Source organism: Malania oleifera, chromosome 8, assembly GCF_029873635.1.
Source record: "Malania oleifera isolate guangnan ecotype guangnan chromosome 8, ASM2987363v1, whole genome shotgun sequence".
In the NCBI taxonomy this organism is placed as follows: Eukaryota; Viridiplantae; Streptophyta; class Magnoliopsida; order Santalales; family Ximeniaceae; genus Malania; species Malania oleifera.
This window is the reverse complement of record NC_080424.1, coordinates 12,489,133-12,613,781: the sequence shown is the minus strand read 5'-3', so window position 1 is coordinate 12,613,781 and position 124,649 is coordinate 12,489,133. Positions and strand designations below refer to the sequence as shown.

The 124,649-nt window shown below is 36.6% G+C and overlaps 1 protein-coding gene across 1 annotated transcript; it reads right to left on the bottom strand.

Moving 5' to 3' along the window:
* Positions 1 to 26,717: 26,717 nt before the first annotated feature.
* On the bottom strand, positions 26,718 to 86,064 carry LOC131162470 (uncharacterized). The gene is made up of 17 exons (XM_058118979.1): positions 85,744 to 86,064; positions 77,829 to 77,991; positions 70,271 to 70,369; positions 70,062 to 70,153; positions 61,450 to 61,550; positions 60,088 to 60,178; positions 46,750 to 46,808; positions 46,479 to 46,599; positions 45,968 to 46,036; positions 44,656 to 44,708; positions 44,430 to 44,538; positions 31,624 to 31,794; positions 31,363 to 31,521; positions 30,579 to 30,668; positions 28,671 to 28,850; positions 27,620 to 27,831; positions 26,718 to 27,374 (listed from the first exon to the last, which is right to left on the bottom strand). The coding sequence occupies exons 2-17, from the start codon at positions 77,959 to 77,961 to the stop codon at positions 27,029 to 27,031; spliced, it is 2,085 nt and encodes a 694-aa protein (XP_057974962.1). The 5' UTR covers positions 77,962 to 77,991; positions 85,744 to 86,064; the 3' UTR covers positions 26,718 to 27,028.
* Between the last annotated feature and the right edge of the window lie 38,585 nt (positions 86,065 to 124,649).

Here is a 124,649-nt window from a genome sequence, read left to right as displayed (position 1 = left end):
ATAATCGGTGTTTCATCCCATACATTGCACGCACTCTCCATCTGCAATTAGAGTCCTTACACCTAGCAACCTATAATAGTGGGGTAGACTGCACAATGTGGAAGTCATGGTGCATTCGAGTGTGGTATATTCGCACTACTGCTATCAATTGATCCTTTGACCCGAAATAGCAACCCATTACTCAGCTCAAACGATTCATCCCAACGAGTCACCCGTATAGGAAGCTCATCATCACGTGACAAATCTGCAGCATCTACGTTAATTAGACCGTACATAAGAGGTTCGTCCATAAACTCGGTATTGTGCATGGCATCATTCGTTTCACGGGGGGGGGGGGGAGGGATGGGTTGACATCCTCGGGGAACTCATTCTTCCCTTCACCCGTTTCCGGCTCGTACGTGTCATTTTGTAAATTAACATCATTCGTAATGTTCATCCCCTTATATAATGCGTTGTTTGCAATGACGAACAACGATCCTAGACGTTGTGTTGGAACTTCTTCCCAAACTACATGATCATCCGTGTGAAGAACATGTATTTCATACGTCTGCGGCTCGAACGACAATCCCGGACATTCGTTCAAATCCATAACAGACTTCCCACCAACATCCGCACTCGTGTATGGTTCAATACCTTCTTCCGCAGTCATATCATAAAGACGAATCTGTTGGGTGTCTTCCTTCGCTTCAACCACATGCGGCGACACCCATGTGAGGAATGGTATCTGTTGGCTTAGCTAGGCTTAAAACTCTTGATTTTGATGATAACAAAAGTAAGGTTATCTAATGTGTTTCCAAGTGATACTATTTCAGGTAAAGATGATTTCAGTAATAAAAAGGAAAATTTTGAAAGCTTAAACTTCAAATGCCATATCTTGAAAGCTTACAAGGATCAAGGAACAAGGAAAGTCTTACACAAATACAAGTGATCCATAATGAAAGCTCAGAGAAGTCTGAAAGATCCAAGATCAGCGACAAAAAGAACTCAAAGTAAAGAAGTGTCAAAATTATTTTTAGAACAAGCTTTGTAAGTACTTCAAATTGATTCAAGTATGAATATTCATTTTGAAGCTCATTAGGCAAAGAGACTAAGAGACCTTAGTTTTAAGACTTGGAACTTATTTTTCAAGGAAAACCAAATTGAGATTCTAAGTCAAAATAAAGAAAGGAGAGAGAAATAAAAAAATGTCTTAAAATGAGAAACAACTACTTGGCAGACGACTGTCTGTCTATGGACAGATGACTAACATATTAAAGGAACTTAAACAAGTAGGCAGGAACATGACAGACGACTGTCAGTGACAAATGAGACGACTGCGTAGGTTTTGCTAGCCAACTACCACTCTTTTGTATGTTGTTAAAAACTTGGTTGTTCAGTGACAGACGACTGCCACCCTAATGACAGGCGGCTGCCACCTTACTTTTTGAGAAATATATACTTGAAATGCATGGACAGACGACTGCCAAAGAGCACATAGTCGTCTGGCTCGTGGCAGATTTTAAAATACTCAACGGATATATTTTTGAAATTTCAATTACTTAAGGCCCAAATTAATATAAAACTAGGACCCAACTCCAAGTAAACTTGGGGAACAAGTTAGAAACCTTTCTACATCTATAAATACCCTCAAGTTACATTGATTTGAACACCAAGAAATCAATTCAGCAATCAAACTCTTTCTCAAGCATTCTGAAATTCTGAAAGTTCTTTGTTGCTCACAACATCCATAAAGTTTTCTAAAGTCTTGCTAGTTTTCTCACTGATATTGTGCTACAAGTGTTAATTCTTTCATCTATTGAAAGATTCCTATGGTGGTAAATCTCTAGAGCTTCAATCTGAATTTCGTATTGTGAACTTTATTGAAGTACATAGTTTTTGATCTGTACTAATCAGCTCTTTAAGGAGCAAATTCTTATACGTTTTATTTCAAATCTTTGTAGCAAATTGATAGACGGTTCGAGTGTTGAATCATTGGACCAAACAAAGGAATATTGTTTGGAGAAGGCGGACTCTTGCCTTAACCAAGGAGTGTTGTAATCGGTATTGTTCCAATTGGTAAAGGAACAGTGATAGTGAATCCTTTGGTGGTCTTGCCAAGGGCGAGGACGTAGGCTATGTTGAAGCCGAACCTCGTAAAATCTTGTGTTCTTCTCTCTCTTCCTTACTCTTTACTTTTCAGCAAAGATTATAAATTGCGTGGATGCTTTATAAAACTCTGAATTCTAAGTGTTTGTTTGTTAAATAGACCGGAAGGTAATTTGTTTTGGTTTGATCAACATTGATTGCAGAAACCGAAAGGGACTACGTTGGTTGATCATCCTTAACTTATTAAACTGAAAGTTTATTTAAAAGCTGAACATTGGGAAGAAATGTGTTTGTGAATATTGACACAGGGCTTATACACATTCAGCAAGTTTTACATATTGATACAGGGCTATTATTACAAGAATTAAGTGGTTGATTATTTTGTTTTGATTGTGATTACTCTGAATCAATTTTATGATTGTGTTTGATCGTTGACTATTATTATAACATAAAAGTATTAAAAAAAAGGAATAAAATTTTTAAATCCCAATTCACCCCCGTCTTGGAAAAGCTATTCCAATTTTAGTATCGACATATAATTACATAGTTAAATATGTCGTACCTATGCAGTATGCATCCAACCCAATGCGCAGATCGTAATCATTAGTTACGCGAACAGCCTCATAGAGCACTATACCATTATACCCTCGCATAGAGTATCTTGCGGTTACCTGCAATGCATATTGATCTGGATCAATATGTAAATATTGATATATTTTCGAGTACAATTTATTTAATTTACACCTACGACCAATTCAAATTGGTCGAACCGGCGTAGTACTATAACTAACACCCTCTACTCCAGTAATAATATCCCCCCCATATACAACAATACCGTCAATAGAATATTGCTCGAGTTTCCTGCCATTTAGAGATCAACCCTCAGGAAATTGTAAACACCTGCGGAAGTAAATTAAACCAAAATTAGATTAAAAATGTATTAATACCTATGTCTATAAATTATTGCTTGAATAAGAAGTTTGTTATATTGTTTGGTCAGAATAAAATAAACTAATTATATATGTATATATCTACACTTATGTCTATCCTATATATTAATACAATTATGGTAGGGTAAATTATTTTGTCATGTACATACGAATGTTCTTCTACAGTGAATTTTGAAATATAATAACTAAGTAAAATAATTACAATAATATGTTTATAATAATGACCTATAGGGTTGAGTTGCTTTACATCCTCTACGATTTCAAAAATCTCACATTCCTTTTTTAAAATTTTAAAATTTTTACAAACTTTTTTTAATATTTGATTTTTGACACTTATATCCCTAAAATTTTTTATCTTTTTACTAAATAGAAGGAGAGGAAATCTTTAAAATCTTATGAAAGGTTCCTAAATTTTTTTTAAATCTCATTAGAGATTTTTGTCTTTTTGTTGAACTTTAAAAGAGGTCAATTTTGTTTTATCCTAAATTTTATTAAATAATTTAAATAAAAATGCATTAATAAGCTTTGATTATATTTGTTTAAGAAAAAAATATATTCAATATAAATTTATTAAAGAGCAAATATGGTGTTATGCATGTAATTAAATTCTTATAATCTATTAATATTTTAATACACAAAAATACAATCATGCACATGCATAATAAACAGCATATGCAATGTAGGGATTCACACACTAATTTAAATGTCATTATTTAATATTTTTTTTATGATTATGAGTGAAATATAGTAATTTAATCTTAATTAGCTTTAACATTTTAATTTTAAATATTGTTTCTTTATTGGAAACCCTACACATTATATTTCATTTTTATAAAAAAAAAAAGTAGCATGGAGGTAGACTCAATAAATTTGGATGACCTAAAAATTTAATTGTTGAAATAAATTATTCTATGTATATATATATATATCTTGCACTAAAATTTTAATTGCTGAAAAAAATTTAATTGCTAAGCATGGAGGCAAACTCAGTATATATATACATATATATCATGCACCAAATTAACACTACTCTAAATTAATATTCTATGTGTGTGTATATATATATATCATGCACTAAAAATTTAATTGCTGACTAAAAGCTAAAAGCCAAAAGCCAAAGAACAGGAAGAAATTTTTTTTTGGAAAAACACAAATGAAATGAAACCTAACCTTGGGGTTTCAGATGCAGCCTTTAAGAAAAAAATCGAAACCACGCTAAACCAAGCAAATCTTCAAATATTTGTTAAATAAGAACTCAATGAAACAAAGTTTGTTTTACAGTAAGAAAAAATACATACCCCATTTTTGAGTTTCTATAGCTTTCATTCGAAGGTCACCTACACTCGCCCACTCCTTGAACGGTCACCTGCAGCACTCCCCTGAACGGTCATCTGCAACACTCTGAACTGTCACCTGCCGTCCTCTCTACTCTCTGCAAGTGGAGCTACTACTTTCTGTTCGCGAGTGAAAGGAAGGGGAAAATACCAGATCAAGCAAATCTCGCAGGATGGTCCTACGAGATTTGCCACGCGTCATACGTTGTCTCATTTCCCACGCAAATCTTGCAGGACCATCCTACAAGATTTTCAGCCACACGTCAACTGACTCTGTATAAAACTCTTTAAATCTCGCAGCTTGGTCCTGCGAGATATGTTAAATCTCACAACATCAAGCTGCGAGATTACGTAAGCATTAATGTGGGATATTTTTTCACAAACGGAGTATTATTTAATATTTATATTAAATTAATAATAAAATGGGAAAAACTCAATGAATTTTGTCAAATTAATGACATTGAGTATGATAGATGCTTAATATGACACTTTGGGATGAAACACCAATGCCCTGTACCATGATTAGCATATGCAAGCCCAATGTATCCATCCCAATTGTTGATAGCAGAACTTGTGCAGGTGAGGATTGAATTAAACTACGCAAACTAAGGTGTTGGAACACTTCTTTAAACCTTGTTTCTAGATTTATCCACTCTTTGAAAATTGAGGAACCATTTGCAAGAATTGGAGACAAGCCAAGTAATAATGCAAGGAAGCCCAAAGGTGCCAACTCATAGCTACGGTACCGTGCTCATAACATAACATCTCATATCCACGGGGTTCTTAAATCATATATGACAATTTACGCAACAAAAACTGTATAAAACATAAGCTGTTCATAATCCTATAAAATATCTATCATATTCTGTCTTGGTATAAAATCGGTGTATCAAATCTCGACATCTAGCCATCATATCAAATCTCAGCTTATAGCCATCACATCATACTATGTAATATCAGTTAAAACATATTGTTCATATATGCCATTTAAAAACTATTCTCATGCCACACAATTTTCATCTGATAAATCAGAAATCAATATATCATATCTGTCATATTCTTACAATTATATCATCTACTAAAAAATAGGTCATACCATACTACATATCTGCTTAGTTGAAAATACGGGTTTAATTATCTCCATAGATTTTATTTGGTTATTATATATATATATATATATATATATATATATATATGTAAAGGAAAAATGGAGATAATAAACCCTACTCACTTTGATTCTTTATAAAAGACGCATAACAATTCGGAATCAATAATTTCAATCGGTCAAAACGTTTAGAAATCCAGTAATCTCATATTCAAATTTAATCAGTTGGTTTTTGAAAATAATATCTATTAACCAAACCCTAGGCTTGAAAACCTTAGTTTGAATGGTTGGATTGGAAATTAAAATCCGTAATCATATGTATATATATAGCATTTTAATCCGTGGAACTTACAAAATTAACTAACATATTATAATCCCCTTACCTGTTCCTAAAGAAAAAACCTAAAACCTTCAAAACCGCTGAAGCCTAACCACACGAATCCGATGAAGATTGACGGCCTACGTGCCAAGAGAAGGGATAGAGAATCGGAGAGTGCTTGCGGAGAGCCCTAGGGGCTAGAGAGAGAGAGGGAGTCAAAACCCAAATTTTTATAGAGAGAGAGAGAGAGAGAGAGAGAGAGAGAGAGAGAGAGAGAGAGAGAGAGAGAGAGCAAGAGAGAGTTATGAAGAAAAATGAATAACTTAGCCCTTAAGTAACTTTACTCGCAGGAAAATCGTCGACGATTTTTCTGTACTTGACAAAAATGTCGACGGTTTGGCCCTTAAACATCTTTCAGTAGTTTACTTGCAGGAAAACCGTCGATGATTTTTCTGATCCTCACGAAACCGGTGACTGTTTGGTCCTGGCCAAACCCTTTTTCCTCTTTTTCCTTTTCCCTTCTCTTTTATTTTATTTATTCCTTTATTTTCTTGGTTCGGGTTACTACATTATAAGTTTGAGTAAAACCCTAGAGTTGATTATGAATTATTACTCAAGTTGTGTGGCATGAGATTAATACAGAATAATGCTATGACAATATTTTTGTACTGAATTATGATAAGATAGACTTGTATAGAATTATAGTATGACAATTATTTTATGCAGAGCTATGATATAACAGTATTTTATACAGAGTTACAAAATTACAACGTTTTATATAGAACTATAGTATGACAGCATTTTATGCAGAGCTACAGAATGACAGTGTTCTACATATAACTATAGTATGATAGCATTTTATACAAAGTTACAGAATGATAGTGTTTTATATAGAAATACTCTATGACAACATTCTATACAGAATTACAGAATGACAGTGTTCTATACAGAAATATGATGTAATAGCGTTTTTATACAGAGTTACAGTATTACAGTATTTTATGACAGTTTTATACTGAATTGTGAATATGAAATCATGTTACTATATCGTTTTATAAATCACATTATATGGTTTAAGAACTGTGATGGACCATAGGTAAGCACGGTATCGTAGCTTCACAGATACTTATGCAACCACACTGCTGTGAGAGTGTTGATGGTATATAGTCTATTTGGCCAGTGAAGAGTAGAGTTACCCCATGGAGTTCGGACCAGTTGGGTAGGAAAATCGTACTTATAAATACAGATATAGATACAGGTACATATACAGTTTGACTTAGCCTAGTGGTAGGCCAGCCATGGCTATGTCCAGTTTTCGGACTGCATAACCCGGATCATGCGGGGTTAGTTCATGACGTTGTATGTTTATCGAGATAGGGAAGTTCTTTTATGCATATTTGTGTATTTACATATACAAAAAAATTTATATGCCAGATTATGTTTTGGAAAGAAAGTATTTTTAAATATATAGGTGTGAGTACAGTTTTATATAATTTCACTGTTAAAGTTAAATTAATTAATGGATGTGTTTTTTACTACAGTAAATCTCATTTTGCCACACACTGATAATAATTTGTTCCATCTTACTGAGATGCGTCTCACTCCTATAATCTTTAACATTTCAAGGGATCCCAGAGATCAGGCCTAGAGTGCTCCTGAGCAAGGCTGATTAGAGTTTGTACATGATAAGTTTTTGTGAGACACAATAATGTACATGGGTATACTTAGTGTTTTGAGGAATGTAATATAGATTTTTAGGGGATTCTTGAATATATTTTGGAAGACGGTAGTACTCTAGTATTGTATTTGGAGTTTGTATATTTATGTTCCGTTGTGTTATATTATATGGTTTATGGACAGGTGTACCTAGTGCCCACATCAGGTACCAGGTCGTTATAGATTTTTTGGTTATCAGAGAATATTTATCGTGATATTTCACAAGGCATTACACTCACTCTCTCTCTAATCTATCTTTTTCTCACCCAGTCTTATCTTCTTCTTTCATCTTTGATCTTTCTCTAACTCACCTTCTAACCCCCCCCCCCTTTTGTTTTTGTAGGTTGGTGACTCATTCACGAAGGCAATGAGCCCTAAGCTTTCTACCTAACATCACTAGCACCAGATCTAAGGTCGAATCCATAGGGTCCCCTTTAGGTATATCTCCTTCCTTCTTGATCTCTTATTTTCTTTTCTTTTCTTATTTTTTTGTTTTGTTTTCTAGGGTTTTCTAGTTATTACTTGGATTTTACTAGGATCCAAATGGGGGTTAGGGGCTGGTTGACTTCGGTTCTAACCTAGGCTAGGGTTAGGTTTAGGCTTGGGTAGGGTTAGGGTTATGTTAGGTTAATTGGGTAGGATTAGGTAGATTGGGTTAGTTTGGTTAAATTAATTAGGCCAGGAGTAGGCTGGGTTTGGGCTTGGTTCTATATGGGTTACATTGGGTAAATTTAGGGTAGGCCGAATTGGGTCGAGATAGGTTTAGGGATTTTTAGGCCAGGGCCAGGGTAGGCTCTGTTGGGCTGGGGTCAGTTGGGCTAGGCCTAGTTGGGTTGTGTTAGGTTGGGGGCTGGGCTAGTCCCAATTGGGCTTGAATAGGTTGGGCTAGGTTAGGCTTGGGCCAAAATCATGGGCTTGGGTCTTAAATTAGGATGGGTCTAGGTTAGAGGGTTTGGGGCTTAGATTAGAATTGGGATGGTTTATTTAGATTGGGCTTGGGCTAGGTCTTAAGTCTAGGCTAAATTATTGGGTAAGGTTTATTTGGGCTTGGACTTGGTTGGGTTGGGTGAAGTTGCGCTAGGCTTGGGACTGGTTTTAAGGTTAAGGAAGATTGGGCTTGGGGTTTAGGGTTTTGGTTTTAGGTATGGGGAAAAGGGGTTCATTGATCATGGTCAATTTTGACTTGAGTCGGGATGTCAAGTCAGTCTCGAGTTTGGGTATTTGGGTCTGGGTTCTTAGGTATGAGCTCTCGAATCAGAGTTTTTGGATCCAAGTATTTAGACTATTTAACTTGAATTTGGGTAGTTTGACCCAAGTCTGCGGGGTCAAAATTTGGGTTTGCTTAGGACTTTATTAAGGTTCTTGGGGTGTTTGTATTTTGAACTTGGGGCTCTAGCTAAAAGACCTAAAGGGTACTTTGGGGATTTTTGGGATTCTTCCTAGATTTTTAGGGCTATGAGAAGAGGATTTTAAGGGTTTTAGCTGTTGAGTTCCAAAACATGGGTTTTGGGTTTAGGCTATAGGGGTGTTTTTGGATTATAGTTGGGTTTAAACCATGGCAAAATTCAAACACACCACCAAATATAAAGAACTAAATTGAGAAAAAAAGAAAAGAGATACTTATCTTCTTTACCTTCTTCTATGATTGCCTTCTGCTCAACCCTTTTCTTCTCTTTGGTTCTTCTGTTCTTTCTTTTGCTTCTTCTCTGTTTCTCTCTTCCTTTTCCTCAGCAGCTCCCTATTGCTTATTTTTCCTTGAAAATATTTAGCTTCTGTTTCTTCCCTTCTTGACAGAGTCTTCCGTTTTCATTCTACCTCCCTAGTTTCACTCACTGTATCTCTCACCCCATATGGAATTCAATTTTCAGTTCCCTCTAAACTTCTTTTGTGAGGGTTGCTATTTATAGTAAAGAGAAGGGAGGGAAGGGCCTTGATTGGACCTTCATTTTTTGAAGGAAAGGGGTAAAGGCCAATTGGGGAAAGCAGGCTTTAAGAAGCTTGCTCTTTTTATAGCTACAAAGGGGAGATTAGTGGGAAATATTTAATATTTTCTTGCAAAGGGAGAGAATAGGATCAATCTATGGTGAGCTACCTAAACAATTTTTTTTTTTTATTTCTTTATTGTTTATTGATTAGTTAATATATTATTTATTTAAACCTATCCCTAGGTAAGGCTATAGGCCAAGCCAGGCCCCCTATGGGCCTCAAGTGGAGGACCAAGCCCAATATTGGGCTTTCAATAGAACGAAAGCCCACTGGGGACCTAACATGCAAGACCACGTCAAGGTTGAGCTTTTTTTTGGGTTTTCTATTAGAATTAGCCGTTGATCCCACAATGGGGTGGACAGTTGACTAGAAGAGAACTTCACTAACTGGATTTTTCTTTTGTGTGTGCAAGTGCAAGAAATTAGGAGGTTGGCCCAAAGGATGTAGGTTGTTTTTTATTTCTCTTTTTTTTTATTGTGCTAATGAAAAATAAATTCTTGTAAAGCATTCTAATGCATACTTGAACCAAGCAATGAGGATGACTGAAATGAGAGATTGCACCTAGGAAAAAGGCCTTAGAAGACACCTACATTTTTTTTTTTTCAAAACAAAACCACCTAATATGCCTAAAATTGAAATTAAAAAGGTCAAAAAAGAATTCCAAAATTTTTCTCTATAATAATCAATCCAAATAAGGTGTCTACAACCACATTTTGGGACTCTTCATATTGTGGTGGCATTGGAGCTCGAATGGTTATCTATTTAGACTTTATGGTATCCTTGTTCCACAGACAAAGGTGATACTCTTAGATCTAGTGAAGGGTGTCTTTCAAAAAACATGGGAAGTTCATATCTATAGAGAAACGTGACAATATTCTTGAATCTATGGGGAAGAATGAGTTATGAGAGTCCCAGACAAATAGTCCTCGAGCCACAAGTGCAACTATGTGTTGTTCATAGTGGTGAAATTTACTTATATTAGTGGCATATGGGCTTGAAGGAAACCATGAATGTTGTTGATTGGACTTCCTTTAAACTCTAAGATTTGTTTATAATGGGAGACAAAATTGGGGAATTGATGGGAGCGCTTTTATATTTTTGGCCTTTCGGCCTTATTGATGACCCATGCTAGAGGGCATTGGGAAGATTTTTTATATAGCCATTTGAGTTATGTTGCTAGTGGGCACATGGTCTGTATTGGCTAAAGGACCATCCTGTTTGTTATTGTAATGACCCGAAAAATAATTGTTTTAAATAATGAAAGGGGGGGGGGGGAATGGGAATAGAAATAGAAGGAGGCAGTAAGCACTTTGGATGTAATAACCAAGAAGTAATACACAGGGCCTCGTCGACGAACACATGGAGTTTGTCGACGAGCGCATAAGGGGACCTCATCGACGAAGCCACGCCTCGTCAACGAGAAGATACCGAAAAGGGTTTTTGGGATAGTCTAAAATTCGTCGACAAGAAAAGAAGTTCGTCGACGAATTCGGCTCTATAAATAGTAAAAACCTGGATTTTTGATGAAAAATTGGCACAAGAAACCTCCTTTTTCTCTCTCTACACTTCTCTCCCCTTCTCTCTCTGATTTTGGCTCTGTTTCTCGCTGGATTGAAGATCTAAGGCCACCATGATGCTCCTGGCGAAGTTCTTTGCAAGTCTTCCATAGCTGATCATGGGGGAAGTCGGTTTGGAAATCATCCCAAATTCAGGATAAGGCATTTTATTTTGTATTTTTCATTCCCTCAATTATAAGAAATACAATGCACAAAGAAATACTGATGTTTTGTTCTGGGGATGTTGTTTTCAGGGTGTTGAGTGGAGAACCTTACGGGTGTAAGGCTAGAGTTCAGTGAGGGACCTTTCAAAGATAAGGTAAGGGAAATATGCTATGCTAGGAGTTTTACAATATTATCAGAGATTCTACATATATGTATATACTAGCTTATTATTCAATTTTTATAGAATGAGATTTAAATGCTTGTGTGGCCTAAGTAGATATGTATTTGATGAAGAACTTATTCAATTTCTATAGTAAATCATACTATACAGAATACACAGATATAGACAGTATATTATAGATATTTATTCAAAAAAGTATATTACAGTTTTACTCAAATCAGTATGTTATAGTTAATACAGATTAGTATATTACAGATATTTATTCAGAAAAGTATATTACAACTTTACTCAGATCAGTATGTTATAGTTAATACAGATCAGTATATTACAGATATTTATTCAGAAAAGTATATTACAGCTTTACTCAGATCAGTATGTTATAATTTTATACAGATCAGTATATTACAAATATTATTCAGAACAATATATTACAGTTTTACTTAGATCAGTATAACATTCAAAGTATACAGACAGAGCATATACACATATTATACAGACAGATATACAGAGATAGCATCAAGATGCTACAGATATATGATACAGAGATTACAATATTTACAGTACAGAATGATAGCGTTATGGTAATTTTGGAAACATGATAAAAATAGTAAAAGAGTATATATGTATATATATAGTGTTAGATCCCTGAGGAATGATTGCAGGTAGATATAGATAAAGAATACAGAGCACGGTACCATTACTATATACAGAATAGAGTGCAACCACATATCTCAGATAGTGTGTGGGTACCATTAAACTACGCTCGGAGAGTATGCAGCTCCCCAGTTTGCTGGGTTGTGGGGGCCAATTTGATGAGGTAGCAGCCAGTCCCACGCCTAGGAGTGTATGCAGTTTGGCCAGGCTGAGGTAGTGTAGAGTATATTGACTTATCTGAAGGGCCGACCAGATGAAGTCCCGCCCACGGGCCTCACAACCCTGTCATGAGAGGTCAAATCATGACATACAGAATTCCAGGGATAAAGAACAGTTACATATATGCATACAGTTTTATAGTATCTGATGAGTATAATATGATATTAGCAGTATGAAAAGTAGAAAATACAGATGATACAGTTATATTTTAAATTATGAAAATAATGGACATGCTTTACATATTTACTATTTTATTACAGTTCAGTTGTTATTTTAACAGTATGCAACTTAGTCACCACACACTAGTAATAGCATATTTCCACTTACTGAGCGTCGACTCACCCCATAACTTTAACATTTTTTAGGTGAGCTAGTTGTGTGAGCTGACTAGGCTCGCGGATAGAGAGTTTAGTTGATTACCCTAGATCAGAGGGTAAGTTTGTGCAGGGTTTCGTGTTTTGGGTCAGATATTTTGGAAAGAGATGTATTATATAGTATGGTTTGGAAATAAAGATCCCTGGTATTGTATGATGTGTATGGATGTATACATTAAGTTTCCGCTGCATAGGTATTATTTGATATTCAGATTTACCCCGGTGCCTTCCGAGGCTCAAGTTCCATAGTAGGGGGTATCAGAATAGTTAATATATATAAATGATGTAAATTTTGAGGTCATCATAGTTTGGTATCAAAGCCTAGGTTGCTAGGTTCTGTAGACTTTAGAGTGCAGCGGGAAACAATACCAGAATATAGGAAAAGAATTTGAGATTTTATTCTGTGATATGGATACAAGATTTTCGTGGTGGTTTCTGTGTTTTTCCTGGGGTGACCACTTCAGAAAAGTCATAGTAAACTATCGACGAGTTATGTATTTAGGTTATGGAATGTGATTTGGGGTTAGGATCAAAAGGGATGGTTAATAGAGAATTTGGAGTTCTAGTTGAATAAGTTGGGTTTGTAGGGAAATAGAATTCTAAAATGGTATTCTATGTGTTTGCAGGATGGACCTAGGAGGCTATAGTGCTCACGCTAGTAGGGACGATGGTGCTGGTCCTTCTGGCGCAGCAGGTGGGGATTTAGATGTTGTGCTACGCAGTGTGGCTCAGCAAGTTATGGCTGAGATTGCACGGACCTTTAGAGAGCAGGAAGGTCCATCTTTAGCTCAGGGATACACCATAGAGAAATTTATGAAGATGAATCTGCCAGTGTTTTTTGGAACGACTGACCTTGCAGTTACAAAAAACTAGGTGCAAGAGGTAGAGAATATTATGACAGTACTTCATTGCACCGACGAGCAGAGAGTTTTATATGCTACGTATAGGCTGGCGGGGGGGGCCGAGAGATGGTGGGCAGCCACTAGATTGTTGGAGGAGCAGAGGGTGATTCCTATGCCGATGACCTGGGCTCGATTCAGGGACATATTCTTCGATAGATGTTACCCTACCTCAGTTAGAGAGGCTCAAGTACAGGAGTTTCTGAGCCTGTCCCAGGGATCATTGACTGTCCAACAATATGCAGCGAGATTTATCAAGCTCTCATGTTTCTGCCCATATATTGTCCCCGATGAAGTGAAGAGGGCCAGAATGTTCAAGAGGAACCTGAGGCAAGATATTTACAGGAAGGTGGTGGTACTGAGGATCCAGGACTTTGCAGAGTTGGTTGATAGGGCCACTATAGTGGAGGAGAGTCTATCTAGAGAAACGAAGACACAGAGTCAGAGGAAGAGGACTGCGCTCTCGAGTTTTCAGACGGGTCCCAGCAGAGGCCCTTGGAGAGGAGGTAGATCTGGCGGAGGCCAGAGGCAGATGGTAAGAGCATGGAGGATTTCAGGGCGGACAACTTCCTACTATTTGTCCTAGATGCGGACAGAGACATCCTGGTGAGTGCTGACTGGGGGAAAATGTCTGTTATCATTGCGAGAGACCCAGCCATATGGCTCGATTGTGTCAGATGCCGTCGAATTATGCATTGGCTCCCAGACCATTTCAAGGTGGATATCAGGCACCCCGCGGAGGTCAGCAGAGGAATACTACGCCGGCGAGGGTCTATGCATTGATGTCGGGAGATGCTGAGACGACTGGAAACATGGTCATAGGCATCATTATTACTTTACCATATAGAATTGTTGTTTTGTTTAATACAGGTGCCACTCACTCTTTTATATCGGCGGCATATGTAAAAATGACTAGAGTAGAGACACAACCATTAGATATAGAACTGTTTGTGGGAACGCCAATGGGATTTGTGGTTAGATGCAAGAGGCTACTTTGGAATTTTTCAGTAAGTATTCAGGAGAGAATGTTGTTAGTCGATCTTGTGGTCCTAGATATACAGGGGGTTTGATGTGATACTGGGCATGGACTGGCTAGCTACTCTTTACGCTAGCATAAATTGCCACCAGAAAGAAGTAATTTTCAGACCCCTGAATGAGCAAGAATACATATTCGTGGGTTCGCGTGTACGTGCTCCACCACAACTGGTGTCAGCTATTCAGGTGAGGAGATTGCTACAGAGTGGTTGCCATGGGTATGTCCCATACCTAAAAGAATTTTCGAAAGAAGAATTGAGACAAGCTGACATACCAGTAGTGAGAGAGTTTCAAAATATATTCCAGAAGAATTACTTGGTTTACCACCTGATCATGAGATTGAGTTCACTATAGACCTACTGCCGGGATCTGCACCAGTATTTAAAGCACTGTACCGTATGGCTCTAGTTGAGTTGAAAAAATTGAAAGATCAGCTACAGGAACTACTGGATAAGGGTTTTATTAGGCCCAATGTGTCGTCTTGGGGAGTGCTAGTTTTATTCATGAAAAATAAATATGGAACCATAAGGTTGTGCATCGATTAAAGAGAAATAAATAAACTGGCAGTCAAAAATAAATAACCTCCCCCTAGGATCGATGATTTATTTGACCAGCTTCAAGGGACCCGAGTTTACTCTAAAATTGATCTGCGGTCAGGCTACCATCAACTGAAAGTTAGAGCAGAAGATATTTCGAAGACCGCATTTCGTACTAGATATGGGTATTACGAGTTTTTAGTAATGTCATTTGGGTTGACTAATGTACCAACAATATTTATGAATCTAATGAATCAGGTGTTCCATCAGTATTTGGACCAGTTTGTGGTCATATTTATTGATGATATACTGGTCTGCTCGAGCAGTTTTGAGGAGCATGAGCATCATTTGAGACTGGTGTTGCAGATATTAAAGGAAATAAAATTTTATGCAAAATTCAAGAAGTGTGAGTTTTGGTTAAAACAGGTTACTTTTCTCGACCATGTGATCTCTGAAGCAGGTCTATCAGTTGATCCAAGTAAAATAGAGGCAATGGTGAGTTGGGAAAGGCCGGGAAATGTTCAGGAAGTTTGAAGTTTTTTGGGATTAGTAGGTTATTACTGACGCTTTGTGGATGGTTTCTCCAGGCTATCAGGTCCATTAACACGACTTACGAGGAAAAATATAAAGTTTGACTGGACCAACGACTATGAGCAGAGTTTTCAAGAGTTAAAGTGGCGATTAGTTTCAGCTCCAGTACTAGTTATTCCTTAAGGAGAGGATGGGTTCGTAATATACAGTGATGCCTCTTTGAAGGGTCTTGGATGCGTGTTGATGCAACATAGTAGGGTTATTGCGTATGCGTCTAGACAACTTAAAGAATATGAGAAGAATTATCCTATCCATGATTTAGAACTTGCTGCAGTGGTGTATGCTTTTAAAATTTGGAGGCATTACCTATATGGTGAAAAGTGCGAGATTTTCACAGATCACAAGAGCCTGAAATATTTCTTTATCGAGAAGGATTTGAATATGAGGCAAAGAAGGTGGCTAGAGCTTATTAAATACTGTGATTGCACGATTAGTTACCACCCAGGAAAAGCGAATGTAGTGGCAGATGCTCTGAGCAGGAAATCGGGGGACCCGTACTGGCAGTTTTGGAGATTCAGAACTCAATTCTGATGGATTTGGAGAGGCTCAACATAGAATGGGTAGAGAAGAGTCCTCAGGTAGTTATTTCCAGTCTTGTGGTTCAGCCTATGCTATACGAAAGGATTAAAGTAGCTCAAGGTGATGATGCAAAGTTGGCAGAGGTGATGGCTAGAGTGCAAGATGGTCAGGGAAAGGAGTTCAACATATCAGATGATGGAGCCCTGCGATTTCATACTAGGCTATGTGTTCCAGCAGATACTGAGATCAGGAGAACTATATTAGAGGAGGCTCACAGATCCCTATATATTGTACATTCAGGTAGCACTAAAATGTACTGGGATCTGCGGGAGTACTTCTGGTGTGGGATGAAGAGAGAAATAGCTGAATTGTACAACAGTGCTTGACATGTCAACATGTTAAAGCTAAGCACCAGAGACCAGTAGGACAGTTGCAGTCGTTGTTTATTCCAGAGTGGAAATGAGACCACATTTCTATGGATTTTTTTACAAGGTTACCACCAGTGCGATAAGGATTGAATGCAATTTAGGTGGTGGTTGAACGTTTGACGAAGACCGTTTATTTCATCCCTATTAAAGTCGGTTATTCCATGGACCAATTGGTAGAAATTTATGTTCAGGAGATAGTTCGCGTCCATGGTGTGCTGATATCCATAGTCTCAGACAGAGATCCTTGGTTTACTTCACGATTTTAGAAAAGTTTTCAGGAGGCTATAGGCACCCAATTAGCATTTAGCACTGCTTTCCATCCCCAGACAGATGGACAGACTGTGAGGACGATTCAAACATTAGAAGATATGCTTCGTGCTAGCGTGTTGGATTTCGGGGGTAGCTGAACTCAGTTTCTACCACTAGTTGAATTTGCTTATAATAACAGCTACTAGACTAGTATCAGCATGGCACCTTACGAGGCATTATATGGCAGGAGATGTTGTTCTCCTCTTTTTTGGAATGAAGTAGGTGAAAGGTGAGTTTTGGGTCTAGAGATAATTCAACAGGCGTCCTATAAGGTCCGATTAATTAGAGAAAGAATCAGTACAACACGAAGTCGGTAGAAAAGCTACGCAGATATTGGCCGCTGAGAGTTAGAGTTCTAGAGTTTGATGTGGGAGATCGAGTATTTTTTAAGATAGCTCATTTGAAAGGAGTTTTGAGGTTTGGAAAGAAAAGCAAGTTGAGCCCTAGGTATATTGGCCCTTTTGAGATACTAGAGAACATAGGGTCAGTTGCCTATAGGCTAGCTTTGCCGCCAGCTTTGAATCGAATTCATGACGTGTTTCATGTTGCTATGTTAAGGAAATACGTCCCAAACTCGTCTCACATAATTAGCTACGCAGAGATAGAACTCAAGGATTCACTGGCCTATGAAGAGACGCCAGTACAAATTTTAGACAGAAAGACACAAGTACTGCGCACCAAAGAAATTCAGTTAGTGAAAGTTTTGTAGAAGAATCATGCTATAGAGGAAGCTTCTTGGGAACTCAAGGAGCATATCATACAGAGATACTTGTAGTTGTTTCAAGAGGTATAGAGGTAATCAGGTAAAGTATAATAGTTAGATAAGTTTCTTTTGCAGGTACATGTATGGATTTAGTGAGTAGATAGTTTCAATTTTATATATGTAATCTCCTAAAACATAAAATGTAACCACGGTATTCCTCCGTCATAAGTGAGGGAAGGTAATAAAATAAGTAGACCTTTTGCCTTTATGGGATGATAATGGAGATACGGATAGTAAATTTCGAGGACGAAACTTTATAAGGAGGGGAGAATGTAACGACCTGAAAAATAATGGTTTTAAATAATGAAGAGGGTGGGGGGGGGGAATGGAAATAGAAACAAAAGGAGGCGGTAGGCTTCGTCGACGACATTGCACTTTGGATGCAATAACTAGGAAGTAATACACAGGGCCTCATTGACGAACACAGGGAGTTCGTCAACGAGCGCATAAGGTGACCTCATTGACGAAGCCACGCCTTGTCGACGAGAAGATACCGAAAAGGGTTTTTGGGATAGTCTGAAATTCGTCAACAAGAGAGGAAGTTTGTTGACGAAATTATTAAAGGACTCATCAATGAGGTGACGTGTCTCGTTGACGAATCCAGCTCTATAAATAGTGAAAACTCGGATTTTTGATGAAAAATTGGTGCAAGAAACCTCCTTTTTCTCTCTTTACGTCCATCTCCCCTTCTCTCTTCGATTCCGGCTCTGTTTCTCGCTGGATTAAAGATCTGAGGCCACCACGACGCTCTTGGCGAAGTTCTCTGCAAGTCTGCCAGTGCTGATCGTGGGGGAAGTCGATTTGGAAATCATCCTAAATTCAGGGTAAGACATTTTATTCAGTATTTGTCTTTTCCTCAGTTATAAGAAATACAATACACGAAGAAATACTGATGTTTTGTTCTGGGGGATGTTGTTTTTAGGGTATTGAGTGAAGAACCCTGCGGGTGTAAGGCTAGAGTTCAGTGAGGGACCTTTCAAAGATAAGGTAAGGGAAATATGCTATGCTAGGAGTTTTACAATATTATCAGAGATTCTACATATATGTATATACTAGCTTATTATTCAATTTTTATAGAATGAGATTTAAATGCTTGTGTGGCCTAAGTAGATATGTATTTGATGAAGAACTTATTTAGTTTCTATAGTATATCATACTATACAGAATACACAGATATAGATAGTATATTACAGATATTTATTCAGAAAAGTATATTACAATTTTACTCAAATCAGGATGTTATAGTTAATACAGATTAGTATATTACAGATATTTATTCAAAAAAGTATAGTACAACTTTACTTAGATTAGTATGTTATAGTTAATACAGATCAGTATATTACAGATATTTATTTAGAAAAGTATATTACAGCTTTACTCATATCAGTATGTTATAGTTTTATACAAATCATCAATATATTACAGTTATTATTCAGAATAGTATATTATAGTTTTACTCTAATCAGTATACTACAGCTTTATTCAGAACAGTATATTCAACATTTATAATATGTCATGTTTCCTATTACCATAACATTCAGAATATACAAACAGAGTATATAGACATATTATACAGACATATATACAGAGATAGCATCAAGATGCTACAGATATATGATATAGAGATTACAATATTTACAGTACAGAATGATAGCGTTATGGTAATTTTGGAAACATGATAAAAACAGTTTAGGAGTATATATGTATATATATAGTATCAGATCCCTGAGAAATGATTACAGGCAGATATAGATAAAGAATATAGAGCACGGTACCATTGCTATATACAGAATAGAGTGCAATATACAGAATAGAGTGCAACCACTTATCTCAGATAGTGTGTGGGTACCGTTGAACTATGCTCGGAGAGTATGCAGCTCCCTAGTTTGCTAGGTTGAGGGGGCCAGTTTGACAAGGTAGCAGCCAGTCCCGTGCGTAGGAGAGTATGCAGTTTGGTCAGGCTGAGGTAGTGTAGAGTATATTGACTTATCTGGAGGGCCAACCAGATTAAGTCCCGCCTACGGGCCGCACAACCCTGTTATGAGGGGTCAAATCATAACATACAGAGTTCTAGGGATAAAGCACAGTTACATATATGTATACAATTTTACAGTAGCTGATGAGTATAGTATGATATTAGGAGTATGAAAAGTAGAAAATATAGATGATACAGTTATATTTTAAATTTTGAAAATGATGGAAATGCTTTACATATTTACTATTTCATTACAGTTCAGTTGTTATTTTAACAGTATGCAACTTAGTCGCCACACACTAGTAATAGCATATTTCCACTTACTGAGTGTCGACTCACCCCATGACTTTAACTTTTTTCAAGTGAGCCAGCTGGGCGAGCTGACCAGGCTTGCGGATAGAGAGCTTAGTTGATTACCCTGGATTAAAGGGTAAGTTTGTGTAGGGTTTTGTGTTTTGGGTCAGATGTTTTGGAGAGAGATGTATTATATAGTATGGTTTGGAAATACAGATCCCTGGTATTGTATGATGTGTATGGATGTATGGATTACGTTTCCGCTGCATAGGTATGATTTGATATTCAGATTTACCCTGGTGCCTTCCGAGGCTTGAGTTCCATAGCAAAGGGTATCAGAACAGTTAATATATATATATAAATGATATAAATTTTGAGGTCGTCACAGTTATTGTGTAGGTTTGTGTAGCACAACCACGCTAGGCGGGTGCCTTTTAGATGTAAACTTGACTATAAGTCAAAGAGTAGTGATAACATAATGTTAACCACTTTGGATTGTGGTTGAGACTAGTTTGCCAGTGGATAAGTGATTGGAGCCTAAAGCTTTGATTTGAGGAAAAATTCAGATGTTTGAGGAGAGTTTGGTAGCCACATTAAAGATTGTCACCTGATGTAACGTCCCTCAATGAAATAAACATAAAATATCACATAATAAATGAATGGTCAACCCGAACCTGTGAGTAACGAGGACACCTGTCATACACAGCGAAAAACCTAGCAACAGTAAACATAAAAATCTATACATCCATCCATAAAACATAATACCAGAGCTTTCTATTAACATCAATATACTATCCATATGTACAATCTCCAAAAAGTCAAAATAACACTAGGACTATGCAACAAAAATCTCCTAGTCCTAGCTCAGGGCTTACTCTTCTAGTAGGGAAGCACCAATCACTCAACGGCGGCCCTGACCCGCCGGTCTCTTTGGGTTTCCTTAAAAATATATTAATATTAGGGGTGAGACACTTCTCAGTAAGGGAAAGTAAACTAAATACAGCTGTTTGGCAACATGAATATTTAAAGTGCTTATACATATACAGTACCTTTCATAACTCTGGAAATAATCATAATATCATGCTGGATAATCATGTATTTTCATATTCGTTAATAAATCATAACATACATAAACATCTGTTATAACTCGTAATACTGAAAATATACCCAGGATGAATAGCTAGCTAATGTCATGGATTACCCCCCATAACGGGTTGTGCAGCCCGAAGGCGGGACCCGACAATGGCTGGCCAACCACTGCCAAATCAAATATGTCTGTAAGTACGATGGGCTCGCCATACCCTGGTCTGGATTGCCAGGTGGACGTCCACACTCTACTGAAAGCCACATCAACTATCCATCTTCCATCCCCTCGTGGGATGGTTAGCACTAATACGACGTCGTGCCAAATCTGAACTAAACTATAGCTACGGTACCGAGCTCCTGGTCTGAACTAAACTAACATCCTGGTTATGATAACATATAATACATGATCATACATAACATCATTACGGCCTTGTGCCGAAAACATAAATACGGCCTCGCGCCGAAATCATACGTATGACTTCGTGCCAAAATCATAGTAAATATGGCCTCGCGCCAATAATATCAATACGGCCTCGTGCCGATAGCATAAATACATGGCCTCGTGCCAAAATCATATAAATACGGCCTCGTTCTAACAACATTAATATGGCCTCGCGCCAAATACATTTCAGGTATTTACATTTGAAAATAACTCATTTATCATATATTCGTTAACTCAATATAACATAACCCATCTTCCCAATATACCTGAAAATGTATTTTACTCGTAAAAGCATTCATATCATATCTCATTTTTCGTAAAATAATATTCATGCCACACATGCTTTATTAAAAGTCATACTTCATATATTAAAATCATGATTTTTTGACATCTCATACATACATATACTTTTTAAGCATCATAGCAGTATTTTCCCAATCGTACATTTCATTCATAATAAACGAATATATCATATGTTGTTCTAAAAATAAATCTACTCATAATCAATAATAGTTTGCATGGAAAAGAACTGCTTTAGTTTACTCCCTTACCTGGTTATTGAGAAAGCCTCTCAAATTTCCTAGCCTGACCCCCGTAGGATTTCCTACTCAACACCCTGAAACTCAAAATCCCCAGTACTAAACATCAGTATTTTCATGTGTACATCAATTTCTATAACTATCACAAAGTCTAATTTGACTTAAAAAGCCTTACCTCAACTCAAGGATGATTTTCAACTTCGTTTTCCTGACGATCCGCTCCGTTAAATTTGTAAGGAACTTCGCCAGGAGCGTCGTGGTAGCCTCAGATCTTCGATCCGACATAAAACCAGCCCAAAATCGAAGAGAGAGAGTAAGAGAGCCGAAAAGGAGAGAGAGAGAGAGAGAATGAATAGGAAGCTTTCCAATGAATGATAAAATCGGATTTTTCATATATATATATATATACTCGTCGACGAGTTCTTCACAAATTTCGTCGACGAAATCCGCTCCTCGTCGACGAAATTCAGTCAGTTCAGAAACCCCTCTCGGCATTTTCTCGTCAATGAAGCCCTATGTTCATCGACGAAATCTTTAAAGCCTTCGTCGACGAAACCTTGTGTTCGTCAACGAAGCTTGGCAGCTTTCTTCTTTATTATTTAAATTTCATTTAAAAATTCGGGTCGTTACACCTGAAGTGTGATTTGAGATTGAACCTTGAGGACTTGAGGAAGTTCTTGTGGTTACTATGTGGTTGGATTTTAGTTGAATGGTAAAATTTGGAACTATGGGATTCATGAACTTGTTGGTTATCCCATGAGGAACTAGGTTGTAAACCCTAGATGTTAATATCATTCGTGTTTTGGGAGTTTCCTTTGGCCTGGACTCATCCTTACAGTTGTTTCTCATAAGACTCATAAGGTGGGGACTTTTTGCCTTTGGGACAGTTTTCCAGTTTCGAGCTTGGATATCTTGTTGGAACTGGTAACCCTATGATTTTGAGATCAACTGTATGTGAAGAGGACTTCAGGTTTGAACTCATCCTTGGAGTTGTGTCTTGTAATACTTTTTGGGGGGACCCACTTTGGAAATAGTATGTTGGTTTTGAGCTTTGATATTTACTTTGTTGGTTTACTACAAGGCGGGTTGATGATCAAACTTGGAGTACCTTGAGATAGGATTACCTTTGGAAGTGGTAGGTTAGTATGGAACCTTAAGTTTGTATTCAAACGTTAGAACCTTCATGTGTTTTTGAAAAATAGAGAAGTATTCGGTAGAATAAGATATCAGAGTATGGTACTCAGAGGAAGCGAATGTATGGTTTTGGTTTGTGTTGGAATGAAGACCTTGTGTTTAGTGATGTATCACACGAGTGCCTTCGGATAAAATTTGGATCAAGTCTATTGAAACAAGATTGGCTACTGTGAAGAGCTTCATATTGTTGTTGGTTTGAAGCCTCCTATATTGTAGTTTTGGAGTGTTATTGAAAGTTGGACCATATATATTTATCAATGAGGACATTGATAATATGGAGTGGGGGGAAATGTCAGGGTTTTATAGTTTTACAACCCTAACACATGGTTTTGGTATATGATTTTTACTTGAAGGGAAGAACAATTAATCTAGATTCAACTATACGGTTGTCTTAGGGATGGTTTCAATATGTTACTATGATGTTGTGTTTGGTCTGGATAGTATTGATGGTGGTATTCTTGAATCTAAGATGCATAATCATTAGATCATTGGTGGTTACTCATATGTCAACAGGAATACTTCAAAAACGTACATGACTTTTTTAGGGAACACTAGAAGAGCGACCTACCTCCTATAGTATCCTATTAGGTACTAAGTAAGCACCTTAAAGAGCGCTAAGAGACAGGATCTTGGCATCCTCGAGGAGTGTCAAGGTCTTAGAGTTTTATAACCCTAACACATGGTTTAAATATATGATTTTGACTTGGAGGGAAGAATGATTAATCTAGATTCAACTATATAGATGTTTTGGGAATGATTTCGATATGTTACTATGATGTCATGCTTGGTCTAGATAGTATTGATGGTGGTATTATTGAATCTAAGATGCATAATCATTAGATCCTTGGTGGTTACTCATATGTCAACAGGAAAACTTTGAAGATGTGACTTTTTAGGGAACACTAGGAGAGCGGCCTACCTCCCATAGTATCTTATTAAGTACCAAGAAAGCACCTTAAGGAGCATTAAGAGACAGGATCTTTACATCCTCAAGGGGTGTCTTGAGCTTTTGTGTGGAATTAAGAGCCCCATGAATAATCTATTTGAGAATGCGATCGAGCAGTATTCTTAGCCAAAGGTTTGGGTGTTTGCCCTTCTTTCTTCGTCAACTGTATAGTTGGGCGGTGTCATCCTAAATCTTGGTTGTACTCCAAGGATGAGAGTTATCCTCAATACTAAATTAATGTTCGAGTTTGAGTTCCTCAGTGATGATGATGATCTTAGTTTGTTTAAGGGTCTTCATGTTGTGAGACTTGACCACTAGGTTAGACACTTGAGTATTTCCTCGGATGAGAATGAGTATGCTTGGCTTAAACATAAGCAAAATATACAGTGATCACTAAATTATGCACTAAATGCATTAAACTCACTGAACTATTAATTTTTACAATTAGGTCAACTAACTTAATAAAATATAGCAACATCCCTTTTCTCGTTTAGGAAAATTTTCCTTTATTAAAATTACTTATGTAGCAATTCTAGCACCCAAATTATAAAAAAAAAAAAATTCCTTCTTTAAAAAATTATAATCTATTATTATTATTATTATTGTTGTTGTTGTTGTTGTTGTTGTTGGTGTTGGTGTTGTTATTACTCCAACAAGGATGTCATCTTTTTTTTCTTGCACATGCAAAATGTATTGAAAACCCTAAAATTAGGGCCACTTTCAAAATGGATTGTTACATGAAAAATCTTTACTACTGATTTTGACCTTGAATCTTATTTCTATTTTTTACATTATTTCTCCTTCTCTGTTTCGTTAACTTTGAATCTTTGGGTGAAAGGGGCAATGATCCTAACATTAAACATAGGGTTTATAATTTTTCATCTAAAATTTTAAAAAATATTTAAAATAAAAATTGAGAGAAAAATATATAGTGGTTCAAAATTTTGAATTCGGGACAAAAATCAAATTTGAAGCTGTATATTCAAATTTTATTTTCATATTTGAAAAAAAAAAAAAAAACATGGGTGTCTGTGCTGGTTGACATACATTTTTGGGAATTCTAAAACTTTTTAATTAAAATTTGACACCTAATGCATGTGCATTGAGTATGTTTGAGTTAATTTAATTAATGCAATAATATGTACTTTATAAATTATCAAGAAACTAACACAAAACTCGTACACAAACCTATTATTGTCATTAGTAATGATTCAATGAAATTTTAATTTTATTTACAATACATGTTTTCTTTGTGTATATGCAAACACTATTTTTAAAGTATACACGATGTGGTGTAAATATTATAATATTATTATTTATTATGCTTTGATTCTTAAATGTTGCACGTTTATTATTTTTAAATTCTATATCTTGATGTAATCATTTAATAAATATAGGAGCTTTTGCAACTACGTTGATTAAGTATATATGTATAAAATTTTACGGTAGTAATTTTTTTTTCTTCTCATTTATAATATTTTATAAAAAAAAAATATTTCTATAATTTTTAAATTATTTGTTGAACAATATGGGGCACCACATGACCCTTCACAGAGTGGTGGTAATTAATTAAAGCGAGATATTTGCAATTTGGGTGATAGATGATTTTCAAAACCAAGTTGGGACAATGGCAACATTTGGGTAGTGAATCCTATACCTCTCTTTCCTCAAACTTCTAAACCTTTATTAGGGTCTGCTTTTCTTAAGTTGCAGACAAAGCCGAAGTGGGTGCATGCATTGAACCTCGTACAAATATATGTAGATGTAGAATGATAGTGTCCTGCAAAGGACACTCTAGTTAGTATATAGTCTATTGTCTCAAAAATTGCAAGTAGAAAGGACTTCAACAAAAAACATAAAATGACTTTCGAGGCTTCACCGGGCTAGCTAAGGCGCCTACCTTCCATATTGGAATGTAAGTTGAGCTGCAACCATAAGGGTTACTGCATTATGATTAGGGCAAATTAATCCATCTCTCCCCCTCTCAGGTGAGCAACCCAGCCAAAAGACAGGATTGCGCCCTTTCAGCGGCACACCATACAATGCACACAAGGGAAAAATTGAAATTGTTGATCCTGTAATGGCTTACCCAAGCAGGGGTAAATAGGGTGATATAAGAGAAGTATTGGACTTTAAAAAATTCATTTCTTAACTATTATTATTTTTTCTATTTGATTTAAAGAAAAAGTATGTGACTAGGAAACAGATAAGCATGATGGCTCTAAAAAGAAATTATTCTCTTAACAGCCTAATATTAAATGAAGTGGTTTTATTTGTTTAGCCTCTGAACAAGTGTCAGCAATGATCATATCCAGATGTCATTTCTGCAACAAAAGCAAATTGCATTCCATCCTCCAGGCTGTATCGGTGTTCTACATTTTCAAACCAAATGGACTCAAAATCAGCCCCACAAAAGCAAAAAAAATAAAATAAACCTTCCAACCTGCTGATTCTAGATTCAATCATTCCAATTATAAATATAAACTTGGACGAGTTTTAAAAGCAGCCTCCAAAAAATGAGTACTCCCAATATTCAGCTTCTTTCCTTGGCAATGCAAATATTATTTCATTAACATTACAAAATTTAAAATGCAATTAGAACAAAACCCATGAAAACTATTATTAAAAAAAATTATAAATAGCACAAAACAAAATCCCCCACCTCAACGCTCCCTAAGTATCTTCTCTCTCCAACTATTCGAATGTACATTTGTAGTACGACAAAATCTATTTACCATCACTAGTCAGAACGCTTCCAACTTCACCACCGGTAAATGGTCCAAGCAAGATCAATTGAACGACCAATCAATTGCTGATGAGAAACATGATCACCACCGACCTCTTCCTCTGCTTCTCCCACGACCTCTTCCTCTCCCTCGACCTTGAAACCCCGATCTATCTGGTTTCAGCCCTAAAGATTGGACCCCCCTTTTCTTCTCTCGACGTGCACCCTTCTCACCCTCGTCCTCTTTGTACTTGGCTGAGTTTCGAGAAAGGAACGTAATCTCCCGCGATCCTCCTGGCCCCAACTTAACATCATTACGCGCACTGAAAGCCTGATGCTCATCCTTGAGACCTGCCACTCTCTCACCCATAGAAAGAGAGTCCTCTTTTGCAAGTGATACACGATTCCAATATGCCTCAGCATGCCGCTCATCCTTCACCTCATACAATCTACATTCATAAAGTAATATCACTATCATCAAATATTCAATAATTTCTTTTTTTCAAACAAGTGTACGTAAACTCCATATAGTATAGGCAACAAGCTGGCTGAGCCAGTCGCCCTCAGTTTAACCAGGGTTTTCTACGGAGGCAAGGGTCCAAAAGGCCCCATCAGCCAACCAAGTTTTCTAGTCTTAATAAAATAAAATAAAATTTAAAAATTAAAAGAAGAAGAAGGCCTAGAAGAATCTCACCTTGGAACTCGTGATTTCCTTTTGACCTCACTTCTATCAGCCTGAAGCTCATCTTCTGATGACTCAGCTGATGAAACATCAGAACTACTTAAGCTCATATCGCCATCCCCTAAAACAGGCTCAAAATGTTCCTCCACTAGAGACTCTTGCTTCTTGGAAGATATCGGATGTAATTTTAGATACTCTTCTGATTGCTCATCGACTTCAAATTCCTGGGCACAAATCATGTTAAAAAACAACATAATCACAGAAGAAATAAAGTCAATATGCCATAATGCTCCACAATTGCAAAAAAATAAAAAATAAAAATAGCGTAGAAGCTTTCTAGTTTCCGTTGCTTAGCTTTAGACTACTAATGGATTTTTTCCCACCTCATCCATGAGAAAATAAGTTCTCAAAAATCATATAATGAAAAGCAAAAATAATGCACAAACTTAATTACATATACAAGAACATTTCCACAACAATCATAAAATTTTTACATCCCAAATGTGAGATTTTATTGAAACTATATATATATATATATATAAACAACAACGGCATGTGCATGTCTGCTTATTTAATTGTTCATGTATAAGGTTGGTATCGAGTTTTGCATGGAGAAAATTTCCCTCACCTACCCCTTTTCTATGGCAGGACACCCAACCAGTAAGCTAGGTCAGTAAACAATAGGGACTATGAGAGGCAGGTCTGTACTTGGTGAGGATTTGAACCTCAACTAGAATATTAATTGCCCATCCACTTGACAATGAGACAGCCCCAAGTGGGTACTTCCATTGTCATTTTTAACCATCTACTATAAAAGAAGTGTATTTATGAAAAAATGACCAAGTTTTCATCAACCATCCCCAATAAAAAATTGTTGGAAAATGCACTGTGATTTAAGAACTGGCATCTTGAAAATCACTAGCTTCAACAAAATTACAGCTGATCAGAGTAGTATTCTATGCATGACACACAACAAACATGCAGCAAGTAAAATAGGGGTAGCACACTAACTGCCAAATGGAGAAGGACAATGATCAACTAAATTGCCAAAGAATAAACTTACCTTGTTTTCAAACAACTGTACAAAACGTTCATCTTTGAGAATTTCACTACTCAATCCTTTCTTCTTAGATGTTTTCTTGGTATCAACACCACCAGCATCTTTCTTCTCATTTTCAGCTTCTTCATTTTCAAGAAGACGAGCTGCAAGAACCCGATTAACTTTAGGTAGTTTCCTTTTAATCTGCCAAAGGGGGAAGGAGGGGATGAATGTTAGGATCAAGGATATATGGGCTGTGCATAGATAATCTAATTCTGATGTGATGTGAAAAGAAGACACGTGTAATCAAAGAACCAAAAAAAAACAAAATTTAAGGAATATAATTTCAATGTTCTGTATGATGCAAAGCCATCAAAGAAATAGAAGTGTGAACCTTTAGAAAAGCCATTTACTTTCATTAATTTTTCTATGGTACCTCATCAACCAAACAAAAACACAACAAAAAGGAAATCTATGAGCCCAAAGGAGCTAATTCAATTTTTGCATTTTGCAGTCATCACGATATTTCATCACCATATGCAGGTCAAAACAGGCCTAATACTACACTAAGAATAAAGAAACCTAGTAGGCTGCATAGACCACTCTCTGGAGATGCAAACAAACCAGAAAAAGATCCCCACAAACAGTTCCTTCTAGGTCTTCCCAAAGACCCAATCTGGTGTTGAAGTGTGTCTTCGTAACTAATTGATGAACCAAACTATTATGTCACTTCACATATAATGTTGAGCATACAAATACCCAGAAGGATACCCAAACCAATCTATCAGTATCCTTGGTTTCATAGTCAGGAGCAATGTTTTAAAAGGCGAAGGCGTAAGGCGCCGCTCTAACCCTTAAGAGGCGAGGCGTAAGCCTTAAGGCGTTGGGGAGTAAGCCTTTTGGGATTTTATTTTTAGATAAAAATATGTAAATAAGTTATATATTTTAAGAATAAATAAAAATTTAAGAAAATCGCATATATAATGTAAATACAAAACAAATATAATTTGCAAATTACTTGTTGGCCATTCAAAAAAAATTGCTAACTTAAATTCATTACATAAATCATGACAAGAGATTGCTATAACGTTACAAAGTTCAAATTATTTTTCAAGATCTAAGATACAACTCAATTTTTTTGAAAAGGTTGAGGTTCAAAAGTTTTAGAAATCAACTCATATTATGACATTCCTTTTATATAAACATGGAATCAGCATTTTCTAGCCAAATCTTACTTGAGAATTGAACACCTAAAATGTGCAAGTCTCAAGTGAAAAGGCGCAAAAGGCATGCCTTTTATACAAATGCATAAGCTTCAGCATGTAATGTGTTAGCCTTTTTGAGATTTGGTATTTTAGATTGAGCCTCAAGGCGTTTTAGGCATGCCTTGCCTTAAGGCGAGCCTTGATTAAGCCTTTTAAAACATAGGTCAGGAGTATAATAAGTCAATTTGTACTCTTTAACACCAGCTTTGAATCCAACACTTGCTTTAGTCTCAGTTTGTGGTGACATAAGTCCCCCCCTACAACTCATGAATTAACAATTCTCACAACAAGGTCTACTCGACATGATAAATGAAACCTTCTACAGGAATGTTTCACAAAATCACAAAATACTAATATTATCAACTAATCCAAATAGTTCGTTATTAGATAGACCATGTATTTGATTTGCCAAATACATTATTATTTTATACTCTTTCAAATGTATGGCAACCCAACATGATCCACATCCATAACAGAAATAACTGCAAATGAGCAATGGGGGTACAATTTCAATCTACCTTTTACAATATTCACGACCATAGAAAGCATAAACTTTGAAGTTTCGACAACAGTTGATCAGATGAAGAGTAGCACAAGAATTGTGAATGAATCACAGTTATTCATAAAGGACCACATAGTCTGAATATGAAATATCAATAAAACTAACCGTAATTCGAGAGGCACGCTGGGCTTCCAGTTTCTCTTTTTTCCGCTGCTCTTTATAAGCATCATATGCAAATGAATCTAATGATTGCGCCTGCAAAAGCATGGAAGCAAACATGATCTCAACACTTAAATCAACAGGTTAATCACCAAAAAAAAAAAAAATGATTTACTATAACAATAAATAACATGCACAAAAAATTTAACATTATATCCACTTGAGATCTTCTTTACTGACGTAGAAGCCTCAAATATCAATTATAATAACCATTGATTATAAACATCAAAGACAAAAGTTGGTTTTTCCAGAACATACACATGAAAAACTCATTAAAGCACTAAACCAGAAACTCATCCAAAAATAAAAATAATTTTTTTAAAAAATTAAACAAAATAAAATAAATCAAATTATATTCTGTTCAGTTGCATTTCCAAGAAGTTTCGGGAAGGCCATTTAACTTCAGGGCCACCTAAAATATCTCTTTACATATATCTGCTCTTTGTTTCTTGAAAATATTCCAATCACTGCACATATGCGAACATTCATTTTTTTTTTTTTTAATTCCTAGAACAATCAGCAAGATAAGTGTTTTTAAACCTCTGTGTTGGGTGGGTGGTGGGCTGACGAAACCTAAAAAGAAAATGTAGAGAAAATGAAGGTGAAAAAAAAAAGTCTAAACAAAGCAATGATCAAAGCCTTAACTAGCAGTGCATTGAGCCACATCATTGAACAACCATACCCTCAACAGTCAGCACACATGCATATGCGCAAAGAAAGGAGTTGCCACCTGTTTATACAGCCGGTAATTAATGAAGTAACCATGCATGTAGGCTTTAAGGGCATCAGTGCCAATCAAGGACGTCAAATGCAACCTCTCTAAGTCATCTTTTGTCAAAAATTTGAAATCATCATATATAGTTGCTTCCGCACCTTCCTCTAGCTCTTCCTGTAAAAAATGAAAATAGATAATCATCATCATAACTTACCAACGGGCATGCCCAAGGCATATAATTTGATTTAAATAAATCAAAACATCCAGTAATCACACCGTTAAATTTTCCATGTATGAACACCACTTTGGAGCTGGTCCAAGGGCAGGTATAAAATATGATGGAATCTGGCTGCAGTCCAGAGCCAACATCATCAACCCACTCTGACCAAAAACACAAGTATCATTTATTCTTCCAGCTGTTGGTTCAATGCTGGTCATGCCTTCTCCCTGAAAACATACCATGTTAGAATGTTGATCCAGTAATCCTCCAAAATGTAACAATTCTAGAAGCGCATTAAATCTTTTGGTTTCTAAAGAAAACACAACTTTTGGCCTGCATGATACAGCTTTAAAAATTTACCCCCCAGTTTTAACAAATGAATTCTTTGTCCCACTCTCAAGCCTGCAATTTGTTGCAGTATTGAATTTTTGCTAGATTTTGCATATCCATATTTGGATGTATAAAAACCCTCAATGGTATTTATTCAATTATTCGATAAAACAAACAAGAGCAATAAATTTTACTCCATGACCTCATCTTTCTTGAATTTTTGCAGCTAATAGTTTACAAAAACTGCATTTATTCCTAGGACAACAAATCTTGAAGTTAATTCTACATCCATACATGTGTGCATGTGCGCCAGCATATGCATGCATGCATGTGTGTGATAGAAAATCAAAATTTATTCAAGAAAGAAGAAAATACAAATGAGAAGACAAGACATCCTTCAAAGAGACAAAAGAAAGGAAGGATTGCACTCACTTGAAAAAACAAAAAAAAAACAAATCAAGCAGCCCTGCCATCATGATGCAAATTACCCACTTAATACCATGGTTTTGCAACCTGGACTGGAGTGGACGGCTTGCCAGCGTAGGTTACAGCAGGAAACCGGAGTTGAAGTAAATCGGGATCAACTAGATGAAGCCAGCCAACCTGGCCTGACTCAGCCAGCCCAGGTGGACTGGCAAGGTTGACTGCAACTTGTACGAATGCAAAAAAACAATATGTGAGAATATAGTCTGCAGGGCAGCTCAAAACCCAGACCCAGTTGGACCGCACCTAGCCAGCTTGCCAGACCAGGTAATAGCAGGAACCTGAATTTGAAGTAAACTGGGATCAACCGGCCAAAACCAGGAAAACTCAGCCTGACTCAGCCGGACCGGGCGGACCAGCTGGGCTGACTCATCATCTGGTACAACTACAACAAAACAGTATGTGAGAATCTTGGCTGTGGGGCAGCTCAAAACTCACTCAACCTTGGACCTCCTGCATAAGGAAAGCGACTTATCACCTTATCAAATCATGTTTCGTGTTATGTTCTATGGAAACATATAAATGTATGCATACTCATGATTGAATCAAATATTTGTTTTCATTATTTTAACAATTAATAATAACAAGTTTTAAAAATATTTTAATACTATGAATATAGAACAAAAATTATTTAGGTTTTTCCGCTTAATACTTTTATGTCTAATTGACTATTATAATTTAGAGAGTATCGCTCTGTGTGTACGGTTCGACCACCGCATTGACCCACCATTTCAACCAGTCCAACCAACCTGCCAACCTAGTGATTTCACCGGGTCTAGTTTTTCAAACCATGGTTAATATTTCCCAATGATCTTCTCATTCACAAAGAATACCTAAACGAGAATATCTCCATAAAGTCACGTTCTTTTTCCCTCTCCCGATAAAACTCCATCCTCAAAAACCCTTCAACATTTGCAGTCACATTGCCACCTCGCAGAAAACACCAAACAAATTACTCCAATACAGCCTAACAACTTCACAACAAAGGAGGGGTGAATTTTTCTCCTAAGGACTTGCATCCTTTTACAGGAAAATAAACTTTATTAAGAGAAAGAAATGAATGTAGAATTAGGATTGAAAATCCTCCATGGAACAAAGAAAAAATCCAAATAAAGATATCCAAAAAGTAGTTACAAAATAGAAGAATCAAGCTAACCATGCCATCCAATCACACTAAAGATCAAATAAAAAAATTCCTCTAAAGAAACTAGAAGAGAATGCCCCTAAAGAAGCATTGAAAAAAAAAACACACACACACAATTATGTCCAAAATCATGTGCAGAGCAAGCCTGAAAGATTTGAGGATTTGACTCCAGCCCAAGGACCCAAAACAAGGGGGAAAAAAATAAAATAAAACGACAACCTTCCAGCATATGCCTCTCAAAACCTCAAAGAGACATAACAAGAAAGCTTCCAACAAGCTTGGGCACACCCATCATTCATCATATAAAACAAAAAGTTTCGTCCATCAGCGGATAAGCCTAAGCCAATGGAGCAGTGTAGGAAGAAGTGAGCATGAGACTCATCACTAGGAATAACACATCACATGTCAAGAGATAAACCCTTGTATGATCTCCTAATATACAGCACATTGTTGGTGTTGACTCTCTTACAGATGGCCATCCACACTAAAGCCTTGACCACAGTGGCAGTGTGGCACCTTAGTTTTCCATAAACAAGTAGCAAGAGGGAAGAAATTAGAGGAAAGAATCAAATGAGAAATAAAAATGTTTACAAGAATATACCGGAATCATCCAAAGGCCTCCTTACTTGCTGCGAAGAGTTACTATAAATAATGTTAAAGATCAAATTCCACATGAAAGAATTAACTTGAGAAGGAACCTTTGCTCTTCAAACAATGCCTAGGGAAGTAGTTGGATCAGAGAAGCCTTTCAACAAGGATATCCATTTAAATGCATGCATTTACGCTCAAATAACCCCCCTCCTTTAAAAGCACATAAAGCTCACTTCCAACTCTTTAAATGCTAACCATTCTCTTAATAACTAGACCCCAAGAAAAAAAAAAAAAAGACTAACCTAAGGAAAGCAATTGAATTCCTTTCAGTAATTAACAATTTCCTGCTTTGTTCTGCAATTGCTTTTTTTTTTTTTTTTTCAGTAAAGAAAAATTCATAGTGCATCAAGGGGAGCCACCCAAGTACATAAAGAAAAGGAATCACCTACACTGCAGAGTTTCCAAAAACTAAAGAATTACAATGGTGTTCAACAAAAAAAAAACCTAGTATGCCAGCTTAAAACATATCAATCCACCCGTTTTTACTAACATGTGATGGCACAGCCAATCCTTCAAACACTCTTTTATTTCTTTCCCTCCATACAAACCAAAAAATGGCTAGGGGAATGAGGGAGAAAGATGTCCTCCTAACTTACTAAATTGGAAACCTTTCCAGGCTCATAACTCTTCTTTAACTATTCTGGCAGTAACCCACTGCTAGGACTGTTCATGGTTTGGGTATCCAAACTGAGCTTGATTTTACCGAACCAAATCGATCCCATCGGTTCGAAAATTTTCTGAACCGAAACCGAACCGAATACTTCGGTTAACCGACAACACGGTTAACTGACAGTTAGGTTCGGATATCTGATTCAAACTGAAAAACAATTGTGCAATGAATTGAAGATTGAAAAATAGCGAACTAACTCAGATCTTCAAATTTTAAGGTGAAGAGGGGCTTGACAGTGATCATGGAGAGGTTGATCTAGTTGGAGTAGTTGGTGAGGCGGCAAGGTGCAGGAGGAGGTGGTGGAAGGGCTTGGCATCATCACGGCCTCACACGCAGTCACATTGCAGAGAATGGTGACGGAGAGGCCAGATCTGCAAGTATTTTATGGTGAATTGATGAGGGACTTGAGGAAAGTGATGGGGAGGTTGAGTTGTTGGAGTAGTTGCAAGGTGGAGAAGGAGAAGATTGTGGAAGGGGTTGGCGTCATCATAGGCGGTAGCATCGCGGTCTCATGGAGGGCGGTGGTGAATATTTGAGGGGCTGTAGGGGCGGTGACTGCTGCCTGCTGTTGGAGGTTGGAGAGTGGAGAGAATGAAAAGAGAAGAAGGAAGCTACAGTTGGACGTTTAATTTTTTTTTTCTTTTGAGTTTTGATTTAGTATGGTTAGCCTCACAGTATGTTTAACTAAACTACCAATAAAATAAATAAGCCTTCAATTTTAATTTAAAACATTAAATTATTATATATATTTAAGTTCATATATTAATATATTTATACGTATTATATATAATATTATAAATAAATATGTATACCAGTTCAGTTCGGATAACTGTCAGTTCGGGATCAATACAAACCAAAACCAAACTGATAACCAAAAACCATAAAAAAAAAATCTAAACTGAAACTGAACCGAACAAATTGATTAACCAAATTTTCGGTTCGGTCCTGTTTGGTTTTTCGGATCAGTTCAGGTTTCAAATATTTTTTAACAGCCCTACCCACTGCTGCCTGGTCATAAAAGAGGCCAAGTTTCAAACATTCCTAGTCTAAGAGCAGTGCAAGAGCATGTGCAGATTCAGCATTATGAACACACAAGAAGCACCTATTAACAAGGGACAGCCCCCTTGTAAGCAGGTTGTAAAGGGCAAGAATCTTTTTTCCAAGGGTTGCCTCCCACGCAATTAAAGCTACCTTTGTGGGGACTGCTGTTTCCCAGATGGGTATCCAGGCGAAGTTGTTGATGGTTGCTACAAGGGGGTGCTATTGCGGTGATAAGATCTGACCGTGAATGGTTTTTATCCAGTCCCCACTTTGGGCCATTAGTTTCTCATATTAAAATTGTATGAACTGCCATAAAAATCTGTAAGCTGGTCAATTTCCCAATCAGAGACATTTCTTAACGAGGGAATGTTCCAAAAGATCCCTTGATCAGTAATTTGAAGGTGCTTACTCATAATCCCACTGAAAACAGAAGGGACTTGCAAACTAAGGAGACATTGGCCACACCAATATCATGCCAAAAGAAGACGTTATCCCTGACTTGAAAATTTATGAGAAAAAATCATCCCAACCTTTCGTTGTGAATTTCCAAACTCCAACACTGATCCCCAACTCTAGTCGTCCAATCACTATGCTGAAGATCATACTTTTAACCAATGATTCCCCTCCAAAGGGAGTATTTTATCTTCATGGAACTCCAAAGCCATTTCGCAAGGAGAGCTTTATTGAAAGCAGAGAGAGCCTTAAGCACCAAGCCTATGTTACGAATAGGTTGTTTAACAGCCCCCCATCTAACGAGATGATATCCAAAATTGTCCCCCGAGCTCCCCCAAAGGTATAGGAAAGAGGGACATATAAGATACATACAATAGACCCGGAAGATTAGACAAGATGCTCTAGATGAGTGTTAGTCTCCCTCCTTTTGACAGATAATTCCTTTTCTAAACTGCCAACATCTTCTCAATTCTTTCAATGATGGGGACCCAAACTCATTTGTCTTTAAATTTAGCTCCAAGAAGGAGACGAAGAAAAATCCCCCAAGCAGAGTTAAATAATTTAACTCTTACCCAAATTCACTTCAAGTCTGAGATTACTTCAAATCCAAGCAGAGTTCATCTAAGGTTAAGGATTTACTAGGGATCTTCTTAACAGAGAATGATGGTATCATCTGTGAAAAAAGATGAGAAACCTCCATTTCAGTCCATTCTTCCCAACACTCAGACCTCTGAGAATTTCTCCTTCAGTACCATTATAAGCAAGATAAATAGCACGAGGGAGAGAGAAATGCCTCGCCTCAAACCTTCCGAAGAGTTAAAGAAGTTTTGATGGGGCAGTTGTTGATTAGCACTGAAAAAGTTGGCGTAGTAATGCATTATTGGCCCAATTACACCAACAGCCAATGTTCCCGAAAACTATTCTTTCGAGAAAATGGAGGAGAAAGTACTAATTAACATGGTCAAAAACCTTCTTCTCCATATCAATCTTGCAAACCAACTCCCTTTCCCATCCTTTCTATAGTCATCCACAACCTCATCAGTGATAAAAGTTGTGTCCACAATCTGCTACCTGCAACACAGGCTTGCTGGTCCGGCCAACAACTTCTGGAATAGCATTTTTACCCTTGCAGCTAGGACTTTGGAAAGAATCTTCTACACACTGCCCACAAGGCTGATTGTAAGAAAATCTTTAATGTTGCAGCCCCGGTCCTCAAGGGAATCAGAGTTACAAAGTGCATTCATGCTACCCACAGATTTCCTTGTTCTGAAGAAGTCATAAAAAATGCTGATTTTGTCCAGGTTAAGAAGACCTCAATTAGCTTGGAAAAAAGCAATGGAGAAGCCATTGGAACCAGGTGCTTTATTCTTCTTTGTCAAAGGGCCTCTCAAGCCACTGCACTGTGAAAGATTCAGGGAACTGAAAATGATGCCATTTGCTGCTAGTCTCCATCTATCAGATTCAGAATAAAGATCCTTATAAAATTGGAAAATGCCCCTTTTGGTATCCCTTTCTTCACTAAAGTCTGCGCCCAATTTCAATTCTTGTTGCCATGTTGAATCTAGAATGAGCGTTCTCTGTTCCATGCAAGAACATAGTGTTTCAATTTCCCTCCTCAAACTGTAGTGCCCTAGATTTTTGCCTCCAAGTGGTCACTTTAAAGTTAATTACCTAAACAAGATATTTCCTAAGAAAATATATTTAACTTTATTCTCAACATTGAAGCCATGACCAAATTCCTCATCCAGCTCCTTAATGCCACTAAGGATTGTAGACTTTCTCAAGTATTCCCAAACGCATTCGTGTTCCACCACCTCAAATTTTCTTTCAACCAAATCAGCCCCTTCAATTTCAATGCATAAACAAAGCTTGCTTTCCCCTTGAAATGAGGAGTAGGCAACCAGTTTTTAACCTAATCACTGACCATCATGCTTGAGCCACATGTTCTCAAAGCCAAAAGAAGTTAGCCCCACTAAACTCCTTCCATGTTAAAGAGGTCAAGTGATCCGAGATGGACCTTGGGAAGGAGATTCTGAGTAACCATAGAGAAGTTGATGCAGGAAAGGAACAGAAAATCAGAAACAGAGAGAGATGGAGGGAATTAAGTGAGAAGTAGGAGAGAAGAAGGAAGAATGAGGGAGATATAGCAGGACAGAACAGGAAGATCAGAAATGGTAGAAAAAGATGTGGAACACAGAAGAAAAGGGAGGAGGAGAACCCATAAGAGAGAGGAATGGGGAGAGAGAGAGAGAGGGGTAGGGGGGTACAGCCTGGAGTTCTGATTTGAAACTGATAACTAATACAATACAAAAAAAAAAAAAAAAAAAAAGGTACTTAATACACCCAAAAATACAACTGACATAAATAATTACAAAATAACCCTAACTAAAAACAAATAATTACAAAATAAACCCAAAGTACTTAAAATACACAAAATAACGCTAAATTAACTTAAATTCTAAAACATCGAGAATCTAAGTTTAATAATATAAAACAAAACCATTAATTTCTAAATCTTCAAACAAAATATGATCTTTAATAATTATCACCAAGTGGTCCCCCATCAAACTCCCCTTGCTAAAGAACACTCAACCTTGAGTTTTATAATGGTGCAACAAGAGCAGGAAACATGTATCCATGAGAAAATTCAACTTGTAATTTCATATTTTCCACTTTTAACTAAGATGTAATTCTCCTAAAGGTTCCTAATACCAATAAAGAAGAAGATTGGTGGAGAATTATCACACTTTGTAAGGTGATTCAAGGCTTGGGGCCCATGTCTCACAAATTTATGACAAGATTCAACAATATCAACCTCTAAAAAGCTGGCGTTGATTTGAATTCCCAATTTTTAACATCGAATTTTGCAGCCTGCCCCTTGGACTCTTCTATAACTTGAACATTTTATTCCATTGCATTTGCTTGCCTTTCAAAGATAGCATCAATAAATGGAGCTTTCATTCCACATTAATAATCCACAACAACCACAAATTCAGGGTCACTTGCAACTTCCTCATTTTTGTGATCTTCCACGAAAACAATTTCTATTGCATCCTTGGTGGCTTGTTTTGAGAATTCAGGTTCACTTTTATCATTTCAGTGATCACATGTGTAGTTCATAACAACTTCTGCTTCACTCCTGTTGCCCAAAGAAAAAAAAAAAAAAGCCTTTTCTCATATTGACATGGAAAATCATCTCATAACAATTGGAAAAGAATTCATTAACAAACCATTCATTCTAAACCAAAGGTTTGAGTTATACCTTGCTGTCTTCAGCAATATTGTATTCTATCCCAACATCCCACCACTCAGCCATGTAGACCACAAACCTATAAGAAGCTAACTTTGTCCTTCTCATTTCCAATGTATCAGTGTACTCAAAATAAATATCAAGATAACACAGCCAAGCTATGATGCTCTTTACGAGAAGTTATCATTGAAACAAGGAAAATCTTGAAGACAAGGGATGGAAACTCAAGTATAGTTTCCCAAAATTCATATCTTGTCAAGAATTAAAATGCTGGCTCCAATTTAAATTACTTCTAGTTCTCAGCAGTAGTTCCACCATTCCAGTACCAAATTTTCTTCCAACTGACCCATACTCAAATTTCTTCAACTTCTAAGCAGTATTTTTAATTTCTAGATCATACTCCAAAACGAGTCCACTAATAAACTTGTGAAAAGGGTGCTAGCACACTGATTTTATCCTCCAAAAATATGTGTCCAACAGTCGAAGTTGGATTACTCCGTACCAATATCAAAATCTCATGAACGAAAAATAATTTGCCATAGAAGTCAAAATACCATGGCTGGGCCTCCATTTGAAGGCTAGCATACCTTTTGACAGTTTACAGTCCAAGATTCTGTAGCATAGGTCAAAATATATCAAAGCTATGCCAAAATAGGCGGGGAAAAAACCCAAAATATCATGGCCACTCATTTTCTCGTGATTCTGGAAGACACAAAATAGTCTGGAACTGTTCCACATGCATCTCACTGAAGATGGAACATGCACCACTGCCAAGGCTCCTCTGGCGATGGTATTCCTGTTGGTGGCAGGTAGTTGCAGTGTGTCAAGATAACTCTGGAAAATGTGAAGCTTCAAAGGGTGATCAGCTGGGAGGTTTTCAGGTGGTGCATGGGCTTACACTGCTCATTGGATGGAGAATATATTTCGGGTAGAGGCCTTTCAGAAGTGTCAGTTTCTGATGCTGGTAGTGGTGCAGCCAGATGACGATTGAAAAGTGGTGTTCAGAATCAAGAGGCAAGACTGTAATTTTCTGGAAATTTTCTAGTGATGAACAGTCTCGGCATGGTGATCATGATTGGCTCTGGAATATAGATGTAGGACAGGAACAGAAAATCCAAATCAAAGAGAGAGAGAGAGAGAGAGAATTAAGGGGGAAATAGAAGAGAAGAAGGGAGAATAGGGGAGACACAACAGGACAGAACAGGCACAGAATCTATACAAGAGAGAGAAAGCCGGGGGGTGGGGTAGGGTGGGGGAACAGCCTGGAACTGTGATTCATATCTGATGATTAATACAATACAAAGAAACTACTTGTACACCCAACGATACAACTGAAACAAATAATTACAAACACCCCTAAATAAAACAAATAATTACAAAATAACTCCAAAGTACTTGAAAGTTCAAGTACACAAAATAACCCTAAAAATTAACTAAACTTCTAAAACATCTAAGCTTGCTAATTTAAAACAAAGTCCTTACTTTCTAATCTTCAAACGAAAAATGACGGCTAAGAATCATCCCCAAGAAATCCTCCATCAGAAACAATGTTTTAAAAGGTGAAGGCATAAATTAAGGAGTTTGTAACCTTAAGAGGCATTAGCCTTAAGGCATTGGGGCGTAAGCCTTTTGACATTTTATTTTAGATAAAAATAAATGCTAATAAATAACATATAATTGAAAATAAAGAAAAAAATTAAGACAATCACAAATATAAAACAACACAAGCCATAAGTCCTATTAAGCGGGGTTGGCTATATGAATCCTTTTTCGCCAATTCACACAATCAAGAGCATTCTCCTCCTCAAATACCCAAACCATTTAAACTGCCCCTCTCTTATCTTATCTTCTATTGATGCTATGTTAACCTATTGCAAATATGTTCGTTCCTTAATTTGCCCTTTAATGTTATACCACTCATCCACTTTAGCACTCGCAATTCAAAAACTTCTACTTTTTGGATATGTTGTTTCTTAGTTGCTCAACATTTTGATTCATATAACATAGCTGGTCTTGTAGTCGTTCTTATAGAACTTTCCTTTGAATTTTAAGAGCATCCTATGATCACACATCACACCTAAAGCACTTGTCTATTTTACCCAACCTACTTTAACTCTCTTTATTACATCCTCTTAAATCTCTCCTTCTGCCTAAACGATAGATCCAAGGTATTGAAATCTAATTGTTCTATTAATTTCTTGATTATCAAGTCTAATCTTATCCTTAATATTCCCCCTCGCTAGCTGATTACAGCTAATATACTCTATCTTATTTCTCCTTATCCTAAAGCCTCTAGACTCTAAAGTTGTTCTCCATAGTTCTAACATATATCCTGCTCCCCTCCTACTTTCATCAATTAGAACAATTATCATTTGGAAACAACATACACCATGGGATCTCATTTTGGATATTCCTAGTGGGTTTATCAATCACTATTGCGAAAAGATAAGGGCTCAGGTTAGAATCTTGAAGTACCCCAATTGTGATCGGGTATTCTCTAGACTGTCCTCCTTTCATCATAACGCTAGTCGGAACTCTATCGTACATATCCTTAATGACATTAGTATATCTACTACATACTTCTTTTCAAAAACCCACCAAAGGACTTCTCTTGGTACTCTTATCATAGGCTTTCTTTAGGTCAATAAAAGCCATATGCAAGTCCCTCTTCTTTTATTTAAAATTTTCCATCAACCTTCTTAAAATATAAATAGCTTTTGTTGTTGACTTACTAGGCATAAAACTAAATTGATTCTCTAAACCCCTTGTTTGTAATCTTATTAAATATACTTTGCAAACTACTTGTTGCTCATTCAAAAATTGCTAACTTGAACTCATGACATAAATACATGTGAGATAGTTATACTATTACAAAGTTCAAATTATTTTCATGATCTAAGATACAATTCTTAGTTATTTTGGAAAGGTAAAGGTTCAAGAGTTTTAAAAATCAACTAATATTATGACATCTTGAAATCAACTAATATTATGACATTCCTTTTATATAAATTTGTAGTTAAAATTTCTAGCCAAATCTAACTTTAAAATCACACCCCTAAAATGCTTAAACCTCAAGGCATGCCTTTTGTACAAACACGCAAGCCTCAACGTGTAATGTGTTAGCCTTTATGGGATTTGGTACTTTAGATTAAGCTTTAAGGAATTTTAGGCATGCCTGCCCTTGAGGTGACCATCAAGGCGACCTTCAATTGAGCCTTCTAAAACATTGATAAAAAAATGTTCTTCCAAACGGTGGAGATTAAGAATCTACAAATAAATTCAATCGTCTGGGCCAGTAGATCCAGAGCAAATAGGAGTTGACTTAGTTGCTTTTGCAGTTGAATGCCTTGCATTTCCACTAGCTCCCATGGAATCAACCTAAAAGCTTCAAGTCTGAAACCCCTCATAAGCTATTAACACAAACTGATCCACAAATTCAGCTTCAGTTTCCGGAAGGCAAACAACATTTCCTCCCACTCCTTGAGAAAAGACTTAATTATAGCCCTTTCGACCTGTCATTAAGGCGCTTCAGTCTGCACATTACACAATCCGAATTTCCTCACATAGGTTCATTGAAGGACTCCAGTTGCAGCCAGCCTCCACCAAGTCTGAAATTCCACCAGCCTAATCATAATTCACAGCAAGTTCCAAATGTTTGAGATACCTATCCATCTCCTCCTTTCTACTACTACACAATGCTTTTCGTTCGCTTTTCTTCTTCCTTTTTTTCAAATTTCTTCTTCAAAAAGGCACATGGCCTTATCTTCAAGGCCTTCAAAGGAGACTAATGATTTGACTAACCAACTTCATTTTTCATAGAACCCAATTAGATACCTGCTCCTTGAAACAACCACTGCAATCCCTGTTCCTTTCAACACCACAATTCAAGGGAGGAGGGGCTGTCGTGTGTATCTTTCACACAAGCAATGCGGGCTGGAACAAACTGCAAACAATCTTCTTCCTCCTAAGACTTTGTAGACTTCACATCTTGGCAATCTCCTTCCTCCCGAGGCGTATCAACTTGCATGAGAGTTTCCCGCTGAAAAGGGAGCTCCATTCCAGCATCAGTAGAGGTCCCAAAGTTGATCCGTAACTTATTGGAACAACTTGGGCCTTCAAAAGATTTAAGGAAGATGAGTAGTTTGGGCTCCCTAAGAAGGGTAAAGGCCTAAGGGGATAACAGGCCAAATGGAACACATCAGAATTAGTGCTAGCACAGCCTGAGATTTAAGCCCACCCCAAGGTCCAAAAAGCAAATGAGTTTTGGGCTTGAGGTTTCCAAAACCATAAAGTTCTAAAAATTTGTCATAAAACATCAGTTGTTCCTTGCTCTCCTTTCTAACAGGGCATGTATCGCCACTTGCCTTCTCCATCCTTTGTAAGTGGCTTCAATGGAACCTTCAAAGTGAGTCTCAAAGAGTTGCTGCAATCAGTATTGTAGATGGTTATCTTAGTCATTTAGCATTATTAATGTGTTAGTGTTATGTTAATAAGTGAGAGTTAATAAGGATATTATGGTCATGGACATGTACTTTGAAATTTATTATATATAGAGGGAGAGACCTATCATTGTGGAATATATTATAAATAGAGGGAGAGACCTATTACTAAGGATATTATGGTCATTGGTGTGTACTTTGAATAGAATTTTCTTCCACTAGATGTGTCATGAATGGGTAAATGAGCATTTACAAGCTCAATCAGTTTAGGACCCACCTAACCTGCTCATTTTCCACCCCAAATAGTTCCAATATAACAAAGGGCTCTTAGTTACATGAATTAAAGAAACTGAAATCATTAGCAAAAATGACAAAAGTTCGTAAGCAAAAGGATTATTAACCGTCTCAGGGTCCCAAATCCTGACAATGTGGTTGTCAGTGGTAATTAACTTTGGTCTTTCGGAATTAAGAGTGTGATGCCACTTAATGTCCAGTATTGAGGTACCATACCTACAAAATGAAGAAGATGCTTAGCAAGAAGCAACGAGACACATGCAAAGGAAAGCTAACCAAAGGCGACAGGAATACATAGACACAACACAGAAGCATCTTGTGAAGGAAACTCACATATGATCCTTAATTTGTACAGGATAAGAAGACCGCAAGTCATAGATCAGTACCTGCACAACCAATAATAAAATTGATTCCAAAATTTCATCAAAAGACATGGTAAAGGAGCATAGATTTATGTAAATAGTCATACTTCAAGGCCAAAATCCATAATCCATATAAGTGGATTGTGGATTGAGCTTCCCCAAGAAATAGAACTCATTGTGTTGCACTTGGAACATTGTGTATTAATGAGATACTCACAAGGGCTCTCTCTGATTGTAAGGCATTATTTGCACTTGAAAAAATATATATCAATGAGATACTTACAAACCTTTCCAAGGAAAAAAGGGAAGATATGACACTGAAATGCGTAAGTTGTCTTGTAATCCGTTCCGCACGTCAAGCTCCACCTTTCTATTTTATATGGAATCCTATATTCTAAATCTTTGGTTCTTCCATATTCATAATTCTGCGAAACACACACTAAGAATGCTCATTGCATCAACAGAGCTGGTCAGCTAAAAGTTTGCCCTACAATTTACTAAATGTTTCATCCAGATGTTTAAACAAGTGGCTTTTCAACAAGTCTTATAATCATTACCCATGGAAGCACCAGTATGATGCAGGTTGTCTGCTTTCATGCTGCAACATGTTCCCTCTAGCAAAACTTACATTGATCCTAATCTGTTTGTTATCTTATTCTAGAGTTGTTTGCAGCAATGGCCTCCTGAAAATCACCAGTCCATACACAGTGTGTGTGTGCATGCACAAGCATGCACATATTCAAAGACGGACAACTCTTCCAGTGTGTCTACAAGTGCAAGCAGTAACTTCATCACTTTCTGCTTTATGTCACATGGTCCTATGAGTCTCTGTACATGCATGCGCATGTTCAAGGGTAGAAAACTCTTCAATGTGTCTCTATAAGTGCACCCAATACCTTCTTTGTTTTCTGCCTTTATATTACATGATCCTTTCTCCCCGGAGCTCTAATAATTTATCCATAAGAGTACTCGAGTCTCAACCTTTCATATTGCACTACCTCATTCACCCATTCTGGGTTTCAATACCTTTCCTTTCATATTAATATGAACATATCTGCAAAAGCTATTCATGTTGAACAGACCTGCACTCTACTTGGCGAATGTTATAAGCTTTTTTGCAGACTGCAGATAACTCCCATAAGCATGCGCATGAGCATGAGAGAGAGAGAGAGAGATTGGCTTGAATGCAATTCATTATTTTTGCACATGTAATTGGCATCGAACTTAAACAAAAAAAATACCCATAAAGTCTCACACATTTCCAAGATGATAGCTACTAGTACCTTTCCTGCACTACTTCCAACAGCCATGAGGAAACCCCCATCTTCATCAAACTCCAATGCAGTAACTTCCTACAAATCCAGCACAATAGTGATGCATTCAGACAAACAAAACTAGAAAGATAATGATCATAACACCAGCATGACCACATACAGCTACACCTTTCTTTGTTCTGACATAGTTGAAACTTGAAAAAATAAAAAAGTAAAACAGAAAAAGGGCATTGTGTGCCCCTCTACATTCAATAGGGGATTCAAAAGAACCCCAAGCATACCCGCGTAGGTTCCCCAAAAAAATAAATTTCAACAAAGGAACAATAATTTGTGAATGGTTATGGACAACGAAATCCTGACGCAGTCCAAACCAATAATAAATAGCAATTTTGGATATATACTTCATAATACAGACCATGTGATTTGGCTAGTAAGCAACATACTTTCAGGAAATTTTTCATTTCACAATGAGAACCCCATTTGAGTTTATTGTCACTGGATCAAGAAGAAGGATAGCTACCTCATCAATATCACCAGTAGGAGCAACAGCATTAATCCTACCAACAGCAGATCTTGTTCTCATGTCAAAGCACTCTACAGCACCATCCTCACCACCACAAGCAACTAATCCATGAAGCTTGCTGAATTGGGAAAATAAAACAAAACAAAGTAAAATAAAATACCTGAATCTGAACTAATAAAGGTTGATGAACTAACATACTAATGTCAGATTCCTATAGAACTGAAGATGGGCACCAGTGCATCACATCAGCCATAAATTTGACAAATACCTTCGAGATACTACATTTAGTGCTGGAGATTGCGTGCTAAGCGAGGAAAGAAAACGTCCCTATTAAGAAAGAAGCCAAATCCATAAAACGTGAAGATAGAGCAGTTATACAATTTCAATGAGAAAAATTTAAATATATATATATATATATATATATATATATAAAAACACGTACACACAAAAAAAAATAGTTATGCCCACTGTCCAGAAACTAAATTGGAATTCCACACACACATTATATGAAATTCAGCTTAAGGCCAGATGACGTAGGACAATGAGAATTTGTTGGCCACATGTAACTAAAATATCAAAGTAATAGTTCCTGAAAAATGGGCGTCCTGGTGCACAAAGCTCTCATGTTTGCAGGGTCCAGGGAAGAGGCAGACCACAATGTGTCTATAGTACGCAGCCTTACCTTCCATTCTTGCAAGAGTCTGTTTCCATGTCTCGAACCTGTGATTAAAAATCAAATAAAAATTCTAGATTATTTAAAAAAAAAAAAACCGTCCCAAGGCCACAAGGCTCCCTACTTTACGAGGATGAAGGAAAAATTGTCACTGCGTACGTAGCTTTAACCTTGCTTTTATGCAGAGAGCCCGTTTCCTTGGACTCGACCCATGACCAACTGATCACAAAGGAGCAACCTTTGCATTGATCCAAGGCCTGCCCTCTTAAAAATTCCGCATTCCTAACAATTAATAATTGTTTTGACCAATTTTTCTTATAAGTTTAGTTATTAGAATATTTCATTTCATATAATGATCTTGCCTTTTGAGTTGCAGAAATAAAAAGGAAACCCACAATTTTGAGTCACCAAAAGATTTTCAATAGGAAATGTTAGGTAAGTGTGACCTAGCTGCTATTGATTTGAGTCCCAAGGTGCTCCTATGTAAGCTGCTCTTGTGGAGTGTGGGATTTCGCAAAGATCTTTTACTTCCCTTTAGGTAGTAAACCTTGTTCTGCAAGGTTTTGGGATCTAGTGAAAACTAAAGTGTCTAACCATCCAGGATAGGATGGAGGGAGGGTGCGCTCTTTTCCTCCGGGGTATTGCATTACTTTAATCCAGGTGTCTCTTTCTTCGATTCCCTTGTATTTTCTACCCTTGTTTAAGATTCCAGTGGGAATGTCACGGTCCGACTATTTTCACACCATTGTGAAGGGCCGTGCGGCGCTAGCTAAAGCACTTTTGCTTAACTAGCCAGCCTATCGTTTACCAACATTCATCCACGAAGCACTTTCATTAACATTCATTCAGATAGCAGCGGAAATAGTAATCAATTCATAAAAGTCGAGGCAAGCAAGCAGTAAACATTGAAGCAAACGTAATTCATTAACAAATCCTTTGTTGACATGTTGTACTTAGCGAGGGAGGCAAGTAGGCTAAGCACGTTGACAATTGCTAGTGAGTTTTACAATGACTGATGAACACTCACCCTCCCCTAAAGAGGTTTTTATATAATTATCATCCTGGCACTATGAAACATCAAAGTGACCGAGGAGTCATACTGCCTTATTTGGCTTACAAAGACTTTACTAGCAGAAAAGAACCCTACACTAGTATTTACATGATGGAAACCCATCCCAAGCACACGAGATAAGCGGTCACAAGCAAGCATAATGCCCTGAACAAGGGGTGTTTTTGCATCATTGGAGTCATTCTACGCGAATACCCCTCAACGAACTTCCTGCAGTATTTAGTAAGGCCAAGAAAGGAACGCAACTCCTTCACTGTCGTGGGGATCTTCCGTTCTTAAATCATCCTTACCTTCTCCATACCCCTCCGGATACGACCTTGTTCAACCACTTGACCAAGGAATTTGTTGCTCCGCCAAACGAAAGAGAAATTCTCCTTCTTCACATCCAGACTGTTTCCCCTCAGCTTGTCGAACACCTTCCGTAGATGCTCTTCATGTTTCCTCCGAAACAACACCGATGCTCCCAACAGCGTTTTGGAAGGGCGAACACATCCCGCTTCCAATTCATCAAGCTGTTCCCCCAACTCTACTATCTCTCGAGGCGCAATCCGACATAGCCCTTTAGCAGGTGATTTCACTCCTGATAACAACTCGATCTCATGCTCCACAGTCCGTCGTGAAGGCAAATTGTGAGGCAGCTTATCCAGAAACACCTCCTTATACTCATCCAACACCGCTTGGATGGTCGTAGGCTCCAGCTCTTGGCCTACTTCTTTGTCTACCACCACCGTAGCTAGACGTGTCTGCTCACCCTGACCCAATCCCTCATTGAGTTGTATGGCCAAAAGGGACTTCCCTTCGTCTCCTTTCGTTGCAACGACTTGCACCATGCACGAGTGATCTCCCATCAGACACAGAGAACGAGCTGAAGGCATCAGCACTGCCCTCGTCCCCCTTAGGAACTCCATTCCTAGAATGACTGGAAAGTCATCCAATGGCACCACTGTGAAATTCGCATGACCTTCCCACTGTCCAAGCTTTATAGCCACTTGCTTGGCTACTCCCAGAGTAGGCTGGGCTACAGAGTTAACTGCTTTCATGCGTCCTGTATCCTTCTCTAAGGATAAGTTGAGTCTCCATGCTTCCAATTACAAAACAAAATTATGAGTAGCCCCCGTATCCACCATAGCGCGAGTACTCTTCCCATTTATCCTCAAGTCCACAAACATTAACCCTTCTGCTCGTGTAACTTTTGGTGTTTTTGCCTGCTTTTCCAATGGCATCATCCTCTTCCTCCTCACTTTCCACCCCTTTTCCCGAAGTAGAAGCTTGTAAGGCATTGAGTAAACTCTTGTGTTGACACTCACTCATTTTGTGAGATCCACCACACAAGTAGCATGAAATTTTACTCTTCCCCTTTCCATTGGGTGTGTTGAACCCTTGAGATGACGAAACTTCCTTTGAGGTTGATGATTTAGAGTCGACTCCCCCACTCTTGGGTTTGCCATTCTTGAAAGACTTTCTACTGTTTCCCTCTCCGCCAAACCGTTTGGACGAAGTGGTATCATCACCAGCGTGGTCAGTCAAGCGTTCTGCAGCCGCTTGTGTAGTTGACAAGTCTTGAACCCTTTACCTATGAAATTCAGTTCTTGCCCACGGTTTCATCCCTTCAAGAAAATAGAACAACTTGTCCTTCTCCGACATATCCCGAATTTCCAACATTAAAGCAGAAAATTGTTTCACATATTCACTGATTGACCCTGTATGCTTGAGATCTCTCAGTTTTCTCCTTGCATTATACTCAACATTTTCAGGAAAGAATTGGGCCTTGAGCTCTCTCTTCAAGTCTGCCAAACTATCAATTACACAGCTTCCATTTTCAATTTCTCTATACTTGGTATGCCACCGCAGTTTGGCATCACTAATCAAGTACATGGTTGCAGTATCCACCTTTGCCTGTTCTGAGGCCATTCTCACAACACGAAAGTACTGCTCCACATCAAACAAGAAGTTCTCTAACTCCTTGGCATCTCGGGCACCCCCATACGTCCTGGGTTCTGACACCTTGGTTTTGCTAACTCCCAGAGTGTTGGAGTTCCCCATAGCAAGAACCATCACATTCATCTTTGCATCCAAATCTGCCATTCAGGCCTGCAAAGCTTCAACTGTGTGGCGAAAGTCCTCTGACAAGTCGCCTATCAAACTTGTTTGATGTTTTTGTGATCCCATCACCTCATCAACAAGTTCTCTCATCTGGGCCACCTCCGCGGCCGTAGTGTTGGTTGTTGTCTCAACCTGTGCTTCCAGCATGCTGATCCTCTCAGCAGTGTTTGGTGCCATGGTCACTTACCAAAGCTTCCCAAATCCAACAATGAAGGCAATCGAATTCACGTAGCAACTCAACCTTGGGCTCTCACCAAGTGTCACCGACTTGGCTCTGATACCAAATGTCACGGTCCGACTATTTTCACACCGTTGTGAAGGGCCGTGCGGCGCTAGCTAAAGCACTCTTGCTTAACTAGCCAGCCTATCGTTTACCAACATTCATCCACGAAGCACTTTCATTAACATTCATTCAGATAGCAGCGGAAATAGTAATCAATTCATGAAAGTCGTGGCAAGCAAGCAGTAAACATTGAAGCAAACGTAATTCATTAACAAATCCTCTGTTGACATGCTATACTTAGCGAGGAAGGCAAGTAGGCTAAGCACGTTGACAATTGCTAGTAAGTTTTACAAAGACTGATGAACACTCACCCTCCCCTAAAGAGGTTTTTATGTAATTATCATCCTGACACTAGGAAACATCAAAGTGATCGAGGAGTCATACTGCCTTATTTGGCTTACAAAGACTCTACTAGCAGAAAAGAACCCTACACTAGTATTTACGTGATGGAAACTCATCCCAAGCACACGAGATAAGCGGTCACAGGCAAACATAATGCCCTGAACAAGCTTAGCTCGTGACAGGTTGGTAGGAGTGGGCAGTAAGCTAGAGGATTATGCATGATTTTCCTTGGTCAGGGTGGGTAAGAAGAGAAATCATCTTGTAAGTTGGGAAATAGTTTGTAAAAATAAGAAGCGGCCTTGGGTCTCGATAATTTGGTGTCCAAAAACATTGCTTTTCTGGGTAAATGCATTATGGTTTTTTTTATTGGGGGGAGGGGTAAAAATAAAGCAGCCTTTCAGTGATAAAAAGAAGTGGAGGAATTCCTGAACTAATTGAAAGGGAGTGAGACTATCTCAATATCTCTCTTTGACAAAAGTTTATTAAAAATAAATTTAAATTGCAAGAGAATGAATGGGACACTAAAATTATAAATGGAAAGGCATGCTGCATGTGTTTATAAGTCTCCGCAAATTCATCTTGCAGGGATTTCTTCTTTCCTTTTAACAAATATAAAGTTTATTCTCATCTAAACAAATCTTTTTGTTCCTTCCCTTCAGCTAATAGCATAAGAGCTACAGTTCCTTCAAAGGTAAAGCCTTTTGTGTGCACCCAATTCTTAATAGAGTTAACACCAACAATCTGCAACGGGTGCAAAGATCATACATGACTCGCTCTCCAGGTGCATGTAATGTTCTTTGCTAGTAATGAGGATCTAGCTCATTTACTTCAGCAATGCCACACAGCTTGGTGTTTGGAATTTCTAGAGAAAAACTAAACTATCTCATTTGTTAGGAGAGTGCTAATGATGCAATATGAGCTTCGAGGGTGGCAACCCAAATTCATATTTTGTGGACAGCAATTTTTAATAGAGCTAACATCAATAATCAGCTACTGGTTCAAAGACCATACATGGCTCTCTCTCCAGATGCATGTAATGTGCTACGCTAGAAATGAGGATCTTGATCATTTATTTTGTGTGGACTGCAATTCTTAATAGAGTTAAACACCAACAATCTTCTACAGGTTCAAAGACCATACATGCCTCTCTTTAGATGCATGTAATGTTCTATGCTAGAAATGAGGATCTTGCTCATTTATTTCTGCAATGCCCCATAGCTTGGTTTTTGAGTTTCTAGGAAAAAAAAAAAAAAAACTATTTGGTTTGTTAGGAGAGTGTTAGTGATGCAATAATGTCGTTCATCATTTGTCAGGGGTTTTTCAATTTTTGCAGCATTTAATACTAGGATTTAATAAAGGTAATAATCAAGGTTGGTAGAATCGGGATTCTAAGTGGGATCGTTGGAGGGATCTGCAAGATAGAATAGTAGAATCAGATCGAGAATTGTAAGATTCTACTTTCAATGTAAAATAAATATTAAAAAAGTATATATGTGGAACTTTATGACAAGTCTTAAGACTAAAAACTTGGTTAGTAACTTAGTAAGAATAAGAAGTTAAAAATATAATAAAAAGTTCAAACAATAAAAAAAAGAAAAAGAAGAGCAAGAAAAGGAGGAGGAGAAAAACAATGCTCATTATTGAGTCTTCTCAATAAGCAAAAAATCTGTTTCAAAGCATACCTCTGCAGCTCTGCTGGGCCTGCTGGCTTGGCTCTTTTCTTGGCTGCTGCTGATCAAAAAAGAACTCTGTGTTGAAGAGGACTAGCGTGTTCTTGTCGAACACTAAAGAAGGAAGAGGACTGAGGACTGAGGACTGAGAACTGAGTTTTTGTTGAAGCCCAGGAACTCTGGTTGTTGAACACCAAAGAACTGTTGATCAAACAGCAAGACTGCTAGCTGCTGTTGATCAAACACCAGTCACTAGATGGAGGGCTCTCTGGTTGTCGAACATGAGAGAAATTCAGGTACTGGGTTGCTGAATTTCAATGAGTAGAGGACTGAGATGTCAAACTCCAGGGAAGACAGGTGCAGATTCCGCTGAATTTGTTCATTGAGGCCTTTGGCCAAATAAAAACATGTATTGGACCACATTATTGAAGCCCAAAAAGGGGGGGGGGGGGTGGAAAAAAAACCAATCCAGGTAACAGTGTAATGACCCGGAAATTTAAAATAATTAGAAAATAACAAATAAATTAATTAATAGGTAATAAGGGATAAAAGGAAGGATATTAGAAGAAAAAGCTGGCCTCGTCGACGAATGTCATGTCTTCGTCGACGAGTGCCCTTCTTAGATCATCGACGAACTCCAGTTTCTTGTCGACGAAGGAATCCCGAGAGAGTAAATTGGAAACTCTGAATTTCGTCGACAAAGGTATCTTCTCATCGACGAAGTCTCTAAAATGTCTCGTCGACGAATCCACGTGTCTTGTCGACGAAGCCCTGCCTATAAATAGGCTTTTCTTCATTTTCAACGTAAATTCATGAACTCTCTCTCTCCTCTCTCTCTCTCTAAAACAGTCTCCCAGCCTTCTCTCTTCGATTTCGGGCCGGATTTGACCCGGTTTGACGATCCGGAACCACCACAAGGTTAGGATCATTCTCTGCAAGGCTGTAGGAGCTGATCATTGGTTTGAGGGGTTTGGGAAACATCCCAAAATCAGGGTAAGTAAGTTATTTTGGGATTTTCTTAAGGAATGTTGTTATTTGGAGCCTAGGAAGTAGTAAATAAGTATTTTTCTTAAAATTTGAGTTAATTGAAATTTATTTTAATTAAACTAAGATTTTTGGATTCGGGTCCAAGTGAATGCTGCGGGGATCCTGCCAGCGTAGTTTGAAGTCAGGTAAGGGGCAAATTTATGTATTAAATCAGGTTTTTCATGAATTAAAAAGGATCATGTATTATTTATGTATATATGTTTTTATGTAGGTTTAAAATGTCAACCATGAAATTTATGTTTTCTGAGCCTAGGATTGTTTATATAGTTATGTATATGTGAAAGTAAACGAATGAAAGTGGAAGGAATTTTCTGAGGAATTAACTAAGAAAAGAAACGTATTTTCAGCATATAAATGTTAATTATGGGTTGGCTTATTTTGTAAGGAATGTATATGAATTTTATTGTTAAACTGTGTGGCATGAGATTCTGTGCTAATATATATATTAAATGTATGAGATGTAGGCTAAGTAAAGTATTGAGAATAAAATATGATATGGACAATATTGTCTATGTATGTTAAATACAGCCATGTAAATGTAAGACAGCTAAAAGACAGTCATGTTAGCATATTCTAGCGCATTTCTATGTGGACTAACTGTAGCAGATTCTAGAGCATTTCTATGCGGACTAACTGATGATGGCTAAAGACCAGCTGTAATACGAAGGAATGAAATGACAATGGAATGACCATGAAATGAAATGAAAAATGTGAACGATGTAAACGGGAAAGAGTTACTTAAAGTCAAATGAAATGCAATGTTTAAGCTATGAATATGAACAAATGTGTATGAATGAATAATGACAGAAAGGAAGAATGTACTATGTTATTAGAAGTAATTATGTATATAGAACATGTTACGATTAGGCGAGGCGAACTCTTCGCCTGAGGGCTTGCTGAGAAAAGCGAGTGCACTAGTAGCTTCAGATGTGGCAGTAGCTGCATAACGTACTAGGGCAGAGGGAACCTATTTGTATGGGTAGGTAGATTTCCCTATCCTTAGGACCTTTGCCGTAAACTATTGTTGAATGCGTGAGTACGAGATCAAGTTAACACTTGAGGGCTTACTGAGTAAGGTGAGTGCCCTGGTGTGCTTTAGTCATGACCTTAGGGTTACCTAAGTATCAGAGCAGAGGGGTGCTACTTGTATGGATGAGTAATCACCCTTATCCTTAAGTAATCTCGTGGGTTAAATATTTGCATGTGATTGTTTAGGTTCAGAAAACGATTTCAATGTTATGTGATGATTTGCAAATGTATTAAAATGATATCTATTTTAGCTCGTGTTAGCCACACGCTGTTTTAATATATGTGTTTCTTCCCTTACTAAGATGTGTCTCACCCGAATATGATTATTTCTTTTCAGGACATCCTCGAGGTCGAGCTTAGGAGCTCGAGGGTATTTTAGCATTTTTTAGGACTATAAAAGAAAGGATATATGTTGATAATATTTTGGGGATGTATATGTTTATGTTTTATGTCTTTATGTTTTAAGGTTGTTGAGTATGGAATGGTTTTGAAAATACTAAAATGTGTTGGAGTTGTATGTATCTATGGAAAATGTAGGTGATGGATAAATTTTATGGATTTCTAAATAGGATATAGCAAACTCTGGTATTATGGAATGTTGGTATTATAGAACTATGTTTATGGAGATTATGATTATATTTTCCGCTGTGTATGTTACGAAATATGGATTATCAGGATTTATCAGGTATAACGCACCGGACCGGGTTTAGGGGTTCGGGGCGTTACAAGCAGAGTGGGATTTGTACGATTCTACTTACGATTCTTCGATCCCGATTCTATGATTCTACCAATTCTACTTGATTCCGATTTTTATTGCAACTTGGATCGTTTGGGTGAATTTGGATAGTAGAATCATACGATCCTAAGATCCAGATTGCAATTTTAATAACCATGGTAATAATCTAGTACAGTATCTAGGGTCTTTATGGTTTAAAAAAAAAAATCTAAGTTATGTACTATTTTGATTTTTAAAGATTTGATATTATTTCCTAGAGATTGTTCCCTTATTTGGTATTATTTCCTTCTTCACTACCTCTTCACTACCTTATTCCAAGTTATTTTAGACCTACCACTACTCCCTTTCATGCCAAAAGCAATTACAAACTCACTCCTCCTCACAGTTGCTCTACAAGGTTGTGTTTCAAATGCCCAAACCATCTAAGCTGCCCCTCCCTATCTTGTCTTCAATCGGTGTTATGCCCAAATTAATTGTGTATATGCAAGGTCTTAAATTTCAATTTCGACTCAAATTTTGATGCTACAAAAGTACAGAAATTTCAACGGAAATTTCAATTTCAATGCCAATTTCAATTTCAATATGAAAAAATAACAAAAATCAGTAGTAAAGCATGGAATTCTTTGTGAAACTTTAGATTAACAAACATAATAATGTAAGTTTTAGGACTAATATATTACTAGTTAAATGCATCTATGTTGTATATGAGGTGGAAAAGTTGTAATATAGTACGTGTATCAAACATATTTGTAAGATAATGTATAGTAAAAATATTCAACTCATACAAATGAAATTCATAAATAATTTAAATATTTTTTATTAAATGATAATTTAAATTAAATGCTGCTGTAAGTTTATTTTTTCATATAATTACAAAATCATTTGTAATAATATTTTGTTTCGATAAAAATAAATAAAATAAATTAAAAGAGAAATTTCACTTCACTCCTAAATCTCTTATTTGAATTCCAAAGAAATTTCATTGTATAGTTAAAATTTTGACAAGTCTCACTGAAATTTCGAGATTTAGATAAATTTAGACATGATTCGTTGAGATTTCGAAGGAAATTATGCAAGACGGAAATCGACTGCCATTTCGATTTTGAGGGTGACGAAAACTGGAAATTTCAACAATTTCGTGGAAATTTAAGAACATGTGTATATGCTTGTTTCTTTCTTTATCTTTTAATGTTATACCACTCATTCACCTTAACATTTAACATTTGCATTTCAGCAACTTTTACCTTTTGTACATGTTGTTTCTTAGTTGTCCAACATTATAAACCATAAAACATAGCTGGCCTTATAGTCATCTTATAAAACTTCCCTTTTAATGTTAAGGGTATTCTATGATCACACAGCACACATGACACACTCCTACATTTTATCCAACCTGTTTTAATTTTATGTACTACATCATCTTCAATTTCCTCTTATACTTTCATAATAGATCCAGGATATCTACATCTATTAGTGCTATAAATCCCTTGACTATCAAGTATAATCTTCTCTCCACTACTACTCCTTACATTACTGAAATTACATTTCATATATTCTGTTTTATTCCTCCTTATCCAAAATCCTTTTAGAGTCTAATGTGACTCTTCAAAGTTCTAGCTTAAATTCCACTCCGCTCCTACTATCATCAATTAAAGAGCTTGCAAGGAACAACGTCTCATGAAAACTTCAACTACATAAATATGAGTAACTGTTGCTCAGAAGAAGAATTGACAGAGAGAACTGGACAAATTGAAACCCTTTGTTACTTAAAATGGAAGGGCACTAAAGAGGGGGCTTCCCAACAATTTTATTTTGTTCTATTTTGATTTGTTCTTCCCTTTTTCAAAGGACTTCTTTATCCACTTTTTTACTTTCCCCTCTCTCTCTTAATAAATTTCTTTTTTCATCTAAAAATTAGGATCATGAATCCAAGGAAATAATGGAAACTTATAGAACTGATTTTCAGATGTGGAATACATACAAAAGACAAAACAATCAAAATTAAACAAATTGTTTGGATCAAAAAATATGATGCTCATAGAAAATACTTGCCCATGATAAATCATTTTTATTTTCATGACAAATATCCAACTCAAGCGTGCAATTGTGCAAACCCCAATAACTTGAAGGATAAGCGTTCTTTACAAGAAATCATACTGAAATGTCCTTGGAATTTTGAAGAAACAAATATCTTATGAGCATTAAAGTAATGAATGAATCATCGATGGTGATTGATGAATGATAATAAATTTTGCTTGCATATTTCCCCAAATAAAGATGCAATAGCCCTTAAAATTCCAACATTCACTAAACAGATACAATAACTGAAGAATTATATGCCACATGGAGTTTCTTAGGCTTGTTTCTGATGCCAAAATATTGAGACAAACAAAGAGGTGATGAGAAGAAGAAAGGAGGATGAGAGGAGGGAAAGGACTGCAAATAGAGAAAGAAAACAAGTCTGAATCAAAATTTTATTACAGTCCTATAATCTACAACTACCTAAGCATTTATACCCTCCAAGGACCTAGAACACAAAACTACAAATTAATGTCAACATAAAAAACTACACAACACACAAAAGATTCATTGCATGCATAGTGTTGTAAATCCACCACAAAAATAAGTATGCAAAATAGGCAGTCTAAATGATGAAGGCGTTCCTCCAGCACTCAGCAAATAAGTCCACAAAACAAAAACATTAAACATCATGACAACATTAGAAATGAACTTTAGTAATCTTGTTCTACTTATTACAGAATAAAATGTAGTCCAACTATCCCAATAGAAATCTTTCCTTGGAAATCTCAAAAAGCAATGATCATCTCATTTTTATGAATCTCAAAAAGCAATGATCATCTCATTTTTATGATCCCAACTGTTCGCCACTATGGCATGCGGAAAAAAAGGAAAAGACTAATGGCATGCAACAGGCTTATTTAGTGTATAGCCTCAGTCGCCCAATGAAATCAGCTGCAGTGATCCACACATAAGAAGATTAACAAAACAGTAACCCACTCCAACAAATGGGGTTTATATGAATTTAGCACTAGAAAGGCTATAGCAGGACTACCACTGTAAGTTCAGTAACACAAGGGTAAACTAGACCTGAAATGCCCCCTCCCTCTCTGCCCCGCCCCCCCCCCCCCCCCCCCAAAACAAAAAAGGAACAAGAAAAGAAAAAAAACTACAAGCATGAAACTTGATCATTTACGTCTATCAAAATTTATTTTTTTTAAAAAAAAAACAACCAGTTAGCCCATCCCAAAAAGGAAAGTAAGTAAAATGAATCCGCACAACCATTGAGAAAATAGTCAATAATGATTTTCCAAACCAACATCCACCCCCTCACCCCCCAAAAAAAATACAAGAATACAAGAAACTAAAAAATATACGAGTTGCATGCAAACACCGTGCAACAGATGGCTATCCATTATAAATAAACTCAAACACAAGAAAACTAATATTCATGCTAGTTAATTTTTTCAAAAAAAAAAAAATGATATTAGACTATCCCAAAACAATGGAAATTTAATATTATTAAACCCCTTACAAGCTCTGAATACAGTTGAAAGCAACTGCACCTAGTCAATCAAAATGCAATTCATTCCCTCATCTTTTTTTATTAAGCTCCGAGAAAAATAGATCTATATATCTTTCTATGTAGGGGATTTGACTAGCCCATTGGTTTCTTGGAACCTCCATTTTAGGAGACCTCTTAACGATAGAGAGATGGTAGAACTCTCTTCTTTGTTATCTTTATTGAATGGGAGTAATCTTTCATCAGGGAGGGATGTTCAGTCCTGGTCTTGTTAACTCTTTTTTGAATTCTTGACTCACTCCAACTCTTCTTTCCCACTCTATCGTTTCATTTGGAAGGCTAAGGCTCCTCCAAAAATTAACGCTTTCACTTGGTTGGTTGTGCTCAATAAAATTAATACTAATAACCTGCTGCGAATTAGGAGAGCTTTGAAGGCTCTCTCTCCCAATATATGTGTGCTCTGTTACAAAAAACTCACGTCTTTCTCATCTTCTTTTGCACTGTGAATTTTCTTGGAGGATTTGAAATATGCTTTTGGTATTTCTGGAGAGTGCTGGGTTTGCCCTTCTTCAGTTGGTGAATTGTTAGCTGTTTCTTTCAAACGCTTTGGTAGAAGAAACAACAAGGCAGTCCTATGGAAGTGTGGAATATTTGCAGTTTTATAGGGGTTATGGTTGGAGCGTAATGCAAGAATATTCAGCGCGAAGAAATAAAATGGGGTGCGGGTTTGGGAAAAAATTCAGTGCTTGGCCTCACTGTGGTGTGCTGGTTTTGAGTTTTTTCATAGGAATTAGTCTCCACAAGTTACATAGAGATTGGAGAAACATTTTTGGAATGCTGATTTATTATTTTTTGGTACTTTTTTTGCGATTTTTACTAATTTCAAGCTTTTTTTGGGAGATGTCTCATTCTCCCCTGTGTAAATTCTCTTCCTATGAATAAAATTTTCTTTTACTACCCAAAAAAAAATTAGGATTTCTGATGCTAATATTCATACTATTTGCAATTGATTAGGTCTTTCTCACAAGAAATTCAAGAATTGTACCTTGTCAAACACAATGAAGAAAATTACTAAATAGGAGAAGAAATTTTTGTCGAAGTTAAGTAGAAAACCTGTTCTAAATTTATTCTATATAGATCTGGAGATGAGGCAGCACAAAGCAAGTCGCAAGACCAGCAATCATATGCAATATCCCGTCCCATCCTGTAAAACAAAAATGGATATATCCCACATCTCAAAAGGGGAAAGTCATTCAATGAAGGTACAACGGGAAGATATGAAGCTTTAATGGAACAAGAAGCCATTCAAGTGAATTCCTTCCAGGTATCATAAAATACATCTCACCAATGAAAATCAAAACATTCCGTGTCTGGTAAGACTCAAGTTTGCCATGATAACTTTCTTTGAAAAGGTAAAATTCTGGTAAAATATTAGAGAATAAAATTCTGTTTGGGTCTGCTTTTTTAATGAAAATGGTCTCATGATGCAAAATTATTGCTGGGCTACTTTTCACTAATTTGGTTGACAAATCATATTTGTGCAACAAGAACAAATGAAGTCCCAAGACCCACTAGGTGGGGTTGGCTACGTGATAAATCATATTTGAGGCATCAGAAATTGATTTTGAACCTAAAATCACTTTACAATGAAAGTTGGTTGTTGAAACTTTCTCTAAGGATTATTTCAGAATAAAGATTCTTCCAAACAAAATTAATGCATGCTTAAAAAAATTTTACGGTCCAAGCTACTTAAAATGGCTCCAGAAATATGTGGGACCACAACAACTGTAAGCTCCAAGCACATTATCATAAAATTGCAAATGGCACAAAGTAAAATACTAATAATGTGTTCTTCAAAGCATGCATCAAAATTGAAAATAAACATACATTGAAATATGTGAAAAGAAAAATGCGTTATTAAAAGATTGCAAAAGCTCATGGATACTGATGATCACCCTTTCTACACACATTTGCATGACTTTGTGTGATTCTTTCTCAGACAATACCAGTACAGTAAATCTGAACCTGTCTTAGGATTTTGGAAAGAACTAAAATCACATCCGTTTAGGGTGACAAGAATGATGTGGATATGGTACCTAAGTTGCTAAAGCCTACATGTCTCATTGGCAATAATTTCATCGGTGTCATTAACAGATTACGGACCATCAATGGATCACTGACAGAGAAACACTAACATCTAACAAAGATGCTGAAAGATATCTTTGTTTTGCAACCCAGCTTAAAGTATGCTAGCTTCTATCGACAAGCCATTTCCAAGTCAAGAAGAAATAGCTATCATCAATGTTTAATGCTAACATATTAGGGATAAGGCCAAGTATCAGACCAAAAAAAAAGCCAAACCCATTTAATCTAATTAACTAACGTGAATTGGTAAACAAAAACAGTGCGTAAAAGAATTACTCATAGGACAAAGGAAAATAAATATGACAAATTCAAGAAAAGGAAAATAAAAACCTCGGAATCCGTAAACTGTAGTGACGTCCATATTTCGCATGCAGACAAACAGAACGATCAGCACATAAAAATGCAATCTTTGAATAGTCATCTGCCAACACCTATTTAAGCAACAAAACATCGTAAAAATAATATTCCAAAATTATGAGAATTTTACATTGAAATGTAAAATACCATTTGTCTTCTCAAAAGCATATAAAATGAAGAAACAACAACAAAACCAAGTCTTAGTTCCACTAAGTGGGGTCGGCTATATGAATCTTTTTTTGCCAATTTATGCGATCATGGACCGTTTCTTTTGATAGATTCAAGGATATTAAATCCTTACTTACTATCTCCTCCCAAGTTATTTTAGGTCTACCCCTACTCATTCTACTGCCCCCCACAGTAACTAAGTCACTCTTCCTCACAGGTGCACTATGTGGCCTACGTTGCAAGTGTCCATACCATCTGAGTCGTCCCTCCCTTATCTTATCTTCTATAGGAGCTACACATAACTTACCACGAATATGTTCATTCTTTAATTTATCTTTCAATGTTATACCACTCATCCATCTAAGCATTTTCATCTCGGCAACTTTTACTTTTTGGATATTATGTTTCTTCGTCGCCCAACATTTCGATCCATATAGCATAGCTGGTCTTATAACTGTCCTAAAAAAATTTCCCTTTTAATTTTAAAGGTATTCTACGATTACAGAGCACACTTGAAGCACTTCTCCATTTTACCCAACCTGTTTTAACTCTATGCATTACATTATCTTCAATTTCTCCTTTAACTTGCATAATAGATCCAAGGTATCGAAATCTACAAGTGCTATTTATTTCTTCATCATTAAGTTTAACTTTGTCTCCAATATTCCTCTATCATTACTAAAATTACATTTCATATATTATGTCTTATTTCTACTTATCCTAAAGTCTCTAGATCACAAAGCTTCTCTCTATAATTCTAACTCGGCCTCTACTCTGTCCATAGTTTCGTCAATTAATACAATATCATCTGCAAACAACATACACCATGGAACCTCCTTTTGAATACTCTTAGTCAATTGGTCCATCACTAAAACAAAAGGATAAGGACTCAAAGCAGATCATTGATGTACACCTATGATGATTGGAAATTCTCAAGTTTCTCCATCTATAGCTCTTACACTAGTCATTACTCCATTGTACATATCCATAATGACATCGATATACCTACTACATACACCCTTTTTTTCTAAAACCCACCATTGAACTTCCCTAGATATCCTATCATATGCTTTCTAAAGGTCAATAAATATCATATGCAAGTCCCTCTTCTTTTCCCTAAACTTTTCCATTAATCTTCTTAAAAGATAAATAACTTTTGTGGTAAATCTCCCAGGCATAAAACCCAATTGATTTTATGAGATCTTCGTTTCTAACCTTAATCTTTGTTCAACTACCTTTTCCCAAAGTTTCATCTTATGACTCATAAGTTTAATTCCACGATAGTTATTACAATTTTGAATCTCTCTTTTATTTTTGTATATAGGGATTAAAGGGTTTTTCCTCCATTCATCTGGCATTTTTTTAGTTTTTACAATCGTATTAAAAAAATTACTTGACCAATATAATTCCGTTATCACCTAAGCATTTCCAAACTTCAATTGGGATGTTATCTAATCTCATAGCTTTCCCATTTTTCATCTTTTTTAGTGCAAACTTAACTTCATTAACTCTAATTTTGAGAATAAATCTTATATTTTTAGTCTTTTCCTCGTTTGACAATTCTAAGTTTAAGCCTTCTATTTGATTTTCATTAAACAACTTACCAAAGTAACTTCGCTATCTTTCTTTAATGTCTTCGTCCTTAAGCAAGACAATAACATCTTCACTTTTTATATATTTTACATTTCCTAAGTCCTTGCTCTTCCTTTCTCTAGCTTTAGCAAGTTTAAATATATCTCTTTCCCCTTCTTTTGTACCTAATCTATCATACAAACAATTAAATGATCTATATTTAGCTTCACTAACAGCCTTTTTTGCATCTTTTCTTGCCTCCATATATTTTTCAAAGTTATCCGTGTTACTACATTTTTGCCACGTTTTATACCAAATTCTTCTTGTCTTTATGATTTTTTGTACATCTTTATCCCACCACCAACTCTCTTTGCTATTTGAGAATCTTCCCCTTGATTCACCAAACAATTTTTTTGCTATCTTTTTAATAGAGCTAGCTAATCTATTCCAAAGAGTATTTGTATCTATCCCATCCTCTATGATCCAATCCCCATCTTTGATCATTTTATCTTTAAATTTTATTATATTTTCTCATTTTAGGTTCCACCATTTAGTTCTCTTATACTGGTTTATTTTATCATTTTTCTTCCATTTTTTAATACATATATCTAACACTAAGGCTCTATGTTGTGTGGTTAGGCTTTCACCTGGAATAACTTTACAATCCTTGCATGATAAACGATCTACCCACCTAGTTAAAAAGAAATCTATTTGACTTTTATCTTGTCCACTTTTAAAGGCTATTAAGTGTTCTTCTCTCTTCTTAAAGCAAGTATTCATTATACTAAAATCATATGACATAGCAAAGTCTAAGATCATCTCCCTAGACTCGTTTTTGTCTCCATATTCATATCCTCTATGCATCCTCTCATAATTTTTATTATCTCTTCCAACGTGTCCATTCAGATCTCTTCCTATAAATATTTTCTCAGTCCTTGATATGCCTTGTATAATACTATCCATATCTTCCCAAAATTGTCTCTTAAGATTTTCTACTAAACCGACTTGAGGAGCATAAGCACTAATGATATTTATTATCTCTTGTCCTAATACCATCTTGATTTTTATGATTCTATTCCCTACTCTAGTTACATCCACAACGCTATCTTTTAAGTTTTTGTATAATAATGCCTACTCCATTCTTATGTTTTTTCTTTCTAGTGTACCAAAGTTTAAATCCTGATTTATCAATTTCTCCAACTTTCTCCCCCACTCACTTAGTTTCTTGAAGGCAAATTATATTAATTTTTCTTCTGATCATTGCATCCACAGTTTCCATACTTTTACCCGTGAGTGTCTCTATATCCCAAGTTACTAATCTAATCCTAGTTTCCTGAACTAACGTTTTTACCTGACCACGTGCAAAATGATGCAAGAACCCTCACATATTTGACGCCGTACCCGGGCGACAACCTAGCCCACCCTCGCCCACTTTTCGCTACACCCAGGTGGTTCAAGTGCAATGCGTCGCTCGTAGGGGACGCCCCAACAAATATTCAGTAAGGATTCATATCATAGTGATCTGACAAATTTTACGTTGGCTATCAACTACCTAACACAACCCTCCTCCTTTACCCGGGCTTGGGACCGGCTGTGTGTGAAAAAATTAGGACATTAAGTGCATCACGGGCGGAGTTTAAAAATGAAGTAGAAATAAATTTTAAAACAACAATAATGCGCAAATACCATTTATCTTCTAGAAATCAAAAAATGAAGAAATGGAAATAAATATTAAAATAATGACAATGCCTTAATAATTCTAGCTTCATCTTTTCCATCAACACACATAGAAAGCAGTGCAAAGGAAAGTAAACTATAACTATGTTGAAGCAGAGAGCATTTTCACCTAAAAACATGTCGTTTCTTCAAGGAAAAAGGTATTAGGGGTTAAGATGATTAGGGGGTAATGTTATTGCAGACAAATACAGCCAAAAATTAAGGGGATCGAGTAAAGAGATCAATTTATCCTATGGTGTGGACCTCTGTAAAGGTATGATGAAGGAGCTATTTTCTAAATTCATTGGGTTTGTGCTCCAGAATAGCAACAGGATCAGATTCTGATTATACTTGTCGTGCTGTAATACAGCCCTGAAAGACTTGTTTCCAGCTATGTACACCATTGCCAATTATGAAACGTAGTTATAGCCAAAGTCCTTTCAGCAGGGAATGGTGTTGTTTGGAATGATTTGTTCATAAGACATTGAGGGATTAGGTGCTTGCTGAGATTGAAACTTTGTTAGGCATACTATACAATACAACAGTTAACATGGAGGTGGACTCATACAGAAGGAGGGAGGGAAAAGTTCAGCATCTCGGTCAAAACTTCTACAAGGACATTCATGATAAAAATGACGAGTACTTTAAATTTATGCGAAAAAGTGTGGAAAACTAGGGCCCATTTAGTTGTGGAATTTTAGTTTTCTAAAAAGCTACAAAAAAAAAAAGTCACCTTATTTTTCAGTTTTACAATATTTGAACAAAAAAGAAAAAAGAAATGAAGACCGATAAGAAGTTTAGGCACCATTGGCTAAGGGGAATAGTCTTACCTTGCATTTTTAATTTTCAAATAATAACAAAAATACCACCTTGTTTCCCAATTTTATATATGAAAGTTGGAAAACGTCTTTTTATTGTTTCCTAGATTTCTATTTTCTTATCCTGCATTTGGGAACATGGAAATTCAAATTTGGATTTGGATTTGGATTTTCGTGGATTTAAACATGATACGGTATAAAATTGTATTGAGTTTCTTTCAAATCCACACAAATCCAAAACTAAGCCCCAAAATCCACCCTCCCAAACATTACCTTACATAATTTTTTGGAAAATTTTAAAACAAGATTATTTTTGTAATTATTTTGAAATCTAGAAATAAAAAATGGAAACTACGTTGCACAACTAAACAAACCATTTATTTTTTACTTTTTTTAATCTGAATCTTGGAAATTTAAAAATAAGTTCAACTTTTTATAATTCTTTGGAGTTTGGAAAGCTAAATATGAAAAATGAAAACTGTTTTCCGCAACTAAACGGGCCTAAAAGTTCAAAGGAAAGTGACAGTGTCAGGAAAAAAGGCACTGTTCTTGTTGACAGATGTTAATGCAAACAGGATTGAGAAAGTACTTGCCATGTCCTGCAGCATCACAAATTTATCAGTGAAATCAGGAGTGGTGATATCAAGTTCACTGGCGACCCCGTTGAACGTCTCTTTTTTTCTGCTCACCAGAAAGCTAAGAGGCTGTGTTCGGATTAGCCAGGAGACCCCAGGTCGTGGGATTGGGCTTCCCTTTGTATTTTTTATGCATTTGGTGAGCGAAAATTTTTTGGAAAAGAATAACGATTAACACAGGGTTTTTATTGACTCTGGGAAAGCCTATGATAGGGCCCTCAACCTCCAACTCCCTAATCATATTTTTCCTCACCTTATCATTAGCTAGCCAATGAAAAAATCCAGTATTACAATCACCTTCTCTAATCCATTTAAATTTAGTTTTTGACCTCCAACTTCTCATTTCCTTAAAAATCATCTCTTCCAATCCATTCTTCAGAGAGATCCTCTTTGCCTCCGCACTCTCCGAGAGATTAGTCTCCTCTTCATTTCTATCCAAAAGTTCCAACCAACTCACCAATGATGTTGGATTTCCTGACTTTAACATCACCAAGCACCTCCTTGTTCCAAGGTTTCAGATTTTCCTTCAAATGTTTCAACTTCCTCATAAACCTAAAGCCTTCCCAACCCCTCCCTATGTCCTCTTCCCAAGAGCTTCTCACTAATGGCTTGAAGGATGCCTGGTCCAACCACACATTCTCAAACCTAAAAGGAGTGGGACCCCAGAATACCCTACTAGATTCTAGCAAAATAAGGAAGTGATTAGAAAAAGGTCTCAGTAGCACCATCTGGGAGAGGTTAGAGAATTTGTCCTCTTAATCACTACAAAACAAGAATCTATCCAATCAACCACCACTCCACCCCCCTAAACACACAAATGAAGTAAAGGCATCAAAGCTTAGAGGAAGATGCCTTAGGCCACACTCCCTAATTAGCAAGACAAAATTTCGCATACTAGAAGTAACTTACTGCATTAAAATCACTGCCCACTAACCACCTAAGGGAGTAAAACCCAAAAACGTAATAAAGCTCATCCTCCAAAGTACTCTTAAGAGTTGGTCTAGAACAAAAGGCACAAATAACATTAAACAACTCAAAACAATCTTTCATTAAATACAATCAAGTCATCTGGAGTAGTCATAGACAATGTTAACGAAACCCCAACTTTGACGTGATATGATTAGGACCCCAAACATCATAATGGACTAACAAAAAAGGGCTAACTGCATGTTAATTGACTCAGAAGCAAAGGGAACACGATAATACTTCCCTGATTGACAAGACTCACACTCAAGATTAAACATAGAACTCAAAGTAGGAACTAGTTGTTTTAACTTGTCCAATGACGAATGACCAAGGCAACAATGGATTTAAAGTGATGTAGCAATAATAATGCAGGCAATAGGAGGAGAGAGCAACTCAGAGTAGTAAAGTCCACCAGCCTCACGTCTTATGCCAATTGTCTTCCTTATCTTCATATACTATAGATAATAATATAATCAGAAAGGAGGTTACAAATTAATTTAGTAACTTTGTAATTTTACTAGCAGACATGACATTGTAATTCACATCTTGTGCCAATCATCTTCCTCAACAATGCCACCTTGTTTTCCAATATTCCAAATTTATATAGAAAAGTTGGAAAACATTTTTTATTATTTTTCTAGATTTCTAACTCATACTTTGCGTATGGAAGCATGAAATGCAGATCTTGGACTTTAATTTGTGTTGAATAGTATAGAGCTTTTTTCCCTAAAATCCACATAAATTCAAATCAAAGCCTAGAGAAATGCATGATCCCAAGTATTACTTAATAAATTTTTCAAAAATTGAAAAATAAGCTGTCTTTTTTTGTAATTATTTTGAAATCTAGAAATAAAAAATAAAATATCGTTTGGCCCATTTAAACAAATTCTTTATTTTCTACCTTTTCAATATGAATCTTGAAATTTTCAAAAATAAGCTAATTTTTTTATAATTCTTTGTAAAACAAAAAAAATGGAAAACAGAAAATGTTTCACAACTGAACAGGCCCTAATATTTTATATTGGTCTCACATTTTATTGTAATTTGATAACTTATTCTTTTAGACTAAACCATATAATTTTTGTATTAATTTTATTCTTTAATTTTATTTATTAAAATATAAATTTGAGTATATGTAGTAAATAATATTAACTATATTTATAACATTAATTTTCATTTCATGTATTAGTTTTTAAAAAATATTTTATAGATACTCCATCCCTACAAATTTGTTGATTTAATGCCTAAAATTTAAAAATAATATAAAATAAAATAAAATAAATCAAAACAGAAGTCACTGTATCCAACAAAAAGATATGAATGCATTGTTGTATACATACAAATGTACGCATATATACAATACACAAAAACAAAATAGAATACATTCAATTATTCATTTAAGGATAAACTACATTTAAGTGCAAAACAAAATATTATTGAAATCTAACTTTATCAAGTAGTGAGTTATATTAAATGATGATTTTTTATTTGCAATATTGTAATTTATTGTGATATCATTATAGTGCACCTTAGCAAATTGTGCACAAATATAAAGCTTGGATAAAGGAGAAGTTAAAGCAGATTGCATTTTTTGAGATTTGGAGAAGGATTTGGGTTTAAGTATGCAATGTAACAAAACAAAATTTTGTAGGATATTTCATTTATATTCTTAATGAAAATTTTTTTATAAAAAAAAAATGTTTGTTAACATTGAAAAGAAAATTTCATTTCGAAACAAAATGAAAAATTCTATTATCATAATCTATACTGTTTAAGAAAATATGAGTTGAGTAAATGTTTATCTAATTTTGAAAATGTACTTCTAATGTTCGACATTTCTCTTGAACTTCTCAAGAACTCCTCGCAACTTTTTATAAACATGTTATAAACATATAATAATGTGTTGTAATATGACCTGACTTTAGTTTTATTCATTAAAAATATTATAATTAGAAAAATTAGAAAAATAGACACTATAACATTGGTGTTTCTTTTAAAAATAAAGAACAAAACAAACTTCTTGATCTTTTAATGAAAGAATTCATATATTACAAATTTTTTAAAAACAAAAAAAAAAAAAAAAAAGATGACCAGGAAAGGCCAGAAGGCAGCATCTTTGAACATCAGTTATTTAAAGCCAAAGCATCAAGTCACTTAACAATAATTCATTTTTTGGTGAAGAATATACAGGAACACATTTCCTACCATTCCTTTCCCCAGAAAAGCTCGTAAAAACTACTTCAAATACTGCAAACTATCTTCACTTTGATTGCTGAGAAGGCAAAAGAAAATGGCACAAGGTTCCAATATTTTCCTTTTTACCGTCATCTACGCAATTAAATAGAGCATGATGGAAGTTTCTGCCCTCCTAACAATTCATATGCTTTTAATATTTATAATACACATTACGTAACATTTCCAAAACAAATTAAAACTATAAGATTAAATGCAACTGGTACATGGCAACACAATTGTGCATCAACAAAAATGAGAACAAAAAGGGAAAAGGAAGGGATGGACAATGAGACAAACTACTGCCCAGACTACCAAGCATGCCACTGAGAATTCAAAAGGTGCTAAGAGCATCAAGGCAGTTCATCCAAAAAGCATATCATTCTCGAAGTAAATGAACTCAAGATAACTATGAGAGCTAGCAGTATAAACTGTATAATGGTGTGATAGCTTGCTCGGTATGAATTGTTCCAACTACCTGAAAATCAACTATCTCTGATTCCAAGTGTCTTTCAAACTTCATAGACAGTTCCCTTAGCTCATATACTTTTACTTGTGGTGGGTAAATACCTGAATTTTGAAATTAAAGCAAAGAACAACACGGGGTATGCGAATTACATTATTATTGTTTGTGTTATAACAAGTGAACCATATCATTGAAGAACTAAAATATGAACTGTAAGGCACCTGATGCAATAAGAAACTCTCCATCTGGAGTTGCCTTGATTTTGGTTGTTGCAGTGTCAAACCTTAAATCCTGGATAATGTCCACCCTTGTCATATAGTCTAATGATAAACCAAAAAATAAAAAAATAAAAAATTAGCATTCACAGAAATCTATAATATATAAAAAGGACATCTAAAAGTAAAGATGGTGTAAATCATTTTGTTAATATATATATATACACACACATTGATAAAAATTTTGGCATGTTCTAAAATTATTGCAAAATGTTAATACATCAATATTAAGTAACAGCATGGCTTCTGGTATCAATTAAAAAAAATATTTATCTTCTTCAAAAGTTTCATTAGTCAACCATAAACTCATCTTGTCCAAAAAATTTTGAGCTTTCGTATCCTTTCGGTTATCTTCCCCCAGGAGAAATAAAGGCAGGCAAAATTAAATCATGAACCTGTTCAGTCAACTGTTGCTACCATCATCTTCAAAGAGATTAGCACCTTCTAACTTCTAAGCCATTAAGTGGACTTGATTACATATGGGAAATTGCTCCAACTAAATCTAAGGAGTCTGAAACACCCATAATGCTCACAAAAATCGTCCAATAATGAGCAGCATCTCATGGATAATCACTATCAAGATCACTTCCTTATCAGACTCATCACCCCATTTCTTTTTATCCTTGATGCAAACACTCTCACTCTGTTTCTCACCTATTTCAGCATCAATTCCTTCAGAGTTTCAAAAACACAACCCTCTGAATTACTTTGATTACAACATAGAAAGTTCACCATAACTCCCTCCATAATCACTACCCAACAGGAAAGAAGTTTGTTCGGATTTTGGTAAGAGATAGGGGAGAAAGGATCAGCATGATTTAGCTAATTTAAAGTCTTCTATCAATTATGTAAGGGACTTTCTTAATTAGCTTTTGCAGAATTTTTTTTATTTTCTTGTTTTGTATTTTGGTTATAATAAAAATTTCCATAAATCAAAACCATCGCTTGCATTCATGTAATACAAAAAAATCTAAAATTAGTTCCCACGGATTGAAATTCTCATGTGCACCAAATATGCACCGTATAAAATTAAATATTATATGTTTTTTTTGTATATCCCAGAAATCGAACCTAGTTGAACCCTTTGGAAACCAAACCCCCCCGCCCCCCGCCCCCCCAAGGCAGCAGCAAACTGGGAGACGACATGACTGGCTCCACAGCTCCCTCCTTCCATGCAAAATTGGACCCAAGACCTCCTATCACTAGGATACCTTGCAACTGGTTCATGTCCACTTGAGCCAACCCTTGGGAGCTATAAAATTAAATAGATTAACTATGTGCTCTATTAATAAACAAATTATAAAAACCAAATCAAGTATATACAACAAGATATAAACAATTGATTAAAATAGTAGATTTAGTAATACTAGATAACTACAATACAACTTCACAAAAAAATCAAATCAAAATTTTCTTCTAAATTTTGTTAAACACATGTTTAATCTTACTAAATTTTTACTTAAGCAATATAATTTAGTATTATATGTTATAAGCATCATATTTTAGCTATTGCAAAACACACTTATACATTGACTCGATACTTCTTCAGCATGCATCAAACACTTCATACATTGTCGTTTAATTGACATGTTTATAATTTGAACTATATATTTTTAAGAACTGAAATTCCTCAAATTCTCTTTTGAAACTTCTTTTAGCATTTTTTTATCCAAAAAAGAAGAAGAAAAATATAAAGAGAATGGATGTAGAATATCGAAGAATAAGAAATCCTCCTAAAATGAACATGATAACAAAATTAGAAAAATAAAAAATTAATACAAACCAGCACACCAATAATGCAGAACATCCTGAAAAGACAAACCCTTGAAACGACCAGCAGCAACAGCCCATAGTGAAGCCAAATACTGAATCTTAACCCAAACCAAAAACCTAGAAGTCTTCTTTCCCTTTCCATATTTTAAACTTTATATGCATTATAACATTATTTTATTTAGATTATAAAAATAAAAATAAAAATAAAATAAAAAACATAATTGCAAAAGAACACTGCAACTTTCGGATTTTCAAGAACCATAGGAAACTTATTGACATTTCCAATGGAACAAGTCATCTATTTAGAATATTAACAAAATAGAAAATAAAGAAGAAAATACTTATATACTTATTAGAGTTTTGAAAAAGAGTGTTACATCAAATTAAATATTATTATTTTCATGCATAATATATTTTACTATAATATTGCATTATCTTAACTAGCATGCCCTGTCTTATCTTGTTCCATATTTTTAGGATTTATCATGTCCTTGTATCTGTGTTTTGTTTCTAGCATTCATGTCTACATTTCTAATAGTTGCAAAGGGAATGTAAGTTCCTGCAAATAACTTTAAGCTTTCATCGCAGGTTCAACATGTTGACAACAATCGGAAGTTGAGGGAGATTCTTTTGTGGAAGAGGATATCAAAAGGAGAATCAGTGATTTCTACAAGAATCTCTACACAGAACCAGAGACTTGTAAGCCAACAGTTGATGGCATCACCTTCAGCACTCTTAATCCTTCCACAGCTAAGTGGCTTAGAAGGCCACTCAATGAGGAGGTAATTTATCAAGCCATCAAGGATAAAAAGGGGTAAAGCGCCTGGCCCTGATGGTTTCATAGTGGCTTTTTTTCAAGAGAATTAGAGCCTTCTTAAGCAGGACATTTTCATATTTTTGATTAATTCTACAGAAAATCCAGATTTATGAGCATCATCAACCGTACCTTTTTCACCCTTATTTGCAAGGAACAGGGGCTTACACCATCAGAGAATTTTGCCCAATCAGCCTTGTGGACATCATATAAGATCCTATCCAAGGTCCTCGCTGCAAAGCTTAAAAAAGCAACTCCAGGAATTATCGGCTGGCATCAGCATGCTTCTGTTGCAGGCAGGAAGATTATGGGCACGGCCCTAATTGCAAATCAAGTTACAGCTGCCTACAGCTAGGGAAGAAAAAAAAAGAGTGGCATATAAGTTTGATATGGAGAAAACATTTGATCATGTGAATTGAAACTCTCATTCATAACCTTGGAAGAATGGCTTTTAAGGAACTCTGGTATAGATGGATCCAACAGTGTGTTACTACCCCCAACATCCTCAGCACCCATTAATGGCTGCACTTCAAACTTTTTTGCTTTTCTAAATTGTCAAGACAAGGAGATCCTCTCTCACCCTTTTTGTTTAGCATTGTTATGGAAGTACTGATTATTTTTCTTAAAAATGATACCAAAGGAAGCTTTCTCAAAGGTATCAGTATGAGAAAGAACGGGTGTTATGGCAGTCTCCCATCTTTGTGCAGATGATTCCATCATCTTTTGTGAAGACGATCCTCAGAATCCTCAACCTTAGGATTGTTCTCCTCAGTTTCAAAGCAGTTTTAGGTTTGAAGGTAAATTCGGGCAAAGGTGAGATTATCTGAGTGGCGATCAGCGTTGGCGGGCCTCTCTTTAGGATGCAAACTGGGGGCTTTTCCTATTACCTGACTTGGTTTCCATCTGGAGCCAAATTCCAAGACAAAAGAGTCAGGGACCTCATCATTGAAAGATTTGAGAGAAAATTGGCTGATTGGAAAAGGAATTACCTCTTGAAAGCTAGGAGAATCACCACAATTATGACCATCACTAAGAGCACCCTTTCTATTCTCCCAGTCTATTTTAAGTCCATCTTCCCAATCCCTTGCTCAATTGCCAAAAGGATGGAAGTAATTAAAGGAGATTCCTGTGGGGTAGCATGGAGAGGAATTCAAATATCATCTTGTTAAATGGTGATTAGTTAAACAATCTATTCAAAAAGGAGGCATCGGACTCAAATCTCTCCCTACTTTCAACAAGGCCCTCTTCATGAAATGAATCTTGAAACCCATGAAATAAAATGATCATTATATGAGGGAAACCACTGCCTCTAAATACAGTCTTTGCCAAAACTTTTGGGCCACGAAAGATGAAAGGTGCTCAAGGTGTCGTAGTTAGGAATTTCATTATGAGTAGATGGGATAAATTTTTCTCCTATGTCAATTTCCAAGTTGGGAACAGGGACAATGTTTTCTTTTGGCATGATACTTAGTGTAGAAAATGTCCTCTTAGCACTGAATTTCCTTCCATTTTCAGTTCGGCCTGCTTTAAAGAATCCCTAATCAGCAACCACCTTCAATTTACAAATTATGGTATGTTCCCTTGATAAGAAATGTCTTTGATTGGGAAATGGACAATCTCACAGAATTTTAAGGCAGCCTGCACAAAACCCATCATGGGAACAATTCTAATGATCCCATGTACATCATGGATAAAAGTAGTTGTTATACAGTTCGATCCTCTTGAAAAAGGTATATATATATATATATATATATATACATAACTTCCAACGACTACTATCAGCAATTTGCCCCGAAAGTCCATCTGGAGAACAGTTGGCCCAACAAAATCACTTTCTTTGCAGGGGATGCAACCCTTGAGCAGATCATTACCATAGACAACCAGCAAAAGAAAGGTCTGCCTCTTGTCAACAGGTGAATGAATTGAGCACATCCTCTTGCACACTTCTGGAACCTAGCCACTTCTCTAATCAAGCAGTGGTTCTTTGGTTAATGCCAAGTATGGTGGAATGGGAGTTATGCAGTTGGAAAGGGTATCCACTCGAGCAAGGAAAGGAGGAAATCTTTGACTCTCATTCCCCTTGCCATGTTTTCAGCTGTGTGGAGGGAAAGAAACAGGAGAGCTTTAAAAGAAACAGTAACCCCGTTCATGTTGTTAAAGACCAATGGATTACTACTGCTACTCACTTGTGCAGTGGTTTGGTTTTGAATGACGCTCCTGTAATGCTCAACTTTTTTGACACCCTGCAGTAGGGTGATTTTCTTTCTGTTGTTTGTAATTGGGTGGCATCCCCTGATGCCCTTTAATGAATATTTGTTAACTGATTCAAAAAAATTTGAGTGCTCACACTTATAAAAATTATGATTTTTATTACGATAACGTATTATCCATTTTTTAAAAAATATTTATAAATTTTTAAACTATATTAAACTTTATCTAAATATATCAATAAAATTTATGCACTTGCAATCACATGCAATGCGCACGACATATTTACCAGTAATAAGTAATAATAAATTTTCATAGATATTAGAAAGTATTGGTTTGGCTTTGATGATTACAAAAGTTATGGCTAATACTCTTAATGTGAGAATGTGAGTTACACGCTAATATTGCTTTTTCCCTTAGCAATAAGATAACCCATTCTCCTGATGACCCATTCTGCTGCTCATCAAGGAACATTCTGCTGATACCATATTCTGCAGCTCATCAAGAAAGATCCAGTTGATGCCTCATTCTGGCTGTCCTGTGCAGTTTGAGTTTATGTTATTAACTGTTATTTGATCAACTGACATTTTGTGCGAATGACTCATCCGAGTGATACTCTCTGTTAAGGCTTGATACGCATTATTGGTCCACAACTTAACAGCTTAAGAGGTAATCTAACATTGTATCAAAGCCAGGTTGCCAGGAGGTCCTGGGTTCTAGACTCATTGCCCGAATTTATTATGTGGGGTTCAAAAAATTGTTGTATTCCCTGTAAATCTGTAATGGGTGTCATTTATCGTGTGTTTATCTCCCCACAAGCTGTCAGGCTGCACCTGTAGGGGAGTGTTAAGTCTTTGATATATATTGTTGGCCCACAACCTAACAGCTTGAGATTTTAGGTAAAGTGGTATTCTAACACTCCCTACCAGAAAATTCTAAATTTTATTTTAAGCAGGCTGTTGACCAAAATTTGAAATGATGTATGGAGCAAGTTGTTTTCACAGATTAATCTTAAATAAATCATTTTTTTATTGAACAATGTTGCATCTTGGGAAGCTCTTTCAACTAGAACAGTAGAATATTTGAATTTCTTAGGTAGGCGACTAACTTCATTTAAATCTTTATTTCTTGGTAAATGATTCCAATTCATACATTTGGGGCATATCTCTGAAATGTTGATTCAGATCCTTTGGGAAGTGATTTAAATTTGTTAACATTAATCGGAAAATTTTCAACTCTAAATTTCCAGCAACTTATGCAATTTTATAAGAAAGAATTTCTGTTGTTTATTTCCTAGCCTACTGCAGCTTTCCTTATCATTTGGGGCATATCTCTAAAATGTTGGTTGAGATCCTTTTGGAAAGTGATTTAAACTCGTTACCATCACTTAGAAAATTTCAATTCTAAATTTCCTGTAACTTTTGCAATTTTATAAGAAAGAATGTCCATTGTTTATTTCCTAGCACAGCTCAGCTTTCCTCTTCCCAATGGAAAAATTCCTCTGAATTTCAGGAATTTGACCTTTCTTGTCTAGTAATAAATTTTTAAATCTTATTACTCCAGAATATTTATTGTCTCATAAAAAATTAAATATTTTCAAACATAGGAAACAATTGATAAAATTTAGGAATCAATTTGGAAGTGCCAATAACAGCCAGTACAGGTTCTATATAAATATGTTGCAGATCCATTCATAAGATGCTAAGAGAGTGAAAAAAGCAAGCAAATTGATTCATTATCAAACTTTCTGAATGAGGAGCATGTTGAGATGACTCACCATTGAAAATATTCTCTAAAAATCATTTTGAGCATCCAAGTGAATCAACTCATTGATAAGGCTAATACATCGTGAACATCTAAGTACGAAAACTCATCACATTTCACCAGGGGAAGAAACATGACTGGATCACTAAATTCAACTCATGAGTATTGTTTCACTTGTTCTTAAAGTATTGTTTCTAATAATTGTCATTGTTCTCTAATGTGAGTTTGTGTTTACTAGCTAAAAGATTGGTGAGAGGGTTCTCAAACATCGGTTTTGGAATTGAGAATCCAAAGTTTCATGAGGGATGGTGGATTTCTATGTCAAGTGTACACGTACTACTAAAGTTTGTTCATAATAATTCCCAAGCATGGCATGGGGAAGTAAACATTGGTCAAGGAATGATTGAACCATAATAAACCAAGTTCATCACCTCTCCCTTATCTCTCACATTTTGTTGTTAGCTTACTTTATATTATTATTTGTACTGGGCTCTGTGTATTGCTCTGAAAAATTGTTTAGCAAAATTTTCTATGACACCCAATTCACCCCACCACTTGGATACTATAAAAGGCCAACAAAAAGATTTAAAATAAAGGCCACAAGACAGCCATTGAAGTGAAGTCTCAAGCAGCTTATCAGTCACACAAGATAATATACTCGCACATAATCTAGAGTAAGTATTTAGGATTTAGTTTTCTCTTTCAAACCAAAACATGTGTTGCATTAGACAACGAAAAGAGACATTTACTAAATACAGCCATATAAGGAAAAAACCAACACACATATGCTTTTAAAAATTGAATCTTGAAATAAAAAGCCAACTGAACCCCAAAAAAAAAACACACAGACACAAATAAAGCTTCTTCAAAAGGTAATCTTTTAGAATTCTTTCTAATTTAAATATGTCATTAAAAAACCAAAAAGAAAGGAATGGCCATTTGTACCTTTGTCCTTGCGAAGAGCCTTCAGCTTCTTAGGTGCAAGCCACGTGGCAAGCGAGTGCTTGTTATTGGAGACGGTGTACATCTTCACCCCATTAATGGAGGTGGACTTCAGGTTACCTCCCTGGTATGCCATTAATTGCTGGTGTAGTTGTCAAATCGAGATCTGAATCATGAATCGAAATTCCAGTTTTGGGAATCAAGAATCAAATCAAATCATCAGATTGAATACTAGATTCCAAAATCAATTATAAATGACATGCACATATTGATATTCAAACAAGCAGCAAAATAGTAAAATACATTTAAATTTTGGCAATAAAAAAATCATATCATGTGCATATTTTCCCTAAAGAACTGAAAAAATTAAGGAAAATGACCCAATAAATATTAACAAAAAAAATGAACTTTATGCTGTTTAAGCGAAGGAATCAAGAAAAAATAAAAAAATAAAATGAGCTTTTGGTGTTTATCTACAATTTAAAAAAAAAATAGTTCATGCATATTCTTTCTCGAGTTAAAAAGAAAAAAAAAATCTTTAACTTAAAAAATGATAATGATTCAACAAACTACTAAAAAAACAACTCTTCAATCTTAACAACAGAACAGAACATTAGTAAGTACCACCTTAGCCGTTGAGTGCACTGCCCTACTTCTCAACAGCCACACTATACTCCTCCAAGAGTGAAGAATGGTTTTCTAAAAGCAAAATAAAACCTGAAGTTATATTTTCTCCTCCTTTGTGTAAAAATAAAAGCAATAAAAAACTATGTTTTGGGGTTTTGAACCAGTTGGGTCTATCAGGATATGATAGATCCAAAATCGTGTGAATCAATGGATTTATATTGATTCGTTAGATTCACGAGGTGAATCAATAGATTCGGCAATGATTCAACTGTTTTTAGATTATTTACTAAGATTCAAATCAATTTTGGTGTGGAATTGATACAAATCAAATGGATCGAATAATGAATCATAAGATTCTAACAACCATGATTGCCATTGCTTTACTCAATTGATATCCCTATCTAAAGTGTACTTTTACTGCAAAGATTTTACTATGGATGAGGAGGAGGGAGCAGAGCAGAGGGGAACAAGTGAATAAGGAACAACATAATGAAAGAAACTAGCCCTAAACAAAAAGCACTCTCACAATCCATGCCTCCCTCAGACAGTCAACTCTTTTTCTTTTAGTTCAAAAACCAGAGGACACGAACGTGCTCCGAAGGCGAAGTTTTTAGCAAGAATCACCACGCATGGAACTTGTAATTCTTTGCAACTCATGTGTAACGGAAAGTGTGAATTGTTTGGTTGTGTACAGTACAAATCAAGGAAAAGGAATATGAAAGTAGAGCTTCATGGTGAGAGGTAGACGCTTGTCATGTGAGTGTGGGAAGCACTAGGTTTCCTGAATTTTTTTCATCTATAAAGATAATAATATCAAATAAAAAATAATTTCATAAAAAAGGTGGGGAAAGGAGATAGAAGAAGCGAGCGAGGACTTGAATTTCGGAAAACATCAAAACTTTGGTTGAAATTTCGATGTTTCAGTAAATTTCAATACAAATTTCTAAATCTTGGTATATTTCGATGAAAATTTCTAAAATTTTGATAAACTCGGCATTATTGCTCAAGTTTTGATGGAAAAAAAATTGAAAAATAAAAAAGAATTTTGAAGCCCTAACCAAGCATACCCCCTGATTATTATTACAAAACTATTATTATGTAATTAAAATGCCCTCCCACTCTTGTTTCACTATTTTGTCCCTCCTAATTCCCAATTACAACATTTACCCCACTATTTAACTATGGCTGCATCCATCATCATCATCATCATTATTATAAATGTTCTTTATTGTTGTCCTGACACTTGGTGGTGGGATAAAGATGTACAAAAAGCCGTAAAGACAAAAAAATTTTGGTATAAAACGTGGTAAAAATGTAGAAACAAAGATAACTTTGAAAAGTATAAGGAGGCGAGAAAAGATGCAAAAAATGCCGTTAGTAAAGCTAAATACAAGTCATTTACTAGTTTGTATGATAGATTAGATACAAAAGAAGGGGAAAGAGATATATTTCAAACTTGCTAAAGCTAGAGAAAGGAAGAGTAAGGACTTAGGAAATGTAAAATGTATAAAAAGTGAGGATGAAATTGTCTTGGTTAAGGTCGAAGACATTAAAGAAAGATGGCGAAGTTAAGTTGTTTAATGAAAACCAAATAGAAGGCTTAAACTTAGAATTGTCAAATGAGGAAAAGACAAAATATGAGATTTATTCACAAAATTAGAGTTAACGAAGTTAAGTTTACACTAAAAAATATGAAAAATGGAAAAGCTATAGGACTAGATAACATCCCAATTGAAGTTTGGAAATGCTTAGGTGATAACGGGATAATATGGTTAACTAATTTATTTAATACAATCATAAAAACTAAGAAAATGTTAGATGAATGGAGGAAAAGCACTTTAATACCTATATACAAAAATAAAGAAGATATTCAAAACTATAATAACTATCGTGGAATTAAACTTATGAGTCATACGATGAAACTATGGGAAAGGGTAGTTAAATAAAGATTAAGGTTAGAAAAGAAGGTCTCGGAAAATCAATTTGGTTTTATGCCTGGAAGATCTACCACATAAGCTATATATCTTTTAAGAAAATTAATGGAAAAGTTTAAGGAAAAGAAGAGAGACTTGCATATGATATTTATTGACCTAGAGAAAGCATATGATAGGATACCTAGAGAAGTTCTATGGTGGGTTTTAGAAAAAACAAAAGGTGTATGTAGTAGGTATACTGATGTTATTAAGGATATGTACGATGGAGTAATGACTAGTATAAGGATTATAGATGGAGAAACTAGAGAATTTCCAATCACCATAGGTGTACATCAAGGATCTGCTTTGACTCCTGATCTTTTTGCTTTAGTGATGGACCAACTGATCAAGAGTATTCAAAAGGAGGTTTCATGGTGTATGTTATTTGCAGATGATATTGTATTAATTGATGAAACTAGGGACGGAGTAGAGGCTGAGTTAGAATTATGGAGAGAAGCTTTGGAATCTGGAGGCTTTAGGATAAGTAAAAATAAGACAACATATATGAAATGTAATTTTAATAACGATAGAAGGAATATTGGAGACAAAGTTAAACTAGATGATGAAGAAATAAATAGCACTTGTAGATATTGATACCTTGGATCTATTATGCAAGCTGAAAGAGAAATTGAAGATGATGTAATGTATAGAGTTAAAGTGGGTTGGGTAAAATGGAGAAGTGCTTCAAGTGTGCTTTGTGATCGTAGAATACCCTTAAAACTAAAAGGGAAGTTTTATAGGACAACTATAAAACCAGCTATGCTATATGGATCAGAATGTTGGGCGACAAAGAAACAGAATATCCAAAAAGTAAAAGTTGTTGAGATGAGAATCGCTTGCTTTGTGATATACAATTTATATACCTTATACGCTAAAAACTTGTCAATGTTTGCATTTGCTAAATTTATTTTGATTCCAAATTACGCAAACCATCTATTTAATGTTTCCTGAAGTTACATTGTAAATTTCCATAATTTACTATAACACTATGTTTGGTGCAAAAGAATGGAATGGGATAAGAATGAAATGGAACAAGGAGTGGAATGGAATAACCATTCACATTCCATTGTTTGGTGACAAATGTAGAATGACACTAGAATTGAATGTGTATTCCCATTCTCCGGCATCAGTTTGGTGAAAACTGGAAAGCCGATATATATTTAAGGATTCGTCAAAATCAACAAATGTCGTAGAAGGAGACCCAAGGAGCAGTGATGGTGATATGTTATGTATTTCATCGGGTTCAGAGTGCCTCGCAGATTCTTGGATCCTAGATACCAAATGCTCTTATCACATGACAACAAATAGAAAATGGTTCAACACCTACAGGTCAGTTAATACTGGTTATGTTTTGATGGAAAATGATATTTCATGCAAAATAATCGGTATTGGAAATGTCAAAATCAAAATGTATGATGGTGTTCTAAGAACCTTATGTGATGTAAGGCATGTACCGGATCTAAGGAAGAATGTAATTTCGGCCACTTCGATTGTAACAGATAAAGTTACAAAACTGAAAGTGGGGAAATAAAAGTGGGTGAAGGTGACTTGATGGTGATGAAAAGGCAAAAGGTAGCGGAAAATATCTATGCAATGTAGAGTATTATAGTTGTAGGTGGAGCTACAGTTGTAGAATCTGAGTTAGACATTCTGTGACATATGCGGTTAAGGCATATGGGTGACTACATGCATTCAGATGTTTGGAGACCGGTGAGGATAGCATCATGGGGCTGGCATATGTTTTTTGTGGGTGTATCACAAAAGGCCTTGGTTTATCTCGATCATGTGGCACAAGCCAAAGGTGTTTACCAAGTTTAACTTATGGTTGAGATGGAGAACCAGACCGGAGAGAAATCCTCAAGTCAGACATTGGGACTAAGTACTATGATTTTGTTCAAGGAGTTTTTGTGAGCAGGGCAAGTTACTTGCAGGGTATGCAGGGAACTTCTTGGTGAAATCAGTGAGTATGGCGCGTTTCTCGCGTGACCGATCACCAAAGGTATCTCTAAATGAGAAAGTTGCAGGTGAATTGTGGGCAAGTTTTACGGTAGACTACTCGGGTGTGAGTGGATGTCCACTAGTGCACTATTCTAGTGATGTAGGATCTAAACTTGGTGTTATGTCCAGACAATACATCTTTCTGGGGTATAAAAAAAGTGGGTGTAAGTTGGGTGATCCTGTGGCAAACAAAGGGGTGATCGAAAACATGACTTTTGGTGATAAAATCATGAGGCGGCATATTCGGGTAAATGAAGAGAAACAAATGTCAGAAAACTGCAGCAACAGCAAACATGTAGTTTAGGTGGAGTTAGATATTAAGGGCAAAAATGCAGAGAGTTCTATCTTGGGTCAACAAAATCACAGTATGAATGAGCATGTGATGCAGGTGGAGCTACAGACCTCAAGGCAGAGATGACATTGTTCATATTACAGGGAGTTTCGGCTCAGGAGACCAGCAGGGTCACAGTGGGCCCAAGTGCACTATCAGACCACCACTCAGGTATAAATTTGACATTATGATGTTTTATGCATTCATTACTACCAGCAGCAAGGTTCCTACTATTTTTCAAGTTGCAGTGCACAGCAAAGGGAAAAATAAGTGGATGAGTGCTATAATGGAGAAGATGATATTATTTCATAAGAATTAAATGTGCAAGCCGGTGAGGCTTCCAGTGAGGACGAGGATGATAGGATGCTAGGGAGTGATGTATCTATTGTGTGTGAATGACATGTTATTGGCTGGGAAGGCTTTGACTAAGACTAATCAGTTGATAACTCTGTTGAAAGTTTTTGACATAAATGTGTTGGGTACGGCCAAGAAGGGTCTTGGTTTGAAGATTCGCATAAACAGAGTAGCAGGGAGATTAGTGTTATCTCAGGGTGACTTTGTGGACAGGGCTGCATGGAGTTTGGTGTTATCTCAAGGTGGTTTGTGGACAGAATCACAGGAAGATTTTGTTTGTCATCTCAGAGGGGTTCTGTGGAAAATCGATGTGCAATGTCTACCGCTCGGTACCTAACGACGGACTGTGATGTCTGGAATATGTCAAAGGTCCCCCATGATGGTGCAATGGGGTGTTTCGGCAGGCAACAAAGTGGACCGTCAGTTGTGAGATTTGTTAAAAACTATGCAGGGGCTTTGGTGATAAAAGGCTTGTAGCAGCTTTTGTATTTACTGTTGTGGGAAGGCCTTGTCGGAAGCTTAGGGTGAAGTTTTTAGGTGTTTCATCTACAACTGAATGAGGATTGATGGTAGAAGTTGAAGTTATCATCGGCAAGTTCAAGCGGCATTGTTTGGACTTGGTCTTTGTCTCCGGTTGCTAGACGGGAGGCAGTCCCAACCTAGCATCCCAAGTTCAAGGTGGAGCAGTGGGTTCATGTTTTCAATTTCTCCTAAAGGGCGTATGTTTGCCAAGGTGGAGATTGTTATGAATTGTGGCTCACATACTGAGTGGAAAACATACACAAAGGGAAAGCATGAAGGAAATCAAGCAATAGCAGGTGAAACCGTCAACGGTAAGGCTCTAACCATTGATGGTTTGGAGTAGGATTTCAGACAATTTGCATTCTATCTGAAACCGTCAACGGTTTGGCTTGGGACACTCGGCGCAAATTTCAAATTTTGAAAGGCAAACATTAATTTGGTTAGGATTTGAAGGGAAAACCTCCGGGAACTCTATATATATGTCATATCTGATGTATTTAGAGTATGGTTGAGAGTATTGTTGAGAGGGTTCTTGTATTGCTCTTGTAATTTGGAAAAAAAGATAGTGAATCCTTGTCATTTGCTCCCATGGATGTAGGCATTGCCGAACCACATAATTCTTTTTGTTCTTGTGATTATTATTGCTCTCATATACTTCTTGTGGTTGTGGATTGTTCTGTATTTTAATCATTAAAGTGCTGCATTGTGTATTTGATTCTTTATACAAATATATTCCGTTGTGCAAATTGGGGGTTTTACACAACAATTTTTTGGATAAATGCAAAGAATCAATGTAATTACAAAATGTCTAACAAGATCTCCAAAAGAGGAGACTTTGCTAAACAAACCCCTTTCAAATTTGATATAGGCAAAGTGTAAATACCCTTTTCTATTTGTTTTTATCATAGAAATGCAGTCACACATGCAAATATGAAGCATAAATACAAAATATGCAAAAATAAGCATACAAATGTACAAACATAATACGTATTGAAAAACGCTCCCTTGCATTTTTTAGAAAAATTTCGACAATGTCCTCGGATTTTTTCATGCACTTTGAACTCTAGAAGCATTTTCATAATATTTTAAAAGTCAAGAGGCCTTTTTGCGATGTTCAATCTTTTCGGGTTTTTGGGATATTTCAAATATTTTTGAGTTTTTTAGTAGTTTTCAAAATTTTGCATTTTTTTATAGCATCCCCCCCCCCCTTTTTTTTTCGTTTTTTTCATGGAATATAAGAAAGATAAAGGAATACTACTGTTAAAACATACACATATGCACATGTGTACAGTCACAGAACCATGGAAAAGGGATATGACAAAATTCCTAAAATTAACATGCATGATGGATCTTGCCACTGAGCTCAAATGACCAATGGAACGTAGACACGAATTACTACTAAACACCTTGCCTATCACATGTAGGGGTGTGCAATCGGTCGGTTCGGCCAACTCGACCAATTAACTAAATTAATCAAATTATTTCAGTTAACTACACCCCATAACCGAACCGACCGAATTGGTCTATTTAACTGAATCGGCACCCAACTGAACTGAATTGTCAGGTAATTTGGTTAACCAAATTTAACCAAATAAAAAAACTTTAATTATGAGTAATTCTCCCTTAAAAAAACTAAGTAATTCTCAAAAAAAAATTCATCCCCCATCCTTTTATCTTCTTTCTATCCTTTATTTTATGCTTTTGTACTTGAAGAATATTTTGCATCTACTAATGAAGACAACTCATCAGACAAATTCTAAAACTTTTCCATGATACGCAAACAAGGGTTATTGGTAAGAGCAGGGAAGAACCGAAGAAGAAGAGAACAGGGCACTGGACTTTGGGGACAACAAAAGTAAGAAAACACAGATATAAAAAAATTAAAAAGGGACAAAACCCAAACTCAATGAACATTCAAACAAATATAAACAAATAACACAAAGAAACCCATTTTAAAGAGGGAGACTGATCAAAATGAATATAATAATTTGGAGGAAATATTCTCTCATACATTTAATCAAACACATTGTGTTCATCTTAGGGAATTGTAAAATTTCAATAAACATTAAACTACAAAGACTTGAGTTTTGAACACAACAGAAAAATGAAAAACCTGAAGGACGGAAGGTCCGAAGGAGTACTGCGAGTCTGCGAGAGTGCGAGCTGCGAAGTTGGGAAGGTGGAAGCCGAACTCCGAAGGGGAAGACTGGATTTGTCGATCTGGAACAGGAAGTTCGAACTCGCCGTCGCCAACTGTGTGCGAACTGCGAAGTGGGAAGGGAACTTGTAAGGGAAGGTGAAGCTGAAGGGAATTGGGACTGGGAGTTGGGGAGCGCCGACTGCCGGCAAAGTTGCGACTTGCGAACTGCGAACTTGGGACGAGGGAAGAGAAGAGGGAAGGGAAATTGGGATTTAGGAATGGCCAACCTAGCCTAAAAATTAAAATAAAAAATAATATAATTTAATAAGTTATATTTAATTATTAATTAATTAAAAATTTAAATATTTCGGTTAACCGAAATATAAATTACACATAATCAAATTGAAAACCGAATACTCGAAATTACCTTATTCTAAAATCGAACCGAAATATAAATTACCCGAACTGAACTGATCAAGTTTGGTCGGTTAATTTGATTAATTTAGTTAAAATTGAATTATCTTCACCCCTAATCAAATGTATGTCATAACCAATTTCCAATAATTCAACCTACACTAGTTTCTCTCTTATTTTGCGACACTATGCATGCAATTTGTGGGGGGGATGTCGCCTTCTCTTGGTGTCTTGCTAACACTCAAACCTCTCTCTCACCATGATTAAAATAAATGGAGATCGCCTAACAGAATGATAACATATGAAAAGAAAAGTGCAACTCTTGCCTTATATTCATGCATGCAAAATTGCCTGCCTCTCCTATTTTCTTTTCCCAAGCATGGCCTTAGCTACCCTCATGCATGCAATGCTCCAACCCCCATTTTTCGCTTCCATTCTTGTGGGTCAATAAGCATGACATGAGGGATCCTTTGGATGGTATACCTTCATCTTTGGTTCGTACTAGGCTACAAGGGGTACGATTGGCATCACGAACCTCAACCAATTTCCTAGAAGCATGATCATTGACCATGAATAACTTTAGTTTTGCATGGGTGGACGTTGGCCATGGCCATCTTTTTAGGCACATGATCGTAGAGGGATGAATATGCAAAACCAACGCTAACCATGAAGTCAATGCCCCTTTCTGAGCATTGACCATTGAGCTTTGAGCTTTCACATGCATTGCTCCTCTATAGAGTTAGTCTGCAATTTGTTATCCCTTTTGATTTATTCCCTCCTTTTTGGTGTCTTGCTCACAACTACACTCCCTCGAGCCTTACTCATTTTTCTATTAAAAAAAAAAATTCACCCATACATGCTACACCCTCACTCTCACTTGCCTCCCATTTGGTCCCTTTTTAATTTTCTTAATTAGCTATTTTTTTCATTCTCTTTGTCACAAATCTCTTCTACTATTTTCTAATACATGCTAGCCCTGAAAACTCTATAATTTTTCAAAATGAACACCAAGTAATCCTACTTTTCGCTTTCTTTGCATACAATCAATTAATATAATCTCATATGATAGAAACACATAATAATATAATAAATAAGCCTTGTTCTACCATGGAAAAATATTGAAGTTAAATCACAACAGCATTTTTAAGCATATTTGTAAATTGCACATGAGGTAGACCATATCATGAAATTAACATTTTCAACCCATGTAGTATCAATTAACAAATTCAAAATGTAGGAGAAGTGAGCAAGACACTTGTACTTTGGAATAGAATTGTGGAAAATGAAACCAGATAAATAGAATGATATTTCTTCAATAATACAACAAGTCTTAAGAATTTCCTTCACTAAAATAGTTTCTCTCTCAAGAAATTTACATAATTTCCTCCCTAATTTAATTTTTCTTAAGATTTTTACAACATTTTTTTAACCAAAAGAGTCATATTTTCACAATTTTTGTGGAGTTTCTTTAGCCAAGAGGGTGTGTCTATCAACATTTGTGCAACATTTCTTTTATTCCAGAGAGTGTGTATGTTGCATGGGGGTGTGCATGGTCTTTTACATGTGTCAACACCAAATTATATCTTATGTGTCAACAGATGGAATAGCGAACCCTGAGGAAGAAAATATCAAAGAAAGGGAGTAAAATACACAAAACCATAAAAATTCAAAAAACACGAAGTCACCACGTTATTTATTTTAAAGATGAGAAAAATGAAGAAAAACTTTGAAAATTCTGTGAAAATCAGACATTAGGTTCAAGAGTGCATTTGTTTGTAGGGAAGGTGATTGACAAACCATATCAATGATCGTTAGCTAACCAGTACCCCTATCAATAGTCGTTCATAAAATGACTACCGCAATTGTATTATAGTAAAATCTTCCCCTTATTTCACCATAAGACGAAATTATATTTTGAGAACCAAGGCTAATTAGGTGCATATGACTACATTTATAAAAGTAAGCTATAATAAAGATTAAAAAAAAGACTTTAAAACAAACTTATCTTTTTGGATTTTTATCATTTATATTCACTTTCCATTCTTTTGGGATTTTTTACCCCCCCCCCCCTTTATGATTTTTCAAGATTTATAAAGGTATAAACCATAGTTGATGACAACAATAATAATACTAGTAATTAAACATATTTATGCATTCTAAAATACACACTAATATATAAACAAATATGTAAGAACCCGACCCGAGAATTTTGAATTAAATAAATAAGAAAAGGGGAAGGAAATTTAAAAAGGAAAAATCAACAGTGCTCGTCGACGAGGCTACTTCTTTCATCGACGAAGTTCCTTCTACAGCTTGGCGACAAAATTCAGAGGTTTGTCGAGAAGTGAATATCGAGAGATTTTGGGAAATTTGAAATCTCAGGCTCGTCGACGAGGCCACGCCGTCGTCGACAAACTCCCTTCTTCTGCTCGTCGACGAGCTCTCCACTTCGTCAACGAGTCTAGCCGGGTCAAAGGTCTATAAGTTGAATTTTTGGTTGTTTCATTGTTAAGAAACATAAAAATCCTCTCTCTCTCTCTCTCTCTCTCTCTCTCTCTCTCTCTCTCTCTCTCTAGGACTCGAACCACTCTCTCTCTCTCTCTAGGGTTTCAGGTCGTTTGTTACCCAAATCAACAATCCGATGATACCACGCGAATCAGGAGGAGAATCTCTACGTTTATGGCGGATCGAAATTTCATTTCGAGGATTTTCAAGTTTTATTCCAAAATCGAGGTAAGGGTCCGATTTCGTTTTTCGTTTAGTAAATATGTAGTAGATAGGATTATATTGAAGTTGTATTCTCCGATTTTTAGGTTTTGGAAACTCAGTTCGTTGTTTTGGAGCCGTTTAATTCGTGTTTTGGTTTTTGGGAAAAGTTAAGGGGTTTCTATTTATATCAGTTATTTTTGTAATCTGAATCAGTACAACTGTGGTTATGATTATACGGATGTTTTGGTTACTTATTTGGGAAAATCTATCATGTGAAATTAAGGGATTTTCAAGCTTACAATTTTTGGGCAAATTGAGGGTTTCAGGTGTCATCTCCATTTCTATTGGAAAACTATGTATTTGGTTAAACTGTAATATAGAGATGACCGTACCTTTAATTATTTTAAATCGTATTTTTGGAATACCTGAGATGAAATTGCTTGTTTACCCAAATAAGTGTGGAATGAGCTTATATATATTGAATGATATGTTTTGTGAAAAAGTGTGCCGCTTAACTACTGTAGGTTGTGAATGATGTATTTTGTGGAAAAACGTGTCGATTAACTACCGTAGGCTGTGTAATTGAAAAGAGATATAGGAACATGAGTTCCAAAATGTTCCAGGTTTTGTGAAAATGTCGAATCGGGAAAAAACTGAAGGCCTAGGATAATCGAAGCGTGCCGGTTAACAACCAAAGGCTGAGATATGAGGCGTGCCGGAATAATACCGCAGGCGGCGATATCCGGCTTGAGGCCGAGGGTGTGCAATACCACCTATGGTTCCGGTTGGTCACCGAAGGATATGTGTAACGACCTGCTTAATCTACTACATAATCAATCATATTAAATACTCTGATACCATTAACTAATAACATAACAAAGTCAACTTGAACATTGGGTAACGAGGACACATCTGTCATACGTAGTGGACACCTAAGCAGCGGTAAATATAAAATTTCATTCACTCAACCATAAAATGCAATACCAGAGATACTTACATTCCACCATATTTTTGTAGATGTATATATACAATCCTCAAAACACAAAAAGATAAAACTAGGATCTTCCATCAAAAACCTACTAACCCTAGTTCAAAACTCGCCTTTCTAACAGGGTAGAACAACTGCCTCAACGACGCGGGGCTCGATTCGCCTGTCTTTCTGAGTTCCTAGAAATGGTTTTGTGCTGGGGTGAGACACCTCTCACTAAGGGAAATAAACTAAATACAGTTGTGTGGCAACATGAATATCTGCGTGCTATAATAGATATATAGTACATATTACATGCTTGAAAACGTTGATAATGTCATTACTGAATAAACATACAATTTCATAGTCATACTAAATCATACTGTAACTCAGTGATCGTAAAATCATCACCCATAAATAGTAGTACTGAAATATACCCAAGATGAATAGCTAGCTGATGTCATGTTTTACCCCCCATGACAGGTTGTGCAGCCCGAAGGTGGGACCTAACAATGGCTGGCCGACCACTACCGAGTCAAAAATGTTTGTAAGTACGATAGGCTCGCCACACCCTAGTCCGGACTAAAAGGTGGATGTCTACAACTCTACACTGAAAGCCACATTGACTATCCATCTCCCACCTCCTTCTACTAGCAAGGGTGGTTAGCACAAGTCTAAACTGAATTGAACTGTATAGCTACGGTACTGTGCTCCTAAAAAATTAATCTAAACTATCATCCGGGTTCGGATAACATATAGTACATGATCATATACTGTTTTAACATAAATAGATTGATAGCATTTTATGAATTCTATTATTACATAAATAATCACGACCTTGCATCGAATAACATACATAACTGCGGCCTTGCGCCGGCTATCAATCACAGCCTTGTGCCGAACATATCATAGATATAGAACTGAGCATATGTACTGTTTATCATATATTCTGAAACCATAATTTCCTATGTTATCCGTGTCATTCCTGAAAAATAACTATAAACATGCTTTTTCTATAAATCTGACTTAACATAATACAATATACGTGAAATAGTATTCATGTCACACAAACCGAATAAAAACATGAAATATGTTATAGAATTACATTTTCTGACATTTTACACTAAAAACATAATCTTGTGTAACTACAGTATTTTCCCAAATATACTCATACATAGTACATGCTTTCTGAAAATTAATATGCTATTTAATTAATAATAATTTTCATGGAAAATTACTACTTTAGTTTACTCCCTTACCTGACTACTAGAAAACCCCTAAAACGACTAGTCCTACACTTGCAAGGTTCCTCACTCAACACCCTGAAAACAACATTGCCCCAAACAAAACTTCAGTATTTCTTCAAATGCTATCTTTTCTACAATTGTAGGAAAGCCAAATACTCAATAAAAAGTCTTACCCTGAACTTGGGATGGAGTTCAAGTTAGCCCCACCAATGATCTACTTTGGCAAACTTGAAGAGAACTTCCCCAAGAGTAGCGTGGCGGCTCCAGATCGTCGATCCGGCGAAGAACGGACCCAAAATATTAGAGAGAAGGAAAAAGAACCAAAGAGGAGAGAAAGAGAGAGAGAGAGAGAGAGAGAGAGAGAGAGAGAGAGAGAGAGAGAGAGAAGTTTTTTGCGTGAATTCTGCGGTAAAAACCGAGTTCGGGCTATTTATACACCTGCACTCGTCGACGAGACACGTCACCTCGTCGACGAGGCCATGAAGGGAGTTCGTCGATGAACGCTTATTCCTCATCAATGAAATTCGGAACTGAAAATAGCCCCTCGGTAACTTCTCGTCGACGAGACGCGTGTCCACGTCGATGATCCCATTAAGTGTGTTTGTCAACAAATGAACTGCGTTCGTCAAAGAGACCCTGCAGAATTCCAAATTTACAATTTCCTTTTCTCTCCTCCTCCTATTATTTAATTAATATAATTCACTGGATCTTTACATTCTCCCCTCCTTATAAAAATTTCGCCCTCAAAATTTACTATCCATATGATTCACAATTCCCTAAAGACAAACAGTCTACTTATTTTATTACGTACCCTCACTTGTGATGGAGGAATACCGTGGTTACATTTAGAGTTCTGGGAGATTACATATATAAAATAAAATTTCCCTAAAACTAAAATACTACTTACTAACTAAACTACTACATGTACTGACTAACCTGCAAAAGAAACATTTCATAACCACTTACACTTTTCTGATTATAATTGAACCCCACTGAATAAATGCGGATATTTCTACCTTATCTGTTCCTTGAGCTCCCAAGAAACTTCTTCTATTGCATGATTTCTCCCCATGACTTTTACTAGAGAAATCTTCTTATTATGCATTTACTGCTCTTTCCTGTCCAGAATTTGTACTAGTACCTCCTCACAAACTAGTGAATCACTGAACTCTAATTCACCATAATTGATTATGTGAGAAGGGTCCAGGACGTATTTCCTCAACATGGAAACATGGAATACGTAGTATATCCTGGACAACACAAGTGGTAAAGCTAGCCAGTAAGCAATCAGCCCCACTTTCTCTAGAATCTCGAACAGGCCAATAAACCCAGGGCTAAGTTTACCTTTCTGTCCAAATCTTATAACCCCTTTTAACAGAGCTATTTTCAAAAACACATGATTGCCGATATCAAACTCCCATTTCTTGCAGCGGGTATAGGCATAACTCTTATGTCGGCTCTGAGTTGCATTGATTCTATCTCTGATAAGTTGAACCTTATCATACACTTGTTGTACTAACACTGGTTCCACAACTCGCCGTTCTCTCATTTCATCCCAGTATAGAGGAGAACGACACCTTCTACCGTAGAGCACCTCAAACGGTACCATACCAATGTTGGCCTGATAACTGTTATTGTATGCAAATTCCAACCAGTGGCATAAATTGAGTCCAACTACCCCCAAAATCTAGCACGCATGCTCGAAGCATATCTTCTAATATTTGAATCGTCCTCTCAGTCTGCCCATATGATTGAGAATGGAATGTCGTGCTAAAAAATAACTGAGACCCTAGAGCCTCCTGCAAGCTCCTCCAAAATTGTGACGTGAAACGTGGGTCTCGATCTGACACCATAGACACTGGCACGTCATGAGAATGAACTATCTCCTGAATATAAATCTCTGTCAGTCTATTAATGGAGTAGCTTATCTTGATGGGAAGGAAATGGGTAGTCTTGGTCAAACAATCTACAATCACCAAAATTGCATTTTGGCATTGCAATGCCGACAGCAGCCCTGAAACAAAATCCATAGATATGTGATCCCATTTCCATTATAGGATAAAAAATGGTTGCAACTGGCCTGTCCGCCTCTGGTGCTCAACCTTTACCTGCTGGCACGTCAAATATTGTGCTACATACTCGGAAATCTCCTTCTTCATACCACTCCACTAATAAGACTCTCGCAGATTCCTATACATTTTTGTGCTGCCGGGATGAACTGTGTATAGAGATCTGTGAGCCTCTTCTAGGACGATCCTTCTAATATCAGCATCAGTAGGAACATATAATATAGAATGGAATTGCAAAGCCCCATCATCTGTAATACAAAACTCCTCTCCCTGACCACCCTATACTCTGACCATTACCTCTGCTAATTCTGGATCCTCTTTCTGAGCAGCTTTAATCCTTTCCTATAAAGTAGGCTGCACCACTTAATTAGCAATACATGCCTGAGGATCACTCTTAACCAACTCTATGTTGAGTCTCTTTAGATCCATCATGATCATATACCGAATCTCCATAGCTGCCAGCACTGGTCACATAGACTTCCTACTCAGCGCATCAGCTACCATGTTTGCTTTTCCTAGGTGATAACTGATAGTGCAGTCAAAATCTTTAATAAGCTCCAACCACCTTATCTGCCTCATGTTCATTTCCTTCTGAGTGGAAAAATACTTTAAACTCTTATGGTTGGAGAAGATTTTGCATCGCTTGCTATACAAGTAATGCCTCCAAATCTTCAATGCATGTACTACTGCAACCAATTCAAGATCGTGGGTAGGATAGTTCTTTTCATATTCTTTCAACTGCCTGGAAGCATACGCTACCACTTTACCATGCTGCATCAATACACAGCCAAGTCCCTTCAAGGACGCATCACTATAAATAATATAACCCTCACCCTTTGACAAGATGATCAACACTGGTGCTGTGACAAGACTTTGCTTCAATTCCTAGAAGCTCTGCTCAGAGCTTTCGTCCCATTCAAATTTGACATTTTTCCTAGTCAATCGCGTCAGAGGCCCTGATAACGTTGAGAATCCCTCAACAAAACGATGGTAATAACCACCTAGCCCCAAGAAACTCCTGATCTTCTAGACATTCCTTGGTCTAACTCAATTCACTACCATATCAATTTTACTAGGATCCACAGAAATTCCATCCCTTGAGATAACATGCCCCAAAAATGCAACTTTCTCGAGCCAAAATTCACATTTGCTAAACTTGGTGTACAACTTATTTTCTATGAACGTCTGTAAGACCAGCCTCAAATGCGTTTTATGTTCCTTATAGCTCCTCAAATAAACCAGTATATCATCAATATAAACAACAACAAACTGGTTTTAATTTTGGTGGAAGATTTTAATCATTAAATCCATGAATATTACAGGGGCATTCGTCAGACCAAAAGACATAACAAGAAACTCATAATGCCCATACCTGGTTTTAAAGGCTGTCTTCGAGACGTCTTCCACCCTAACCTTCACTTGATGGTAGCTTGATCTGAGGTCAATCTTAGAATAAACCCGTGTACCCTAGGACACATCCTCATGGACTCGTCTTTCTTCTTAACAAATAACACTAGGGCACCCCACGAAGACACACTAGGTCGTGTAAAACCTTTATCAAGCAAATCTTGCAACTGGTTCTTTAATTCTACCAACTCTGATGGCACCATTCAGTAAGGTGTTTTAGAGATCGGCGTTGTAACTGGAAGCAGATCAATAGGAAAATTTACCTCACGATCAAGTGGCAAACCCAGTAGCTCATATGAAAAAACATCTGTAAACTCCTTTACCATTGGCATACTAGTGAGCTTCAATTCATTCGTTGAAATTTCCTTCACAAAGGCCACGAATCTTTGACAACCACTCAGGAGCAGTTTCCTCTCTTGAATAGTTGAAACTAACTGAAGTGGGGATTGCACTCGTGACTCTATGAACCTGAATTCTATTCTTTTTGGAGGTCTGAAAATCACCTCTTTCAACAAGCAGTCTATATTGGCAAAGTTAGCTTCCAACCAATACATGCTGAATATTACATCGAACCCGTGCATGCCCAGCACTATCAAATCAGCAGGCAAGACTTTCCCCTGGATATCAATTGGACAGCCTTAGAGCACCCTACTACGCCTCACTATTGACTCTGGTCGGTGTAGTTACTAATAGTTCAGTGTCTAATAATTGCGTTTCTGCCCCATATAATTTAATACACCCCATAGACACGAACGAGTGCATGGCTCTTGAATCAAATAATACAATAACTTTAAATGAAAGCATGCTAACCATACCTATCACCACGTCTCCGGTTGTCCCAGCATCACCAGGCGTTAAGGTATAAACTCTCGCTGGAGCCGTATTCCTTTGTTGACCTCCGCGAGGCGCCTAATAACCTCCCCGAGTAGGTCTAGGAGCGGGAGCAGCTCCAATCTGAGCTTGGAAATCCCTCATCATATGCCCTAACTCCTCATATCGGTAACAAATACGTTGCCCGACATGACACTCCCCCGAGCATCTCTTCCCACAAGTCGAACAAGCTAGAAAAGACTGCATACCCTGAAATCCACGATTCCCTGACTCCTACCTCCGATCCCTGTAGTAGCCACCTCTCTTCCACGAATCTCAACTGGACCCTTGCTGGGAACCAGAAGGCATGGATCTCTTTCTCTGTCTCTGCTCCTCAGCCTCCAAATGCTCCCTGGCTTTTGCCATAGCTGCTCTGTCTATCCGCTCAGCAAAATCTTGCAATTTCAGTATCGACACTTACTTGTATAATTCTCTCCTCAGACCTCTTTCAAGTTGTCTTACCTTCTTCGTCTTGTCTGGAATAATGTACGAGGTGAAGCGAGATAACCCAATGAACCTCATCGCGTATTACTGCACTGTCTGTAGTCCCTGCTTCAAGTTTAGGAACTCCTCTATCTTGGCTTCTTTAGATGAGGCTGGAAAGTATCTGTCGAAAAATACTTTCTTAAATCGATCCCATGTCATCTCTATAGGCACTGTCCTCTACTGCTCCAAAAGTTTCACTGTTGTCCCCCATCTTTCGGCCACTCCAGTCAATTTATATGTAGCGAATAGCACCCTCTGCTCCTCAGTACACTGTAGCATTGCAAACACTTTTTCAATCTCCTACATCCAGTTTTCAGCGACTACAGGATTAGTTCCTCCTAAGAAAGCCGAAGGATTCATCTTAATAAACTTCTCAATCGAACTACTGTGGCTTGCAGATGGCCCACCCTACTCTTTGGAGTTCCTAGCAATTTCAGCCATGACTTACTGAGCCACATTGCACAGTGTTGCATCTAAATCACCACCTACAGCGCCCAAGAGCCCAACACCCTTATTACCACTAGCATGAGCGCTACTACCTCCAGGGTCCATCCTGAAAAGACAATAAACTTAGCTTAGGACCTTATTACCATAACATATCATCTAACTAGTATATCATATCCTTAACAGATTTATCATCCCTAATCTTAATTCAAGGTTCAATCCCACAACCTAGATACCCAACCCGACAATAGTTTACTATGACTTTCCAGAAATTGTCACCATAGGAAAGACACACAAATCACCACAGAAGTCCTGCATCTAGATTACAAAACTAGACCTTAAATTCCCTTATCCTATACTCTGGTATTGTTACCATTACATTCTAGAGTCTATGAAACCTAGCATCCTAGGCTCTGATACCAAACTGTAAGACATGCTTAATCTACTATATAATCAATCATATTAAATACCCTGATACCATTAACTTATAACATAACAAAGTCAACCCGAACTCGTGGGTAACGGGGACACACCTGTCAAACACAGCGGACACCTAAGCAGTAGTAAATATAAATTTCATCCACCCAACCATAAAATACAATACCAGAGTTACTTACATTCCACCATATTTCTGTAGATGTATATATACAATCCTCAAAAACACCAAAAGATAAAACTACGATCTTACATCAAAAACCTACTGACCCTAGTTCAAAACTCACCTATTAATTCAGGTGTAATCCCAAGAGGGGGGGGGGTGAATGGGGTATTTTAAAAATCTTTAAGATTATTTACCACTTAATCCCTATTTCTATATTTAACAAATTAATTGCAGAGGTTTGAAATTGAATCAAATTATTGTCTCAATGAATTCTATTTTACCCAATTAATTATCAAGTGCGTGCGGGGTTATTCAACATACGCACATGCGAAATAGGTAATGAAATGGGTTGTGGAAATTACAATGAGTAAAAGGGGAGAGAAGGCAAACATAATTTTTATGAGGTTCAACCAACCCGGCCTATATCCTCGCCTTGAGCAACCCACTCAAGGATTCCATTAAATCCCTTCTCCTTTAATCAGGACGGAGCTTCCTTTACATCCGCTGCTTACAAAAGGCACAACTTTCTCCTCACCCGGCTCATAACCCAAACCGTGATTATAATATAGAATTTCAAATCTACAAAACAACTCAATGTTACTTCTAACAAAGCTAGTGAGTACAATGGAAAACTTAACACATATCCATATGATAGAACTTGAAGCTCAGTATGTATGTAACGATGTAATTGTTACATGAATGATATGCTTCACAAAATTTCCCTTTGATCAAATCTCCCAAAATAATTATATAAGTAAATGCTTTGGAAAACTTAGGGTTTTAGTTCAACTTACTAGATGCAAGAATACCGAATGTGATCTTATTAAAAAATTGGTCTTGAATATTATGAAGATCTAAGTTCTTGCTATCAAATAATTTGTGAAGCTGAATCTTTGAATAAATAAAAGACTTTGAGTATTGCAGAGATTTAAACACTACTTGTCACAACAATATTTCTCTCATATATATATATATATATATATATATATATATATAGAGAGAGAGAGAGAGAGAGAGAGAGAGAGAGAGAGAGAGAGAGAGAACCTTTTCAATCAAGTAGATTTTGTAATAACTAAAATATTGAGTCTTTGAATGAACATAAGAACTTGAAGATCACCAAATATTCAATGTTCAGAAAATCCTTTCCCAAATAAATTTATATGCAACAACACAATGATTTTTCTTTTTCAATAAGAGTAATAGATGTATGAGTATGAGATATGAAAAATCTTCAAGATATCTATATATTGAAAATGCAAACCAATCCCTTGTTTACCAAACCTCAATCACCAGAGTTTGCTTTCAAGATGTGTAAATGAAATCCCTTTGAACAACTGAGATGATTTGCCTAAACATAATAAATATATGTGGAGTGCAGGCAATCATATTGCAATATGTTCAAGTTTCTCGATATTATACAAAAGAGTTGGGGCACTAGGGTTTAGAGGTTGATTATATAGGTAAATTAGGCTTTAGGATAAGTCCTGACCGTTGGATCAAATTGATCAAGTGTATAACCCATGCGTTCTCTCGCTAAAGATTAAATTTTTAAACTTCCCGCAAGTTCAGACGACTGAGGTCTAAAATTTAGACATCCGATGTTTCTTAAAGTTTCGAAAAAATTGAACTCGACACAGGGTCAGACATTTGAAGTTGAGGTTCAGACTTCTGAAGTCCTTGCTTCAGACGACTGAACTTAAGGTTCAGACGTCTAAAGATGTTCTGTCTGTTCTATGTTTCAGTAATTAATTCTTCAGATGAATGAACTAATTCTTCAGTCTTCTGAGGAAATTCTTCAGACGTTTGAAGTAAAACTTCAGTCATCTGAAGTTGCATTTTCAGATGTCTAAGGGTAATCCTTAGTCGTCTAGGCAGTCCAACTTCATTTTTTTTTTAATTTTATTTTCAAAAATCATTTTTGCTTTCTTGCTTTGCTTCTTCATAAAATTTTTTTCGGGGTTTTAAATAGAGTCTTTAAGTCAATGAAGAACTCCTAAAAGATTTTCATGAGATGCATGAGTCCTGAAATCAATCTAGGGCATATTTTGTGTTTCGAATTAAATCATATGAAATATGTAAATACATTCAGTTCTAAATACCCATTCCCATAACGATCTTGAACTTACCACTTGCATTTTCATTCTTCTACTCTTTTAGTTCTATGGATTATGTCAAGATGTATATACTTTAATCCTCATGGCTTCCATGACTTTCTAACCTTCCGAACATGCTAAATATTGTTCTTGTTCACAATCTCAATGCACAGATCAAATACCAAGTGATTTGTCATTATCAAAATATGATTGGACTCATAGAGTCAACAATCTCTCCCTTTTTTATGATAACAAATACACAAGCAAAAATATAAAATGGGTTACGCCTAACAAGGCTCCCCCTCAAATAATGTACAATCAAATATTCAAAAAATGAAATATGCTTATACACAATTAGTTTTGCCAACTATTTTTGCTATAACCGGATATTCTTCTCCCCCTTTTGACATCAACAAAAAGGTATATAACAAAACAAGTTCGGACATAACCTTATATTCTTCTCCCCCTTTAAATTGCAATTTTTTAAAAATTATTCAACGGTCAGATTTCAAAAATTGTACTGTGAAATATGTCTCCTTGTGTTAATTCAATTTACTTCTCCCCTTTGCTAATGCAAAAAGTTGAGTTATTGAATTAAATTGCAATGTGAACATATACAGTGTGTCAAATTTTAGAGTCATGGGTAAGCAAAAACAGTCACTAAAGTTCAAAGATTGTGTGAGGATTAACATATGTAAGTTAATATGCACTCATCATGATATGAGTTTAATACCAAATGTGACCAAATGTGATACCAAATGGGAACAAATGAGCTGAATTTGAGATTTTTTAATCAATTTTGAATATTAAGTGATGTTGCTCCCCCTGAATTATATCATCTAATATAATTCTAGGCAACTTCTCGACTATGCATCAGGCCTAATTCATGTCTAATTTGGATAAACCTATCCTTCGCAAGTGGTTTCATGAGTATGTCTGCCCATTATTCATCTGTGCATACAAACTCAAGTGTCACATCTCCTTTTTGCACATGATCACGAAGAAAATGATGTCTTATTTCTATATGTTTAGTTCGTGAATGTAATATAGGATTCTTTGAGATGTTTATTGCACTCATATTGTCGCATCTTATAGGAATTGTGTCATAACTTAATCCAAAATCCGTCAATTGTTGCTTCATATATAGTGTTTGAGCACAACAACTTCCTGTCGCTATATATTCTACCTCGGCTATGGAAAGAGCAACTAAATTCTGCTTCTTGGAAAACCAAGAGACTAACTAATCTCCTAAGAAATGACATATGCCACTCGTGTTCTTTCTATCCACTTTGCTACCAGCAAAATTAGCATCTTAGTAGATGATAATCTCAAAAGATGTATACTTAGGATACCATAACCCAAGTTCCACAATTCCTATCAGGTATTTAAGTATTCGTTTGACAGCTAACAAATGTGACTCTTTTGGTGCAGCCTAAAATCTTGCACACAAACATACGCTGAAAATTATGTCAGGTCTACTGGTAGTTAGATATAGCAAGTTGTCGATCATTCCACGATAGAGTTTGACATCTACTGGTATACCTTGTTCATCTTTGTCTAATTTCAAAGAAGAGCTCATAGGTGTCCCTAGTATTTTTTTCATCTTCCATATTAAATTTTTTGAGCAGATCTCTAATGTTCTTTGATTAATTTATAAAAATTTCATGTTTCGCTTGTTTGATCTGAAGTCTTAGGAAGAAATTTAGTTCACCCATCATGCTCATCTCAAATTAATTTTGCATAGTGCTTGCAAACTCATTGTACAAGTCTTTATTTGTTGCTCCAAATATGATATCATCTACGTATACTTGAACTAGGAGCATGTCATCGTTCTTAGACTTTATGAAAAGTGTTGTGTCTATCCTCCCTTGGATAAATCCATTGTCCAGTAGAAAGCCGCTTAGTCTCTCATACCAAGCTCTAGGAGCTTGCTTTAAATCGTACAAGGCTTTTGTTAGTCTATAAACGTGATTTGGATTCTTATGGTTTTCAAAACCTGGGGGTTGTTCTACATATACCTCTTCACTTATGTAGCCATTTAAAAATGCGCTTTTGACATCCATTTGATACAACTTGAAATCTTTAAAAGCAACATAGGATAAAAGCATTCGAATGACTTCCATTCTAGCTACAGGTGCAATGGTTTCTTCAAAATCTCTTCCTTCTTCCTGGTTATATCCCTGAGCTACAAGTCTTGCCTTATTTCTAACAACTATCCCATATTCATCTTTCTTGTTCTTATATATCCATTTTGTTCCAATAATTGTCTTATCCTCAAGTCTAGGAACTAATGTCCATACTTTATTTCTCTCAAACTAGTTTAACTCTTCTTACATGGACATCACCCAAGATTCATCCTCAATTGCTTCACTCACATTCCTAGGTTCTTCTTGAGACAGAATGACAAAATGACTAATCATATTCCTAAGTGAAGATTGTGTGGCTATCCCACGTAATGGTTCTCCTATTATTTGATCAATGGGATGACTCTTTATGTACTTCCATTCTCTAGGTAGTTCATTAACCTCATTTTCAATTTGATTAGGTTCAGCAAATGATTCCTTAATTTCATTTCTATTTTTAAAATCATTTTCAATAGAGAGTTTTTCAAATTCCTTATTTATCTCAATTTCATCTTTATCAGTCCTTTTAGAGAAGGGATTTGACTCATCGAATACTACATGAATGGATTCTATAACAGTTAATGTTCATTTATAATATACTCTGTAAGCTTTATTATCTAAGACATACCCTTGAAAGATACCTTCATCTGATTTCACATCAAACGTTCCTAAATGTTCATTGTCTCTAAGCACAAAACATTTACAGCCAAAGATATGAAAATATGATATGTTTGGTCTATGGTCATTCCATAATTCGTAAGGAGTCTTATTTAGAGATGGTCTAATCAAAACTCTATTTAAAACATAGCAGGCGGTATTTACTGTCTCAGCCCAAAGTACTTAGGTAGTTTATGTTCGTTAAGCATAGTTTTGGTCATTTCTTGTGTAGACCTATTCTTCCTTTCAACTACACCATTCTGTTGTGGTGTTCTAGGAGCCGAAAAATTATGAGCCATTCCTAATGAATTGCAGTACTCTTCCATGCCTTGATTTTTAGTGACAATATAACCCTTTTCATTTTGAATTTTCTTACACAGTTTAATGAATTGTTCACACGCTTCATCTTTGTGACCTAAAAATAGTACCCATGTATATCTTGATAATCATCAACTATGACAAATGCGTATGATTTTCCTCCTAAACTCTAAGTTGGGTTTGGACCAAATAAATCTAAGTGTAGCATTTGAAGTGGCCTAGTAGTAGAGATTACTTTCTTCTTCTTAAAACTAGTTCTTGCTTGTTTTCCTATTTGGCATGCATCACAGATTTTATCATTCATGAATTTAGTCTTAGGCAATCCCTAAACTAATTCTCCCTTAACAAGTTTAGATATTAAGCCCATGTTTGTGTGTCCTAGTCTCCTATGCCAAATCCAACTAATCTCATTTATAGCAGAAAAACAAGTAACATGTTAAGAAGCAAGGTTGTCAAGGCTAGTCGTATAGACATTTTCATGATAATCAGCAGTAAACGATATTTTGTTTTCAGATTTGTTCTCTACGGTACATTTTTCATGTTCAAATGAGACTTTATAACCTTTATCACATAGTTGACTTATACTCAATAAGTTATGTTTCAATCCATCAACTAATAACACATTATCAATGGCAAGTGAAGGTTCCTTACCAACCTTACCAACTCCAATGATTTTACCTTTAGAGTTATCCCCAAATGTAACGAATCCTTCATTTTGGATATGATAGATGCGAATTTAGCTTTATCTCCTATCATATGTCATGAGCATCCGCTATCCATGTACCACTTGTCCTTCGAGGAGGACAATTTCAAGCACATCTGCAGGACATAATCAGATAACTACTTTTGCTACCTAGATTTTCTTGGGTCTATGGTGGTTAGTACTATATTCTCCTTTGACTTTCCAGACTTTCTCAATTTTGACATCTTTATTTTTGAAAGGACAATCAAATTTTATGTGATCCAACCTCTTACATTTAAAACATGTAATATTTCTATGTTAGTCTTTAGTTAGAACATACGTTTTTAACTCTCTTACAAAATATCCCATGTAGAGATGTCACTGTTTTAGATTCTCCTTCGCATTAAAATCAAGACCTTCCTTTTCTAGGGAATTTCTTTAAGCTCCTAGGAGTTTTTCAAAATTATTTTGACCTTCTGTAAATTTATAAATAATCTTAGATTTATCTTTCAAATTCTTTTCTAACTCCTCAATTTTCAAATCCTTGTCTTTCATGAGAGATGCATGAGATTCATTTTGACTTTCAACTAACTTCAAAAATTCTTTCAATTTTAATTTCAAACCAAAATTTTTTTTATTCATTTTCTCAAGCATTTTAAGGGTATACAGATATTCTTGATGCAATTCATCATAAGAAAGCATGTTATTTTCATTTTCTGAATCACTTGAATAGTAAGATGAAGAAGAAAAAAAAGATTATACCTTGTGGTCATCGTGAGCTATCAGACATAGATTCGCTATCTCGTCATCACTAGATTTAGATTCTAAACTACTGGTACTGTGAGTATCCCAGCCCACCTTTAGAGCCTTCTTCCTCTTTTTCTTAGACACTTTCTTCAGCTGGGGACAATTTGGCTTGATATGTCCAAATTCTCTACAGTTATAACATATAGAAGGATCATCCTTTTGCTTCCTTCCAAATAATCATGGTCTTGCGCCGAATAACATACATAACTGTGGCCTTGAACCAGCTATCAATCATGGCCTTGTGCCGAACATATCATAGATATTGAATTGAGCATATATATTGTTTATCATATATTCTAAAACCTTAATTTCCTGTGTAATCTGTGTTATTCCTAAAAATAACTGTACACATGCTTTTTCTGTAAATCTGACTTAACATAATACAATATACATGAAATAATATTCATGCTACACAAACCAAATAAAAACACGAAATTTGTTCTAGAATTACATTTTCTCACATTTTACACTAAAAACATATTCTTATGTAACAACAGTATTTTCCCAAATATATATATTTTTCCAAATATACTCATACATAGTACATGCTTTCTAAAAATTAATCTGCTATTAATTAATAATAATTTTCATAGAAAATTACTCCCTTACCTAACTACTGGAAAGCCCCTAAAATGACTAGTCTTGCACCCGCAGGGTTGCCCGCTTAACACCATGAAAAAAACATTGCCCCAAACAAAACTTCAGTATTTCTTCAAATGCTACCTTTTCTACAATTGTAGGAAATCCAAATACTCAATAAAAAGCCTTACCGTAAACCTGGCATGGAGTCCAAGTTAGCCACACCAACGATCTTCTCCAGCAAACTTGAAGAGAACTTCCCCAGGAGTAGCGTGACGGCTTCAGATTGTTGATCCGGCAAAGAACGGACCCAAAATCTTAGAGAGAAGGAAGAAGAACTGAAGAGGGGGGTGGGGGAGAGAGAGAGAGAGAGAGAGAGAGAGAAGTTCTTCGCGTGAATTCTGCGGTGAAAACTAGGTTCAGGCTATTTATACACCTGCATTTGTTGATGAGACACGTCACCTCATTGATGAGGCCACGAAGGGAGTTCGTCGACGAACGCTTATTCCTCTGCGATGAAATTTAGAATTGAAAATAGCCAATTGGTAACTTCTCGTCGACGAGACCCTGTAGAATTCCAAATTTATAATTTTATTATATTTCCTCATCCTATTATTTAATTCATATAATTCCCTGGGTTTCTACAGGATGAGTTTGTACCATGTTTGCATCGGTTGAATGCTGTGGGGCTTAGGCTACGCCAAGTTTACCGGGGGCGCCGCGTCGTGCAGCTGGCTTCGGCCGAAGAGTGTGACAACACTTGTTTTGTAAGATATATATACTGGAACTGTATTGTGAAAATATTGAAATTGTGAAATGTTTATGTTTTACTGTTGAAATAACACTCATGTGCCACACATTGATATAACCTATTTCTCCCTTACTGAGAGGTGTCTCACCCCTATCATACAAATGTTTTTTAGGTCCTTCGAGTAGTCGACCCTCGTGTTCTAGCGTTTCAGGAGTGTGGGTGTTGGTTATCGTTGTCTAGGTACTTGTGTAAGTACTAAACCGTGGCTGGGGTGTCATTTTGAGTTATGTGGATACCCGAGGGTTATGTTTTGTATTATGGGACTAAATCCTAATGTTTTATAGACTCTAGTATGGTTTTATGAATGTATTAGGTTGAATTTTTCCGTTGCATATGTATTGTGTATGTGATGATGGATAGGGTATATGTGAACCCTATGGGGTCGGACCCTTACATTATATGGTATTATAGATGATTGTATGATACATGGACTGGTTAGGTTACTAAATCACACCCTGAGTCCCATTTCCGAGTTCGGGGCATGAAAACTTGGTATTAGAGCTAACTAGGTTATTAGGTCTTGTAGACTTGATTAGGCGTGATTTTGTGAACATACCAGAGTATAGGAATGTAAGGAATGTGTAGAGTACGTCGAGGGATGTCTTGTAGCTAGACAAGGATTCATTGACGGTGTTCTGTGTTTTTCTTGGAATGACGATTTCAGTAAAATCACGGCAAACCATTGATGGTTCTGTGTTTGTGCGGTAGGGCAGACCTAGGCCTGAGAGTCTAGAGTTTAACATGATTATTCTACAAATGATTGTTTTAATTGTACTATGATATAGGAATGTTAATCATTCCTATACTATTTGCAGTATGGAGCCCAAAGATAGCAATTGAGGTAGTAGCTCGGGGGGGACTACGAGTGAAGGGTCACCTTCCATGCCTCGGGGCTTGACCAGACATATTATGTGAGAGATCGGACGAAGTGTTAGAGGACGGGAGCATCCACCTATGGCTACGGGTTGCACCATTGAGAAGTTCACACGCATGGATCCTCCAACGTTTACTAAGGGATTTGATTTGATTGTAGCAGAGAACTGGGTGCAAAAGACAAAAAAGATACTGAAAGTTCTACATTGCACCGATGAGCAAAAAGTTCTCTATGCTACTTTTCAGCTGGCAGGAGAAGCTGAGAGGTGATGGATGGCGGTGAGTCTGCTTGAGGAGCAGAGAACTAATTCATCAAGGATGACATGGGGCCATTTTAAGGAGGCATTCTTCGAGAGATACTTCCCGGCTTCCATCCGTGATGCAAAGGCAGATGAGTTCTCGAGTCTGACTCAGGGGACCCTGACAGTGTAAAGTTACGAAGCTAGATACATCGAGCTGTCTCTTTTTGCGCCGTGTATGATATCGAACAAGTACGAAAAGGCTCGGAGGTTTGAGAAGGGTCTGAAGAAGGACATCCATAGGTGAGTGGGAATGCTGCAGATTCGGGAGTTTTCTGTTTTGGTGGATAAGGCCTCCGTGGTTGAGGCTGGTCTCTGAAAGGATGAGGTGACACAGGATCAGAAGAAGAGAGCAAGAGGGCAGTACCTTCTGGTTCGCATACTGCTTCCCACCCATCAGGGACGGTGGAAGAAGAGGAACTACAGTTCAGGTAATCGCCAGGGTATGGAACGATGGAGTTCATAGGAGAATTGATCTCATGAGCATTGTGTCAAGTGCTACAAGTGGCATGATGGTGAATGCCAGCCGTTTGGGGGTAACTATTACAACTATGGCAAATTGAGCCACAAAACCTGAGATTGTCATATGCAGATGACTGGTACACCTGCACAAAGTCAAAATCAGGGACAGAACTAGGTGCCTCGGGGAAACACAACTTAGGCGAGGGTGTACTCACTTACTCTAGTGGATGCAAAACACGCTGGCGATGTGGTGACATGTTCCATGTTATTGCTTTCAAATAAAGTTGTTGTCTTATTTAATTCCGGAGCAACTTACTCCTTTATATCTACAAATTTTGTGAAACTGTGTGTGGCTGAAACCCAAGTGATGAATGAGGGGTTGTCTGTGGCTACACCGTCTGGGAATGTGTTGATCTGTAGGAAGATTTTAGGAGATTGCCCAGTGGTAATTCAGAGAAGGTCGCTACCGGTGGATCTGGTAGTATACGACTAGGAATGGATTGGTTATCCTCTAGTTTTGTGGTAATTGACTGTCGTAGGAAAATGGTGGTGTTCAGACCTCCTTGAGAATAAGAGTATGAGTTCATAGGATCGTGTGTCCGTTCGACGCCACAAATTCTGTTAGCAATGTAGCCGAGAAGATTACTCCTGGATGGGTGTTGGTGGTACCTAGCTTGTGTGAAGGAACCGCCTCGGGATGATATGAAACTCGAAGATATCTGAGTGGTTAACAAATTTCTAGATGTATTCCCGGAAGACTTATTCGGTTTACCTCCTAATTAGGAGGTGGAGTTCGCTATTGAGTTGCTGCCAGGCAAGGCACCGATTTTTAAAACTCTATATCAGATGGCTCCAGCTGAACTTAGAGAGTTCAAGGAGCAGCTATAGGAACTACTAGATAAAGGCTTTATCAAACCTAATTTTTTGCCCTAAGGAGCTCCAGTGTTGTTCGTGAAAAAGACGGATGGGTCAATGCGAATGTGCATTAATTACTGCGAGTTCAATAAGGTAACAGTGAAGAACCGATACCCGTTGCCGCGTATAGATGATCTATTTGACCAACTGCAGGGAACGCAAATCTTTTTGAAGATCGATCTACGCTTAGGGTATCATTAGGTGAAAGTTAGGACTAAGGATGTTGCGAAGATTGCCTTCCGAACCAGATATGGTCACTACGAGTTCCTTGTCATGCTATTTGGTTTGATTGACGCTCCAGCAGTATTTATGAACCTAATGAACATAGTTTTCCATGAATACTTGGATCAGTTCATAGTGGTATTCATCGACGATATTCTGGTATATTCTCAGAGTTTGGAAGAGCATGAAAACCTTCTAAGGTTAGTGCTTCAGGTACTACGAAAAAAGAAGTTATATGCCAAGTTGAAGAAATGTGAGTTCTGGATGAAGCAGGTCGCATTTCTTGGCCACATCGTGTCGGGAGGTGGTATCTCAGTTGATCCAGGTAAGATAGAAGCAGTAGTTGATTGGGTGAAATCAAAGAGCGTGTAGGATGTTCAGACTTTCCAAGGACTGGTTGGGTACTATCGGCGGTTCATGAAGGTATTCTCTAGATTATCTGGCCTTTTGAGATGGTTAACGAGGAAGGATGCGAGATTTTATTGGACTGACAAGTGTGAGCAGAGTTTCTAGGAGTTGAAACACTGACTGGTCACTACTCCGATTTTAACCATCCCATTTGGGGTCGGTGGTTTTGTGATTTACAGCGACGCATCGCTGAAGGGTTTAGGATGTGTGCTAATGCAATAGGGGAAAGTAATGGTTTATGTTTCTCGGCAACTCAAGGAGTACAAGAAGAATTACCCCACACATGATCTGGAGTTGGCGGCAATGGTGTATGCACTGAAGATTTGGAGACACTACTGGTACGGTTAACAATGTGAGGTCTTCACGAGCCACAAGAGCCTTAAATACTTTTTCACACAGAAGGAGTTGAACATGAGGTAGAGAAAGTGGTTGGAACTGATCAAGGACTACGATTACACCATTAGCTATCATCTAGGGAAAGCTAATGTGGTAGCTGATGCGTTAAGTTAGAAGTGAGAGCACGCGTCAGTATATGCAATAGTAGGTCAGCATCATATCAGACGGGATCTGGAGAGTTTTGGCATGGAGTTGGTGTATGGTAATCATCAAGCTTTCATTGCTAGCTTGGTGATCCAGCTGACACTATTAGAGAGAATTAAAGCTGCACAGACTAATGATGAGGAGTTAGTCGAGGTCTTAGAGAAGGTGCAACAGGGGTTGGCTGCAGATTTTAACATCTTCGAGGGAGGTGTATTGAGGTTTGGAAATAGAATGTGTGTTCCAAACAACGAGGGGATAAGGGGGACAATTCTGGATGAGGCACATCGCTCTTTGTATACGGTACATCCAGGTAGTACGAAGATGTATCGGGATTTGCACGAATTTTTCTATTGGAGTGGCATGAAAAGGGAGATTGCTCGATTTGTGGAGCAATGTCTGACTTGTCAACAAGTAAAGGCTGAACATCAGAGGCTGGTAGGGCTGTTGTAGCCATTGAGCATTCTTGGAGTGGAAATGAGAGCACATCTCCATGGACTTTGTCATCGGGTTACCACCAGTACTTCACGGGCAGAATGCAATTTGGATGATGGTGGACAGGTTGACTAAATCTGCTCACTTTTTACCGATGAAGGTTAACTACTCCTTGAGTAGGCTAGTAGATCTATACGTGCAGGAGATAGTTAGAATGCATGGGGTGCCGGTGTCCATTGTTTCAGATCAAGACCCGAGATTCACTTCTCGATTCTGGAAGAGCTCATAGGAGGCACTGGGGATGAAGCTTACTTTCAATACAGTGTTCCACCCCTAGACTAATGGACAGTCCGAGAGGACGATAGAAATCTTGGAGGTACGAGCTTGCATGTTAGATTTCAGCGGTAGTTGGATTCAGTTTCTATCGTTAGTGGAATTTGCCTATAACAATAGCTTCCAAGCTAGTATTGATATGGCACCGTTCGAGGCATTGTATGGTTGGAGATGTCGGTCTCCTCTATATTGGGATGAGGTTGGTGAACGAAAAATATTGGGTCCTGAACTCGTACAGCAGGCTTCTAAGAAGGTTAGATTGATCAGGGATAGAATTAAATCAGCTCAGAGTCGGCAAAAGAGTTACGTGGATGTGCGCCATCGTGAGTTGGAATTTGAGGTGGGGGGTAAAATATTCCTGAGAATTGCTCCGATGAGAGGGGTGATGAGATTCGGGAAGAAGGGCAAGCTGAGCCCAAGGTATATTGGACCATTCGAGGTACTTGAATGAGTGGGTCTAGTAGCCTACAGGATTGCACTACCTATAGCACTCTCTAGGATCCACGATGTATTCCACATATCTATGTTGAGGAGGTACGTTCCAGATCCGTCACATGTGATTAGTTACGAATCCTTAGAGATTGGGGATGCGTTGGCCTATGATGAGATACTTGTTCAGATTCTGGACTAGAAAGTTCATAAGCTGCGTACCAAGGAGATACCATTAGTGAAAGTGTTGTGGCGGAATCACGTGATTGAGGAGGCTTTTTAGGAATTAGAGACAGAAATATGTCAGAAATATCCACATTTGTTCTGAGGGTAATGTTTACAGGTACGGTTTAGGTAAGTATGTGATGTATCTATTTAAAGTATTAATGTGTGGTTAGTGTCTGGAAGAGTTTTGTAATATTTTGAACTCCTGAGACACTATGTATGTAACCACAGTATTCCTCTGCCATAAGTGAGGGTATGTAATAAATTTAGAACGGGGCTGCTATGTAGGTGGTCGCCAACTCTTCCTAGAGTCGGGTATGCATTTTGGTTATATTGTTGTGTTAACAGGTGAGAGATTGCAAATTTCGAGGATGAAATTTTTGGAAGGAGGGGAGGTTTTAAGAACTTGACTTGAGAATTTTGAATTAAATAAATAAGAAAAAGGGAAGAAAATTTTAAAAAGGGAAAATCAGCAGGGCTCGTCGACGAGGCTCCTTCTCTCATTGACGAAGTCCCTTCTATAGCTCGGCGACGAAATTCAGAGGTTCGTCAATGAGTGAATACTGATAGATTTTGGGAAATCTAAAATCTCATGCTCGTCGATGAGGCCTCGCCATTGTCGATGAACTCCTTTCTTCTGCCTGTCGACGAGCTCTCCACTTCGTCGACGAGTCTAGCTGGGTCAAAGGTCTATAAGTTGAATTTTTGGTTGCTTCATTGCTAAGAAACATAAAAATTCTCTCTCTCTCTCTCTCTAGGACTTGAACCACTCTCTCTCTCTAGGGTTTCGGGCCATCTATTACCCAAATCAACAATCCAACAATACCCCGTGAATCAGGAGGAGAATCTCTATGTTTATAGCGGATTGAAATTTCGTTTCGAGGATTTTCGAGTTTTATCCCAAAATCGAGGTAAGGGTCAAATTTCATTTTTGGTTCGGTAGATATATAGTAGATAGGATTATATTGAAGTTGTGTTCTTCGATTTTTAAGTTTGGGAACTCGGTTCGTTGTTTTGGAGCCGTTTAGTTCGTGTTTTGGTTTTCGGGGAAAGGTAAGAGGTTTCTATTTATATCAGTTATTTTTGTAATCTGAATCGGTAAAATTGTGGTTTACGATTATACGGATGTTTTGGTTACTTATTTGGGAAAATCTATCGGGTGAAATTACCGTATAGAGATGATCGTACCTTTGATTATTTTAAATTGTATTTTTGGAATACCTGATATGAAATTGTTTATTTATCCAAATAAGTGTGGAATGAGCTTATATATATTGAATGATATGTTTTGTGGAAAAGCATGTTGGTTAACTACCATAGGCTGCGAATGATGTACTTTTTGGAAAAGCGTGCCGGTTAACTACCGTAGGCCGTGAATGATGTATTTTTTGGAAAAACATGTCGGTTAACTACCGTAGGCTGCGTGTAATTGAAATGAGATATGGGAACGTGAGTTCCAAAATGTTCCAGGTTTTGTGAAAATGCCAAATCGGGATAAAACCGAAGGCCTAGGACAATTGAAGCGTGCTGGTTAACAACTGAAGGCTAAGATATTAGGAGTGCCGGAATAATACCGTAGGCAGCGATATCCGGCTTAAGGCCGAGGGTGTGCAATACCACCTATGGTTCCGGTTGGTCACCGAAGGGTATGAGTTTGTACCATGTTTGCATTGGTTGAATGCTGTGGGGCTTAAGCTACGCCAGGTTACCGAGGGTGCCGTGTCGTGCGGTCGGCTTAGGCCGAAGAGTGTGACGACACTGGATGGGGTGTTTTGTGAGATATATATATATATATATATATATATATATATATTTGGTACTGTATTGTGAAATACTGGAATTGTGAAATTTTTATGTTTTACTGTTGAAATAACATTCATGTGCCACACACTGATATAACCTATTTCTCCCTTATTGAGTGGTGTCTCACCCTTATCATATAAATGTTTTTCAGGTCCTTCGAGTAGCCGACCCTAGCGTTCTAGCGTTTCAGGAGCGTGGGTGTTGGTTATCATTGTCTAGGTACTTGTGTAAGTACTAAACCGTGGCCGGGGTGACATTTCGAGTTATGTGGATGCCTGGGGGTTATGTTTTGTATCATGGGACTAAATCCTAATGTTGTATAGAATTTGATATGATTTTATGAATGTAGTAGGTTAAATTTCTCCGCTACGTATATATTGTGTATGTGACGATGGATAGGGTATACGTGAACCCTACGGGGTCGAACCCTTACATTGTATGGTATCATAGATGATTGTATGATATAAGGACATGTTAGGTTACTAAATCACACCCTAGGTCCCATTTTCGGTTCGGGTTGTGATAAAATATATTAACACTTAAACGCTTATGCACACAAATACGTTATACAAATATCCATATACACATATAATATATATATATATATATATGTACATACATATAATTACCTATACATACTTATACATTGAATATACATAATTACATACATATGTATATCTATACATATACATATACTATATACATATACATACTTAAATTTATACCATATACATGCATCTATATATATATACTAATATATATACGCATCTATACTTACATTCTTAAATACACAATCATACATATATATGTATACATACATTTTAAATATATACACATGTATACATGTACTTAAATATACTACACAAATATTCACATATATTCATGCATATTTATACACATATATCATATTATGTGAGTGCGCTATCACACACATGTACATATCTATTTGTATAACACATATATGTATACTTAGGTATGCATATGTGTGTGTGTGTGTGTCTATATATATATGTATGCATATGTGGGTGTGTGTGTATATGTATATCCACACATATATATACTAATGTATATTTATATTCATACTAACCCAAGTACATAAATACATATTTAAACATGTATTTATACACGCATATACTTACATATATACAAATATGCACACACATGCCTATTCATACACTCTCACATGCATATATTCACACATGCATTATCACACATTCATGCACATGCATTCTCGCACATGCATGCATGTTAACCATGCATACCCACTAAGACAATCAACCATGTATGAACACACTCACTCACACCAAGATGCATCTATGCTCATGTTAACATATGCAAGTGCCCGCATGCTTACAACCCCTATCCATGCATACCCATCATACATATGCACATGCCTTCACACTATGCATGCATCTCAACCCATGTATAACCTTCTTGTGTGTGTTCTCATGCATACTTATATAATTTGCATTCATATCCATTCTCGCCCACTCATGCATACACATGCATCCATGCATGCAATCATGCTCACACATATACACCCATATGCATTTGCATCTATGCAAATCATGACTACACATAGACATGCATGGAGGCGTCCACATTTATGCATATATACACATGCATGATGTACACAAACTTGCACACTTCCACTCCCATGCATGCATATACACATGTATACTCATACAGTTACACTTGTATGCATGCATTCATACACATGCTCACCAATCATCACCCATTCATGACTTACATGCGCATGCAAATAATCATTCATGCAAAACACTGACCTACATATGGACGCAAGGCCATACATATATGTATTTACCTTAGTCAAATGCATTGATGACTAGACTCTAAAAACACCTTAGAGATTAACTCCCAAGTATAAGAGTGTCGGCAAGAAGTAATTAAGGAAGTCTCTAAGTCATCTCCACAAGGAATGGTATGGTTGCATTCCAGATTTAACTATTACCCAAAAATGAAGGAAATTAAACTTTATGATCACCTAACATGTTATTTACAATGGAATGGGGTTTTCAGACATGATCTGAAGATGGTTCTTTTTCTTATTTTTGTATCAGATGGTAACTTACCCAATTAATGGATTAAATGAAATTAAAACGTAGCATGTTTCATAACCCAAGTAAGACATAAAACATATTTATGTAACAAGTTCAAAATTCACGCGCCAATGTCCATGTTACCAACACTATTTTTGTCCCTAAATTATAAGAAATTGAGGACGTGTGTTGAATGAATAGTGATTATCCTTGCTTCAAGGAACGAAACCGCATTCAACAACATCATCTAGTCCACTATTTCTAACATTAAAGGGCCAAATATGGTGTTCATGCTCTAACAAACATTCTATCAAACACCTTGTGTGCAACCTTGTTACTTAACCAAGTCTTAATCTCCTTGTGTTTTAAAACATCCCATAAACACAAATTAAACTTAAACAACTACGTAAAACCAACTCAACCAATATAACTCATTTAATGACTTATTCAAACAATAAACTAAATGATAACGAAATTAAATGAACAAAACAACCCAATGTTTAAACATTCAAACAATGAACTAAACATGAGAATTTCATTAATCTAATAACCCATTCAACAAGGAAACAACTCAATCCAAAAACTTAAATGAAACAAACTCAATCCAATAACTTAAATGAAACAAACTTAATCCAACAATAAATCAAAATACAATATTGGAATAAACATGAAATCAAAGAAACAAAGAATAAAGTATGGAAGAATGAAAGGAGAGGAGAGAAAAGAAAGTAGTGCTGGTCGAATGGAGGGGTTCCTCTCTAGGTTCAGCTGCTGCAATGTCTTCAATCCGCAGCTTGTGCAAACCTCCAACAATTGCCTTCAAAATAAGCCCCAAAATGAAGAACACAAGAACAAGGAATAGGATAAAGGAGAGGAGAGGAGGAGAGAAGAGAAGAAGAGGAGAGTCTAATCCATGTGATTACACAAGGATGCTCCCAATTCCCAACTGTGCGCTGCCCTCAACTCACGGCCACCAAACCTACTCAAACTCACGACCATACCTAGCTTAAAACAATCCTTTCCTTGCCTCCCTTGCTGCCCTAGTCGTGTTTCTCCTTGTTGTAGGCGCATTAGCCTATTTTGGATGGCCCATATGGCTTCTTTTCTTCATAACATGGCTGCCCTTGCAGCCCACACACATGTGCACACAGCCAACACTTGTTAAAACATGTTTTCCTTCCCAAAAATCTGCCTTAGTCGTGTGGACTTCTCCAAGTATGGGCATGGGCCCCTTCGCATGGCCCATGTGGCTTGTTTCCTCTCTAGCATGGCTGCTCTTGCAGCCCACACACATGCACAATAGCCCTTGCAACATTTAAAGCTTTAAATCAACCAATAATAGTCGTATGGGCCTTCTTTGCATGGCTCATGCTCTTACTTCTCTCCAATCTTCATGGTCCCTTAATGAAATTAAGATCCTTCAAGTGTATCATCCTTGTGCATTCCATGTTCATTGCTTTAAAATGCTTGACCTTCACCCTTTTATTCCTGAGCATTGCCCTACAATAATTAAGCATGAATGTCATAAATTTACGGGCAAAGATAAGATAATTATTTCAATATCATCATCAATTGAGCTTAATATTAAAATATTGGAAATAATTAGGCATTTAAGTAAAATTGTAATATTTAATTAATGCATTTAAACACCTAATTATGCAACTTTGAAGCGTAATCAATTGACATGTTGACACAAACTCAAATATGCTAGGACTCTACATGCCAGTACACCTAATATACCAACTTACCTGCACAAAAGTAGGTTACATATGCATGCAAATCCCTCTCTGATAGATTTACCGTGATCCCAAGAGAGGGGGTGGGGGTGAATTAGTACTTTTAAAATTTAAGGCCTAGGTAAATCTCCTAACAACAGTATATTCACAACCCTATGGTCAATTTAGTGCAAGTAATGTAAGTTGTAATATGTACCAGTAATTAAATAAAGCAGTCTAATTAATAACACAAGTACCAAAAAGGAGTAAAGGAAGAGTGACACGCAATGTTGGCCTTACAAGGTTTAATACTCTATTTTGATGCTAACAAACAAGTAGGACTTAACATGCTTTGGTTGAGTGTTGTATTTTATCAGGAATCCATATTGAAAGTACTCATGTAGCATGGATCAAAGTCTGATAGTATGGATCAAAGTCTGAAGACCATAAGAGCATGAAGATTAAAGAAAATCAACATGAGAGCTCAAAGTCTGAATTAATGAAGAAATATCGAAAGGGTTTAAAGAGATGAAAGATTAGACAATTCTGAGAGATCAGAGACTAGCAACAAAGAAAGTTCAGAGCAAAGAAGAATTTTTGAGTACTTAGGACAAGTCTTTGTAAGTACTTTAAGTTTATTCAAGTATGAAGTTTTCATTTTGAAGCTCATTAGGCAAAGAGACTTAGAGACCTTAAAATAAAAACTTGGAACATGTTTTTAAAATTAAAACAAATCTATATTCCAAGCAACAATGAGAGAGAAATAAAAAATTGACTAAAAAAGAAAAATTGTTAGTGGACAGGCTTAAAACTGAAACACAGAAGCCTGACAGATGACTGTCCAGGTTCTGACAGATGACTGTCCAGGTTCTAACAGACGATTGTCAGTGAAAAGAGAGAAGACTGTGAAGGTTTCACTAGATGACTATCCACCTTTTATGTTATTGAAAGGCTTAAAATTACACATGGACAGACGACTGTCACCATATGGCAGACGATTGTCACCTCATATTCTGATGATAGATGACTGCCACTCAAGGGACAGACGACTGTCACCTTTCTGCCTATGATTTTTGCAGTTATATTAAATGGACAGACGATTGCCAGGACTTCATAGTCGTCTGCCTCGCGGCATTTTTCTGTTTCCCAACAGATATAATTTTTGAAATTCAAATATTTGGAAACTCAAATAAGTTTAATATATGGAAACAAGTCTGAGTATCCTTGGGGAATAAGCAAGAAGGTTTTCTACATCTATAAATACCCCTAAAACACATTGATTTCAACACCAAGATCATTAAGAAATCACATTCTGCTGTCATACTCTCTCTCATTCTGAATTTCTAAAAGTGCTTCAAATTGCTCTCATTCTTGCTCGAAATTAAGAGAAGTTTTTGTTGAATCTCTCTCTGTGTTTGATCATTGAGTTGCTAATTCTTTCATTGAAAGATACCCATGGTGATAAGTTTCTAAGAGCTTCATTCTGAAATTCATATTCTTAATTTACTAAAGTGCATAAGTGTTTTAAATTTGTACTAATCAGCTCTTTGAGGAGCAAGTTCTTGTACGTATTGTTTTTCTATCTTTGTAACAAGGTCTGTTGACGATTTGAGTATTGAATCGTTGAACCAAACAAGGGGAGATTGTTTGGAGAAGGCGAGCTCTAGCCTTACCCAAGGAGTGCTTGTAATTGGTTTTGTTTCAGCTGATAAAGGAACGGTAATAGTGAATCCTTTGGCGGTTTGGCCAAAGGCGAGGACATAGGTTGTGTTGAAGCCGAACCTTGTAAAAATCCATATGTTCTTCTTTCTCTACTCTACTCTTTATTTTTCAAGAATATAATATGCGTGGTTGCTTTAAATTTCAATTCTGAATGTTTGGTTGTTAAATAGACCGGAAGGTAATTCGTTTGGATAAATCAGCATTGATTGCGAAAACCGAAAGGGACTACGTTGGTTGATTATCCTTGACCTATTAATCTGAAAGTTTATTTAAAAACTGAACATTGGGAAGAAGAATAATTGTGATACAGGGCTTATACTGAGTGTAGCAAATTTTCATATATATTATTACATAAATTGAGAGTTTGATCTTGCTGTGTTGATTGTGATTGTTTCTAAGATTTAAAACTTAAAAGAACTAATTCTAAAGGAACAATTTTTTAAAAACCAATTTACCCCCCCCTCTTGGGAAGCTATTCCTAATTTCACACAGAAATGTTATTGACGTTCGGTCAATTGCCTACGTCTCCGCCTTGGCTAACAAGCACAAGGATTACCACTATAATTGCTCACTTAAACGGGTGCAGCGGCACCTAAAAAAACTAGGTCAATTACCACAAGGTTGATCTCAACCTTTACAACCAATCGTTACGGGGCTAGATTACCGGCCCCTCAGGCCATGCCTGGAAACACAACAGTATTCTATCAATCAGATGGTACTGTGATTATGCTTTCACGTAAAGCAGATATGTACCCAGATACGCACATTCACATACACGTCAATGATATGGATATAGTGTAAGTTTAGTGATGCAAAATTTTTGTGCAATCAACACTTAAAACAATATAATCAGTATGATGCTCAAGAGTGTTCAATACAAGTAATATCTTGGAATCTAAACAAAGTACTTCAATAGCAAATCAATATTCCAAAGATACGAATTAGATAACCAAACTAGTTCAAGAGAGTTTTCTTCAATGTATTGTGCGCAAAACTAGTTTGAAAATATTTACTTGTTTGGAAAAAATCTTTGCACAACAAAAACCAAGCTATTGGACACTTGCAACAAGATGCAAATATCCTAAACTTATTTGATTTATCCCCACACTAGATTTATAATATGAAAATCTGTGGGATAAACCTAAGCTAAACTCCCCAAAATCAATATCTCAATCACACAAGTAAGTGGGAGTTTTTAGCAAGATTTAGTAATCACAATCACACAAAATGAGCTTTCACATTCTCATAATATACTAAAGGAATGGAAATTTGAGAGTATTTGGCTAAAGAGTGTATTTTCAAAAGAGAAGATTTTTTGGCTAATCTACTTGCTAATCTGTCTCTAATCTTGCAAATGAGCCCCTATTTATAGGCATGGGTAAAATTATAACCGTTTGGGATATGTTGGGAATAATTAAAAAAGTCCTAAATAGTTAAAATGCACTTAGCCCAAATTAACCCTATTTTACCATGGTTAAAATAATTTTAACCCATTGAGGTTCAGGTGGCTGAACTGAGGTTCGGTTGCCCGACAAGAGTCAGCAGTAAAAATCATTTAATTTAGTTCGGTCGTCCGATTTTACGTTCAGTGATCTGAATCAAAGTCAGTAGCATTGCTTCGTGACTTTGGGTGTTCGGTCCTATATTCGGTGGCCCGAATCTATGTGTTCGGTCGCCCAGGGTTCTTGTTGAACTGAAACAGTTGGTCACTAGAGTTGGTGGACTGTCCCTTTAGAGGGGTTCGGGCATCTGTGGAAGGTATGTACATTATTGGTCGGTCGCCCGAGAGCCCTGGTCAACTGTTGACTTGTCAACAATTCGGGCGCCCGAGGAGTTTTGAACTCCAAGGGTTCGGTCACCCAAGCTCTCTCAACATCCTGATATTTGTTCAATTTAAGGCACAAATTTAACACTCCTATATATTAAATGACATATGTGTGAGTATTGGGACCTAGAGTCATGCTATGGTCTTATTGTGCTTACCATATATCCTATATGCATGATGTGTAGGTAAGATAAATACACACCACATCCTTGGTTACTATTACAAACCCAAATTACAAACATTGAATTTACAAGTACAAAATAAAAGCCTTCAGGGTCTTCTAGTTGCGTCGAGTGTCATTCCTTGGGATGTTCATTTAAGCCTGCACAAACACTTGACAATCATCAAATACATAAGTATTTGTCATTTTCAAAATTGAGTGCGACCTATAAGGTCAACATTCTCCCCGTTTTTTATGATGACAAATACACCATGCAAAAAATGAGTATAGCCTTAGGAGGCTCCCCCTAGCAATGTGCATCATTTAGGAAAACAAATACAAATAAAAATAAAGGGATCCGTTGTTCTTCATTGTCCTGATATAATTTTGATAAGAGCTGGTTCAGTGAAATAGAAAAGTTCTAAATAGTAAGTTCAATTCTATTCAATCCTCAATTCAATTTAATCTAATAAGTCAAGCCAATTTTTTGCCCCTACGTCTCCCCCTTTTAGCAACAGCAAAAAGGGCCATAAGAGTTGAGAACTCTAGGCCAAGGGTAAATACCATATTTATACATTACAAGTTTTGGAAAGTTTTTGAAAAATTTTGGCAGAGTGCCGTTTGAAAATAGGACTTTCCAAAACAGATCCTATATAAATAATAACCTGTTTGATTTTATAAATCCTAACAGTTTATCCACAACTACTCAAACAGTTCTAGTATAATCATACAATAAAACATAAAGTCCAATATCATCATGAAGTGGACAAAAGAATTGTGCATCATAAGCAATAGTCAATATTCATAAAGTCCAAGGCAATAAGAGATATCAACAATAATATTAGTTGCTAAGACTTGTAAATTTCACTTGAGAGCTCCCCCTAAATTTATGCAAACTATGAAACATCTAAGAGGCATCTATACTCTGCATTGGACCTAATTCACGTCTAATTTGTATGAACCTATCTTCTGGAAGTGGTTTAGTGAAAATGTCGCCCACTGTTCATTAGTGCATACAAACTCAAGAGCCACATCTCCTTTTTGCACATGACCATGGAGGAAGTGATGTCTAATTTTAATATGTTTAGTTCGTGAATATGGGATAGGATTTTTAGAGATGTTGATTGCACTAGTATTGTCACATTTAATCGGTATTGTCTCAAAGTGCAATCCAAAATCCATAAGTCGTTGTTTCATATAAAGAATTTGAGCACAACAACTTCCAGCCGCAATATATTATGCTTCGGCTGTAGACAAGACAGCTAAGTTCTGTTTCTTGGAGAACTAAGAAAAAAAAGATTGTCCTAAGTAGTGACAAGTGCCGCTAGTTCTTTTTCCATCAACCTTACTACCGGCAAAGTCAGCATCAGTTTAACTCACAATCTCAAAGGTAGTATGCTTAGGGTACCATAAGCCTAACTTTATAGTTCCAACTAGATACCTAAGGATTCGTTTAGCTACTTTTAGATGGGATTCCTTAGGATCAACCTGAAACCTATCACACATACACATACTCAACATAATGCCAGGCCTACTAGCAGTAAGATATAGGAGACTCCCAATCATGCCACGAGACAATTTCACATCAACAAGGATTCCTTGCTTATCTTTATCAAGCTTAATGGAAGAGTTCATAGGTGTACCAAGAATTTTACAATCTTCCATATTAAATTTCTTTAGCAAGTCCCTGATATATTTAGATTGGCATATGAAAGTTTCGTGTTTAGCTTGCTTAATTTGTAGCCCTAAGAAGAAACTAAGTTCACCCATCATGCTCATTTCAAATTCACTTTGCATGCATTTGTCAAACTCATTACACAGCTCATCATTAGTTGCTCTAAAAATGATATCGTCCACATAAATTTGAACAATGAGCATATCGTCATTTTTGGATTTGATGAAAAGTGTAGTGTCAATTTTGCCACGGGTAAACCCATTTTCTAGTAGAAAACCGCTAAACCTCTCATACCAAGCTCTAGGAGCTTGTTTCAATCCATACAAGGCCTTAAATAACCGGTAAATATGATCTGAATATTTATGATTTTCAAAATCGGGTGGTTGTTCTACATATACTTCCTCATTAATATAGTCATTTAGAAAAACGCTTTTAACATCCATTTAAAACAATTTAAAATTTTTAAAAGCGGCGTAAGCAAGTAGCATACGAATGACTTCTAACCTAGCAACATGAGCATATGTTTCATCAAAGTCAACCCTCTCCTCCTGATTATAACTAGTCTAGCCTTATTCCTAGTTACCACCCCATTCTCATCTTTCTTATTTCTATATACCCATTTAGTTCCAATAATGGTATGATCATTAGGCCTAGGAACTAGAGTCCACATTTTGCTTCTTTCAAATTGATTAAGTTCTTCTTGCATGGACATCACCCAAGATTCATCATCTATGGCTTCTTTAATATTTTTAGGTTCTTCTTAGGATAAGAAAGTAGAATGATTCACTAGGTTTTTCAAGGAGGATCTTGTGGCTGCACCATGGGATGGCTCACCTATGATTTGATCTATAGGATGATTTCTACTGAATTTCCAATCTCTAGGCAACTCTTGATTTTCATTATCTTCAGATGATTTTTCATTTACTCCAGGGTTTCACTTGCATTGTTTTCAATAGATAATTTATCTAAGCATTTTCTAATATCAATATCATCTTCATCATCTTTCTTAGAAAATGGATTAGATTCATCAAACAAAACATGAATAGATTTAATGACAATCAATGTTCTTTTGTTGAAAACCCTATATGCTTTACTATTAAGTGCATAATCAAGGAAAATACCTTCATCAGATTTAGAGTCAAATTTTCCTAAATGTTCATTATCCCTAAGCACAAAACATTTACAACCAAATACATGAAAATATGAAATATTAGGCTTATGGTTGTTCCACGATTCATAAGGGGTTTTATTAATTGATGGTCTAATCAACATCCTATTCATAACATAACATGCAGTATTTATGGCCTCGGCCCAAAAATATTTAGTTAAGTTATGTTCATTCAACATAGTTCTACCCTATTTCTTGTAGTGACCTATTATTTACCATTCCGTTTTGCTGAGGTGTCCTTGGTGCAAAGAAGTTATGTGAAATACCCTCTAAGTCGCAATAATTTTCTATGCCCTTATTTTTAAATTTTGTGCTTCTATCACTTCTTATATGAGTTATCTTATATCCTTTTTCGTTTTGAATTCTCCTACAAGGTTTGGTAAACTGTTCATATGATTCATTTTTATGTGTAAGAAATAACACCCATGTGAATCTAGAAAAGTCATCTACAATTACAAAAGCAAATAATTTACCACCTAGACTTTGCACAGAATTAGGACCAAACAAATCTAAATGAAGCATTTCAAGTGGTCTAGTGGTAGATATGAATTTCTTTTTCTTGAAACTAGATTTTGTTTGCTTACCCATTTGACATGCATCACAAATTTTATCTTTTACAAATGACATTTTAGGCAAGCCTTTTACTAGTTATTTTCTAACAAGTTTTGACAATAAGTCCATGCTAGCATGTCCTAAGCGCCTATGCCATAACCAACTAGCTTCATTTACAACAGAAAAGTATGTCACTTGTTGTGAAGCTAAGTTATCAAGAGAAGTAGTATAAACATTTTCATGGCGATCGACAGTAAAAAGCACTTTGTGATATGATTTATTTTCAACTATGCATTTATCATTTTCAAAAGACACCTTATATCCTTTATCACAAAATTAACTTATGCTTAGTAAATTATGCTTTAGCCCATCAACTAATAAAACATTATCAATAGTAAGAGATGAATCCTTACCAACCTTACCTTCCCCGATGATACATCCTTTTGCATTGTCGCCAAATGTCACGTATCCTCCTTCCTTGGGAATGATTGATGTGAACTTTCCCTTGTCGCCGGTCATGTGCCATGAGCACCTACTATCAAGGTACCAACTATCCTTGGAGGAGGACGATCTTAGGCATACCTGCAAAATAAGCTAAGTGACTAATGCTGGTCCCCAAATTTTGTTGGGTCCACGGGGGCTAGTAGCTAGATCACCCTTAACTACCCAAACTTTCCTAATTCTCACTTGCTTGTTCCTAAGTGGACAATCAAATTGAATATGGCTAATTTGTTTGCATTTAAAACATTTTATTCTACACTTAGGGTCATTAGGAGGAACATGAGATTTCGATTCATGCGTGAAATGTCCTAAGTAAAGATTAGGCCGCCTACCATTTTCAACACCATTAAAACCAATACCCTCTTTACTTAAGGAATTCCTTTGGGCACCAAGTAGTTTTTCAAAATTGCGTTTGCCCTCAGTGAATTTAAAAATAATTTTGGAGCTATCCTCCAATTTCCTCTCAAGCTCAATAATAGTAACATCTTTTTCTTTCAAAATGGAAGCATGAGAGGTTTTTGCAATTCCAAACAGTTTTGACCAATTTTCACATTTCTTTTTCAACTCATCATTTTCTATGGTCATTTTACTCAATAATTTAGATGCACAAATATATTCAAATTGTAATTCTCTAAATGTAGGCATGCAATTAGAATCACAATCATCAGATGAATAATATGAAGATAATGAACTCGAAGACAATACCTCATCATCGAGTGCCATCAAGCACAGATTAGCAACCTCTGAGTCGCTGTGGTCTGATCCTGAGTCAATGCTACTTAGTTTGTACCATGATGCCCCAGCCTTCATGATTTTCTTCTTTTTCTTAGCCTCCTTTTTCAGTAGTGGCAGTCAGACTTGATGTGCCCAACTTTGTTGCAATTATAGCATGTTTAGCATTTGACTTTTCTTTTCTTTTTCTAAACTCTCCCTTCTCAGATGTAGACTCCCTATATTTTCTGTATGGCTTTCTATTCTTCCTGAAAAACCTACTAAACTTTCTAGTTAGCATTGCCATATCATCATCAATATTAGGTTCGTTGCATTCATTAGATGAGATAGTGGAGATTTTTAATGCAGCCACTTTCTTAGCCCTATTATGTTCATTAAGTCTCTCATTTATGGCTAATTCATAAGTGATCAGGGAACCTATCAATTCATCTAGAGTCATGACCTTAAGGTCTCTACCCTCAGCAATGGTCGTAGCCTTGGCTTCCCAAACAGGAGGTAAGCCTCTAAGGATCTTCCTAATCATCTCATATGTGGGATGGGTCTT

Excerpts from the sequence above, each read along its gene's own strand:
- LOC131162470 (XM_058118979.1), bottom strand. The coding sequence starts at position 77,961 with ATGGCATACCAGGGAGGTAACCTGAAGTCCACCTCCATTAATGGGGTG. Across the intron at positions 46,037-46,478 it reads CTACTGGTGATATTGATGAG|GAAGTTACTGCATTGGAGTT; the intron begins GTAGCTATCCTT and ends CTGGATTTGTAG. Across the intron at positions 28,851-30,578 it reads AGCGTGCCTCTCGAATTACG|ATTAAAAGGAAACTACCTAA; the intron begins GTTAGTTTTATT and ends CCCCTTTGGCAG.